This window comes from Dasypus novemcinctus, chromosome 13, assembly GCF_030445035.2.
Source record: "Dasypus novemcinctus isolate mDasNov1 chromosome 13, mDasNov1.1.hap2, whole genome shotgun sequence".
Classification (NCBI taxonomy): Eukaryota; Metazoa; Chordata; class Mammalia; order Cingulata; family Dasypodidae; genus Dasypus; species Dasypus novemcinctus.
The window spans coordinates 80,263,915-80,408,093 of NC_080685.1; the positions used below are offsets into that span (position 1 = coordinate 80,263,915).

Here is a 144,179-nt window from a genome sequence, read left to right on the forward strand (position 1 = left end):
ACTGAAAGAATATTGAATTCCTATCCTGGGGAGCTCTGCTACACTCTCTACAAGGACAGCAAGAATCCCCTGAGTGCAAGAGCAGTGCCTAATGAAGGAAGACAGACAATTTCCTCGATACTGATGATTGTACTTATGAACCTTTTCTTATGAAATTGAAACTTAGCCTAATATTATATACTTCCTAAGAGTTACCTCCTGAGGACCTCCTTGTTGCTCAAATGTTGCCTATCTCTAATCCTAATTCAGTTTATAAACACACTACCTTTCCCTTGGCATGGGACTTGGCTCCCAGGGATGAGCCCTCCTGACACTGAAGGATTATTACCAAGTGCCAACTAGCAGCGCATCTGGAAAAAGACCTTGACCAAAAGGGGGAAATGGTAAATTCAAAATAGTTTTTATGGCTAAGATATTTCAAAGTGAGTTGGGAGATCATTCCAGAGGTTATCCTTACGCAAGTCTCAGCAGGCTCTTACTGACTGCTGCAGTAAACAGTGCCTTAAATAACAGGACTCCTGAAGGCTCTAGAGGCATCCAGCAGCTACAAGCAGGGCAAAAGCTCAGGAATTGAGCACCCTGTCAGTGGGCCTTACTCTGGAATTTATGTTCCCCAGTATAATAGTTAGACTCATTTATAGGTTCTCTAAACATGGCCCTTCTACCCTTTCTGTTTGAACCCATAATTAGCCTATACTTGATAAATATATGTCCCAGAGACTTAAATCTTTGGTTCACCCATGTACCAGTTGAGTCCTGAATTTCAGCAGAGTTGTAACACATACTCTCCAGTTCATTGGACTCACCCAGGACAACTAACAAAGAGATGATAATAGACAACATTCATCCCAAGGAACAGAAAGTGTCTGCAACTGCAAGCAACATAGTTCCATCCATCTTCCCCATTGGATCTAATCTCTCTTTGAAGCAGAGTGGGCATCACCATCCCCAAATCATCAAGATTGGGGAATGAACAATGGACTAAAGTGGACTTTTTAAAAATTATTGTATAGACATTATTATTTTAGTAATGGAAGAACTCTTATCATTGATATAAAGGCAAAGGCCACCAAAGTTTCTGAGGGATGAAAGAGGGAAGAATAGGTGTAATATGGGGCCATTTTTGGGACATTGGAGTTGTCCTGCATGATATTGCAGTGATGGATACAGATCATTGCATATTTTGTCATAACCTATAAAATTGTGCAGGACAGAGTATAAACTACAATTTAAACTGTAATCCATGGATAATAGCAATGCTTCAATATGTGTTCATCAATTTTAACAAATGTGCCAACCTAATGAGGAATGTTGTTGATGTGGGAAAGTGTGGGAGGGGGAAGGGATGGGACATATGGGAATCTTTTGTATTTTTATGTAACATTTATGTTTTAACAATAAAAATTATTTAAAATAATTATAATTCAGTGCAGTTAATTATGTGCACAATACTGTGCTACTATCACCACCATTTTTTACCAAAACTTTTTCATCATTCCAAACTGAAACTCTTTTATCTTTAATTTCTAAAATTTTAGCCGAATATTATTTTTTTGAAAAGCTTTATCCCCCCCACACCATTGTTTGTGCTTGCTCTCTACTCTCTGTGTCCATTTGCTGTGTGTTCTTCTGTGTCTCCTTATCTTCTCTTTAGGCAGCACTGGGAACCAATCCTGGGACCTTCTGGAGTGGGAGAGAGGTGCTCAGTCTCTTGCACCACCTCATCTCACTGGTCTGCTGCATCTCTTATTGTCTCTCTTCTATGGCTCTTTTTGTTGTGTAATCTTACTGTGCCAGCTCTCCATGTGGACCACACTTTGTGTGGGCCAGAACTCTTGCTTGGGTCAGCACTCAACATGGGCCAGCACTTGGTGCCTGCCAGCACTCTGCTTGGGCCAGCTTGCCACATGAACCAGCTTGCCTTCACCAGGAGGCCCTGGGCCTCAATCCCTGGATCTCCTATATGGTAGACAGGAGCCCCATCACTTGAGCCACATCAGCTTCCCACCAAATTTTCTTTTGATTAACCTTTTCATATGGTAAACAATTTTGTAGTGTTTTCAATATAGAAAAATAAAAAGATAATTTGGTCTTTACTGTAGCATGCTCATTTAAAATTTGTTACTTATTTAAATATTAGAAAAAATACATTCAGGCTCATAACTTATGATTGGTAAGGTCCTATAACTTTTAGGATTGTAGTCAAAATGTGGAAAATTCCTGTCAAGTTTCTTTGACATAATGAACTGTAAGATTTCAGGGTATTTAAAGAATTCTTTTACTGTAATTAATATTAAACCTTCTTGAATTGAGACTTGTGTAATCTAGTTTGTCCTCAGTGTCCTCCTTATAGAGACATATTATAAGTTAAAACTTACCTATGTATGAAAGAAAAAAAAAACTTGCATTCTTGTATTCTTACTAGCTAGCAATGGAAATTGAATCATCCACTTAAAATTTTACATGTCTGATTGTCTCCAAAATTTAAAAACTTGTTTCTCCTTAATTATCTGATGTTTCTAGTGCTGGGCATCAAAAAACACATTCATATGTGCTAACTTCAGACCCTGCATCTTTGAGTCATAACACCAATTGATTCAGGACAGGGTAGTAAGTGTATTCCTAGAAGCCTTTCAAATACTTGAATGGCTGTCAGTTACCACACTATACACTACAGTGATTGAAAAATAGATAAATATATTCCACTAATCTCAAAGTAAATGTGTCCTATGTTAGTTGCATCCTCCCAATGCCTGTGACTCTCTAAAGTCAACAGACTCAGTAGAAGGATATGATGAAGGGGGAAATCAGAGTGGAAAAAGACAATAGATTATCCTCTTATAATTAAGAGATTGTACTTTTCAAATTTTACAAAAAACATATGACCGTGCAAGAACATTACTTGAGTCCTCTCAGGTCCCTCAAGGTGTTTACTCAAGTGGGGAGCCCCGAAGCTTAAACTTCATTAGCTTCACAGGAAATCAACCTCTTTCTAATCATCATGTTTGCCCCTCTTTCTTCAAATCAAGCTGCCATAGAATTCATTGAGTAATCTGGTCAATTTTTATCCATTCTTCCAATCCTTGTTCCTCCATCCATTTTACATACAACTGCCAGTAATTGAAATACTACATTACTACATCTTTCAAAGATTCTACCATTCCTGAGAATAATTTACAATTTCTTTGACCTGGAATTCAAGCCTTACCACCTTCAAAGCCCTTCTTACTTCTTCTGCAACTTCTTTGTGCCCAATCATTGCTCCCAGTGTTGGTATTTTCCTTAATTCGGGAGTACTCTTTACACTTACCCATATCTCAGTGGCTTCTCTCAAGTTTATTCTCTTCTTCAAAAACAATTTATTATCTGTCTTCTTGAAACACTTTCAGATCGAGGTCAGTGGCACAGTACTTTCTCCTTCCTCCAAATTCCTGAAATGTATTGCTGATAGCAGTCATCTGTTGCTTAGCATAGATATTATGTCTAATTTTAAAACATGCTTTTTTCCCTGTAATACAAATTTATACGTTTCTGATGTCATATGGATTTTGCCTGGCTCCATGCCATATGCATATATATTAAACATTTGTTGAAAAAATGTCAACATTGAATATTGAAAATAAATAACATACTCTTGTCTTAATTTTAACATTAAGAGGTACCTATTTGCTTTCTGTTTATGCTAATTGTGATCCAATGTTTTAGAACAATTTTAATTTATTAAGTAATAATATACTGGTAATTTTTTTCTGTTGTTCTAAGTCTCTGAAATAAATGTTTTGTTTTTTAAAAGGATTGATGAAGACTGCAAAGAAAACATAAACATTCAAATGCTGCCTTACCCATCAGTTTTTCAAATCAAATAGAAGGAAAAAAAAACAGTAAAAATAATGCATCTGAAAGATACCTGTTGAAATCAATTCACTAGGCATTATTTTCACTTGAATAGTAGAGTTGCATCTTATACTCAAAAACTGCAAATAAGGTGAAAATATGTATAGTAAAATCACCCCTGAAAATACTTTAAATTCTCCATAAACCAATATTATAGTTTTACATATATATGTTTTTGTATATACAGTAATTTGTATATAAAATTATAAAACAAATAGAAAAATGCATAGTATATTCAAAAATGTGAACATTTTACTATATTTTAATTGCATGAGAGTTGTCAACAATTGAATTTATATGAATTAAGCAGCAATAAAGCAAACAATTTGAGAGGTAGAATTGTGTAGATAAAAGTACTGGTTCAGGGAGTCAGACCACTTGAGTTTGTTTCCTAGCTCTAACAATGTTTCACTATATGATCTTATCTTAGGAGAGTTGTTTATGTGTTCTGTAGTTCAGTTTACTCATCTGTATATTGGAGACAATAGCAGCTTCCTATTCCATAGGGTGGTTATAATGATTAACTGAGTAAATATATTTAGATCTGTGCCTGGTATATAAGGAGCATTCAGTGACATTAATAGTAATAAAATTATCTTTGAAAATTTTAGTATTGTAGGAATTTGTTACCTAGAAACCTGGTAAACTATTAGAAACCAAAAGAAGATATTTAGATATATTCTCAGAGGGATAAAACTAAAGAAAGAACAAAAAGAAAGTTTAAATTCTCTATTATATTTTTATATGCCCAAACAGTTAACTGAAATTTGAACTCAAATTCAAAATGATAGCTAAGAATTTACATTTGCTTACTTTTTCACATATGGTAATTTGACTTCTTTTCCTTCTCAGAATAAAACACTAAGTCTGGTTTTTCAACTCTGATTAATTTCTTTAAATACACAAGCAAAGAACTAAAACACGTAAAAAAATCACACTGGAAGTAAGACCTGAGAGAAAAAGAGACATTTGAAACCACAAATCATAATCCAATTGGAAGACATCACAATTCTAAATATGATTGCAAGCATATCATTGCTCTAAAATATATGAACATGGACAGAATTAAACAGAGAAATAGACAAATTCAAACCATCATGGAAGATACAACATAACTTTTGAAAAGTTAATGGAGTAAGTTGATAAATATACAACAAAAATATAGATTTGATCAAAAGAATTACAAACTTGAGCTATTAACATAGATATAATATTGAGCATAAAGTAGGCCATAAAAAGTCTCATCAAATTTTAAAAGACTGAAATTATTCAGACCACATGTCAAGACCATAATAGAAATTAAACAAGAACTAAATTTAAAAGACTGTTAGAAAATTCCTAAACTTCCAGAAATTGTCAATTCTGTATAACCCATAGGTCAAAGAAGAAATTAAAATAAAAATTAAAGAGGGACTTGTAACTATTATAGTTTGAAGAACCTATTGAATACTTTCCACAAAATATGTAGGAATGAAAAAAGTTGTGAAAAACAATTATTTCAGGGCTCTGGAAATCTTCCAGTGGCACACAACAAATTGAGATAGGATCAGGAAAAGCATTTGTCAAAATTAGCATTCATTCATAATAATGTTGTATTGTTACTAGGTAAGACAAACTGAAAATAAAACAAAGTAGAGAGCCCTGAATTAGACTCACACATATCCAATGAACTGATTTATTACAAAGGTAACAGTATAGAAATGAAATAGGAAAGAGATGGCATTTTCAGTAAATGGTGCCAGATCAATTGAATATGTATTTAAAAAAATATACCTGGACCCTTTAATCATACCATATTCCAAAGTCAGCTGCAATTATATTGAAGATCATAAATGTGAAAGAGAATAATGGTTTTAAAGGACAAGCTTTGTGTCCTAGGAATACGCAGGGATTCTTTAAATAGAATGCAAAATGCACCTACCATAGAAGAAAAATGCACTTTATTTTAAAATTAAGAAATTTCATTTATAAAAATATATGTAAAACAGAGTGAGGGAAATGGATGTGGCTCAACCAAATGGACTCCCATCTACCATGTAGGAGGTCCAGGGTTCGATGCCCAGGGCCTCCTGGTGAGGGCAAGCTGGCACACATGGCAAGCTGGCCCACATGGAGAGCTGGTCCACATGGGAATGCAGTCCCATGCAGGAGTGCCACCCTGTGTGGGAATGCTGTCTCACATGGGAAAGCCGCCCCATGCAGAAGTGTTGGCCAATGTGGAGAACTGGCACTGCAAGGTGATGCAACAAGAGACCCAGAGGAAAGAAAATAAGAAGACGTAGCACAACAGGGACCTGAGGTGGCACAAGAGAGTAATCACCTCTCTCCCACTCCAGAAGCTCCCAGGATTGGTTCCTGGAGCCACCTAATGAGACTACAAACAGACAAAAAAGAACACACAGTGAATGGACACAGAGAGCAGACAATACAGGAAGGGGGGGGGGGGAGAGAAATAAATAAAATAAATCTTAAAAAAACAAACAAACAGAAAAAGCAGAGTGAAAGAATGATCCATACAATGCCTATGCCCAAAAAGGCATATGATAGAAGCATATCATAATGCATATTTTAAACAGACTTACTGCTTCCATGCACCTCAGAAAGGCTAAAATTAAAAAGATTGAAAATACCAAGTGTTGCTGAGAATGTAACATAATCAGAACTATAATATACTGCCAAGAAGAGTGTTAATAGTCATAATCACTTTTGGAACACTCTCTGATGGTATCACACCTAAACATAACCAAACTTAATGAATATGTTTATTCCATTCCTAAATATAGTCTCACCAGAAATACACTCATGTGTTTACCAAAAAAACACATGTACTGAGGACAACCAGGAAGATGATGGCAGAGTAAGGGGCTCCTAGAGTCAGCTCTTGCTACAAGGCAGTTAGTAAACACCTTGAGCTATCTGGAGCTAGCTGAAGCACCTATTTGGGAGTTCCAGGAGACCAGAAGAGCATCCTGCAACATCATTGAAGGAATGGAAGGAGGAGACTGCCCATCTTCAGAGAAGATTCATGAGTAGAGTGCTCCATGCCACAGAGGCCAGTACCCATCCTCTGCTAGAGACACAACTGCCTTGGGAGCATTCTGTGGTTAGAAGTGAAAGCTCCACTTCCCATAAAAGGGGGAGGAGGAGACAGTTGGGCACCAACTTCAGCTATTGACTGATGAGTAAATTCAGCAGGCTAAAGCATAATCCTAAGAACAGCTAAAGTTTGAACCTGCCCAAGTCAGAAAGAAGCTGGTAGTCACCATCTTAACTCCATGCCTGGCATGAGGGGAAGTAGAGTGGATTGAAAATCACAGTGCTGGTAGAGACCAGCTTCTTTCCATCCAGATAAGATTGCAGCTCTAGTCTAAGCCCCAACCCAACCTCTGGCAGGGAGGAAGCTGGGGTTACCTGCACCAGCCTCTTTGGAAAATTACTGGCTAAGCTATGGAGGCCAGTGATTATCCTACTTTGGCAACACAAGCCATCCTAGGAGCTATTCAGTGGGTGGAATTGGAAACTTCATTTCCCAAAACAGGGGATGAGGAGGTGATTGGTCAGTGATTTTGGTGACTGATTAGTAGACTAGGCTGGCTAAGGTATAACCATAGGATGAGCTGGGGTGTGAATCTGTCCAAGTCAGAAAGAGGCTGGTGGCCACCATTTTGATTCTGCCCTCAGCATGAGGGAAAGCCTGGCTGACCGAAAATCACAGTTATGGTAAGAACCAGTTTCTTTCACCCAATTGGCCAGTAACCCTAGACCAGGATTCAGCCCCACCTCTGGCAGGGAGGAGCCTATCCAGGTAACTGCAGGTACAATTGGCTGGCACAGACTGACTAATTGGAAGTCTACCGGGGCAACTGCGGTCGTCTTGGATCCTCTCTGTATAGATTGCTGCCCACACTTGCAGCTTAAGTCCTGCCCCAGGCAGGGGAGAAAGGAGCATGAAATTTCACCACTCTCTCTGGGTAACTACAGTCTAGGCCTGCACAACTTGGATTATTCCACACAGCTATGACTTTGTCCCTACCCCTGGCAAAGAAGAAAGTTGGGAGAAGATTCATTGGTCCCTGGGGCAATGAGGAAAGCTTGAGCCTCCACAGCTTATAGCACTAACTACATCCTTGACTTCTACTCACAACCAGCAAAGGGAGAAAGGATTGGGAGCCCTAAAGTAAAGAGAAAACTTCAACCAAAATAAATACTCTTGTAAGACAGATGTGAAGACACCAACAAAAAATTACAATCCACAACAAGAAACAGAAAGATAAGGCCCAGTTAGGAACAAGATGACATAAAGGAATTGAAACAACTAATCATAGATGTTCAAAGAAATCTCCTTAATAAATTCAATGAGATGGCTAAAGAGATTAAGAATATTAAGAAGACACTGGATGAGCACAAAGAAGAATTTGAAAGCATACATAGAAACATAGCAAATCTTATGGGAATGAAAAGTGCAATCAACAAAATTTAAAAAAACATTGGAATCATATAATAGCAGATTTGAGGAGGCAGAAGAAAGGCTTGGTGAGCTTTAAGAAATAGCCTCTGAAAGAGAATATACAAAACAATAGATGAAGAAAAGAATGGAAAAAATTGAACAAGGTCTCAGGGAACTAAATGACAGCAAAAGACATGCAAATATATGTGTCATGGGTGTCCCAGGAGAAGAGAAGGGAAAAGGGGCAGAAGGAATATTTGAAGAAATAATGGTAGAAAATTTCCCAACCCTATGGAAGGACATAAATATCCATGTCTGAGAAGCACAATGTACTCCCATCTGAAAAAATCCAAATAGACCAACTCTGAGACACATACTCATCAGAATGTCAAAGGCCAAAGACAAAGAGAGAATTCTGAGAGCAGGAAGAGAAAGCAATGCATAACATATAAGGGATATCCAGTAAGATGAAGTGCTAATTTCTCACCAGAAACCAGGGAGGCAAGAAGATAGTGGTCTGATATATTTAAGATACTACAAGACAAAACCTACCAGCCAAGAATCTTATATCCAGTAAGACTGTCTTTCAAAAATGAGGGTCAGGTTAGAATATTCACAGATAAACAGAAACTAAGAAAATTTCTAAGCAAGAGACCAGAATTTCAGGAATTACTGAAGGGTATGCTAGAGCCTGAAAAGGAAAGATGGGAGAGAGAGGCCTGGAAGAGAGGCTAGATGAAGATTATATCAGTAAAAGTAAATAAAAGTGTCAAAAGAGTGGTGAAAATAAAACTCATATAGTCAGGAATAAACTTAACCAATCAGTAAGGCACTTGTATTCAGAAAACTACAACTCTGTGTTAAAAGAAATAAAAAATGGCCTAAATAATTGGAAAAAAAATTCCATGTTTATGAATTGGAAGACTAAATATCATTAAGATGTCAGTTCTACTCAAATTGATATACAGATTCAATGAAATCCTGATAAAAATTCCACCAACTTTTCTTTTCTAATTGAAAACATGATTATCCAATTTATTTGGAAGGGTAAGTTGTCCTGAATAGCCAGAAACATCTTAATAAGTAAAAGCAAACCCTCATCTCCAGATTTTAAATCATATTACCTAGCTATAGTGGTAAAAACAGCATGGTACTGGCATAACGACAGACACATAGACTACTGAAATCGAATTGATGGTTCAGAAACAGACCCTCATATGTATCATCAAGTAATTTTTGACTAACCTGTCAAATCCACCCAGCTGAGGCAGAACAGTCCATTCAACAAATTGTGCTGAGAGAACTGGATATCCATAGCCAAAAGCAGGAACGAGGACTCCTATCTCACACCTTATCCAAAAATTATCTCAAAATGGATCAAAAACCTAAAAACAAAAGCAAGAATCATAAATCTTCTCGAAGGAATTGTAGGAAAATATCCTTAATACCTGATGGTAGGTGGTGGGTTCTGAAAGGAGTTAAGAGAAGGACTGAGATGAAATACTGATATTTAACGTATGTAGAAGTTTTAATTAGCTTTACTGTAAAAGTTTGGAAATATATAGAGTGGGTGGTAACAAATAGTGAGTAAAGCCAATTTATAAATGGGGATGTGGCTTAAATGGTAGTCTAGGTATGTAAATGCCAATTGGCACAATGCTTGAGAATAGTCTAGGAACTGAATAGCACAGTAAACCAAGCGATGAATGAAAATTGTTGATGATACAGACGCAAGAGTGTCCTTTGTGAACTAGAGCAAATGTACATCACTACTACAAGGTGGTGAGAATATGGAGAAGCATGGGAAAAATACAACTGAATTCACCTATGAACTGTGATGAGCAGTAATAATATAATATTCTTGCATTTATGCCAAAATATACTCTGTTGATAATGGGCAGTATAGAGAATGTGTGTCAAATGTACACTATGGACGTGGTAACAATCAGATGATGTTATCTTATCTGTAACAAATGTTCCACCACAGTGTGGTGTGTTTGTAGAGGGGTGTTGTTTGGGAATTCTGCACGTGTGCATGATTGTTTTATAAATTTACAACTTATGTCGTAAAAAATATATTAAAAACAATGTTAGGGTGGGTTGGGATAAAAATACACCAAATGTAAGATAAGGATTATAATAAGTAGCAAGATTTTTACAATATTCTTTCATAATTTTTTAACAAACGTTTCATGACAATGCAAAGTATTGTTGAAGGATTGATGTTTGGGACCCCTGTATTATGTTATGCATGTTTGCTTTGTAAGCTCACAACATTTACTACACACTTATTGTTTATTTATGCTCATATATAAAATGATATAAAGATAATAACAGGGTGGGTTGGGGGAAAATATTTTGGTTAGCGTTAATATTTTGATAATGCTCTTTAATCAGTAGTTAAAAAGGTTTAACAATAACAGAAAGTATTGGTGGTAGGGTGATTTATGAGAGTCCTGTAAGATGTTATATGTTTGTTTTGTAAGTTCACAACTATTACTATACACGTATTGTTTGTGTATATTTATGCATGAGTGATATACTTCAATAAATTAAAAAACAACAATACATGTACTATATTATTCACAGTAGCACTATTTATATTGACTCCAAAGTAGAATCTACTGAAATGCCCATTAACAGACATATTTGGTATATACCAATAATGTAATACTACAGTGTATAGCAATCAGAATTGACAGTCTACAACTACATGTAACAATGTGGCTGATTCCCCCAAACATACTTTTGAGAGAATGATTCTAAACACAAAAAAGTAAATAGCTTATTATTTCATTTATAGAAAGTACAAAAGCCAGCAAATTTATTTCATGATCTTAGAGATCAAGATAATGGTCCTGGTCACCCTTGTGTGGGAGTGGAGTGGGGGTGGAGTGGGGGTGGGATAGGACTTGGTGTTAGGGCATAGATTGACTGAAAGAAAGCTCCCTAAGTTTTCTGGAAAGTCATGATGTTCAGTCTCCTGACTTGGATGCTGGTTGCATAGGGGGCTTCACCTTCTCTGTATTCAACAAACTGTATCTTGTAACATGTCCATTTCTCTTTATGTATATAATACTCCAATAAAAATTTAAATATGACAAACAAAAAAGGACAGTTAAGTGGATTGGATACTGTGCGCTACCCATGTGCCCCAGAACCCATTCTTCCTTCCTGTCCTTGTGCTCCCTTCTCTGGTTTCTGTGTGCAATTTATCTAATGACCAACACCTGCAGCTCTCTCTCTTAAAAAAAAATTAAGCATTTCTAGCTTTTGGTTTTTAAATTACAAAACTTATATATGCTAAATGAGAGTGAGCCTGTTGCTTCACACACACACAGATTCAAAATATTTCGGAGACTACGTTCATGAATTACGGGAAAAGCAGGCCCCAAAGATAAGCCAGCACTGCATTCTTGGCAAAGTATACTCCCGTTGTCTGGGTCTTGATTGTGAAAGCATTGCCTAATCGGAAGTTCTGTAAATAGTTTTTAAAAGAACCTCTGTTGTTTTCTGTTCTGAGCTATACTTACAATAGAAGTTTGAATAATTGGAGGATTTACGAAATACACAGGATATCACCAGTTATTGCTTTGCACATTCCAAGAACCTGAATGTGTTCCAGTGGAGAACATGCCTGGGTTTACAATAAATCAAAGAGCAGATCACAGTGTTAACCATTCAGTAGGAAAGTGGTGAGATGAATCCATTTGAACTCTGGCACTGCTGGGGCTGGTGGTTGATTTTTTCTTTTGCTTTGCAAAAGTTTCTGATGGGTGGAGAGTTTAGTGAGCCCTTTAATTTCTAAACTGTTTCAACTTCCTTTTGGTGCAGCTACTTTCCAGTGCTAAATCACTGTTTTTAGCAGAGGAGATCCTGACATAGCAAGAGCAGTGTCAGCTATTAAATATACCTTTAAAAGATCCAAAAATGAGGTTTTCAGTGAAGATTGTTTGTCTTATATTATGGACTGTTTGTGCAGCAGAAGGTAAGATGAAAAGAGAAAGACTATTTTTTCTATAAGTATATTATGAAGCATTCGTTACTGTGCTTTTCACAGAGGTAATAAAATTTAGCCTAAAAAATATGAGTTAATTATTTTTCAGTAGTTCATTGTTTGAAGGCCTTGATATTAAGTTTTAAATGTATAATTAGCTTATTTAATGGGATATCAGATTAATTATAATATTAAGTTAAAATTTAAGGAAATGTTTTAATATTTTTGAAAAATGTAATGTGTCATAAACATTTCCTTACTGATTATCATAAAATGAAATTTACTTTTATGCTTAGAATTTTCACCAAAATGCTTTATGCTATGATATTAAAAAATATGTGACCACTATTATATAAAACCAGAATTGGAATTAGTCAATAAAAGCCTTTAAATCATATAACATCTGGATGGCTGTTAACTCTGCCTATAGAGCAATTCATTTATCATTTACAATTTATATTGCTGTGACTTAGAAAGCCTTGTAAACAAGCATTACTTGAACCACTAGAATGTAAAAATTATTATAATCTGAAAAACAATTGAATACATAATCTTTGTACATTATTGTAGTTGTGTATGAGATATATTTTGGAAAAGCATGCACTAGAGCAGTGAATATGAGTACAGGAGTTTTTTTTCTGACAGTAGTAAGATAATTTCTAGATTTGCATTCAATTTAATTTTTTTACTGTTTCACAACTTTTCCTTTTGGAGACAGTTAATTAATATGTATTTGATCAACATTTTTAGACCAAAAAATTATATGTCATTCACAATTTCCAAAAGTTTTTCACTCACTCAACAAATAATGATAGAAGGGCAGTTATAGACCAGGCTCTAAACATTGAGGGGCATTAGTAAGTAAGACAAATCTCTGTTCTCAAGGGTTCCAATCTAGAAATATAAATATATTTAAAGTTATAAACTTCAGTAAAATTTACTTCCTTCAGTAGCTACTACCTCTTATTTGTTAAGTTTATTCAAATGTGTTTAATCATTTTTGAAGGACAGAGTCCTTTTTCAGTTATATTTTCTTAAGTGCTATTGTTTGATTTTTAACCTGCAAACCTTGTATCCAGTCACCTTCTAAACTAGGTATACAATCATGTTCCTGACCAAAATATTTTTAAATCTTTATTACTGAAACTAATATTTAAAAATAAAATATCACAAGTAGTTCTTGACAGTGTTAATGGCAGCAATCTAGCAAATGTCTTTTTCTTTTTCCTTGCTTAAGTGCTTTTGTCTTTTTCTCACTTAAACCAGAAAGTTTTTGGTGTTTTAACTATTTATATATTTTTTCCTGATTTTTTATCTAGATATCCTTTGACATGTAAGAAAGTTTCATATTATTTCTAGCTAATTTTTAAAATGCAATAATCAATTTTTAATTTAATTAAACTGCTTAAATGATTACAAAGTGGAATTTTTAATATTGCTAAAGTTTGGCATTACAAAGTATATGTAATGAAAATTAAATAATAGAGTTGAACTCATGGTTTACGTAACTGATTCTAGCTGACTTGTTTCACTTGCATTTTATTTTCCATCAATGTGTGCTCAAATACGACATTGGTTTCTTTGGTGAATTGAGGACTAACAATAACCATTATATACATCTGGATATATAACAGATAAAGTACAGCTTAAATATTTAAAACAATGCTAAGTCAACCACATAATTTTCACAGAACACATGCACCACACAAATTAGTGGGGAAAAATTACATGAATTTTCAGTTTCTACAGAACTGCTGTTTTATTCCTTTTTTCCAACTACTCACTAAAACTAAATTAGTTTGAAATATTAACTACTGGCAATTTGATTCAACAGGATAGCCTTGATCATTAAAAATATTCCTACCTACTTCTATATTTGCCTCTGTTTTTATTTCCCACTTGACCACTGAATTCCAAATTGAGAAACTAAAGAGAAAAAGTTTGAATACTATCACAATCTGCTCTACTCAACTGGACATAAAATTTTAATATTTCATAAACTATTTCTGCTGTGTTGAATTAAACATTCTCAAAATATATTACTAGTTCCTAAAGAGGAATAGTAGCTAATAGAAAGAATTTTAAACTCAGTTTTATTTTTCCTTTTTTCAATATTGGGGGACCAAATAGTACCTTTTAATTGCAATGTTTTAATTGCATTCACATTTCTAATTGTGTAGGAACATTGGTTTCTTCACTGTTGTCAAGAGTCGCTGCTCAGGGAGTCAACACAGACTGCCGAGAATCTGCTCAGATTTACAGGACTGTTTAAAGTAACAGTTTCTCAATCATACCACATTCTGCTTTCCAGAATATATTATTGCCTAGCTTTTTAAGGATCTGAAAAGTTATACTGTTTGAAATAAGGCAATAGTCCAGAAATTCCAGGATGATTAAAGAGAATAAGTTGAAACATCACTGAAACATGTCCACATACACATGGCTGTGTTGATTTGGTATTGTTATGTTTTCCAATCCTGGAGATTTAAAGGGCAAAAAAGTTATTTCAGGTTCCCAAATACAATATAGGTCAAAGATAGATGCTCTTCCAACTAGAATAGGAAAATTCATTCCTTTGTAATTATGTTGCTTCAAGTACAAGATAGTTTCAAATTTGAATTAACCATAATTTGAAAAATATAAATATTATAAATATAATCATTAACTAGAAATTAACATAACTTATTCTTAACAAGGATATATGTAAATGATATGTACCAGTCTATTCCAGTAAACATGTATTAGTGGCTTACAAGTTTATAATCACAGTTATATGTGTGAATTCTAGTGTGATGACTAAGAATGGCGCCCCCCCCGCCCCCCAAAAAGTTTCCACATATTTTCAAAGTTAATAGTGGGGGTATATACACGGATGGCGTGATTTAAAGTTTCCAATGTCATCAATATCTTTTCTTATCCTAAAGTGCTTTACATATTGATATTACCATAAATTTAATCATTCTGAAATTCATGTGGAATAACAAATACTCTGAAAAAATGTTCTGGGGTAGCTAAAGTTATTCACTGAAACTTTCTTTGAATTATCATAATCTGATGACTTTTCTGCAGCAATTTTAGTGTGTGTGTGTGTGTGGGTGTAGAAATGGATGATGGTGAGAATGAGAATAGGCTGAAGTGATTCTGGAAGATGAGGTATTTCCAGCTGAGACAGATCTGGGCAGTGAGCTCCAAGAGAAATAGAGAAAATGCCCACAGGAATAGCGGAATAGGGAGAAGTGGCCAGGGGAAATCTAGCTTAAGTTTAGGTATATCGTGGGATCGTATATGCTACTCTTTGGCCTGTGTATACTTTTAAACTAAAACTTATTCAAGTATTTCGAACTAAAAATGAAACTTACCTATAAGTTTTCCAAACTTTCAAAGCCAGGTTAGTAATATTTGTTCTTTTAGAGCCATTGGTTAATAGGACCTGCTCCAAAGTCTAAGTTGATCCGTTTTTATTTGTTCAGTGCCTGCTGTTTTGCAGCATGAGTCGCTTTCTACTTGTGCCTTTTTCTCACTCTACCTGCCCCCTGCACTGTCCCATCCCATTCCAAACCTGCCTAGGTGGTTGAGATCCTGACATCAATTAGTGTGTTCTCAGCTAACTAAAGTGTACTTTACCCATTTCTTAACAACTTTAACAAGTCTCAAGAAGTAGTGCATGAAAAGGGCAAGATACAATTGGAGGAGAAAAGTTAAAATTTAGTGTAAAATGATAAGAAAACATTAAAAATGGTTCAGAGAAAATAAAATAACCAAACAGGGGGGAAAAAAACCACTGAAAATAATAAAACAAATGATAAATGATTTGACAGAAAGCTTTTATTTGCTTTTAACATTTTAACTGAGAGATTCAAGTTTCTCCTAAGTTTCTCTTGTTAATCAGAAACGTAATAGAAAAGTTATTATAGAAATGTTTCGTCAAAATTTCTCAAAAGTTTTTTGGGCTAAATGAAAGTGATTACTAATATCAAAAACTATAACATAAATTGAAACTTAAACACGTAGACTAAATGCACAATGGAATAATAGACATTAGAGGATTTTGGTTTCAAGCAACAGGGCTTTAAGCACCCTACACTTTTCTTTCCATGTCTTATGTAATCTTTTACATTTTCTACTGTGCACTCTGCCCTTTCCACAGGTTCTCAATAATTTATAGGCATAATTGAAAGTTTGCCAGATAGTTTCATTTCTTTCATTTATTCACTCTTCATTTATTCTTTCAGTGGGTATTTTTGAGAGACTACTAAGTACCAGACAATACAATAAGCACTTTCAAAAAGGATTCACATACTGGAGGAAACAAAAGGAATGAGTATTGTATTTTATTATATTAATCTACTATATTTTTTCATATAAAGCATGGCTGAGATAAATAAATTATATATAGGATCATTTAGGAAAGACAAGAAACCTAATTTGGGGAAAGATAATGGAGAGAGGGGTGAGATTGGGAGTTGGTTTGTTGGTTTGTAAGTGATTGGATGGAAAGAGAGAACTATGTCAGGAATGTTCCTTTGAGGTTGTGGCATCTTGAATAGGTTGTGAAGGTTGAACAGGAGTTAGACAGGTGAAGGATGTAAGGAAACATCACTACTAAAAGCAGTTCTGTAAAACTGGATGACTGAAATCATCTCCCATATCTCTAATTCCTCATCAGCTGAACTTCCATAGGGACTGGCTAAGTGCAGTATTGGGTAGAGTAATTGCTGTTCATTTTTCTTCCCTTGTACTTTTAATAATCCTGCCTCAGAGTCCACTGATAATTTTTCAGATGGCAGATCTTTCCGTGTACAGTCTTCTCAGGGCCCATATTTTTAATATCACGCTATGATTAAGCTCCTTTTCATAGCAACCAGGCAAGCCTTATTAAAAAATATTAAAATATCATACTCCATATTAATTACTTACTACTATTAATTTCAGGAAGGAAACACTGTGTATTGAATATTATTGACCTTAGGAGTTAATTCTTCAAATATTATATCTTTAAAGAAACTTAATTTCAGTGGAATTTTTGAACTGTGCCCTGATAGTAATTTGTTTCAACCCTAATTATGACATAATTGTTATTCTGCCCAATTTCTTATGGTTATCTCTTGTTCTCTCATTTGCTCTCCATGATACCGGAATTTCTTTATGCTCTTTTTCATAAAAAATGTATAAAAGATATTGTATAGGCATATCTTTTCGGTGGGTCAATCTCCCAACGGAAGAGAGTATAACTATTTTTGGTAGCATCCCAGATATTTTTGATATGCACACTAAGATAAAGGATGATCCTTGAAGACATTATTAATTGGGATGAGAGCAAAAGCACTAGTGACATCTTTCTTAAATATTCAAAGAATTTGGTAAAAACCTACCAAATGTAAACTCTTTGAAATGAGCAAGGAAACAATTATTAAATGTGAAAAACAGAAACCAAGATTTCATGCTTTTATGAAGATAAAGCTAAATGTGTATGTCAAACCTAGCTGAATTTCTCATCTGACCAGTATAGAGGTTACCCAGTGTTGCACTACTTTTAAATGATCTTGAGAAGCATACAGATGAAAATTCTGACAAAACCACTCTAGAAAAAACTATTGGATCACCAAAGGAAGTAATGATGCATATTAATGAGGATGAGAGAAAAACAGATGCTCAAAAGAAATTTTTGATGTTGTTTATGAAGTAGGTGGATGTCTGGCAATCTTTATCTTCTCATCGAAGCTTATACAATGAGTTGAGACAATTCCTCTAGGTGAGTATCCCGTGACAGAGGAGAACAAGTAAACTCTCTTCCTCTTTAGTGACTGCCTGGAGATAGCAAGGAAACGATGCAAGGTTGTTGGCACTTTCAGGAGTCCTCATAGTCAGACTCGACCTCCAGCTGCAGTTAAGCATATTCATCTAATGCCTCTTTCTTAAATTAGGAAGGTGCTGAACGTAAAAGAGACATAGTGCTTTTGCCTTGCTTGTGGGCAAGGCAGAGCAAGCAAATGTGCTGCTCAGTTTCCAGATGATATCAAAGGAACTCCCAGAAGAAAATTGGCTGAAGATGCTGTGTGACATGTAGCCAACGACATTTGTAAAGCATTTGCTGAGAATCTTACACTGCTGACCCAGAATCCTTTGAAGTAAATACAAACGATACTGACAGTACATTGAATAGAGCATTGAGAGCAATAAAAAAAGACTTCCAAAAAGATTTCAAGAACATTCTTTCTTCCCAAAACTCCAAAAAAGAGTCCTATGAAGGGCTCTTATGACATCCCATAGCTCAGTGGAGGGAAAAAGTCCTCCCAGCAATGGCAAACATGAGTCCTCATTAAGCAGGCATACCACCTCCCTCCCTTGTCAATCTTCCATCCTTCTCTGAAAGAAGTCAAAACTTTAAGGAGATCTACACCTCAATTGATACGAAGCTTTAAAAAATCAAATTATAGAAACCTTTACAAACAGCTCATACAAGATACTAACTTAATTGGTGAAAACTGAAATGAAGATAGGTATCACTAAATGATGCCATTTGATTTTCATTTTGAAACTGTAAGGTTTATCTCATACATTTTTCAAGTTAACTCATTTAAAAAATATCAGTTTTGATGTAATTTATTTCTTTGCTCAAATCCCTCATATAAAGACCAATAATATAAGCTATTCATAATTTAAGTAGTTTTATACACCTGACACAGTAAATAATTTTTACTTGTAGGTGCCAAATACTGCTGTGAATCTATTTGTCTAGTGTCCGTGTATGGATTTATGGAAGTACATATTTGTGTATCTCAATTTGTATAGAAATTAAGTTATATCACAACACTTACTGGATAAAAATTTACATAAATTCCTGATTAGATAGTGGGGCCTCGTTTCACATTTGATGTTTAGAGCAGTTATTTAACTGCTGCTTTCGCATAATTTATTTTCTTCTCAAATGTTCCCAAGATCTGGCAGGTGGATTTAAAAAGGTTTGCCCCTATTAATAAGAATAATAGTTAAAGGATGTTCTTTCAAAATACTTACACAAATTGAGATAAGGACAGAAAGATAAAAATGTTTCTGTGCTTTTGAAAACATTTTTATGCTGCCCATTTAATTAGTCCACTGACATATTTTCTTCAAGAACTGCCAATTTATTTCAAATAAATGTGGTTGTTGTACCTGTATGTTGACAGTTTGACCACTTGCACCAAAATAATTTTTTATTGTCTTATTAGAAAACTTTGAGAATGTGGTTTAACTGAGCTTGACCATCTAGGCAATTAAAAGTCCCTATCTTAAGATATGCCTAATAACTGTTGTAACCCAATGCAGTGATTCAATACCTAATTTTATCTTACAAACAGAGCCAAAAGATGCCATCTAAAGTTGATGAAAAAACTACCAGAGTTTTAAGTGTTATTTGAAGTAAAAGAGGAAACCAATATAAGAACTCTTTATATGTCTTAAGCATGTATACAGAAAATAAATACCAGGGAAGATTGTGTGAACAAGAGATAGCCTTATCTTTCATATCAGATTATAAAAAACTACGTTGAAAAACAAGAATTAGTTATACATGTATTTTCTGGAACTATAATAATAACCAGAAGAAAAAAATGCCTCTGGGGAACAAGTGGGATGAAACTTTTGTGGGTAGATTACTTGAATAAAAATAATATCAAACAAATAAATGAATAAGAAAATTTTTGTTACTCTTCCCTCTCATTAGCATAACAAAATGGAAGGAATAACTGTTTGTGAAAGTGTTAATATATTTCTGGAAAAGTTTCTCTATTCACAGTTTTGGCGTCTGCATTTGAAAGTTTATTTATTTTTGCAGTAACTTGAGCATTATGAAAGTTGAAAGTAAAATACAGGCATATTAAAATACAATTAAACATAAATTTTGATGTGAAAACATGGACATGAAATTAAAAACACAAAAAGCCACCTTTTTTGGTGGGAGAATATTTTAAGATAGAATATTAGCACCATCTAGTGGAGCAAAAATATGTCTACTTAAGTAACAACAATAAAAACTGTGCAATATGAAGTCACTTATTAAACAAGTTCTTTAACATAAATGTGATAAAAATTTGAAAAAACTTCAAAGGAAATTTAGTCCGCCCAAATAAGTATTATTTTTTTGCATAAAATATAGTTTCAGAGGATATTTCTGTCCTATGAAATTTCATAAAATATTTTCATAATGAATATATTCCATAACAAAATTCTGCTCAGTTGATAATTTTTCCCCTTTGCCCTATTAAAAGAAATTCTAGAATATAATATTAAATGATTATTATAAAGCCAAGTAGAGAAAGGAGTTTATAAATGAAAATCAAAAAAGAAAAGAATATAGTAATGAAATTCATAATTTTATAAATATGAATTGTGAAAAGTATATGAGAATTTGCCAGTTAAAAAATATGTTGGGGATTTATTAATGTAATCATTCTAATACCAAGGGCAGTTATACCAGCAGCAGGAAGTATTGAATTATTGATAAAATCAGTAGGCATAAACTTATTAATCCCCTGCATGTTCTTCTTTTTATGTCATTAATTTTTTTTGCAAAATAAGAACCATGCTGTATTTGCAGACATGATTGCTTTAATATTTTATTGCAAAAAATAATAAAGAAAAATGGATAAAATATGAATGTACTCTTTTACAAATAATTATATTCACTCATGTTAATAGAACATTCCTAGCATCCCAGAAATCCACCATTGGTCTCCTCTGGATCAGTTTCTCTCCCTTTCTTCTAAGCAAAATAAAATTATCCAGATATTTACGTTCATTACATTTTTTATTTTCTTTTATAGTTTTATAGCCTATGTACACATTCTTACATATATTTATATTAGCAACAATTTGTAGTATTTGATGAACTTTGTGTCTTATTACTTAATGTGATTATTACTTTTTCCACCCATGTAATTGTGTGGCACCAATGTATTAATATTATTCCATTGTAAACATGGAAAAATGGATGAATTATTTATCCTTCATTCAACTGTTCATGACCATTGGAGTTGTTTCCATTTTTTACTATTAAGAAACAATACTGCTAGAAACATTACCATACATGAAATCTGGTTCACATTTGCATGAATTTCTCTAGGATATATCCCTAGGAATAAAATTGGTGAGCAATAGACAATGTTTTTCTTTATCTTCATTAATGTCACTGGGAGTTGCTAAACTCTTTTCTGAAGTGGTGGTTCTAAATTTCCCTCCCACCACTAAGAGTTTCTAATGCTCCACATCATTTCCAAATGTTGGGATTTTTAGACTTAAATTTTTGCCAATGTCATATTTTATATTTTTATTTGTGATTTATTGTGGTCGTCATTTTCAGTTACAGCAATTTTCATAAGTTTATTGTTCATATGGATTTTTCTTTTGATGAAGTACCTGTTATATTCCTTTGCCCATTGCCCATTGTTTTTTCCCCTTTATTAGAGAAATTGTGGGTTTATAGAAAATTCAGTCATAAAATACAGGATTACCATATACCGTTCCATCAACAACTTCCATTGGTATGTAACATATGTTACAGTTGTTGATAGCATATTTTTATAATAGTACTATTAATTAAAGTCCATGGTTTAACTTAGGGTTCACTACCTGTGTAGCACAATTTCATGGATTTTTTAAAAAATTTAATCTGTTACCATATATGCAATCTAACATTTCCCCCTTTTAATCATATTCAGGTATATATTTCAGCTCGATTTATTGTATTCACAATGTTGTGCTACCATTACCATCACCCATTACCAAAACTTTCCCACCATTCCAAATAGGAACCCTGTATATTTTAAGCCTTACCTTCCCATGCCCTATCCCCAATCCCCTTCCCTTGCAACCTATATTCTAGATTCTGACCCTATGAGTTTGCTTATTCAAATTGTTTCAAATAGGTGAGACCATACAAGATCTGTCCTTTTGTGCCTGCCTTATTTCATTCAACATGATGTCTTCAAAGTTCATCCATGTTGCTGCATATATCAAGACTTTTTATGGCTGAATAATATTCCATTGTATGTATAAACCAAATTTTATATCCATTCATCAGTTGATGGACACTTGAATTGCTTCCATCTTTTAGTAATTGTGAAAAATATTGCTGTGAATATCAGTGTGCAAATATCTGTTCAAACCCCTGCTTCCAATTCAGTTCTTTTGGGTATACACCTAGTAGTGAGATTGTCAGACCATATGGTAGTTCCATACTTAGCTTTCTGAAAAACTGCCAAATTGTCTTCCCTACAAGCTGTAGCATTTTACTTTGCCGCCAGCAATGAATGAGTGTTCCTATTTCTCTGCATTCTCTCCAACACTTATTATTTTCTTTTTTTTTTATTTTTTTATAGCAACCACTTAATGGGTGTGAAATAGTATCTTGTAGTTTTGGTTTGCATTTCCCTGATGGATAAAGATGTTGAGAGTCTTTCCATGTGCTTTCTGCCCACTTGTATAGCTTCTTTGGAGAGATATCTGTTCAAGTCTTTAGTTGATTTTTTATTTGGGTTCTTTGTCTTTTTGTTGTTAAGTGGAAGGATTTCTTTATGTATACTGGAAATTAAACCTTTATCAGATACGTGGTTTCCAAATATTTTCTCCCATTATGTAGGCTGTCTTTTTACTTTCATAAAAAAGTCCTTTGAGGAACAAAAGTTTTTTTTTTTTTAAATTTTGATGACATTCATTTATCAATTTTTCTTTTGTTGCTTATGCTTTGCATGTAGTCTATGAAACCCCTTGTCTATCATTTCAAAATACTTCCTAATTTCCATTATAATTTATTCATTGACTCTTAGAATGTTTCCTAATTTCTAAACCCATGTTTATTTTTTGTTGTTATTTTCTAGTTTTCTCTTTACTCCATTGGCAGTCAGAGAAAATATTTGGTTTGATTTTACTATTTTGAAATTTATTGAAATATGTATTATAACTCAATGTATTCATTTACATGATCTTTCATATATTCCTGAAATATTGTTGGTTGTAGTATTCTCTGTATGTATATTAGGTCATCTTTTATATATGTTTTCAAATCTTTTGTATCCTTATGGATTTTTTCTTACTTTTCCCATCAATTACCAAGTGAAATCTATTAAAGTCTCCCATTTTACTTTTGGACTCTTGCCTTATATGTATACATAGCCTTGATACTAGGTGCTACACCCTTAAAATTATTTTGTCTTTCTAATTAGTTGAACTATTTGTCATTATGAAGTGACTTCTTTTACCTCCAATAATATTTTTGCCTAGTAATAATTTAACGTCAACTTCTTCTGATAGTATTTGCAGAGATAATAGTTTCTACACCCTTATTTTCAAACTTTTTGCATTTGTATTGAAATATTACGTGTAGAAGGGTGGCCATGGTGGCTGCTGGGTGTGGAGAATGGGAGAAAGAGATGAGATGTGGAGGCATTTTCGGGACTTGGAGTTGTCCTGGGTGGTGCTTCATGGACAATTACGGGACATTGTAGATCCCCCCAGGGCCCACTGGATGGAACGTGGGAAAGTGTGGACTATGATATGGACCATTAACTATGAGGTGCAGCGATGCCCAGAGATGTACTTAACAAATGCAATGGATGTGTCATGATGATGGGAGAGAGTGTTGCTGTGGGGGGAGTGGGGAGTGGGGGCGGTGGGGTTGAATGGGACTTCATATTTTTTGAATGTAATATTTTTTAAAAAATGAATAAAAAAATATTACCGGTAAATAGCTCATATTCTGTTTTTATATTTAGCTTAAAAAGCATTGATTTTTAACGTGGCATTTTATCCATTTTAAATAATAAAATTACTAGTATGTTTGTGCTAAAATCTGACACTCAATTTGACTCCTTTTTGTATTTCTTCTCTTCAATCTTGCCATCTTTGAGCTGGCTAATTTTTATTGTTTAATCTTTTTTTTTACAAGTAGGCTGACAGTTTTAATCTCAACTTTCTTATAATTTTAGTAGTTAATCTAGCAATTAAAACATAAATTTTTAACTTATTGAAGTCTAATATTTATTTATCAGTCAGGTAACAACCAAAGCAGCATAATCAGTAGAAGATCTAGGTATCTATATACCTATCACATCTCTCTCTTTTTCTCTATTCCTCTCGCTCTCTCCTCTCTCTTTCTCCCCCCTCCCCTCCCTTCCCCTCCTTTCCCCTCTCCTCTCCTTCCCTCCGCTTCCCTTTCCTCCCTTCCATTTGCCAAGTGGCTGCTGTGACCAATACCACACAATGTGTTGGTTTAAACAAGTAACTAGAAGTCCAAAATCAAGGCATCGGCAAGGCAATGCTTTTTCTCCAGCGTCTGTAGTGCTCTGGTGCTGGCTTGCTGCAGTCTTCAGGATTCCTTGGTTTTCTGTCTCTGACTCCCATCAAATGGCCAGCTCCTCTCTTTGGGTCTGCTCTTCCAGTTTTAAAAAGCATCAGATGCAGCAGATAACTAAAGAATTGTAAGAGAATGAAGGAGATATATAAGTTTTTTCTGTAAAATTTTAATTTAACCTGACCTTGTAATCTACCTGAAATTTGTATGCTTTTGTGTACATGTACATGACTATATTTTTCAGTGAGTTGAGGATTCAGTCCCCAGAGATTACTAATTGCAAGACCACCAGAGTGGGTTTCAATTTGTGACTGTCAGTCAAACTCACACATTACAGTAAACTTACCCAACACGATGTTTACTTTGCCTCAAGAAAAGATACAGAACTGAAAGTATAGCAAAATGCAAAACAATTGTTTCATGGATATTTCAGACATGTAGAAACAGTTACTCTCAATTACCCCATGAAATATTTTCATTTCTTAGGGATGAGAGTTGATGCAAATGTAGTTCACCTCCATGCAAAGCAACTACAGGCCTAAGGATGCTAAGCTGTAATATCTAAGTAATTATCTAGAACTTAAAGGGTGATTTCTTTTCTCATCATTATTCTTTTCCCTATGCTTTCTTTGATTTAATTTAATATTTTTTCTATCTCCTTGAGTTAGAAGCCTAGATAAATAATTGTCAACTGTTCTTCATTTTTACTGTGTGAAAGCTATAATTTTCCCTCCCATCACTGCTTTAGTAGCATCCCCCTATTTTTGATATTAATCATTTTTCCATTACTGTTTAGTTAAATTTTATTTTTCATTGTGATTTTTTTGTTTAACCCCTGAATTATTTAATGGTGTTGCTTAACTTCAAAATTTTTGAGAGTTTTTCAGTTATTTTCTGCTAGTAATTTCTAGTGGTTAGGGAGTATACTTAGAATGATTTTGATCCTTTGAAATTTGTTGAGAATTGTTGTATGGTCAATTTTGGTGAGTGTAACTTGTACTTAGAAAAAATGTGTTTCATGAAGTTCTCGAAGGTTGTATTCTATTAATATATAAAAAGCTCAATTCGTTTGTTCATATCTTCTATATCTCCATTTTCCTATTTCCTTTTTCTATCAGATACCAAGATAGGTATGTTTAAATCTTAAACTCTCTGGATTTGTCTACTTATTTAAATATTTTGCATTTTGGAGATATGTTATTAGGTTCATACACAGTAGAATACTGGTAAATATATAATTCTTGTTAACAGGAAAGAATTTTGATTTGTAACTTTTGCTGCTTTTATTGTGTAAATACTCCTACCATGACCAATTTCATGCTACAACATGACAACTGAGCACTTTGCTGGGAAGAAATGCAAATGAGCAGCCTCTGTGAGTTAGTTTGAACCAGCTCCAGCATACTCTTTTCATACATATTCATAATAACTAAATCTTTGAGTTAAATTAACGTTTGTATTATTGTGAAATGTCTCTCTTTTTTATCTAGCAATAATTTCTGATTAAATTCTACTTTGCTCGATAGTAATATATTAACACCGTCTTTTTTTGGTTAATATTTATATAGTATATCAGTTTTTATCATTTATTTTCAACTTACCTATCCCATTTTATTCTAAGTAATCAGCTTATACTTGGGATTTTTGTATGTATATCCAATTAAACTATCTTAGATTTCAATTGGCGTGCTAAGTCAATTAAATTTAATGAAATTACTGATATAGTTATGTTTAGGTCTAACATCTTGCTATTTATTTTTTATTTCTCTCATCTCTTCTTTGTTCCTTCACTTTTTCTTCCTGCCTTCTTATGTATTAATCAAATATTTTTTACTATTTCACTATAAATTTTCTATTAGTAATTTCATATCTTTTAATATCATTGTTTTAATGCTTAGCCTAGCAATTAAAACAAACATTTAAATTATTGCAATCTATTCTAAATTAATACTTTTACCACATAGTAAACTATTCAAAAATTTTGAAGCAGGTTAATTTCATTTGTCTTTTCCTGACTTTCTTTGCTTTTGCTTTTACATATTTTACTTTTGAATTTGTATAAACCCTTCATGATATAGTTACTATTACTGATTTCAACAATCAGTAATTTTTTAAATTTATTCATATTGACTTCTCCAGTCCTGCTCATTCTTTCTTGCCCTTTTTTGTTTTCATCTGGGGTCAGTTTCAGTAAGCCTGAAGAACTTCTATTAGTATTTCTTGTACAGTGAGTCTACTATTGTTGAATTCATTCTCCTTTGGTTTGTTTGAGAATGTGTTTTTATTCTCCTTCATTTAGGAAGTATGTTTTTGCTGAAAATAGTGTCCTCTCTTTGTTTTAGTTTTTTTCTTCAGCACTTCAGAGACGCCAAGACATTGTCTTCAGGCTAGTTACTATTAAAATTTTAGCTGTTTTTTCAAATTGTTCCACTTTTCAGTTTTAGCCTCTTTTTCTGATTGCTTAAGATTTTACATTTATCTTTTGTTTTCAGTGATCCTTCAGTATGTTTTCTCTTTGTATTTAGATTATATCTGTAGGTTGATGTCTTTCATCAATTTTGGAAGACATAGTGTTATTATTTCTTTAAATATTCCTTTTGTCCATTCTCTCCTCAACTTTTGGAACTCCAGCAATATATATGCTATGCCACTTGACTCTGTCCCACCCATTTCTTATACTATATTATTTTCAATGTGTGTTTGTTTCTGTTATTTTTCTTTCTGTGCTTCAGTTTGAATATTGCTGAATCAACTGTTCTTCATGTTTTCTATGCCTATATTTTCTCTGTCCTATGGCCTTAAGAGCACCCAATGACTTTTTCTTTTTTAAGATTTATTTTTATTTATTTCTTTCCCCTTCCTTTCTCCCCCTCCCCCCAGTTGTCTGCTCTCTGTGTCCATTTGCTGTGTGTTCTTCTGTGACCGCTTCTATCCTTATCAGCAGTACTGGGAATCTGTGTTTCTTTTAGTTGCATCATCTTGCTGGGTCAGCTCTGTGTGTGTGTGGCACCATACTTGGGCAGGCTGTTCTTTCTTTTCTGCTGGGTGGCTCTCCTTACGGGGCACATTCCTTGTGCGTGGGGCTCCCCTATGCAGGGGACACCCCTGCGTGGCAGGGCACTCCTTGCGTGCATCAGCATGGCACATGGGCCAGCTCCACATGAGTCAAGGAGGCCTGGAGTTTGAACCATGGACCTCCCATGTGGTAGGCGGATGCCCTATCCATTGGGCCAAGTCCACTTCCCCCAATGACTTCTTATTTTAGATGTTTATATTGCAATTCTGGATGACCATGTAATTATTTTTATACAATAAGTTCTCTTTTGAACCTCCCCATCTTTCTATTCATCTTGTCCATCCTTTTCCTATATTACCCTTAACATACATAAAATATCTATTTTAAAGTCCTTGGATGTTAATTTTAACCACCAGGACCTGATTTGCTGCTTCTGCCTCACATTTATTTCTCTTCATTTTCTGTTAATTTGTTTCTGCTTCTTTGTATGCCTTTTATTTTTTTACTCAAATACAGACATTTTGTATGTAATAAGTGATTTGACTGAGGTTATGTTATTTCCCTCCACTACAAGAGCATTTGTTCTTCCCTGATCCAATCAAGGGTTGATCTGGATGGACTTAGGCTGCCCATTTAGTTTGACACAATTAAATCTGACATCAAAAATCTCAAGGCAGAGAACTTCTTGAGTGAAAAAAGCCAACACAAAAGGACAAATATTCTGTGATCTCACTGATATGAACTAATTATATAAGCAAGCTGATAGAGTTAGGGTCTAGAATATTGGTTACCAGGAGATGGATTAGGGTTACTGGGGACTGAATGCTTAATCTGTACAGAATTTGTATTTAGATTGATGCTAAATGTTTGAAAATGGATGATGGTGATTGTATTATAAAAATGAATGTGGTTAAAAGGGGAAACATTAAGATGTATATATTACTGTAATAAAAATTAAGATTTAACATAGGACAGTATAACACAGTGAACCCTATTGTAGATGATGGACTATAGTTAATATAAGAATATTCTTTCATGAATTATAACAAATGTATTATATAAACACAAGGTGTTAATAATAGGGTGGTATATGGAAAAATCCACATGATTTAAATTATGGATGATAGTATGATTTTAACAATCTTTCATCAATTGTTGTAACAAAGGTAATTACTGTTAAAAAAATAGTTCAGTTATAAACAAATGCTATCATCAGTTATTGTAAATGTTCCATACTAATGCAAGGTCTTGGAGGTGGAGTGGTGCATGGGAATCCTATATTTCATGCATACTTGTTTTGTAAGTCTACAGCTTCACTAAAAATGAAAAAAACCAACCAACCAACCAACAAACAAAACAAATGGCAATAGGTGTGATGGTCTGCTTCTGAGCTTTCAACTTGATTCTATTGGTCTATATAGCTATCCTTCTGACATACAATGCTGTTTTGAACACTGTAGCTTTGCGGTAAGTTTTAAAACCGGTAAATGTGAATCCTCCAACTTTGTTCTTTTTCACTATGGTTTTGGCAGTTAGGGACGCCTTACCCTTCTCAACACATTTGATGATTGGATTTTCTATTTCTGCAAAGAAGGTTGTTGGAATTGTGATTGTATCGAACCTGTAAATTTCTTTAAGTATAATTAACATCTTAGCAATATTTAGTTTTCTTACCCATGAGTACTTAATGTCCTTCCATTTATTTAGGTCTTCTTTGATTACTTTTAGCAATGTTTTGCAGATTTCTGTGAAAGTTTTGTACATCCTTAGATAAATTTATTTGTAGATATTTGATTCTTTTAGTTGCTGTTGTAAATAGAATTATTTCTTGATTTCCTCCCAGAAAGGATCATTATTAGTGTTTAGAAGCACTACTGATTTTTGCATGTTGACCTTGTATCCCATCACTTTTGATGAATTCACTTATGAGCTCCAATAACTTTGTTGTATATTTTTCAAGACTCTCTTTATGTAGGATCATGTCATCTGCAAATAGTTTTACTTCTTCCTTTCCAGTTTGGATGCCTCCTTTCTTTTTCTTGCCTAATTGCTCTGGCCAGAACCTCCAGTAAAATATTGAAAAATAGTGGTGAGAGTAGATATCCTTGTCTTATTCCAGAAGTTAGAGGGAAAGCTTTCAGTCTTTCACTATTATTATGCTATCTATGGTTTTTTTTCATATATGCCTTTTATCATGGTGAGGAAGTTTCCTGGTTTTCTATGTGTTTCTATCAAGAAAGGATGTTATGTGTTTCTATCAAGAAAGGATGCTAGATTTTGTCGAGTGCCTTTTCTGCATTTGACATGTATTTTTTCATGTAAAAAAATACATACTCATGTATTTTTTCTTCATTCTGCTAATGTAGTGTGCTATCTTAATTGATTTTCTTATATTAAATCACCGTTGCATAGGTGGGATAAATCCTTGGCATATAATTCTTTTAATGTACTGTTGGATTCAAATTGTTACTATTTTGTTGAGGACTTTTGCATTTATATTAATAAGAGAAAATTTCCTGTAATTTTTTTGTAGTATCTCTATCTGGCTTTGGTATTTTGGCCTCTTAGACTGAATGCCTCCTCTTTAAATTTTTGAAAAATTTGAGCAGGAAAGATATTAATTCTTCGTAATGTTTTGGCATGATTCACCTGTAAGCCATCTGGTCCTGTTTTTTTTTTTTTTTCATTGTGAGGTTTTTTGTTACTGTTTTGAGAGCTTTACTAATATTTGCCATATTGAGATCTTCTATTTCTTCTAGGTAATGTAGGTTGTGTGTTACTAGAAATTTGTTTATTTCATCTAGGTTGTCCAATTTGTTGGCATACAGTTGTTCATAGTTTCCTCTTATGATTGTTTTTATTTCTGTGGGGTTAGTAGTAATGCACCCCCTCTCATTTCTGATTTTATATATTTGTTTCCTCTTTTTTTCTTTCTCAGTCTATTTAAAGGTTTCTATTGATCTTTTCAAAGAACCAAATTCTCCCTGTTGCTTTTTATTCTCCATTTCATTTATTTTTGCTCTAATCTTTTCTAGTTTCTCCTTCTGCTTGTTTTGGGTTTTAGCCTTCTGTTCCTTTTCTAGTTCTTCCAGGTATGCATTAGGTCTTATAATTTGGTTCTTTCTTCTTTTAAATGTAACTCTTTAGGGCTATAAATTTCCCTCTGATCACTGCCTTCACTATAACCATAAGTTTTGATATATTGTATTCTCATTTTCAATTGTCTTAAAATATTTTACTGATTTCCCTATGATTTCTTCATTGATACATTGATTATTTAAAAGTGTGTTTTTATTTTTTATTTTTTATTTTTTTAAAATTATTTATTTATTATTATTTTTTAATTACATTAAAAAAATGAGGTCCCATTCAACCCCACCACCCCCACCCCCCACTCCCCCCACAGCAACACTCTCTCCCATCATCATGACACATCCATTGCACCTGGTAAGTTCATCTCTGAGCATCACTGCACCCCATAGTCAATGGTCCACATCATAGCCCAGACTCTCTCACGTTCCATCCAGTGGGCCCTGGGGGGATCTACAGTGTCCCATAATTGTCCATGAAGCACTATCCAGGACAACTCCATGTCCCGAAAACACCTCCACATCTCATCTCTTCCTCCCATTCCCCAAACCCAGCGGCCCCCATGGCCACCGTTCCCACACCCATTCCACATTTTCTCTGTGGACATTGGATTGGTTGTGTCCATTGCACACCTATGTCAAGTGAGGGCTTAGATTCCCCATGGTACTGGATGCACTCCTCCTGCTTCCAGTTGTAGACACTCTAGGCTCCATGTTGTGGTGGTTGACCTTCTTCAACTCCATGTTAGCTGAGTGGAGTAAGTCCAATAAATCGAAGTGTAGGAGCAGAAGTCTGTTGAGGCTCTGGGCCTGGGTGTCATATTATCAGTCCAGAGATTCAAATCCCCTACATATATCTTAAACCCAGCACCAACTACAATTCCAATAAAGTAGCATGCAAGTCTTGTGAAAAGAGATCCCCTCTGAGTCCAATTCCATCACGCAGAAACACCAGCTCCAAAGAAGGGCCATCTGTCATGGCAGTGAACCCCTTCTGCCATGACCATAGAACCCGTGGTTCTCTTTATCCCTCAAAAGAACCAATATCTGGGGTTGTATCTACCTTATCTGTCTCTTAGACTCTGTTCAGTTGTACATAAGGGTATTCCTTCTGACAACCTCCAGACTCTTTTTTAGAGACTCACAGCCTTATAATCTCATTTCTCCTTTCCATTTCCCCCTCACATTAGGTCAAACCACTTCCCGAAGTCATGTTATTATATGTAGACAGGTATATTCTGCTGTTCCGCATTGAATCTTTAATTCAAGGTCATTTTCTAGTTGCTTCTTCAGCTGGTATGTGGTAGTGATCCCTCGGTGCCAGGGAGGCTCATCCCCGGGTGTCGTGTCCCACGCTGGGGGGAATGCATTGCATCTACACGCTGAGTTTGGCTGTGAGAGTGGCCACATTTGAGTAACATGAAGGCTGTCAGGAGGAAACCCCCAGGCACAATGCTACTCTGGGCCTTGTTCTTATTGCAGGTGCATAGGCTCAAAAGTGTAGCCATTAGTATCAAGAGCCCACTGTTGGGCCCTCCTTCCTTCCTGGTTCTTGCCGTTGCACCTGGAGGATTGCCGCTGCTCTCCCAGGGCCCACAACAGTGACCCCCCGGCCAGGAGCCCAGTACCCCCCAGCTGTTGTTTTTAATTGTTTCCACTATGAGTATATATAGACATTACCATATACCCTGGGCATATGCCCTGTATAACTCCCTGTCAACCATATATATCCTGTCAATAACATCCCATATCAGTATTCCTCCGCTGCCATTGTTGAACCACTCTGTGATCCAAAACTTCCCGTAAAGTGAGTCCCAACATAATGTCAGCTTCAGAAGAGTCTTAGATCACCGAAATTCATATATATAATATAAAGTATTTCCCCAGATCCACCATAAAACCTTTTCCATTCCACAGAAATAATCTTTTAACTTATTCATATCATATTTCCTGAAACTGATGTACAGATTCCGAAACTATAGTTTTCAAACAAGGTGACATTTGTGCTTACCATGTGGTCCATACTTTAGGTTGTACAGTTTTCTAAATTTTTTAGTTATCTTAAGCCTTGTCTCATGGTTTTCATTATTAGTTTGTCGTCCCCTATATGTTTTTGGTGTAATATTAGCTGTTTTATATTCATCCTCGTGTACTCTCATATAACTCCTCTTTTGCCCCCTTATTTACCTTTGTTCCATCCATTGCACATCCATTTTCCCCTCCCCTTAGGGCCCACAACGCCTGCCAATCTAATGCCCTGGGAGCCGTCCTTTCTCATGAGAGATACAGTTCTCTCTATTCGACGGCACCAGTCTTCCCCAGGATATGGGTACACCCCACCCAATGGTAGAACCCACCTTGGCAAAATGAGCCTTCAGCTATTCCCTCCAGAGTCCATCCCACATCAGACCATACCCCCTGAGCGTCCTAACCAGGTAACCCTCCTACTTATACTTTGATATGTTTTACTCAACATTTAGTTCTCAACGAACTTCTGACACTCTCCCATGTTCGTATGTTGCCCCTTCCTCCCACCTATTTCTTGGACCATATTACCCCTCTTCCCATCCCCAGGCCCCCTCAAACCCAGAAAACCCCACCCGAAGGTAACCCCTTGCCCCCATTTTGTCCCTTCTTTGTGCTCATACTTACCACCAGCTCATCACTGATTCCACCCCTGCAGACATTAACTCACATCCTTCCTCCACCCCCCGATTTCCTGTAAGCCACTGTTCCAGACTCTAGCTCTCTGAGGCAGTTAACTTATTTCAAATCATTGAGGTCATATAGTATTTGTCCTTCAATGCCTGGGTTGCTTCACTCAACATAAGATTCTCAAGGTTCATCCATGTTATCACATGCGATTGTAGTGTATTGGTTCTTACAGCTGAGTAGTATTCCATTGTGTGTATATACCACATTTTATTGATCCACTCATCTGTTGATGGACATTTGGATTGATTCCAACTTTTGGCGATAGTGAACAATGCTGCTATGAACATTGGTGTACATATATTGGTTTGTGTCCTTGTTTTCAGATCTGATGGGTATATACCCAGCAGTGGTATTGCTGGGTCATATGGCAAATCTATGGATAATTTTTTGAGAAACCGCCAAACTGTCCTCCAGAATGGTTGGATCCTTCTGCATTCCCACCAGCAATGGATGAGTGTTCCCCTTTCTTCACATCCTCTCCAGCATTTGTATTCTACTGTTTTTTTCATGGCTGCCAATCTTATGGGAGTAAGATGGTATCTCATTGTAGTTTTGATTTGCATTTCCCTGATAGCTAGAGATTTGGAGCATTTTTTCATGTGCTTTTTAGCCATTTGTATTTCTTCTTTGGAGAAGTGTCTGTTTAAATCTTTTTCCCATTTTTTAAATGGGTTGTTTATCTTTTTGTTTTCTAGTTCCTTAAAGAAGGCTGTGTTGATTTTTATTGGGATTGCATTGAATGTGTAGATCAGTTTTGGTAGGATAGACATCTTAATAATATTCAGTCTTCCTATCCATGAACAGGGAATATTCTTCCATTTATTTAGGTCTTCTTTGATTTCCTTGAACAATCTTTTATAGTTCTTGATGTATAAGTTTTTTACCTCTTTAGTTAAATTTATTCCTAAGTATTTGATTTTTTTATTTACTATTTTGAATGGTATTTGTTTCTTGATTTCCTCCTGATCTTGCTCATTATTGGTGTACAGAAATGCTACTGACTTTTGCGCATTGATCTTATAACGTGCGACTTTGCTAAACTCATTTATGAGTTCTAGGAGCTTTGTTGTAGATCTCTCAGGGTTTTCTATATATAGGATCATGTCATCTGCAAATAATGAAATTTTGACTTCTTCCCTTCCAATTTGAATGCCTTTTATATCTGGTTCTTGTCTCAGTGCTCGAGCCAGTACTTCCAAGACAATGTTAAATAGGAGCGGAGACAATGGGCATCCTTGTCTTGTTCCTGATTTTTGAGGGAAGGATTTCAGGATTTCGCCATTGTAAACAATGTTGGCTTTAGGTTTTTCATATATACTCTTTATCATGTTCAAAAAGTTTCCTTGTATTCCGATCTTTTGGAGTGTTTTTATCAGGAAGGGATGCTGTATTTTGTCAAATGCCTTTTTTGCATCTATAGATATAATCATGTGGTTTTTTTCTCTCAATCTGTTTATATGGTGTATTACATTGATTGATTTTCTTATGTTGAACCATCCTTGCATACCTGGAATAAATCCCACTTGGTCATGGTGTATAATTCATTTAATGTGTTGTTGAATACGATTAGCAAGTATTTTGTTAAGTATTTTTGTGTATAGGTTCATTAGAGAGATTGATCTGTAATTTTCCTTTCTTGTGGTGTCTTTGTTTGGCTTTGGTACTAGGGTAATGTTGGCATCATAGAAGGAATTAGGCAGTGTTCCTTCTGTTTCGATTTTTTGGAATAGTTTCAACAGGATTGGTGTTAGTTCTTTCCGGACTGTTTTGTAGAATTCACCTGTGAAGCCATCTGGCCCTGGGCTCTTCTTAGTTGGGAGATTTTTAATGACTGATTCTATCTCTTTGCTTGTGATTGGTTTGTTAAGATCATCAATTTCTTCTTTCGTCAGTATGGGCTGCTTATGTGTTTCTAGGAATTTGTCCATTTCCTCTAAATTGTCATTTTTGTTGGAATATAGTTTTTCAAAGTATCCTCTTATGATAGTCTTTATTTCTGTGGGGTCAGTGGTGATATCACCTTTCTCATCTCTTATTTTGTGTATTTGCATCTTTTCTCTTTTTTTCTTTGTTAGTCTCGCTAAAGGTTTGTCAATTTTGTTGATCTTCTCAAAAAACCAGCTCTTGGTCTTGTTTATTTTTTCAAGTGCTTTCTTATTTTCTATTTCATTTAGTTCTGCTCTTATCTTTGTTATTTCCTTCCTTCTTCTTCCTGTTGGGTTACTTTGTTGTTGTTTTTCTAATTCCGTCAAAAGTGCAGTTAGTTCTCCAATTTTTGCTCTTTCTTCTTTTTTGATATATGAATTTATGGCTATAAATTTCCCTCTCAGTACCGCTTTTGCTGCATCCCATAAATTTTGGTATGTTGTGTTATCATTATCATTTGTTTCAAGGTAGTCATTGATTTCTTTTGAGATTTCCTCTTTGACCCACCCACTGTTTTTCTAAGAGTGTGCTGTTTCATTTCCAAATTGTCGTGTGAAGTCTGGGTCTCTGTCCCTTGCAAATTTCCAGCTTCACTCCACTGTGGTCAGAGATATTGTTTTGTATGATTTCGATCTTTCTGAATTCATTAAGCCTTTCTTTGTGGCCTAGCATATGGTCAATCTTGGAGAATGTTCCATGTGCGCTTTAGAAAAATGTATATCCTGCTGTGTTTGGGTGTAATGATCTATATATGTCTATTAGATCCAGCTCCTCTAATATACTGTTCAAATGTTTTGTTTCTTTAGTGATTCTCTTTTGAGATGTTCTGTCCAGAGTTGATAGTGGTGTATTAAAATCCCCCACTATAATTGTAGATGCATCTATTCTTTCACTTAGTTTTTCCAGCGTTTGCCTCACATATTTAGAGGTGCCCTTGTTAGGAGCATAAATATTTATGATTGTTCGATCTTCTTGACAGATTGTCCCTTTCACTAAAATATAGTATCCTTCTTTGTCTCTCACAATTGTTTCGCATTTAAAGTCTATTTTGTCTGATATTAATATAGCTACTCCTGCCTTTTTTTGGTTGTTGTTTGCTTGTATGATTGTTTTCCAGCCATTCACTTTCAACCTCCATGAGTCTCTGGGTCTAAGATGTGTCTCTTGTAGACAGCATATAGATGGGTCGTATTTCCTTATCCAGTGTCCCAGTCTGAATCTTTTGATAGGTGAGTTCAGTCCGTTGACATTCAGTGTTATTACGTTTAGAGAGTTATTTATGGTAGCCATATTTTGGTTGGATTTGTGTTTGTTATATTTTGTTTGTATTATTTTATTTTCCCCTTCTATTTTTGTCTTTCTTGTTGCTTTTACACTCTCCTCCATCTCTGACTGTCCTGTTTTTTCCTTTCTTCCTGCAGAACTCCCTTAAGAATTTCTTGAAGGGGAGGTTTCTTGTTGATATACTCTTTCAGTTTCTGTTTATCTGTGAATATTTTGAACTCTCCATCATTTTTGAATGCTAGTTTAGCTGGATAGAGTATTCTTGGTTGGAAATTTTTTTCCTTTAGTACCTTGACTATATCATACCACTGCCTTCTTGCCTCCATCGTTTCAGATGAGAAATCAGCACTTAATCTTATGGAGTTTCCCTTGTATGTGATGGTTTTCTTTTCTCTTGCTGCTTTTAGAATTTTCTCTTTGTCTTGAGCATTGGTTAATTTGACAAGTATATGTCTTGGGGTGGGCCTGTTGGGGTTTATGACCAGTGGAGTGCGCTGTGCTTCTTGGATATGTACATCTGTCTCTTTCAGTAGATTTGGGAAGTTTTCATTCATTATTTCCTGCAACACTCCTTCTGACCCCTTTCCCTTCTCTTCTCCTTCTGGAATGCCTATAATGCGTATGTTTGAGCGTTTTGCATTATCATTCAGGTCCCTAAGTCCTATCTGGATTTTTTCTACCTTTTTATTGACCACTTCTACTATCTGTTTGATTTCCAATGCACTGTCTTCCACATCACTAATTCTCTGCTCTGCCTCTTCTAGTCTGCTGATATTTGCTGCAAGTGTATTTTTGATTTCTTGAATTGTGGTGTTCATTTCCATCATATCTGTTATTTTTTTGCGCATGTCTGCAATTTCCCCTCCAAGTGTTGTCTTCATGCTGTTAACCTCTTTCATTACTTCATCAAATTTGTTGGTGATAAATGTTCTGAGATCTTTCATTGCTTGTGCGAAGTCCTGCCCCCCTTCCTGATTTTCCGTTTGTTGATTGGATTCAGCCATGTTTTCCTGATTACTGGTTTGGTTTGTAGATTTTTGTTGCTGTCTTGTCAACATTTTTTCTTGACGGGTTTAATCAGTTCCTTAGCTTCTTTGTCTAGTCTTGGAGATTAATTAGCTGTTGTTTTTGCGTAAGTGTTATATCTTCTCTTTGTCACTTTGTTCTTCTTATTCCAATTTCTTATTGCTAGTTAAGCTCACTTTAAAGGAAAGTATTAGTGCTGGGGAAAGGCAATTGTGTAAGGAAGGAAAAAGTGTGAAGTAGTTTTGGTGATATATGTTAACAAAGCAACAATATGAGTTCTGGGAGGATGGAGGTTAGATCATGTAAATTGTGTAGAGTTATAGTAGTAGGAAAGTACCTATAATGAGGTAGACAACTGAATATGGGAGAAATGTGGTACGTACTAAGAGGCTATTGTTTTCGTGAGAGAGGGAAAGAGAAAAGAAAGGTAATAGTTTCAGGGACAAATACCAGATGGAAAACTAAACAAAGGTATTAGAAATTAAGAGTTAGACACTTTGTGGATCAAAGAAAGGGAGATGGAATATAGGAGAGATAGCAGATGGTGGAGGATATCAAGTTGTAGGGGAAAGGGGATAGTGTAGATAGGCTAAATCTATTCACAGAGAAATGAGGCAGTGGAGGGTGAGGAAACCCAGTAAATGTGAGGTATTTCCTGTAGGACCTATTGTATTGTTAAGGTAAAATAGTATAAGAAGAATATTGGGGACAAGAAAGAGAGGATTAAAACAACAACAACAGAAACAACCACAACAACAACAAGAAATAAAAAATAAAAAGAAAACAAAAAACAAAGAACAGAAACCACGCCGCCAGGCTGGGCTGGGCTCGGCTGGGCTCGGCTGGGCTCCGGTCCCCCGCCCGCCGCCTGCCGCGGCTCGGCTGGGCTTGGCTGGGCTCGGTTGGGCTCGGGTCCCCCGCCCGCCGTCCGCCACGGCTCAGCTGGGCTCGGCTGGGCTCGGCTTTCCCGTCCGCCACCCGCCGCGGCGCAGCGCGACTTGGCTCTCCCGCTCGCTGCCCGCCGCGGCGCGGCTGGGCTCAACCGAGCTCGGCTGGGCTCGGCCCCCCCGCCCGCCGGGGCTCAGCTGGGCTCTGCTGGGCTCGGCTTTCCCGCCCGCCGCCCGCCGCCCGCCGCAGTGCAGCTAGGCTCGGCTGTGCTCGGCCCCCCCCACCCGCCGCGGCGCGGCTAGGCTCGGCTGGGCTCAGCTCCCTCGCCCGCTGCCCACCGCGGCACAGCGCTGCTCGGCTCTCCCGCCCGCCGCCCACCACCACGCGGCTGGGCTTGGCTGGGCTCGGCTTCCCCACCCACCGTCCGTGGGGCGGCGCGCGGCTCCGCTCTCCCGCCCACCGCTGCCCGCTGCCTACCGCGGCCCAGCTAGGCTACCCTGGCCGCCGCCCGCCGGGGCTCGGCATGGTGCTAGCTGCCTCGGCTCTGCCTACCCAAGGAGGGAATCCTCCACATGTAACTGGGATCTCCGTGTATATTTCACAGACGGATCCTCTTTGTTACCTTCCCTCCAAATTGATGTCCAGACACCTCCGGACCAGGAAAAATCCCGAAACAGCCCGGTCCCAAAGAGTCTTCGACGCCTCCCAGCCGATTCCCCCCTGGAGCTAGTAACCGGGAAGTTCACTCAGCCGCCATCTTGCCTCCCCCCTTTAAAAGTGTGTTTTTAAAATACCATATTATTTGAAAATTTTCCAGTTCTCTGCATGTATTGATTTCTAGCTTCATCCCATTTTGGTCAGACATGATACTTTTTATAATTTCAAATTTTAAAAATTTACTAGACTTATTTTGTGATCCAATTTGTGGTCTATCCTGGAGAACAATTCATGTGAACTTGAAAAGAATGTGTATTGTGCTGTTTTGTGCTGCAATGTTCTGCATATGCTTGTTAGGTCTAGTTGATTTATCATACTCAAGTTCTCTGTTCCCTTATTGACCTTCTGTCTATATGGGCTAGCTATTGATGAAGGTGGTATGTTGAAGTTTCCAACTATTATTGTAGAGGTGTCTATTTCTCTTTTCAGGTTTGCCAGTATTGGCCTCATGCATTTTGAAGCATGGTGGTTAGGTGTATAAATATCTATAATTTTTATTGCTTCTTAGTGGAAATAAATATATAATGTACTTTTTTGTCTCGTGTAACAACTTCTGACTTTAAAGTCTATTTTGTCTGATATTGGTGTGGCTACCACAAATCTCTTTTGTTTTCTATTTAGAAAGTATCTTCTTTCATCCTTTCAGTTTCAGTATAGTTGTGTCTTTGAATCTAAGGTGAGTTTCTCATAAACAGCATGTAGTTGGATTGTCTTTTTTTATCCATTATGAAAATATGTATCTTTTGTTTGGAGACAACATTAACATTGAATGCTATTACTGCAAAGGCAGTACTTACTTCAGTCATATTGTCCTGCTGTTTCTATATGTCATATCATTTTTGTCTCTCTTTTCCCTTATTTCAACTTCCTTTTCTTTATAGTTGAAACTTTGAGATGTATTTGACTGATGCCTGTCTCATTTCTGTTTCTGTATGCTTTCAAAATATTTTCTTTGTGCCTAGCTGGGTTTATATTATATAATCTATATCTATAACCCACTAATTAAAAAATGTATCAATTTACCTTTAATAGCATATGCATTCTCTACTCCCATATCCCTCTGTTTCCCCTCTTTATGTTGTTTTTAGCCCAGATTACCTCTTTATATTTTATATTTATATTTCAGGAATTATGACTATTTCTTATTCAAATTGTGTCCTGACTCTTATAGGAATTAAAGTTAGTGTTATATATTGAGCCTAGAATGCTACTGGGTTTTGCTTTTATCCATTTAGTTACCTTTACTGAAGATTTTCACTTCTTCACACTGCTCCAAGCAACTCTCTTATCTTTTCCTTTCAAATTGAAGGACTACCTTTAGAAATTCTTGTAGAGCAGGTCTTTTGGTGACGAACTCTGTCAGTCTCTGTTTATTTGTTAATGTTTTAAGCTCTCCCTTATTTTGGAAGGAGTTTTACTAGATAAAGAATTTTTGGCTAGCGATTTTTCTCTTTCAGTACCTTAAACATATCATACAACTGCTGTCTCAACTGCAGGTTTCTGGTGAAAAATCAGAACTTAATCTTTTGAGAATTCTGAATATGTAACAAATCATTTTTTCCCTTGCTGCTATCAAAATTCCCTCTTTAACATTTGACATTCTGATTAATGTGTGCCTTGGGATAGGTCTAATAGGGGTTATTCTGTTGAGTATATTACACTTCTTGGACAAGAGTATTTATTTATTTATTATTAAAATTCTTAAGTTTATTTATGTCTTTCATAAGAATTGGGCAATGTGGCCATTATTTCCTCAAATATTCTTTCTACCCCTTTCTCTTCTCTTTTCCTTCAGGGACTCCCCTGTGTATGTTTCTATGCTTTGTGCTCTTTGTACTCAATTTTTTCTGTTCTTTTCACTGTGTATTCTTGTGACTGTAGGATTTCAATTTTCCCATCCTCTAGTTTGCTGATTCTTTCTTCTGCCTGTGCAAATCTGTTTTGTATTCCTCAAGTGTATTTTTGTTTTAAGGTAAGCAAGGGAGTAAAGAGTTTATTAGGAAACAAAAAAAAATGAGAAAAGTACACAGTCCAAGGCATAAATCACAGGCATGCTGCAGCGTGAGACATGTGTGTGGGGCTCCAGGTCAGGTCTTTTTAAAGTCTATCCTTCTCCCCATTCAAAATGTTGGAATGGGGCCTCAGCTGTTTGCTGTTCTGATTGGTTGCCCCACCTGTTATCTCTCAGGGGACCAATGGTGAGGCCTTTTGTTTGAAGGTATCTAGGACTTCCCTTTAACCCCAAACAGGATTTTTCAATGTTAATTTTAATTTTTTAAAAGATACTTAGATTATACAAATGTCACATAAAAAATATATGGGATTCCCATATGCCCTGCTTTCCACATCTCCCACATTTTTCCACATTAATAACATCCTTCATTAGTGAGGTATATTTGTTGTGATTGGTGAATACATTCAGAGCATTGCCACTAAGTGTGGATTAAAGTTTACATTGTAGTTTACGCTCTCTCCCACACAATTCTGTAGGTTATGGCAAGATTTATAATGGCCTGTTTCTGTCATTGCTGTGCCCAAAACTGGCGGGGGCGAGTCCAGGGGCCTGTGGGAAGAAGCAGGGGTAGGGGCAGGAGTCGAGAGAAGAATGGAGGCAAGACAGGGTTCTGATCAAGCCCTCACAGCGGGTGGCTCCTCACACTGCTGTGCCATTCTGGACAATTCCCATGTCCCAAAAGTGCCCCCATATTACTCCTGTTTTTCCCTCTCCCTGCCCTCAGAACCTCCCATGGCCATCACCTCTACATCAATGGTATGATTTCTTCCATTGCTAGAATCACAATGTCTATAGTAGAATAGTAGTAAGTCTATTTTAGCCCATTATTCATTCCCCAATCCTAAGGATTCTGGAATGGTGATGTCCACTCTACCTGTAATTGAGAGAGTGCTTATGATCTCATAGGGCTGATGGATGGGACTCTGTTTCTTGCAGTTGTAGACTCTCTCAGTTTTGTGGCATGGTAGTTTTCTGTCATCATTTCTATGTTAGTTTTCCTGGGTGAGACCAATGAACTGGAGAGTAGGTCTGATAAGAATATGGGATTCTTATTCCAAATGGGATTCTCATGGCTGGAGTTTCATGGGATCTACTGAAGTCTTCCCTTCAGTAGGTTTCTGGTGGGATTCCACAGCCATGTGGTCTGATGGCCATGTTGTCTGCAGGGCATCACTGCCTTCCCCCCTTCACTATACTAACCTACCTCAATATAGTGCTGTGGATAGTATTTGTTAATGAAAATAATCTCAGGAAAAAACCTTGAACTGTGGCTTCAAATCTTATTTTTAAAATCACTACTTCCAGATGCTCTCAAAGACCAAAGTGAAGGAAGGAGAATTGTATGTGTGTGTACTTGTGTAATTTGCTCTAAACAGGTACATTTGTTCAGAAATACCTGAAGATCACAATTCTATCCTGGCCTTTATTTATATTGTCAAATGCCTTGCCAAATTGCTGACATTAAAAAAAGAAATAAAAATGTCAGTATTGGTATATATATATTTGCAGACTCTATCATGAAAATAGGATACTTTAGTATATTTCTTTTCAGGAATTCCATACGAAGGGTAATGCAAATCACCAGGTCTTTTATCCTATGTTTATATAATATATATTATATAATATATATAATATATATTTATAAAATACATTTATATTATTCATAAGATACATTTGACTATTCATATTTACTTACTTTACAAATGTTTTTAGAGTCAACCTAAATGTATGAGTCAGTTAAATTTTGTTAAAGTTAAATATCATTCATCTTCTAGTGTATTTTTAATCTCCATTATTGTGCTGTTATATTTCTGCTTAAACTTTCTAGTTCTTCTTTTTGTTAACTCATTGTCCTCTTAATACCCTTTAGCTCTACACCCACCATTAGTTTGTTTCTATCCATATTTTCCTTCATCTCCTTAAATAGATTTAGGAGATTTGTCTGGACTTCTTTGATCATTTGTTCCAAAGTCTGTGACTCCTATTAAGATTTTTTCTTCCTGGAAATCTATTAGTCTTTATTGCTTGCCCAAATTATGACACATATACAGATCAGTTTGAATCTGTGAGTAGGAAGACACATAAATTAAGGTTAGTTTGCCATTACTGATTTAACATTATCTGAGTATATTTCAAAAAATACTTCCTCAGGTATGAGGTAACAGTTCTTTAAGATTTTCTTTATAGTAATAGAGTTTTCAGCCATTGTTAGCTTTTCCCCCAATTCAGATTCCTGAAATTGTTGTTTTAAAATAATAAACTTTTAAAAAAGAGTTTATAAATTACAGAAAAGTTACATAAAAAATATAAGGGATTCCCATATACCCCACTCCCTCTCCCTCCCACATCTTCCCATATTAATAACATCTTACATTTATGTGGTACATTTGTTACAATTAATAAATATTGAAGCATTATTGCTAAACAAAGTCTAGAGTTTACATGGAATTCCAATGCGTTAAAGATGCTCTGTGTTCCAGCCATTATTCCTTCCTCTTCCCCTTAGAACCTTTAAACACCATTATCTTTATAACAATGTCACATGTTCTTCCATTAGTAAATATTAATAAGTTTATTTTGTCTGTGGTTGCATTGCCCCCTTATGTTTGTTCATTCCTCAGCCTTAAGGATTTGGGCATGGTGATGCCACTTTGCTTCATATTGAGAGTGTGCTTAGATCTTATGGGGCAGTTGGAAGGAATTGTCTTGCTTGTCTTCTGAAATTCAGGACTCAACCGGCAAATGAACAAATCAAAGATTTAAGTATCTGAGATTATATTAAATGAATATACTGCTAATTATAGGCTCAAAAAAGGGGTAGAAGAATCATGTGTAGAGAAATTATAAATGAATCTTACTCTGTTACATTGGGGAAATAGGTTGCATATACTTCAAGGTAAGGCCCATGAACAGGGTGCTGAATTCAAGGGATATTTGCCTTGCCTCTAGTGTCTGAATGGCTCTAGAGCCCTCAGAGCATCCCTATTTGAGACTTTGTTCACAGTAGCAGTTAATGAGATCTTCCTGAGACATGCATATGTGTAACCTCTGCAATGACCTCCCAAATAATTTTGAAATCTCTTAGCTATAAAAATGCTTTTGTATTTTATGTTTCCCCCTTTTGATCAGTCTTTTTCCAAATGTATTACAAGTTGGTGTTTGGTATTAATCACTCAGTGCCAGGGAGGCTTATCCCTGGGAGTCATGTACCATGTTGGGGTTGAGGGGAAGGTAGCATGTCATTTTTTGCTGAGTTTGGCTTAAAAGGGGCCACATTTGAATAAAAGGAGGTTTTTAGAAGGTAACTCTTAGGCAATAGGCATTATTAGGCTAAGTTTCCATTAACAAGAATAAGATTCATAGTTACATGCATTAATATTGAGGGCTTGGCATATTGGTCTGTTTTCTTTTATTAGACACTGCCTATGTACTTGAGATTCTTGCCCTTCTATTTGAGAAAGTAGCAGGACTTCCCAAGATGGGAGTTTGATATTGTGTTGTTTACTGTGTGGGTCTCCAGCCACTGATGTAAAACCCTATGGCAAGAAGAACACATTCATATTCCATAGAAGCATGCCACAGGGGCACCCTTTCCCACACATCCCTCCCCACTAACACCCTGCATCAGTGATCCTTCCCTGCCATATTTTCCAAAAGAACATTTCATAATTGTATTTTCAACCACAGACCTCCACCTCCCCAGAGTTTACCTATTCCTTCCTTCAGCCCTCCCCCAATTCCATGAAAAGTCCAAATAAATCCTCCAATCCTGCTCACCCTCACACTACAGCACCATCGACCTCACTCATATCCCTGCACCGCCATCACTCCCATACTGCCAAACCAACCCCTTCCACCTTATCATAGGTTCTGCCCAGATTGAGCATTTGCTCACCACTTTCTACTCTTTTCTTTCTCCTTGTAGCCTGTCTTTGAGACGATCTCTGAGTCTGCTCAATATGCTTAGTTTATATCAATGAGGTCATGCAATATTTGTCCTTTAGTTATTGGCTTACTTCATTCAACATAAGGTCTTTGAATGCATCCATGCTGTCACCTGTGTCAATACTTCATTCCTTCTTACAGCTGAGTAATATTCCATTGTATGTATACACCACATTTTGCTTATTCATTCACCTGTTGATGGACATTTGGGTTGCTTCCAATATTTGGCAATAGTGATTAATGCTGCTGTGAACATTGGTGTAGATATATCTGTTCATGTTCCTACTTTCAATTTTTCTGGGTATATACCTAGTAATGGAATTGCAAGGTCATATGGCAATTCTATAGTTAGCTTCCTGAGGAACTACCAAAGCATCCTCCACAATGTCTGCACCATTGTACATTCCCACCAGCAGTTGATGAGTGTTCCCATGCCTCCACATCCTCTCCAACACTTGTAGTTTTCTGTTTTTGCTTTTTATTAATAGCTGCCAGTCTAATAGGGGTAAGATCGTATCTCATTGCACTTTTGATTGCTTTTCTCTAATATCAGTGATGATGATCATATTTTCATTTACTTTTTTGCCATTTGTATTTCCTCTTTGCTAAAGAGTCTATTCAATTATCTTACCCATTTTTAAAATAGATTGTCTTTTTATTTTTTAGATGTAGGCTTTCTTTATATATACGAAATATTAGACCCTTATTGGATAAGTGATTCCCAGATATTTTCTCCCATCAATAGGCTGCCTTTTTACTCTCTTGACAAACTCCTTTGAAGCATGAAAGTTTTTTAATTTTGAGGAAGTCTCATTTATTTATTTATTTATTCTTTCATTACTCATGCTTTGGGTGTAAATTTTATGAAACCATTTCCTACTACCAGATCTTGTAGAATCTTCCCTACATTATCTTCTAGGAGCTTTATGTTCTTGGCTTTTCTATTTTGGTCTTTGATCCAACTTGAGTTAATTTTTTATAGAGTGTGAGATGGGGATCTTCTCATTCTTTTGGATATGGATATCCAGTTCTTCCAGAACCATTTATTGATGAGGCCATTCTGTCCCAGTTCAGTGGGCTTGGTGACATTGTTGAATATCAGTGGCTTTATATGCATGGGTCTATATAGAACTCTCAAATTCAGTTCCATCGGTCAGTATGCCTGTTCTTATGCCAATATCATGCAGTGTTGACCACTTTATAGTATGCCTTAAGTTCAGGTAACATGATTCTTTTAATTTTGATTTCTTTTTCAATATATTTTTAGCTATTTGGGGCCCCTTGCCCTTCCAAATAAATTTCATAATTGGATTTTCCAGTTCAATAAAAAATGCTGTAAGTTTTATGGGGATTGCATTAAATCTGTAAATCAGTTTGGGTAGGATATACAGCTTAATGATATTTAGTTTTTCAATAACATGAACATGTACTATTCCATTTATTTAGGTCTCCTTTGATTTCCTTTAACAACTTTGTGTAGTTTTCTGTGTACATGTCCTTTATCCTTAGCTTAGTTTAGTCCAAATATTTAATTATTTTAGTTGCTATTTTAAATGGAATATTTTCTTATTTTCATCCTAGATTGGTAACCAATAGCATACAAATATTGATCTTATACCCTACTAATTTACTGAACTCATTTATCTGCTCTAGAAGCTTAGTCGTCATTTTGGGGGCTTTCTGTATATACAGCTATGTCATCTGCAAATAGTGAAAATTTTACTTCTTCCTTTCCAATTTGTATTCCTTTTATTACTTTTTCTTTCCTAAGTGCTTGTGTAAGTATTTCTAATACAGTGGTAAATAAGAATGGTGACAATGGGCATCCTTTTCCCCCCCCAGACTTAGAGGGAATCTTAGCAACTCATCATTGAGTATGATGTTAGTTATGGGTTTTTCCTATTCAACCTTTATCATGTTGAGGAAGTTTATTTCTGTTCCTGTATTTTGAAGTGTTTCTACCAAGAAAGAATGCTGTATCTTGTCAAGTGCTTTTTTCTGCATCAATAGAGATGATCATGTAATATCTTTCTTTTGCTTTGTTAATGTGGTGCATTACAATGATTTATTTTCATGTGCTTAACATCCTTTCACACTTGGGATAAAACCCACTTGATCATGGTATGTATTCATTTGATGTGCTGTTGAATATGATTAGCAAGTATTTTGCATCTAGATTCATTAGAGAGATTGATTTTTTTTTTTCTTGTGGCGTCTTTATGTGGCTTTGGTATGAGGGTGATGTTGGCATCATAGAATGAGTTAGGTAATGTTCCCTCCAATTCTATTTTTTGGAAGAGTTTGAGCAGGAATGGGATTAGTTAACTCAGGAGTGATTGGTAGAATTCACTAGTGAAGCCACCTAGTCCTGGGCTTTTCTTGGTTGGAAGTTTTTTTTTGTTTTTCACTACATAAAATTTATCTTTTCTTATGTAAAACACGTATAACACTGACACCTACTTTTTAAAAAAGATTTATTTATTTATTTATTTCTCTCCCCTCCCCCCACCCCTGTTGTCTGTTCTCTGTGTCTATTTGCTATGTCTTCTTTGTCTGCTTATGTTGTGGTCAGAGGCATGGGAATCTGTGTTTCTTTTTGTTGTGTCATCTTGTTGTGTCAGCTCTCCATGTGCGTGGTGCCATTATTGGGCAGGCTGCACTTTCTTTCACACTGGGCGGCTCTCCTTACGAGACGCACTCCTTATGTGTGGAGTTCTCCTATGTGGAGGACACCCCTGCGTGGCACGGCACTCCTTGTGCGCATCAGCACTGAACATGGGCCAGCTCCACACAGGTCAAGGAAGCCCGGGGTTTGAACTGCGGACTTCCCATGTGGTAGATGGACGCCCTAACCACTGGGCCAAGTCCACCACCAACACCTACTTTTAAATCAATTAATTTATTAAATTATTCTCTTCTCTAGAATGCAAATTGGTATTGAAACAGTTTAAAGGCATGTAATCACTATCCACAAAAAAATAGTTTTGATTTCTGTATTTCCCCTTTAATGTATCTGCACGCACTGAAGGAAATGAAAAATTTCAAATATTTTATATTCAGCAAAAAGTACACAGTTTTCCACTGCTGTAGTCTTTATATAAGATTTGACTTAAAGTTTCAAATTAAAAAGAAAAAAGACAAACTAAGGTACAAGGATAACTTTATATAAAACAATGAGTTGGCATGAAAGCAATTTCTCATATTGTTGCTGTAGCAGTTTGATATAATTGATGAATTCCAAAAAGAAATATTGGATTATGCTTGTAATTTGATCTGTACCTGGGCATGATTGAGTTATGATTAGGGCACAGATAAAAGATGTGGTGAAGAACAGAGTTGAGGGCTTTTAATGTTAGAGTTTTGATTTTGGAGTTTGATGCTGAAGACTTAAACTGGAGCCCTGAGAAGTCAGCACACAGGGAAAGAGAAGCCAGCCCCAGGGAGGAAGGAAACTTGAAGCCAGAGTAAAGCAAGCCCCAGGGACATAGGAATCCAGGAAGCCTGAACCCTCACAGACGTTGTCAGCCATCTTGCTCCAAATAGACTTTGGTGAGAGAAGTAACTTATTCTTTATTTTTCTTCTTCTTCTTAATTTCTTTTAAATGTTACATTAAAAAAATATGAGGTCTCCATATACCCCCCACCCCCCCGACCCCACTCCTCCCACATCAGCAACCTCTTCTGTCATCGTGGCACATTCACTGCACTTGGTGAATACATTTTGGAGCACTGCTGCACCACATGGACAGTGGTCTACATTGTAGTCTATACTCTCACCCATTCCACCCAGTGTGCCATGGCTGGACACACAATGTCCAGCATTTGTCCCTGCAGCACCACCCAGGACAACTCCAAATCCCAAAAATGCACCCACATCACATCTCTTCTTCCCTCTCCCTACCATCAGCAACCACTGTGACCACTTTCCTCACATCAAATTTACTATTTCTTCCCTTACTAATCACAATAGTTCCCCAGAAGAACACCAGTAATTCCATTCCAATCCATACTCCATTTCTCCATCCTGTGGATCCTGGAAAGGTTAAGTCCAGTCCTCCTCTACATCAAGAGGGGGCTTAGATTCCACATGATGATGGATACAACCCCCCTGCTTGCAGTTGTAGGAACTCTTGTCTCCCCAGTGTGGTGGCTCATCTTCTTCACCTCTCTGTTAGCTGGCCAGGGCAAATCCAATAATCCAAAGGGCAGGAGTTGCAAGTCTGCTGAGGCTCAGGGCCTGGCAGTTACATGGACAGTCCAGAGATTCAGGTGTCCTGAGCACACACCAACCCAAACACCAAACACAGTTCTGGTAAAAGTAACAGAGGAGGCATGTGTAGAAAGGTCATATCTGAGTCCAACTCCATCACACCCAGGAACACAAATTCCAAAGTAGGGTCAACTGACATGGCCCTGAACTCCAGAGCCATCCTCCATGACCATAGAACCTGTGGGTCTCTGTAGCCCTCAGGAGAACCAGTACCTGGGTTTCTATCTACTTTGGCTGTGTCTGGTACCCTGCTGAGGCATGCATAAGCATTACCACTCTGATGACCACTCAACTCTTTTTTGGAGACTCATAGCCATATAAACTCATTCATCTTGTCCATTTTCCCCTTTAATCCAAAGTCAAAAAGCAGTTTTTAACACCTGATATTACATGTAGGCTGAGATATTCTGCTGGTCTGAGTTGATCCTTTTATTCAAGGTCTTTTTCTAGTTACATCATCAGCTGGTGCTTGGTAGTAATCCTTCAGTGCCAGGGAGGCTCATCCCTGGGAGTTATGTCCCATGCTGGGGGGAAGGTAATGCATTTACATGCTGAGTTTAGTTTAGAGAGTGGCCACATTTGAGCAACATGGAGGCTCTCAGGAGGTAACTCTTAGGCACCCTGCAGCTCTAGGCCTAGTTCATATTTCAGGCAAACAGGCTCATAATTGGAGGCATCAGTATCAAGGGCTCATTGTTGGACCATCCATCTTCATTGGTCTTTGCCATTGTACTTGGGGGATTATTGTTGTTCCCTTGGGGAATGTGATAGAAGTAACTTATTTTTTATGGTCTGATATCTGTAAGCTCCTACTCCAAATAAATACCCTTTATAAAAACCAACCAATTTCTGGTATTTTGCACCCCTTTGGCTGACTAATACAATCACATACCTGTACACAGGGAAAATTACAGTCATTTTACAGAAAAATCTCCATACATATACTAAAATAAACTCGTTACGTGAAAAATAAAAGACCAGTGTGAATGACACAGAGAAATCACATTTTTACAAATTAACTGAAATTTCTGATCATGAAGTAGGCACAAGGAAATCCTTAGGGCTTTGCTCTCTGGAAGAACATCTTTAAGTAATTCTTAAAAGCTTTAGTATACAGCTGCTGAAGTGCTTGACAAAATTCCTGAATTATTTCTGGAGCTGTTTGCAAGGAGGGCAGGGATTCTTGTTGAAGATACTGAACACCTTTGGGGCCCCATTTGAGATGAATTGTTTTCAGTGTCACTGTGCACTCAGATAAAGCTAACATTGTGCATCTGCCAGGTCATAGGTGTTTTATAGTTGCTAGGAAACATGTGGGGGCAATGTGCTTATAAACAAAATCAGCAAATCCCACTGGTCCACCTTAACCTCCCCAGAGTTCTACCAACTTTAAGAGGATGATAAACCAAGATTTTTGTGCAAGTGGATCTGGATATTCAACAACTCCTTGGATGACAGTAAACAATACCCATCCTACATTCTCTGCACCTTAATTTATTATGACTTCACTCATTCCACAACCTGTGACTTTGCAGGAAAGCAAAGTAACTCCTTCACAACATTTGCTTTTCTAAAGTAGCAGACTGGTCTTTTTTTTTTTTTTCTGTTAAAAAAAGTGGAGAACTTCAAAAACTGCATGAAGCAGAGGTATGAACATTAGTTGCAAAAATGAGGACACCTGTGTCTTAAATTTGGCTGATAAGGAATGAACTCTTAGAGGTCTTTTGCTTCACAATTTTTGAGCATATGCACTGAGGCAGATGGGATGTATGTAAGAACCTCTTCCTCTAGAAATATAATCATGCAATGAAGGAAAGTTTAAGCTCCATTTCTGAGAATATCTTTTTGTAAGGGACAACTGAGGGCTGGCAAGAATGTCTGTAAACAGTCCAGATAAACTTCAGAACAGCCACTTTGGCACTATTGGCAAATCCAATAGTAAGGTTGAGGCAGCCTGCTAGAGATGCCTGCTTTTCTTTATTTGTGCCAGCATCAATTTTTCCAACTGAGTTTTAAACTTCTCCGTTAGTGGAGTCAACAGACTCTTCATTTAGTTCTTGCTTCCTTTCTGCTGGGTATTCACTATTAACAATCAGTACTCATGAATTTTCATGAATAAATAACTGATCACCACTGCTCAACAAGGACCAGTAACCACTCTCAAGTGAAGAAAGCTCTATTCAGAATATCCTCAATGAAAGGAATCATTTGTTTATTGAGAGATTTGACAAATCTTGAAAATAGGGAGTGGAGGTAGCTCAAGTGATTATGTGCCTACTCCTACGTGGAGGACCTGGGTTCAGTTCCTGGTGCCTCCTAAAAAGAAGACAAGCAGACAAAGAGAGCACAAAACAGACACAGAGAGCAGATAGTTAGCTCACAAAATGAGGTGTGTGTGTGTGTGTGAGAAATAAGTAAATAAAAATAAATAAGTCTTAGAAAATAAGTAATCAGTTCTGCTCTGTACTTTTGCACTCTTATGCCGCAGACCTCTGTGATCTAAGAAAAACATAATGTTTTCAACTGTGAAAATCTTTTCACATATAACAACAATTTTAAAGAACTCCAAAGTCATGTATGTATGTCGATAAGCACTAACTCCTGATGTTACCAAAGTTCGCATCATAGCCTGCAAAGCACTTTTGAAACATCATCTGGTAAGTGAGCAACATGACATACTGGAAGAGCTTTTGCCAACATATACAGCAATCTTATTGTTATTCAGCTTCCATAGATCATGTTGTCTCCCAATTCTGCAGTGCCGAACTGAAAACTCTGCAAACAGAAGTCAGCAGTAACTCTGGTGAGACCTGAGCAAGTCTATCCAACAATATAACTTTAGTTGTTTTCTATGTTCTACAAACATGGTTTCATTTTCTCCCTCATTTTCAAAATTATATTCTTCACCATAAGTCAAATTTTTCATAATGGCCAACATGATTGCCTCTACATTAGCTTTTTGCTGATCCAAGAGCACTGTAAGCTCTTTTGAAATATGAAGAAAATAGGAAGATAATCATAAAAAAAAAACTCTTTTGAAATATGAAGATACTCATAACAAAACCCAATAATGTTAAAAGATTCATCTCATCATCCCCATGAATTAGTAGCTGCACCAAGAGTGCTACTTTTGTTTCAGTAGCCTGTGGTGCCTCTTGAGCATTCATGGTATCTTCAATCTCAATTAATTTAGTCCAGCTAACTTTCAATGGCTGTCTCCTACCACTAACCAGGTTAGAAAATCTGGCCAGGAAGTCAACATCTTCCTGATCAATGCTGAAAAACCCAGCAGACTGTAGTACTTGACATAGAGATTGTACTAGTTCCTTTTAATCAACAGGGTCCATTCCTTGATTCACAATTTCAGAAAATAACCAGTCACATGCATCTTCCTGTAGAACTTCTATTGGCATATAACCTAACAGCACATTTATAAATCTATCACTGGCTATAATGGTTAAGTCTTTCCAAGAGACATAAACCCCAATTACTTTAAGGCAATGACATGTCACCTCTGAATTCATACATTGATAATTTTGTAAGATTTGCTACAATGTTTCCACCAGATTTGGAATGCACTGCTTCTTCATGGTATCTTTTATTAGGGTATTCCTACGAGCCTCCTGTGATGTATGTACCACATCATGATCCACCAACTCTGAATCAATAGCCATGAGGATACGGACGTACAAATCGACTCCCCTTGGATTTAGGGTCACTACAGAGATCATGTAAAAAACAAACAAAACAACAACAACAACAAAAATATATATACCTTGGGTCATTTAGTGAGATAGTCTGTAACAAAGAGCAAGGCAAAAACATGGACAGCTTTATTTTGTATAAAGGTCTTTTCTGGATGGGGAGTCAGCATCTGAGCTTGAAGCCACCATACAACTGTCTCCCTAATTACCTGTTGTTGAATAGTAGTTAATTCTGAGTATTTGTACTTAACTTGATGTTCTAGTACTTGAAAGCAGAAAAACTTTATGTGAGCATCACTATATGTCTTCTGGGCCAAAACATCTGCACACACCTGCCAGGCATCTGGAGAAATCTTTAACTGCTCAAAATAGGCCTGGGCCTTTGTCTAAAGTCTGGATTAGCTTGTGGGTTCAGTCCTAAAAGAGCCTGTTCATCCATTTCTGCTGCTATACTTGGAGTTTTCTGATTAAGATAGGTGAGTCCTCTGATCCCACAGAAGAATCCACAAGCATCTTCCCCATCACTCCGTCCGGTTTCCCGGCCTGCTATCCTGAGGGTGATCAGCAGAGCAGAGAGATGACGCACTCAAGGAGAGGGCAGGTGGCCGCCGTCCTTGTCGCTGTCATCCTCTACTAGAGCCGCAGCGCTAGCTCCCACAACCAATCTGGCCAGGGCCGCGCGCCCTGCGTCCCCTGGCAGATTGTCTTACGTGGCGCAGGGCAAGCAGATGAGCCGGTGGACGGTGGGGTTGGCGCCCCAGGAAGGGAAAGAGCGCCTGGGCGGCTAAGGCAGCCTCCGCGGCAGCACAAAACTTATTCTCTCTTTGGGCACAATGCTGGCCAAGACCAGTAGCCTCTTGGAGAGCGCTGACAGTTGAGGCTAGACCTGGAAAGTTTTTGATGATTAATTCAATTTCACTACTTGTGATTGGTCTGTTGAGTTCTTCCATTTCTTCTTTTATCAATGTAGGTTGCTTGTGTGTTTCCACAAATTTTTCCTTTCATCTAAGTTATCCATCTTGTTGGCATACAAATTTTCAAAGTATCCTCTTCTAATACTTTTTATTTTTGTGGGATAAGTGGTGATATTCCCTCTCTTGTTTTTGTATTTTATTTATTTTCATCTTCTCTTTTCTTTTTGTTAGTCTAGCTAAGGATTTGTCAGTTTTATTAATCTTCTTGAAGAACCAGCTTTTGGTTTTTGTTATTTTTTGTAGTGATTTTTTGTCTTTATCTTTAATTTTGTTTAGTTTTGCTCTAAGTTTTTTGCTATTTCCTTATTTCTGTTTGCTTTGGGATTAGTTTATTGTTCTTTTTATAATTCTTCCACATGTGCAGTTAGGTCTTTGATTTTAGCTCTTTCTTCTTTTTTTAATATTGGCATTTATGGCTATAAATTTCCCTCTCAGCACTGGTTTAGCTGTATCCCATAAGTTTTGCTATGTTGCATTTTCATTTTCATTCATTTCAAGATGGTTACTGATTTCTTTTGCGATTTCCTTCTTGACTCGCTGATTGTTTAAGAATGTGTTGTTTAACTTACTGTGTCTGTGCCTATTCTGGTTCTCTACCACTTATTCATTTCAAGCTTCATTCCATTGTGATCAGAGAAATGACTTTGTATAATTTCAATCTTTCTAAATTCATTGAATTTTCTAGCATGTGGTCTATCCTGGAGAATGATGCATGTGTACTCAAGAAGAATGTACATCCTACTGGGATTTGGGTGTAATGTTCTGCATATATCTATCAGCTCTAGTTGCTCTAATGTATTATTCTAGGTCTCTGTTTCTTTACTGACCCTCTGCTGAGATGTTCTGTCTAATGGAGATAATGGAGATAATGATTGTAGAGACATCTGTTTCTCCACTTAGCATTGCCATTGTTTGCCTCATGTGTTTTGGGGCACGCTGGTTAGGTACATAAATATTTATGATTGTTTTTTCTTCCTGATAGATTATCCCTTTTATTAATGTATAGTGTCTTTCTTTGTCTCTTACAATAGTTTTGCATTTAAAATCTATTTTGTCTAATATTAGTAGTTACTCCCACCTTTTACTGGTTATTGTGTGCATGTAAAATAGTTTTCCAACCTTTCACTTGCAACCTCCTTGAATCCCTAGGTGTAAAATGAGTTTCTTTTAGACAACATATAGATGGGTCAGATTTCCTTATTCATTCTGCCAGTCTACGTCTTTTGATTAGAGAGTTTATTAATCCATTAATATTCAGTGTTATTTCTGTCAAGGTAGTACTTACATTAGCCATTTTTTCTTTAGGTTTATATATGTTATTTTGTTTTTATTTCTCTTTTTATCCTTATAGTTACTCTAACTAATAATCTACCTTCTTACACTCTCCTCTAATCCTCTCTCTCCTGTTTTTTCCTTTTGGTCTTCAGCACTCACTTTATTATTTGTTGAAAGGTAGAACTTTTGTTGACAAATACCCTAAATTTCTATTTATTTGTGAATATTTTGAACTCTCCCTCATTTTTGAATGCCAGCCTTGCTGTATAGAGAGTTCTTGGCTGGAAGTTTTTGTTGTTGTTTCTTTTAGCACCTTAACTATGCCATACCTCTGTCTTCTTGCCTCCGTGGTTTCATATGAGAAATCAGAACTTAATCTAATCGAGCTTCCATTATATGTGATGGATCTCTTTTCTCTTGCTACTTTCAGAATTTTCTGTCCTGAGCATTTGACAGTCTGGTAAGTATGTATCTGAGGATAGGCCTGTTAGGATTTATACTGTTTGGAGTGTACTGCACTTCCTGTACATGTACATCCATGTATCTCATAAGAGATGGGAAGTTATTTACTCCAACACTCCTTCTGCCCCCTTTCCCTTCTCTTCTCCCTCTGGGATACATATGTTTATGTGTTTCATATTGTCATTCAATTCTCTGAGTCCCTGCTGATTTTTTTCTAATTTTTAAAATCTATCTGTTCTACTCTCTGTGTGATTTCAGATGTTATATCTTCAACATCATTAATTAATTCCTACCTGTTCAAATCTGCTGTTATGTGTTTCCAACATATTATTAATTTCTTGCATTGTGCCTTTCATCACCATCAGACCTGTTATCTTTTATATATGTTTATGATTTCTTTTGTATGATCCCCCAGTGTAATTCTTACTATATTTTACTTCTTCCTTTACTTCATTAAATTGATTCATGATATTTGTTTGTTTGTACTTCCTTGGTTAGTTTTTCCATGTTTTGTGTGTCTTCCTGGTTTTCGATTTGTTCATTAGACTGGACCATGTATTCCTTTTTCTAAGTATGGCTTGCAATTTTTCGCTGCTCCTTAGGCATCTATTTAACTTGATGGGCTTATTCAGTTGATTAGCTTCTCTAGGGTTTTAAATCATTTTGTTTTGTTCCACTTGTCCTTGCTGATACTTGGTTCCATTTATTCTTTATCCTTGTAAGTGCCCATGTTCCCCTGAAAAAATATTAAGACCATAAAAAAAGGAAAGAAAGAAGAAGAAGAAGAAATAATAAAGAATGGAAAAGGAACCATTAAAGAGTCAGGAAAAAATAAGTAATTATTTAATGTAACATTTTTGTTGTCTTTGTATCTTTAAACAAAAAAGACGATTAAATTTTTTAAAAATTTAAAAATAAGTTATAAAAGTGAAAAATCATAAAAAATAAAAAGGAATAAGGAAAAAAAAAAGGGAAAATTATGAAATAAAAGACTGGGAAGATGAGAAGGGAAGAAAGGAAATGAAGACCAAACAACAGAGAGGTTGGATTGAAAGAAAAGAAAAGGAAAAGAGAAAAATGAGAGAAAGAAAAGAACTAAAGAAAATAAGGAGAAAAAAAGAATAAAAGGAAAAAAAAACCCAAATAGAGAAAACAGGCCTCCTTCTCAGACTACTAGCAACCATCCCAGGCTGCCACTGCTCACCAGTCAATCATCCTACAGCCTACCCTCCACAGGTAAGGTATCTGGATGTAGAGAAAAAAATAAAGAATCAAAAATTAAAATAAAATTTAAAAAACCTAAAAAAAATCTCAGTCTAATTTCCCTGTCTTGAGGCTGCTTGTCCCACAGTTCTCTCTTCCCCAAGGAGCTAGCTGGGTGCCTGACAACCCACTGGATTGCTCTCTGGCTCTCTCCTCTTCCAGCCAGTTGGACACCTGACAGTTCACTGTCCCCTTTTCCCTCAGGCTGGTTAGCATCTGAGAGCTTGCTGTCTGCCTCTTCTGGCTCTCCTCTCACCCAGGCTATTGGGCGCCTGACAGCCCACCTTCTCACAGACCCAGTTTCTCTCTCTCCCAGGACATGTGGGTGTGACAAATCTCCCTCCCCCTCCCTGGAGCCACTTCAGCACCAGCTGGTGTTTTTCCTTTTCCCCAAAATGGTTGAGATCCAGTCCACCCACTCTATCTCTCCTCCTCCTCTACTCCTTTCTTCCACTGAGCTGGCTGGGTGCTGGTTCCCCTGTGTGGCCAGCAACTCCTTCACCTGGAGAGCCTGCTAGGCACCAGGACACACCTCTGGTCTCCTGGTGGCTTTCCTTGCTCTCAGAGCCAACTAAGCCTGGTCTTCCAGTCAAATCCCTACCCCTGTTTCACACTCCCTCTAAGCTGGCTGGGTGCTGCTTAGTATGGCTTTAATTTTTTGCCAATGTCTAAGCATCTGATTATTTTGTTGTGTTAACCATGAAGGTCAGTTTTTCCCTTTTGCCTAGGGTTTTATTATAGATTAGTTATGTGTTAAGTTTCCTCTTGGATGCTTAGTTCATCAATGTTTAGATTTTCTCAGGTCTTCTATACCTGATTCTTGCCCTGGATTTGCATTACAATCTGCCCCCTTTTTTCTCTGAGGTACCAGGGGTCAGGTCTTAAACTTACGACCTTGTATGTGGGAAGCCAGTGCTCAACCACTAACCCATGTCAACTATTTTTAGCTGCTTTTTTTTTCTTCCTCTATTGCTTGTTGTTTGTTTTTGGTTTTTTTTTTTAGGAGGCACTGGGAACTGAACCCAGGACCTCCCATGGTAACCAAGCACTCAACTGCTTGACCCACATCTGCTCCCTATTACAACTTTTTATTTTTTAAGATTTATTTATTTATTTATTTCTCTCCCCCTGCCCCACCCCAGTTGTCTGTTCTCTGTGTCTATTTGCTGCATCTTCTTTGTCCGCTTCTGTTGTTGTCAGTGGCACAGGAATCTGTTTCTTTTTTTGTTGTGTCATCTTGTTGTGTCAGCTCTCTGTGTGTGTGGCATCGTTCCTAGGTAGGCTGCACTTTCTTTGGCGCTGGGCTGCTTTCTTTACAGGGTGCACTCCTTGTGCATGGGGCTCCCCTACGTGGGGACACCCCTGCATTGCACAGCACTCCTTGCCGCGCATCGGCCCTGTGCATGGGCCAGCTCCACATGGGTCAAGGAGGCCCGGGGTTTGAGCCGCGGACCTCCCATGTGGTAGATGGATGCCTTATCCACTGGGCCAAGTCCGCTTCCTGTTTTATATCTCTTTGATTACTTATATAGCAGATCCTTCATTTGATTCCTTGTTTTTTTCCTCAAAACTTAGAATAGGCCTAATAAATATATGCTGAATTATTTAATGAATATTAGAATGCAGTGCAGCAAATAATAATAATGTAGTAAAGTTGATTTATTGATCTGGAAAGTAAATTAGCTTATTTTTGCATAGTGGGCATTCTTACAAAATGATGTAGATTCAACTTTTGTAAAGTAAAAACTCTATCTATCTATCTATCTATCCATCTATCTATTTATCTATCATCTATCTATCAAGACATACATTTTGATGGACCTATAACTCAATAGGTATTTTAAAAGCAAAAATATCATAAATACACTGTATCTTTAAATAACTACTTTAAGCGTTTTTTTTTTTTTTAATTGTTGTAGATTGTAAAGAACCTCCTCCAAGAAAAGATACAGAAATTCTGACGGGTTCCTGGACTGAACAAACATATCCGGAGGGTAGGCAGGCAACATATAAGTGCCGCCCTGGATATAGAACTTTGGGAAGCATTACAATGATATGCAGTAAAGGAAAATGGGTTTCTCCTTCAAAAAGAACATGTCGTAGTAAGTACAGCGTATATTTGTGACATTTATGAAAACTTTTAGTTGTTAAACTTAGGAAAACTGAGTTTGAAATTGCAGCAATATTGGCTGAAATATAGCTGTATTGCCAGTCATTTAAACACAAAACAATATATTATCATTATAATTAAATAAGGGTTGTAATCTCCCATAATTAAAAAAAAAGGATACAGTTAAATTAATTATAAAATAATAATTTTGCCATTTTCACTTTTCCATATCTTCAGTTCTGTCTTCTAATATAAAGTATCCTCATCTCAAAACTCCTACATAAAATGATTTCCCTCTATTGCATACTAATTTAGCACCTTTTTTTTTTCATTTTAGAGAGACCCTGTGGACATCCTGGAGATACTCCCTTTGGTTCTTTTCAGCTAACAGTAGGACAAGAGTTTGAATATGGTGCAAAGGTTGTTTATAAATGTGATGAGGGGTATGTAGTCAATTAAGAAGGAGGTTTATAATTGAGGCAGTAAAATGAACTGTACTAATTTATAATTTTAAGGATCCTACATTTTTCTATGAGCATTTTATAAGGAAGACACAAGTAACCTGAAAAATTCAACTAAAATGGAAATGATTATATTTGGATATATCATTAACACTGAAAAATTAAAATGAATTATAATTACTCTGGTATATTGTACTTGTAGGAGGATGGGAAAACAGTATTTACATAAATAAATGTTCAGCCCCAACACATCTTCACTATATTTTATCATGTGCAGAAAATTATGGAGTTCTATGTGTTAGAAACAATGGAAATTGTAACAACAGTATATTACATTGTAACTAGTGTGTGAAAATACAAAATTTAGGAGAAACATGAATTTCACACAGAAATAATAATGATTGCTGTTACCTCACATTCCATAGCTTGCAAATTATTCTTACAGTCTGGACCAAAATGCCCTCTCTTCAGAATCATTAACGCTATGCTCCCTAACCAGGTTTTCATGACTAATCTTAACACTGTTGCCTTCTCAGTTTTCTTTCTCCCTTATTTCACGCCAGGCCAACAATTATTTTGAAGAAATTTTCACACTTGGAGAGACTAGGATCACTAAGATTTTATGCTACATAAATATTAATAAAATCAGGGGATTAAAGTGGAATCTTATTATTCTTCCCTTATTTATTAAGGCAATAAAATGTTATGGTTTACCATCCCACGGTCCACAGGATGGAGGAATTAAATATGGATTAGCGTGGACTTACTGGTATTCTACTATAGAACTATCATGACTAGTAATGGAAGAAACTGTAGCACTGATGTGGAGAAAGTGGCCACGGTAGTTGCTGAGGGCAGGGAGAGGGAAGAAGAGCTGTGATGTGGGGGCATTTTTCGGACTTGGAATGATATTGCAGGAACAGATGCTGGACATTATATATCCTGCCATAACCCACTGAGTGGACTGGGGGAGAGTGTAAACTACAGTGTAAACTATAATCCATGCAGTACAGCAGTGCTCCAAAATGTATTCACCAAATGCAATGAATGTGCCACAATGATGAAAGAGGTTGTTGATGTGGGAGGAATGGAATGGGGTAGGGTGTGGGGTATGTGGGAACCTCATGTTTTTTAATGTGAAATTTTTTGTGATCTATGTATCTTCAAAAAATAAAATAAAAAATAAATGCTAAAAAACAGTTATGCTTTAAAGGTCAGGCTTTGGAGTAAGCTTACGTTTCAAAATCCCTCTACCCTGTAACTGCATTTAAAACATGTTAATTCATTCCCATTTCCTCACTTATAAAAGCAGAACCATATAGTGTGCATCATAGGATTATTCATAGAAATATAAAAGGCATACTTGAAGCCCTTATAAGAGTCCCTGAGGATCTGATAGAAGCTCAGTAATTAACAGTTTTTATAATTTTAGTCTTTTCTGGATCACTAAGGGAAGTAGCTCTTTCAGACACATTTCCAGACCAACCCTCAATCTTACCACTTGCCTTATTATACATAACCAAATAGATTAAGTCTCTCTTGTCCTGAACGTTCCAAGTTGTTATGCTCTTCACCTCTAAAATATCCTTCTCAATCCTAGTCTGGTCCCTTTAGGTTCTGCTTTTGACTTAGCAAAGAGGATCAAAATGCTTAGACTTCTACTCAACTTCCTAAAGATGAATAATTCATAATATTTATAATTTGGTAAAGAAATTTATCCATACTTGCCTCTTACTCTGGATCTGTTTAACTCATCCTTGCCTCCTTCATCTTGTGTATGTTATGAGTAAGCCTGCTATCGCCCTTTTATGAGTCAGTCCATCCCTCAACTTGGGCCTCCAACAGGAGCAAATATTTGTCAGTGAAATAAAAGTCTTGGACCACGTAAGACCAACAAACAGAAGTATTTTCCACTGTTACAAAGTTTTTTATTTCCCTATCTGGGAGGATATAAATTTTGTGATTCAGTTATGGAATCTGATGACCTTAAACCCTATGCCAGTGGTTTCTGCCAGTCAACCTATTCTTTTTGTTCTTTTGTCCCCGTATGTCTTTTCTCTTCTGAATACCTATTTAGCTGAATACAAACTACTTATCAGGATATTTGATTTGAATATCCAATTTCATTACATTTTGGACAGATTTTTAAAATACTTTTTAATTAAAAAAAAGGATATTTAGATTACATAAAAGTTATATAAAAAATATAGGGGAGTCCCATATGCCCCATTCACTACCCCTCTCATAATTTCCTACATTAACAACGTCCTTCATTAGTATGGTACATTTGTTACAGTTGATGAACACATTTTGGAGCATTGCCACTAAGTGTGGATTATAGTTTACATTGTAATTTACACTGTCTTCTACACAATTTTAAAAGTTGAGACAAGATATATAATGGCCTGTATCTGTCACTGCAGTGTCATTCAGGACAATTCTTAAGTCCCAAAAATGCCCCCATATTACACCTATTTTCCTCTTCTGTCCCTCAGAAACTCTGGTGGTCACTGCCTCTACAACGATGATAATATTCTTCCATTGCTAGAATCGCAGTAAGTCACTAGTAGAATAACAGTAAATCTACACATCCATTGTTCATTCCTGAATCCTGAGGATTCTGAGACTGTGGCACCAACATAGCCTCTAATTGAGAGGTGGCTTAGATCCCACCGGGTAGATGGATGGGACCATCTTGCTTGCAGTTGCAGACACTATCTTTATTCTTTGGGATGGTAGTTGTCCATTATCTCCTTGTTAGTTCTCCTGGATGTGTCCAATGAACTGGAGAGTAGGTGGTGCAACTCTGTTGAGATTCAGGGCCCAGCTAGTACATGGACAGCCCAAAGATTTAAGTCTCTCTCTCAGACATTTACCTGTCAACTCTAGTGTTAACTATAGGTTCAAATAGAAGGGGCAAAAGGTCTATGTGTATGTTATCCACAACTGAGTTCAATTCTGTCACACTAGGGATCATGAATTCCAAAGTAGGGCCCACTTGCAGGGTGCCAAACTCCTGAGCTGTCTGCCTTGCCTATAGTGTCTAGATGTCTCTAGAGCCTCCAGGAGCCCTACTATTTGACACAATATTTACGTTGGCAGTAAATGAGAACCTGCTGAGACCTGCATAAATGTTACCTCTGAAATGACCTCCTGACTCACTTTGAAGTCTCTTAGCCATATAAAACCCATTTGTCTTTACTTTTTCCTCCTTTTTGGTCAAGGTCATTTTATAGTTGCATTGCTAGTTCATACTTGGTAGTAATCCCTTGGTGCCAGGGAGGCTCATCTCCAGGAGTTATTTTCCATGCTGAGAGAAAGGTAATGCATTTATATGCTGTGCTCAACTTAGAGAGAGGCCACATTTAAGCAACAAGGAGACTCTCGGGAGATAAATCTTAGGCACCCCATAATACCAGGCTAAGTTTCAATTTCAAAAGGAAAGATTTATAAGCACAATCATCAATATCAAGGGCCCATCAATGGTCCATCCTCCTTCACTAAACACTGCCCCTGTACTCAGGGCATTCTTGCTATCCCATTAGAGAATGTGGCAGAACTCCTCAGGATGGGAATTCAATATTCTTTTGGTTATTGTGTGAATCTCCACTCACTGTGACAATTGGGCAGGCAGTTTTTAGGAGACACTCCATAAAAAGATTTCCTGGTACTTTGCCTGACTGGGGATGCAGAGACATGAGCCATTACTTTTTCCTCCAACCACCAACATGTGGACAAATGTTTCTCTAACTCTGTCTCCTTTCCCCTCATGTCAATGGGTCTTGGAAAACTCCACTTAGAATTTTACAGAATTGTTGAAGGAACTTTGGGCAATGGATGGGTGTCTGGTGTGGAAGGAGAATTTTATTTGGGGAATTTGCTATCTCTATTAGTAAAGAGTACATCTTGCCCAATAGAGGAGCCAGAGAATAGCTTAATGATCAATGATTTTGCTTCTTCTGTTTTATAGGTGTTTAGGATATATCCTTGATACATCCTTGTGTTCTATGAATACAATTTAGTTTGTTGAAATGCTTTCTTCCTTTAGAGAGCTAGAAAAAAATCAACAAAAATAAAAGAAAGAAAGAAACATATTTTGAGGGATATTATTTGCTTTACTTGTGAAATGGACAGAACAAAACTTACTCTTGAAGAGAAAGTACACCTTTATCTATGTACTATTATTTATAAATTGATTAAAAACCCCTTTTCAAATATCATCTCTCTAATGATGACTGGTCTGATTGTCTTCTCATTATTTTTTAGTCCACATTGGAAAATTAATAAAATTTTGTTTTTATTACAGGTATCCGTAGTAACTAAATCTTGATCTCTAATAAACAGAAATATGTTTTTCCTTGATCTAAAATGTCTAGCCCTGATTGTACCTTTTGAAACTGCTCAAGTAGAGCATTTTAGTTTTGAAGGCCAGGACTAATGGCTTATTATAATTGGATAAGGTTTTCATTGAATGGATTTTATAAACTTAATGGATTCATTGACCACATTCAGGGAAGAATGTCTAGAATGGGGAAAAGGAGATGGAAACATGCTGAAAATAACCAGAACTTTGTCTGATATTATCTTTGATTGTGTAGAAGGTCTAAAGTATAAGGTCCAGAAAATATTACAATGATGGATTGTAGGAAGCAGAGGTATGGAATAGAACTGGAGGAGACTGGACAAGTGTTAGTTATTGATTACTACCTTGTTTTTAGTCTTTGTTTTTGGTGATGGTTCATAGAACTTTTTATTTAAGTGTAACTGATTAACTAGCTCAATGAAAAACTAAGAGTACCCTGCATGACATTGTGTATTGAATGAAGGATTATGATAACTCCAAGTTGATGCAGCTAAATGCTGAGGCCCTAACTGATGATGAAAGAGAAAGAGAGAAGAGAGGGAGGGAGGAAGGGAAGAGGGGGAAGAGAAAGGGAAAAATAGAAATTTAGCAAAAGAAGGCAGGAAGGAAGGGAAGGAAAGAAAAACAGCAAAACTGTACACACTTAGTTTTTCTTGAAATCGAGTTTCTGGACATTCAGTATGGTATTAAAATGAAAACTGCATATAAACACACATAATTTCACCACTCTATTATTTTTGGGTTTTCAGGTATCAACTTATAGGTGGGGATGATTTCCGTGAATGTGATGTAGATGGATGGACCAATGATGTTCCTTTATGTGAAGGTAAATGTGAAATTGTTTTACAAGTACATTAAAATACCTAGAATATCTAAGAACTTTTTTCAAGACATCTTACAGTAAAATATCCTTAAAGTCCATAATTAAATTATTTCTTATTCAACTTATTTTATGGTTTCTAGTATAACTCAGAGTTTTGTGTTTTAATATCCAAACACAAATCCAGCTTGGTCTGGTCTAACATTCAAAGTATTAGAGATTAAAGAATCCAAAATATATTTTTCTTTCCTTCTGGATCTTACACACAGGGATCACTAAATGGAGAAAAGGATTTCAGCTTGAGTACAGAACAGACATTCACCCAATAATTACCCCAATGCAGGGATCTCTCATACCAGCTGAAATAGAGAACACGATTTTGACATCTTCCTCACTTTTCTTGCCAAGGGTGATTTTACTGTATTGTTGGTCTTTTTTAATGATATGAAAAGCAACAGTGAAAAGAAGAAAATGTAGATCCTGCTTTGGAGTTTTGAGCTCATAATCTGAGTTTCTATTTATCATGGAAGTAAGAGACAAATCAAATCAGACATTTCTAGTCCCAAGGTGAGGAGAAAGAGGAGAGAGGGGAGAGAGAGAAAAAAAAAAGTGACCATTTAATGTGATCACTTAAACAATGCTGTCACCAAAAGAAAACAATGAAAGACCTTTCATGGATGAAATGAGAGGAAGGGGATAAATACTTCACTTAGAGATGTTCTAGGGAACATCTACATTGGAATCATCTGTGGTGATTGGTTAAAACCTGAAATTTTTGGTTATCAAAGCACACCTGACCCAGAATCTAGAAGGAGTTTGGAGAGTACAGGGTGCAGAGTTGGATATAGTCCTAGAATTTCCATTTTAACAAACATCATGAATTATTCTATGGTAAAATAAAATTTAAATGTCATAGTCTTATAGAAATTGAAAATATAAACTAAAATCAAAGTTATGACAAAGACTACTTCAAAAAGTCATGTGAGGGACGTGGACATGGCCCAATGGATAGGGTGTCCACCTACCACATGGGAGGTCCATGGTTCAAACCCCGGCCCTCCTTGACCTGTGTGGAGCTGGCCCATGCGCAGTGCTGATGCACGCAAGGAGTGCTGTGCCACGCAGGGGTGTCCCCCGCGTAGGGGAGCCCCACGCGCAAGGAGTGCGCCCATAAGGAGAGCCACCCAGCGTGAAAGAAAGTGTAGCCTGCCCAGGAATGGTGCCGCACGCATGGAGAACTGACACAACAAGATGACACAACAAAAAGAAACACAGATTCCCGGTGCCCCTGATAAGGATAGAAGCGGTCACAGAAGAACACACAGTGACTGGACACAGAGAGCAGACAACTGAGGGGGAAGGGAGAATAAATAAAAAATTTTAAAAAAAACTTTAAAAAAAAGGTCATGGGATGGCACCACACAAACGGAGAGCTGACACAAGAAGATAACGCAACAATAGCAAAAGATACACAGATTTCTGGTGCCCCTGATAAGGATAGAAGAGGTCACAGAAGAACACACAGCAAGTGGACTCAGAGAGCAGACAACTGGGGGGGGGGTGGCAGGGAGAGAAATGAATAAAAAATAAACCGTAAAAAAAAAAGTCATGTGAGGAAAATGACAGAGGCTCAATCAGTTGGTCTCCCATCTACCGTATGGGAGGCCCTGGGTTCACGTCCCTGGGCCTCCTTGTGAAGGCAAGGGGCCCGGGCGCTGAAGAGCAGGTGCAGCAAGACAGCGCAAGAATGGGAGACAAGTAAGTACAGAAAAGACGTGTAGCGAATGGGCACAGAGAAGAGACAGCAAAGAAAGGAACAAATCGCAAGGTGGGGAATAAAAAAAAGTCACGTGAGAGAAAAGAAAAATTAGGGACTCTTTCTCTATTTGAATTAACTATAATTGTAAAAAATAATGTCATTCATTTTAGGAATATAGTGTTATAATACTCCAGAACACGAACTGTAATTTTGTGTTTAATTATGCCAAGCCTTATATTTCTCATTTACTACATTTAAGAGATACTTGTTCGTTGTTACAAAATTACAAACTTGTTCAAAGTAGAAATTTTCTTTGTCTGCTACCATACAGAGAGTGAGATATGCTATTCTTCTGTTACTTAGCAACATATTTCTCTCTTGCAAAAAGGTTTATTAAATGCTTCTAAAACAAACATTTAAATAATTTCCCCTAATCTTATCTTCTTGATAGTTTTATATATGTTTATATACACATACATATGCACATCTTTCATGGTAAAGTTTTCAAATTCTATTAGAAAAAGTTATATTTATTTTTTCAGTGGTTAAATGTTTACCAGTAACAGAACCAGAGAACGGAAAACTTATCAGTTCATTGGAACCCGACAAGGAATATTCTTTTGGACACGTGGTACAGTTTCAATGCAATTCAGGCTTCATGTTAAAAGGGCCTAAAGAAATACATTGCACAGCAGGTGGTATTTGGAGTGCAGAAGAACCAAAATGTGTGGGTAAGTTATATTTATTTTTCATTAGATTTTTAAAAATTATTTCAGTTTTTCTTAGAAACACATGCATTTCAGTACATTGTCCATTCCAAAGAATAAAAATAATACTAAAAGTAGTTAAAATTATTAAAGTACTTACTATTTCCCTGTAATCTATCTAGCTCTTTACATGCATCATCTCATTTTACTTTCAAAGCAATTCTATGATTTATGTGATGTCATCATCTCTATTTTATATTTGGAGAAACTGAGGTCCAAAAAATTTAAATTACTTGCCCTAGGTTACCAAAGCTTAAATGGTAGAGATAAAATTCAAACCTGGCTTATCTGACAACAAAGTCCTAACTCTTAATTATAATTACACTGTAGTTGGCTTTTATATGCTTAGTAAAATGCTAAGCATTTAGACTTCAACATGTACTATTGTAATATTAACTTCCAAAAGAGATTTAAAAGATTTTTTTAAAAGCTTGATATTTATTATTTCCACTAACATATCATGATGACATTCTGTTTTTAATATCTCTTCTAAGAAATGGCCTTATTTTATATTTTCACTGTGAATTTGTTATAATAAATACTGGGCAAACTGAATTGATTCCACTAAATAAATATTTGTTTTAAAAAGATAAATCTGTAGCAAACTGTAAGCCAAGATTTTTTTAGTTATATTATTGTTGAATTTTGCATCATGACCAATCTGATGATTTAGACTTTTGTAATGAACCATTTAGTCAGATCGTTTAATTTAAAATCATACTTCATTTTACGGATACTTTGGAAGAAATTTCTGCCATATTTATTTGTTAGCATCATCCAAAACCTTCAAATTCTTTATACCTTCTTGATTAATCTATCCACAGTGAGAGGCAAGCATCCTCTTAAAAGCCCTTTTGAACAAAACTCGTTATTAGAGTTTATATTCAGCAGAACAAATACAGTATTCTCTAGATGCACATGGAAAGGGTTTGCATTCTTACAAGTAGATGTATCTGGTTAGTGAATGCTTTCTGCAATGGTTGATGATGTATTTTAAAGGCTAAGCGTTGCCTTGATAAGTCTTAAATGATGATATGTCTTAAATGGCTAAGCTAAGACTTAAAAGAAAACTGGGAATTTTTCAGAAAGAAGATGTGGAGGGGAAGCACATACTGTAAGTAAGTGCAGAGAGGCTTCCATGAGCCCGAAACTCTTCTGATGCTTGTTCATTGTTCCCAGGGGCCCTAGTAGAGGCGGCACATAGGGGAATGTCATGATAGAATGGAGATGGGCAGGTATTCTGAGTTGCTAATACACCAAGCAGAAAAATTTGGCTTTTGCTCACACTGGTATGGGAATCAATAGGAGCTTTTTATTGGAGCAATGAAGTAACATGATGAAAGGTCATTAAGTTGTATGAAGGAAATGTATTAGAAAGGTGGGAAATTGGGAGCAGGGAAATTAATTAATGTTGCCATAATCCCAGAGAAGAATGTTTGAAAGAAGGTGGTATCAAAGATAATGGCCAATTTTTGTTTTTGTTTTGTGGAGGTTTTTTTGACAGAAAAACTGAAAGGATGGTAAAGTCATAAAAGAAGGTCATTTACTTTTCAGAGGTGTAATGACAATGAGTTAAATTAATTTTTGACAAAATGTTCAGTCTATAATTACTTTGTTATAGATAAGTAGAAAATATGTTATTTTTACAGTTCACTTAGTGAAAATACTTATCACAGCAAACCTATATCTATATTCAGAACAGAATGTTTCTGGTCATGATTTATTTTAAGAGGACAAACTGACCCCAAAATCAAATAAAACTTAGCAACATAATTTTAACCAAAATTTAACATCCTTCAAAAATGAATGTTAAATATTACAGATAAACCATTTAAAGGGCATTCAAGCCAAAGCAGAACTTTTATTTTATTTGACTGACTCAGTTACCTACTGGAAACAAATTTGTATTTTTATAAGAGTATGTCTTGGTCATGGATCTTCAATTCATTATTAACATTTTGTAATTTACTCTCTTTTATTTAGGCATTTCCTGTGAGTTACCACAAATTGACAATGGAATGGCTATAGCTCGTAAGAGCGTTTATAATGAGAATGAACGAGTTCAATATCAATGTAACAAGGGTTTTGAATACAGTGAAAGAGGAGATGCTGTATGCACTAAATTTGGATGGAGTCCAAATCCTTCATGCAAAGGTGATGTTATCTAGCTTTTCTATCTTACTCATTATATATTTTATCATTCATTTTCATTCTTATGCCCTTTCTTTTAAAAAAATGTTTATTTTTTCTCTGAAATGGAGTATTAATTTTTATAGGAGTGAACAGTTCATGGATAAAGATAATATCTAAGAAGTATAAAGTGTAGAATTTTATGTTTTCAATATCCATTTTGGGATCAATTTGTATGAGCCTCTCAGTCTGAACATAGAAAGAAACATGACCAGAGAGTTTCCAATAGTTAACTAAGTAGTTGGTTGATTGTCTAAAAAACTTCTAGAGCAGAGACAGGACTATATAACAGGCCTCCTAGTTCCCAGACATATACAAATCTCGAATAATTATATTGCCTCCTCTAAAGCCTTTTTTTAACTTTCAAAAGAAAAGTCTGTTAATAACAGATGAAGAAACCCTTACTTGACAATGAAATTAAGTGAAAGTGGAGATTTTAATTAGCTGTGGTCTAACAAGAATCAGCCATGATGCTTGTGCTGGAAAAATCTCTCTTTAGTTTTCATAATGGAAATGCTATTCCCAGCCAAAGAGTTCATCTTAACCGTGTTCTCTGCCCACCAAAAATTATATCCACAATATTGTGTTCTACTTAGCACAGAACATTTTAAAAGAGATGGTTGCAAATTATCATGGCCTACAAGTGAGAATATAGTCAGTTTAAGGGATTAAGAATTATTATAAGAAAAATACCAAGAAAATACTATTGTACCATGATAATGACTGAGATGTTCACAAACATCTACGAAAAGGACTGAGTTAGTATTTGTTGTGGGCTGCTGCTGTGAGTGAGGCAGGTTATAGTGGTAGCTTACACAGAATCAGAAGTTGAGTTACCTTCTAAAAGGGTCAGTTTTACAGATATCACCAGATTGTGGGGGGAAGAGGAGTTGACCCCTTAAGAGCCCTTCTAAACTTTAAATCATATGATTCATAATTACCTGCATAAACCTTACTTATCCTCACTTTACAAAAACTGGTGTTAACTTTTGAGTTGGATTTATAATTTAAAAAAATTTTGGCTTGAGCCCACAAGCAACTCCTTGAAAATCATGTCCCCAAACCAGTCAGTGATCTCCACTTTCAGACACTGGTAAGAAAATATTTTAAGAAAGAGGTTAATGAACACCTAACAATGATAACCCACATCAGTTGTGCATTAGGCTGATGGTGTGTGGAGATCCACTACGTTCCTTCATGATATTTCATAAACAAAGGAAGGGAGTGAATCATGCCTTTAACATTAGCCTCTACCATATATTTACTTCCAGAGTTCCTCTTAAATAATTAGATGGTTAATATATCATCCAGTCACTAAAATATAACTTACTAATCACTTACTTGAAACTAAGCTCCCTTTCTCTGTGTCAAGGATAAACTTGAGAATAAGTCTTCTTTGTAGCTTTAAAGGAATTCAAAGTAAGACTTCAGGCACTCAGAGTTTTACTTGGACATATGTCTCAATGTGGCATGACTTCTTCATTCTGATTATTAATTCGTCTCAGGAACAGCTATCCCCATAAAACTATCACTTAGTGCATATATGTTTTCACAGTGGGAAATCTCTCTGTTCTGGAAATTTTATAATACAATTCCTAGGCTTGCTTCTCCTGAACACTTGACTCATTTACATACCATACCCGCACACACACACAAACCATATACACAACACTACACATTTACAAAAAATTTTTTTTCCTTCAACTTTTCTCATTTCTCAGTCGCAAGTACAAGTCACACCTTAAAAACTCAAGACTGTATCTTTTGGGGTCTTGCTTTCCTCACAGTGGGAGATACCAGGAAGAGGACTGGGATTCAACACTCTCTTTTAAAGATAGTTTATTAAAGATCAATATAAAAAAAGATTCACCCAAAATTAGGTAAATATACACTCTTTTAAAATAAGCTTCATTTTTAAAAATAAATTTTGTATTAACTAGTGGAGAAATTGCCTACTGGTAAGGTATTCCAGTCTTTGAACTTCCACTAATTTATCATGAATGCTTCTATTTATTTTCCTGGTACAATGCAAGCATTCCTGCTGGCATATGATGAATTCCAAATTAATGCAACCAACTTTCTCTAAACTCATGAAACTCAAAACTCCTGTTGTTGCCTCCAACACTAAAGAATTGTTGGAATTAAGTTGTAAAGCAAAATTTAAATAAAACAACCAAATGTGAAATACTTAAACATTGTTTCATTTGATCTATGAGTGTACCTGACAGGGAACTATTGTTCCTTTCAGTTAAGGGTGAATCTTTATGAATTGTACCTGTTAGTTGAGAGTGAACTACCAAAACTTTGGTTTCTGTGTCCAATAGGGAAAGGTCTCAGACAACTTAGCATTTATAGGAATAGTTAAACATACAAAACCTGGTACGTAAAAACTACTTTTGATCCAAATCTATCTTTTTCCTATGCAAACTTGTTTCCCAATTAATTCAAATCACATAGTGATTCCCTTGAATTACTATTCTTATTTCAAATTCTAATGATTGTTTATAATAGAAGAAAATATATGGCTCCACACATTTGGATAGTTTCAAATACCATTGTTTGAATAGAGTTACACACCTTTGGTAATGCTATAATAGCATCATTTGTTTTAAGGGAGTTTGTAAGGATAGGGAATTATGTTTTTTCAAGGAGTCAGGAATTGAATCATATCTCCCACAAGATATGCTCAAATCCTAATCCCAGTCTTCTGGGTGTGGGCTCATATGTACATAGGATTTTTAAAGATCCTGTTAAAATGAGGCCAGATTGAATTAGGGGTGAGACTTAATCCAATGTAACTGAAATCCTTATAAGAAGAGAAAATTCATTCAATTATTAGAAGCCAGAAAAGAAGATAGAGAGTGCCAGGTGTCGGAGACTGAGATGCATCTTAAAGCCAGAATGCCAAGGATTGCCAGCTAGCCACCACCAGAACACTACTGATTTTGGAGAGATCATGACCTGTTGATATGTTGATTTTGAACTTCTAGCATTCTAAATTGTGAAACAATTAATTTCTGTTTTTTAAGTCAGCTAGTTTGTGGTAATTGAAATAGTAGCACTGGAAGACTAAGACAAAAGGGATTTACATCCAGTGATTGGGAGTCATCAGCAGAAGTCATTCTACTCTTTATTAATTTAGCAAAGTTTTCCTAACATAATTTTATTGGTCTAGATGTTAAGCTCTTGTTACTTATATCTCATAACTTTAAACTTCAAAGGCTTGTTTTAAATTTGGCTATTCCATGAAGTAGAATCTAAGTAAACTATACTACTGGAATGAAATGGGTATATATAAAACAATAGAGATAGAAGAAAGAAATGAGAAAAAAATACAGATGAGCACATTTAAATGTATTTTAGGTTATTGGCAATTCTTAGCATCAAACACTGATGATATCATTTATTTAAAACTGTGTTCAGGCATCCACACATTATTTTTGTGTAATTATTTTGAATATCAAGATAATATCCTGTTAGCAAGAGACTTCTTAATCACATATTATTCTGGCAGAATGGAATATGAATTTAAGGGCTCCTGCCTACCAAATGGGAGGTCCATGTTTCGGTTCCTGGTACCTCCTAAAGAAGACAGAGAGCTGGTATGACAGGCAGGCATGGCAAGCTGACACAAGATGATGATGCAACAAGAGATACAAGAAGAAAAAAAGAATGAGAGACACAACAAAGCAGGAAACAGGGGTTCCTGGTACCTCCTAAAGAGGATGAGCAGGACGGCGAGCTGGTGTGACCAGTAGGCTTGGCAAGCTGAAGCTACAAAATGATGCAACAAGAGATACAGGAGGAAAAACATAACGAGAGACACAAGAAAGCAGGAAATGGAAGTGGCTTAAGCAATTAGGTACCTTCCTCCCACATTGGAGGTCCTAGGTTTAGTTTCCACTGCCTCCTAAAGAAACAAAGTAGATGAACAAACACAGCACATGCAAACTACAAGGAGGTGGGGAGAAATAAATTTTAAAAATCTTAAAAAAAAAAAAAAAAAAGACTGTCTCTAAGGCCTGAACATACACAGTAGCAGTCTTTTATGGAGAGGAGGAGATATATAAGTGATAATTAAAACTAAAGAATATTGTTTCTGACTGAATGCTAGATTGATGATGAGGAAAGCATGTGAGGAAAATTTCTATGCTTCTGTCATGGAATTCTTGTGCCACAAACTAAAATGTTAAATACAGAAGCCAGGGCATATATTGAGAGAATCGGTGATGATTTTAGACTGACAGAAAGTTGAATTTATCTGAATTATACACATCACACTTGTCCAGTGTGAAGCTACGGTTGGACATCTCTTTATTCCACAGAGGAAATATCAGCTTAATATATTTATCAGCTCTTTATCACTTATAAGAATATGAAGAGAGAAAGAACAAAATCAAGGACAAATATCAAGTAAAACCAGCCTCTAAAAGTTAAGTATTCATTTGTACAATATATAGAGTCTTCAGGAAGGATGGCCACTGATGCTGATAAGCATTGATGTGAAACTCTGGGAGACAATCATTTGAAACAAAGAACAGAAAGTTCAAATGATAGAAATAAGTTTGACGTGTCTGAAGACAGACAGAAAGAAGCTCAGTGTGATGTTAGCATAGTAAGAGGAAAAGTGATAGGAAATGAGGTCTGTGAAGTAGGCAGGACCTAAATATTGATTAGAACATGAGGAACCAAGAAAGAATATTAAATTAAATTAAATTAAAATTAAATTAAATTAAATAAAAAAATAATGTTTAGACCAGGAGGAGAAACCAAAGATCATGAGGACATAAAGCTTCAGAGAACTTCAAGAAGTCAATGGTCATCAGTGTCATATATTAGAGTGACTTTCTGTTCAGTTCAACAAGTAATTGAGGAGCCCATAATACATACCAGCCATTGTAATATGTGAAATATAAAGAGTTTTGGGATTTGGGAATAGGAGGGCATTGGTGACTTTCGTAAGATCAGTGCCAGCTCAATGGAGTTGTTAGAAGCCAGATACCAGTGTTAAGAATAAATGGGGGTGGGGGTGGGAAAATGGAGATAGCCATTGTAAAATGGTATTTTGAGGCTTTTGATTATGAAGGGAAGGAATAATGTAGCACATTAGCTGAACTGTGTCAAAGGGTTGAGGGAAGGATATTAAAATTGGAAAAACTTGCATATCCATTTAAGAGAGAGTGGTTGATAACATGAGAAAAGAGGAAAGATGTAAACAATGGAAAAATGGAAGGTCTAAAAATGAGAAGCTAGTCTGAATTTGAAACACCTTATCATCTAAGACTGAAGGAAAGGCATAACTCTAGAATATATGCAGATATTCTTTAGAAGGATTGTTGGAAAGAAATGATGCGAAATAACAATTGGTAGTCTCTATTATTTTCTGTGAAAGCAAGAATTTAATCTGTTGATGAAGGAGCATTTGGTGCGGGTGGCTTGAGGAAAGTGGTGAGATAATGGGGCTAATTTGGGAAATGGATAAGGAAGAAAATTAGGGGCATAAAAATGGATTTCAGGCAATGTTGAATGTACACCAAAAATTTTAAAAATTCCAAAATAAAATATGGCACCAATATAAATGGCTATGTGACTTTTCTATAAAAATATGTAATAAAACATTGTATTTTAAAAACTTTATTGTCGTAAGACACATACAACTCAAAAACTTCCTATTTTAGGCACTGTCAAGCATACAATTCAGTGGTTTAATTACATTTATGATATTGTGCTATCCCACTTTAAACTCACTAAGATGCCTATTTCAAAAAAACAAAAAAGTAAATAACAAGTGTTAGTGAAGATATGGAGAAACATTATTGGTGGGATTATAAAATCGTGTAATCTGTTCAGTGATTTCTTATAAAGTTGAATATATAATTACCAGATGACCTGGCAATCCCCTTCTTAGAATATATCTAAAATAATTGAACAAAGGGGCTCAAACAGATATTTGCACACCAGTGTTTAAAGCAGTTTTATTCACAATAGCCAAAAAATAGAGGCATGGCATATTTTTAATAAACTTTATTAATTATAATGTATTAGGTAAGGGATGTCAAACTGTAGCTCTCAAGTTAAATCAAGGTTATACCCTTTTATTGATTTTTAAAGTTTAAATGAAGCACATCCATGTCTATTTGTTTTCATGTTGTCTATTGTTGTAGTCATACTACAAAATCTGAACTGAGTAGTTGCATCACAAATCTTCTATCTTGCCCTGTACAGAAAAGCTTTTCCAAATGCTAAACAAGGTTATGGAAATACCGTAAGAAAAATGTTTCCCCAAATTTAAGTAGCCTAATAAACCCAAGTTTATTTCTTGTTCACTCTTCATTTCCAATGTATGTCAAAAGGGAACTCTTATCATGATGTTAATTCTAAGATTCTGATTCTAAGACATCAACTATCCATGCATTTCCTTATTATCCCTGCTGCTGTGAAGAAGAGCACAAAGAAGTTCACACGATGGCTTTAAAATATCTTCGCTAAAGTGACACATATTATTTCCACATTCCTTTCTTTGGCCTATGAAAGTAATATGGCCATGCCCCCTTCAAAGAGGCAGGAATATGCAATTTTACCATGTGTCTGGAAGGAAGAGAACCAGAATATGTGTTCCATAGTTTGCATATGTGTTCTGTAGTTTGACAACTACAGAAGTTAAGGAAGTTGAAGATAGTAGAAGAAATACTTGAAGTCATATATCATGAGGTGATTGCCTGATATAGAATATTATGATGTGTGGATGGCATTGGAGGAAGAGTGATTAAGCGTCCAGATATGGTATAATTGTACCAGATAACAAATATGGTGGAGAGCATTATAAGTGGTATACCAGGAAGGATATGAGTATGCCTGATTTGTGTGTGTGTGTAAAAAATAACCTATAATTGCACTATCTTACAATATAACTACTGTTAACATATTGACATATTTCTTTCCAATTTTATTTTTGATGCAGTAGGGCTATATATATTTTCACCTAATAAATATATTTTTTTATTGACTTTGTAATAATATTACATTAAAAATATATATGTGAGGTCCCATTCAACCCCACCCCCCCACCCCGCCTCTCCCCCCCGCCCCCAGCAACACTCATTCCCATCATCATGACACATCCATTGGATTTGGTAAGTACATCTTTGGGCACCTCTGCACCTCATAGTCAATGGTCCACATCATGGCCCATACTCTCCTCCATTCCATCCAGTAGGCCCTGTGAGGATTTACAATGTCCGGTGATTGCCTCTGAAGCACCATCCAGGGCAGCTCCATGTCCCAAAGACACCTCCACCTCTCATCTCTTCCTGCCTTTCCCCATACCCATCAGCCACCATGTCCACTTTTCCCAATCCAATGCCACCTCTTCTATGTGGACATTGGATTGGTTGTGTCCATTGCACCTCTATGTCAAGAGGAGGCTCAGATTCCACATGGATGCTGGATGCAATCCTCCCACTTTCAGTTGTAATCACTCTAGGCTCCATGGTGTGGTGGTTGTCCTTCTTCAACTCCATCTTAGCTGAGTGTGGTAAGTCCAATAAATCAGATTGTAGGTGCTGGAGTCTGTTGAGGCTCAGGACCTGGCTATCACATTGTCAGTCCAGAGATTCAAATCCCCTAAATATATCTTAAACCCCAACATTAACTGCACCTCCAGCACATTAGCGTGAAAGTCTTATGAAGGAAGATCCCATCTGAGTCCAGATTCATCACACATAAACACCATTTCCAAAGAGGGGCCATCTGACCTGGTAGTTAACCCCATCGGCCATGACCATAACTCCCATGGGTCTCTTTAGCCCTCAAAGGAATCAATATCTGGGGGTTGCATCTGCTTTATCTGTCTCTCTGACTCTGCTCAGTTGTGCATGAGGGCAATCCTTCTGCCAGCCTCCAGACTCTTTTTTAGAAACTCGTAGCCATATAAACTCATTTCTCCTTTCCATTTCCCCCTTACTTTAGGTCAAACAGCATTTTAAAGTCATGTTATTTTATGTAGACAGGGATATTCTGCTGATCCGCATTGAACCTTCCATTTAAGGTCATTTTCCAGTTGCATCATCAGTTGGTAGTTGATAGTGGTCCCTCGGTGCCAGGGAGGCTCATCCCCGGGTGTCATGTCCCACGCTGGGGGGAAGGCATTGCATTTACATGGTGAGTTTGGCTTCGAGATTGGCCACATTTGAGTAACATGAAGGCTGACAGGAGGAAATTCCCAGGCACAATGTTGCTCTAGGCCTTGTTCTTATTTTAGGCTTATCAGCTCACAAGCATAGTCATTAGCATCAGGGGCTCACTGTTGAACCCTCACTCCCTCCTGGTCCCCGCCGCTGTACCTGGGAGACTGTCGCTGCTCCCCTAGGGACCACGACAGGGCACCACTGGCCAGGAACCCAGTACCCCCCCTGCTGTGGTTTTTAATTGTTGCCACTATGAGTATATCCAAACATTACCATGCACCCTGGACATATGTTCTGTACAGCTCCTTGTCAGCCATATATCACCTGTCATTGGCATCCCATACCAGTATCCCTCCATTGCCATTGTTGAAGAAACACTCTGTGATCCAGAACTCCCCGAAATTTGAAGCCCAATATAATGTCATGGTCCCTTACTAGGGAATGGCATATAGCGATGGGTTTAAAGGATAGATAAAGAACTTGGATAAAGTTAGATAAAGAACTTAGATAAAGAATGTTGACTTGAAAAAATTCTACATCCTATCTTTTTCTTTTTTTTTTTCCCCTAATTATTCAGCTTCTCTTCACAGGAGTCCTAGACCACAGCAATGCATATATATAATATACAGCACTCCCATACATCCACCACAAAACCTTTTTCCTTCCACAGCGATAATCTTACACCCTATTCACATCATATTTACTTAACGTGATGTACAGAGTCTGAGACATTAGCTTTCTAACAAGGTGACATCTGTGCTTACATTATGGTGCATACTTTAGGATACACAGGTCTTTACATTCTTAGTTATCCCATGTTTTACATTATGGTTTACATTATCAGTCTGTCATCTCCTATATGTTATGGTGTAATATTACATGTTTTATATCCATCCTTGTGTACTCTCAAGAAACTCCTCTCTTACCCCCCATTTACCTTGGTTCCACACATTTAACGTCCATTTTCCCTTCCACCTTGGTGCCCACAGTGACAGCCAACCTCTGTTTCCTGAGGAGCCACTTCCAGAGATAGATGGAATAGTGTTCAGGGCCTAACTTGCTCAACTGCCCCAATGCCCTGGGAGCCACCCTTTCTCTCGAGGGATACAGTTCCCTCTATTTGATGGCATTAGTCCTCCCCAGGATGTGGGTCCACCCCCACTCTCACTACTTGGGTTTCTACCCCATGGTGTCACCCACTCTGGCAGAATGAGCATTTAGACATTCCCCAGGAGCCCTTCCTGCATCAGACCCTCCCCTAATAAATATTTTAATAGACGGGATGATTTAAAAAAAAAAAGAGTTTGACATTTTATCTAGTAAACATTACTAGACAGATTTACTGAGCACTGACATTAAAAATAAAATAAGAGTCCTCACTTCGGCAGCAAATATACTAAAATTGGAACAATACAGAGAATAATAGGATGGTCGCTGAGGAGGCACTGATATTTATGTCAGTAGTTGCTGTGCTAGGGACAAATAAATAACATGCACTTCTTTATTTTCATGTACTTGATTATTTTAAATGGGTAGTGATTTCTTCATTATCCGTACATCCTATTTCTTTTCAGAAGTAACATGTGAGCCTCCTTATATTGCCAATGGCTTCTACACACCTAAAAGGATTAAACACAGAAGTGAAGATAAAATCACCTACTCTTGTAAAGAAGGATATTATACTCCATTCCAGGGAAATACAGCAAAATGTACTGGTAGTGGCTGGATACCAGTTCCAAGATGTAGTTGTAAGTTCCATTCATGTATTTACCTACTTTTTTATTCTGTAACTTTCCCTTAAATGCCAAATATGTTTATTGTTGTATATGTAAAATAGAACCTTTGTAGTCATTCTCTTCTTTTCCAAGTAGGCAATTCTAAGTAGGCTCAAAATCAACGTTTATAAACTGAACACTCTTAATTGTTTTGATACCAAATAAATATATGTGTGTGCATGAATATATACTACTTTAAATGATACAATTCTCCAAATATCTGAATTAAGCCATTGGGTAAGAATAGTACCATCTAACACATAGCATATTAATTATTTATTGCTATGTAACAAGGTTTTCCAGAACAAAGTGACTTAAAACAACAAACCATTATGATCTCACAGTTTCTATGGATCAGGCACCTCAGAGTGTTTTGCTGCATGTCCAGAGTCAAGCTCTCCTCATGTGGTTACAGTCAGAATATTGGCCAAACCTGCAGTCATCCCCTGGTTTGATTGGTCTTCACTCTGTTTTCTGCCCTGGTCTATTACTCATTGCTATCATCAAATAGTTTAATGGTTTAGAGGGAAAGCAGAACAAATTCACAACTGGAATGCTACAGGGGATGAGAGTGAATTTGCAATGGACAGATTCATGCATCAAAAGGAATACTATGTAGTAGGCTTTTCCAATTAGATGAAGGTTAACAGTGATACTGATAAGATCCTAGCCTTGGATCAAAGGAATCAACTGCACTAATACAGACTAGTTAGCGACAGCTATGAATTAGTCAATATTTAATCAATTTGTAGACCGGTTTGAGTCAACAATGTGATGGAATCACCATAACTTCTAAAAAAAAAAAACACACAACCTTCATTGAGAGAAGTGTGGGAAATGAAAGAAGGCTGTTCTTAGTCGTGCAGATCTCAATGCTGATAGATAACTGTTGTAACATTATATTTACTTCATCATATCACCTTAAAAAGAGATAAGATAAAGGTAGACTTATATGCTCATATGAGAGAGAATAGTGAAGAAGCACAGGGCTGTGAAAAAAATGATATTTCATTATGTCTCTGGTGGAAAAAAACTAGCAGATCACATATAAGAAATGAGATGAAGATGAGCATTTTAGTCTGTAGCATATTGTAAGCTATAAAAAAAGAGCAAAAAATTTATTCACTATGAAAGAAATGGACTGTAGGCCAAGATTCTATCACTGGAGAAGGTGACATTTACAAATCGTGGATAGAGACAGACATTTAGAATAAACAAGAATTCAAAAAGTATCATCCTATAACACATTGGAAGAAATTAAGTGAAAAAGTTTGTAATGAAACAAAAAAGAAAGTAGATCAGTGAGCACACGATAGGAAGTTGAAGATGATAAGGAATTGATGCTGGACATTGGATATGTGTGTGCTAGATTTTGTTTTATCTTGTTACATGAGATTTTTTGGAATAGGAGAATCATAATTCAGATAAAAAACTAATACTAGTCACAATTTAAAATAATGAACTATTTCTAAACATTCCAAGAAAAGTGCAAAAGAGTTGAACTAATAAGCTATAAACCTGTCATTATACAATAAAACTCCTAAATATACCAGTCAAAACTGTTCCAAGTAATTTAATAAAATACAATTACATGGTACCTCATTTAAATAATAAATATGGTTTAGGAAGCACTAAAAAGCATTTCATTCTCCAACTAAAATTAGAAGTAAATAAGTTTACCATAATCATAATTTTTTGGATATTAAGAAATATTCTTAGTCCACTTTTCCTGCTTAAAAAATTAGTAAAGGGAAACTCACCTGGATGAACATGTGTGAGAGATAAACGAGAGTTTTTTCTATGTGATGTAACTGAAGGAAAATTTTTTCTGTTTCTCTATACCTAAATTGGCTCCAAAAAAAAGAAAAATTAACTAATGAAACTTATTAAAATACAACATACACTATATCCCCTAAATATGAGTTAATCTTGAAGGAAAATGAAGCTCTTTGAATTCTTCTGAGGATAAAAAAGAAAGAAGAGAAAAATCAGGTTACTAAGGGTGAAATCCGCACCTGCATCCTTCAGCCAGGATGCCGAATTATCACACAGGGCAAGGGATACCTGTACTGAAGGATACATTAATTAGGTCTGTGCAGGTTTCTTCTTAGAGAGTCTTCATGCAAGTTTATACCTCATGTGACCCAGATGATATAATTTCATTTTCATTAGCAATGATTTCCTCAATACATCAGGGATCTGAATACTCTGTGTTGCCTTGTCCTACAGTCAGTAATGCAAGGAAAGCAATTATGGTAAAAATAGACTATATTTCATTGAAGAAAACTCAATATCCAATTGAATGTTTTTTAAGATAAAATATTTATACTGTTTTGTATTTTTTTATTCCAAGTGAAGCCTTGTGATTTTCCAAATATAAAACATGGATATCTATATGCAGAATTTTATTATAGATCACACTTCCCAGCACCTATAGGAAAATCTTTCTATTACTACTGTAATGATAATTTTGTGACTCCTACGGAACATAGCGGTGGTTACATGAAATGCACACAAGGAGGATGGTCACCAGCAGTACCATGCCTAAGTAAGTCAATGTCTTTAAAATTATACATGTATACATCTTTCAGTGATAGCAAGAAAAAAGCACAGCATGATTCCAACCAAGAATTGTCCTGGGAAGCAGATGTGGCTCAAGTGATAGGACCTCGGCCTCCCAAGTTGGAGGACCCAGGTGCAATCCCTGGGGCCTCCTGGTGAAAAAGAAGAAGTGAACCCATTCCTGCATGGCAAACCAGTTTATGCCCAGTGAGGCAGTGCCCATGCAAGTGAGTCGCTTAGCAAGATGATGATACAACAAAAGGGAGAGGAAGGGGAGAGTCAAGGTGAAGCACAGCAGAGACCAGGGACTGAGGTGGTGCAATTGACAGAGATCCTCTCTCCATATCAGAGGTCCCCAGGATCAAATTCCAGTGATTCCTAGAGGAGAAAGATGAGAAGACAAAAGGAGAATTAGATACAGAAGATCACACAGTGAATGGACACAGAGAGCAAAAACAGCAGGGTGGGGGAAGAGGAGAGGGAGGAAAAAAAAAAAAGAATTATCCAAAAAACAGGGCCATGGAAAGAGTGATGCTGGCCAAAAGGACCAAAGTGGATCTGTTCTTTTTAAGGTGCTGTTCAAGACTTGCAAATGAGAGTAAAGATGGGATTATTATAAGGGTAAAGCTTAAGCTACATTTTAACATATTTTAATTTAAAAAGCCAAAGATAATAATAATGAGTATTGACTGTTCTTTTTTTTAAACAAGCCTTAGGTCAAAGCTGGAATTTTCCCTTAATGTGTATATCATTTGTAGATGCCTATGCATTTTCATTTAATCGTTATAAATGGAATTGTTTGATAATTTTTATGGGAGAATTTGTATATAAGTTTACAAAATAATCATGCAGAAAATACAGAGTTCCCATAAATATCCTTAACCCACAGTTTTCATATTATTAACACTTTGTCTAGTGTGGTAGCTTTGTTACAACTGATGAACGAATCTTATTATTATAGTACCATTCTCCACAGTCCATAGCTTACATCAGGTTTCACTCTTAGTATTGTATAGTCCTGCAGTTTTGTTTAAAAAATTAAAAAATAGAACACATATTCAACCTAAAATTTCCACTTTATGTTTATTATTATTATGCATTTTTATAATTTATTTTTTTCAGCATAACCATGTTTGCTATTGTTCCATTTATTTTTCTTACGGTTCATAGGACAGTGCTATTTCTATTCTGTGGAAAATGGACATTCTTCAAATAGACGAAACACATATGTAGACGGTCAATCTGTAAACATTGTGTGCAAACCTGGCTACAGTCTTCCAAATGATGAGAGCAAAATTACATGTACGGAGCAGGGCTGGTCCCCTCCTCCCAGGTGCATCCGTGTCAGTAAGTAAACTGGTCTGAGATCTCAAGATGTTTATGCTTTTATAAGACTCATATATATTTACTGTAGCAACATGCATAGATTAACTTCTACCTGTCTTGCCAGTTGAACATATTTAGTTTTTCCAAGTGCATGAATGTATATACAATCTCTTGACAAATACAGGTAAAGAACTCCTTGTATCTGTAGGTTTTTGTCAAGAAAACCATAAAAGAAATTTGAAAACAATATTTGTTGGCTAAGTCATATGAAATATCTACACTAAGATCACTTAATCAGTATATCATAATGGATATACTAACCTACATTCATAATAACAGTCAATTGTTGCTCTTCATCCTTATTAACGATTAGTGATATTACATTTTAGTATTTATACTTTCAGTGGTTGTAAATTATCATAGCATTATACTTTCAATTTGAATTCATTTTTATTAATCGGGCTAAGCATATACTCATGTTTTTTGATTATTATATTTTCTAATCTATGAAATGCATATTGATGGTTTTCTTAATTATATTATTGCACACTTCTGCACTGAGTGTTTGGAGTGTTTCAAACAAGATTCAGTGATTTACAAAACATGTATTATTGACTGGTTATTACATGAATATAATTTGAGTATATATTCCCGAACCAAAAATGTGTACTTCCCCATGATGATATCTCAAGGGTTGTAGTTACTCTGAAATATACTTAGGGTAGAGTATGCCAAAGATCTTCCCAGAGGTGCCCTGGTTTAGCACAGAGGCTGTCAATCCTAGATGTCTAAGCCCACCATGATGCTCCAATATTGACAATGTTTATAGTTTGACAAGGATTCTTTACCTTGAATATTGCCCTTCATCACAAATATGTGGTCTATGACAGGGCCAGGCAGTAAATAAATTGTTATGGAAAAGGCCAGATATTAAATATACATGGCTTTTTGTTTCATATAATATAGAACAGGGGACAGTTTATAAGACTCACTCATCCATGGTGTAAGAAAGAGGTAGAAAGTGTTAATTCAAACTTAAGCACCTGAGAAGAAATATCTATCTATGACACCCACAGGAATTGGTTATGAGTATTATTTATGGTGTCAACTTTGGTATTGTTCCTTCCTCTATATTTGAAAATGCATTCCAGTGTCTGGGTTTACAGAATCCATAAGAATTAGAAAAATTTTCAGAAGTAGCAAAGAATTTTATTTAATTTTCTATATTAAATCCCATGCCTTTTCCCTGTCTTCCACACAAAATCTCAACAATTTATCCAAAAGTGATCCATTTGTAAATTCATGAATAATAAACTTTAGCCCTCATTCATACGGTCATGTAAGACATTCTCTCGGTCTTTTCTCTCCACACTCTAATCAGTTTACTAAGTAGGCATTTCATTTGCTCAATCAAGTTTCAATCAATCCACTACTTTTATGGGTGATAAGGTAGAAATTTTGTATATTGTATATAATGCTTCTTCTTACCCCATTGTTGCACTGTACCTGTAGTAAAATAGACTCTCCTTGATCAAATGGTACATAGTTGGGAGAAACAAACTGCAGTATTTCTTCTCTATGCCTCAAATACTCTTAGAGATATTTGCTTCAGTTGCTCAATAAGAAAATTAAGATTCAATACATGTAGTATATATCCTAGTCAAGATCTTTGGGGGTCTCCATGGCAATTGGGAAGGAAGTTAAGAAAATCCACTTGTGAGCAGTGGGCTGCCCCTGTCCTATTGGTATGTGGCCCATAGTTTCTTTTAGGGTCTTTTTGAAGAGAGGCTATTAACATCCCCTGATGTGTTAAGCAGTTGCTCCAAAAACAAAACAAGCAATCAAATGTTGTGCCTCCTGCTTTGATTTTGGTGCTCACTGTGCCTGGGAATCAGCACAGGACTTTTCTGAGTAAGCATAATGACTTGAACATGCAGATGGCTTTCTAAATTCCCTTGTGTATTAGTCTGCCAAAAGGGGTGCCAATGTAAAATACCAGAAATCTGTTGGTTTTTATAAAGGGTATTTATTTGGGGTAAAAACTCACAGTAACAAGGCCATAAAAAGTCCAACTCAAGGCACCGTAAGAGGTGCTTTCTCACCAAAGTCAGTTGTCACCTGTTGAAGCAAGATGGCCGCCTATCTCCGGTTGATTTCTGCCTTCCCCTCCTGCTCTTCTTTTCTTCTTGAGCTGAATGGGCCCAGCCTCTTGAGGCTTCATGCGTAAGTAAGTGATATGGTACTCCTCTCTCTTCTGGAATAAAGGCCTGTTTCTTCCCAGGCCTCCTACATCAGTCTAGTTTGTCTGCTCTCTTCCCAATCTCAGCTGTAAAATATCAGGCAGATTGGCTTATCTTTCCCAGAGGCCTAGGCTATTTGAGCTGTCTTCTTTCTGTCACACAGCAGGATAAAAAATGACAGAGCTCTCCCTTCCTGTGTCCTGTGATTGTTCTTTTATATCAGAGCTAGCAAGGAGGCAGGGACCACTCTGATTTAAGCCCTCTGACAGTCAAATCAGAAGCCCTAATGTTAACAGGTAATCTAGTCAAGGACACCACAGCTGCATTTAATGCAATCTATTCTCAAGAGGAAGGGATTAGTTTACAAACATATTCTTTTTTTTTTTTTTATTATTCATAAAATAATCTCAAAGTGGAACACATGGTATATGAGGCACTTTTGAATGCATTAATTCCCAAAAGTACTCTCTTCCTAAGTTTTCTTTCCAGAATTTCAGCATTCTACTCTAAGACTTAACTGTAATCTTTGAACCTAGATAGCTGGAAATTGTCCAGTTCCCTTCTAAGAATGGGTTGTTCGATATACCCTTTCCAGTACCATCATCCATTTATTCCTTGTTGATTGAGTTTTGTGTCTTTAAATGCATCAGTTCAGCTAGCTGGTGACTGTATCTACATACACAGTCACAGCAGTCATTTATTATCTTTTTAATAGCTGTAAAAACATAGTAATATCTTCTCTTTCATTGTTGATATTGGCTATTCATGTTCTCTTCATTTTACTGATCAGTCTCTATAAAGGCTTACAATTTTATTAACTGTCTAAAAGAACCAGCTTTAGGTTTCATGGATTTTCTCTAATTTTTTCTCTTTCTACCTTTTTATATTCTACTCTCTTATTCCTCCCTTCTGTTTTCTTACTTTTAGTCTAATATCCTCTATATTTTCTAATGCTTAAAGTCGAATCTGAAATTATTAATTTGAAGCATTTATTCTTTTATAATATAGGTGCTAAGTGTGAGAAATTTCTTCTACAGCAGTTAGTGGCATCCCAGAAATTTTAATATGATGTCTATTTCTATTCTTTCTGATAAATATACTTTATGATCTATTTTAACTCTTTTCCCTTAGCCTTATTTTAGAAATGTTTTTTTTTTCAGTTTCCAAATATTTGTGGCTTTTAAAGAGATATATATTATTATTGATTTCTAATTAACTCTACTCTGGTCAAAGATTATATGGTGTATGTCATGAATCTTTTTAATTGTATTTATTGAGCCTTGTTTTAAATTACAGAATATAGTCTATATTGTTAAATGTTTCAAATGCATTTTAAATCTACATTCTTCAGTTGTTTTTAGATGGAATGCTTTATAATATGAACTCCAACAATTTGGCAGATTATATTATTCAATACAGTATATTTCATTGCTATTTTGCTTATTTTTCTATCAATAATTGAGAGAGATTCATTTGAAATATTTTGCTATAAGTGTAGCTTTGTCTAATTCTCTGTTCAGTTAATCAGTGTTTGCTTTGAATACTTTAGAGTTCTGTTGCCATATGCATAAATATGTAGAATACGTAAGTCCCCTGGCTAAAGTGACTTCTTTATTATTATAAAAGGCCCTCACTTATCTTGTTTATACTATCTTCACTGAAATCTACTTTGTGTGATATTCATAGAGCCACACAATGTTTATTTTGTTATATCACCCATTCTTTCACTTTTTTTTTTTTAAGATTTATTTTTTATTTATTTCTCTCCCCTTCCCCCCATTGTCTGCTCTCTGTGCCCATTAGCTGTGTGTTCTGCGTCTGCTTGCATTATCTGGTGGCACTGGGAAACCGCATTTCTTTTCTGTTGCGTCAACTCTCTGTGTGTCTGGCGCCAGTGCTGGGTATGCTGAGCTTTTTTCACATGGGGTGGCTCTCCTTGCAGGGCACGCTTCTTGCGTGTGGGGCACCACTACTCGGGGACTCCCTGCGTGGCACGGCACTCCTTGTGTGCTGCAGCACAGCGAGTTTGCCAGCTCTATACGGGTCAGGAGGCCCTTAGGATCAAATCCTGGACCCTCCATATGGTAGACAGATGCTGAATCAATTGAACCATGCCCGCTTTCCCTTTCACTTTTGATCCATTGTTTTTTTTTATATTTAAAGTGCATTTATCTTTCTCAGTCTGAATATTTCTGCCTTTTAGCATTCTTGACTAGAATATTTATGTTTAATGTGATTATTTTATAGTAATGTTTAAGGCAGTAACTTTGCTATTTATATTATACTTTTTCTCATCTCTTTTTTTGTCTTCTTTTCCGCACTTATTTTCTTTAGTTTATTTTTAAACATCTGAAAATTGACAGAACTTTATATTCTACAAGCAATAATTCCCATTTCTTTCTTCCCCTTCTTTCGTGGTAAATTCTAATCTACTTTCTGTTTTTATGGATTTGCTAACTCTGCATTTTCATTTAAGTTAAACTCACAGTATATTTCAGAATTTCTTTCTTTCTTATGTCCAGAAATATGGCACTGTATATATTTAATGTATTTTGGTTATTTATTCATTTCCTAGTGGACACCTAGACAGGTTCCACATTTGGGCTACTGTCAATAAAGCAGCTATGAACATGGTTGTATAAATATCTGTTTGAGTCCCTGTTTTCAGTTGCTTTGGGTATAAAACTATGAGTGGAATTAACAGGTCATATGCTAACTCTGCCTTTAAACTTTTGAGGAACCACTATTGATTTTCACTATGGTTTCAGCAATTTGCATTCCCACCCACAAGGCATGAGGGTTGATTTCTGTGTATTTCTTTCAATACTTGGTATTGCTTTGTGTGTTTTTTTCTGTTTTCTTTTCTTTTTTTTTTAATAATAGTCATCTTTGTGAGTAGAAAGTGATATCTATTTGGGGCCTAATTGGCATTTCATTAATGGCTAATGACATTGAAAATCTTTGAGTGTTCTCATCGGTCATTTGTATATTCTCCTTGGAAAAAATATTTATTAAGTCCCTTTTTCACTTTTTAAGTTTTTTTGCCTTTTTGTTATTGAGTTATAGGATTTTTTTATGTATTCTGGATAGTAAATCCTTATCAGAAACCTGACTTACAACTATTTTCTCATATTCTATACTTAGCCTTTTCACTTTCTTGTGTCTGTCTTTTGATGCACAGAAGTTTTTAATTTGATGAAGATGAATTAATTTCTTTTTTCTTTAACTCATCCTTTGGCATCATATCTAAATATCCATTGATCCATTTTTTGTATATGGTGTCTGGTCAAGGTCCAAGTTCATTCTTTTGCATATAGGTGTTTTGTTTTGTCCCCAACAATTGACCCTTATATACTACCAGGAGAAAAGCTAAAAGTGGTAACATGGAACTGCACATGGGAGTAAATCACATGTAAAGCACTAATATGGGTGATACTGCATATACAAGACTTTTGAAACTATAAATACAAATATACTAGAGAGAATGAAAAAGAATAGCAGCTGTGTACGGCAGGGGACACATAGAGAGACTGAGAGATGATGAGGTTTCTTTGTTTTTTATTATTATTATTATTATTATTGGAATAATGAAAGTGCTCTAAGATTGTTTGATATGTTGAACAAACAAATATGGGATTACACCAAATACCACTGATTGTACTTTGGAAAGATTTATGCTTTATTAATATATATCAATAAAATTGATGTGCTAAAAAAACAATTGACTTTTGTAGATATGAGGGTTTACAGGCATAGCTCAGTTTTTATACTTCACTTTATTGTGCTTTGTAGATTTTGCATTGTTTGCTAATTAAAAGTTTGCGACACCTGTGTCTGGCAAGTTTTTTAGTGCCATTTTAGAGGACAGAATGTTCAGATTATGTTTAGTATTTTTAAACAATATTAAGTTATTTACCGTGTTTTTTAGACATATTCTATTGTACATTTAATAGGCTAAAATGTAAAGTGTTAAGTTAACTTTTATGTTCATTGGGAAACTAAACATTTTGTATGGCTCACTTTATTGTGTTATTTGTTTTATTGTGGTGGTCTGGAACCGAACCTGAAATATCTCTGAGCCTTTATTTTTGAATTCTTAAGTCCATAATCATATGTCTTTCCTTGTGCCATTAGAAGTCTATTTTGATTACTGTAGCCTTGCATAAGTTGTAAAACTAGAAAGTGTAAGATTTCCAAATCTGTTATTCATTTTCAAGATAGATTTGTCTGTTTGAGCACCTTACCGTTCCATTAGAATTTGATGATTGGCTTTTCAACTTCAGCAGGAAGGATGTTGGAATTTTGGTTGGAATTCCACTGAATATGTAAACTGATTTGAGTAGAATTGGCATCTTAAAAATATTTAGTCTTCCAATTCATGAACATAGAATTTCCTTTCATTTACTTAGTTCTTTAATTTTTTTCACCATTGTTTTGTAGTTTTCCATGTATTAGTACTTTCTCCTTGCTTAAATTTATTCACTGTTTTTAATTTTTTTAGTTGGTATTAAAATGGGTTGTTTCTTTAATATCATTTTTGAATTGTTCATTCCTGGTAAATAGAAACATCACTGACTTGTGCAAGTTGTTCTTGTGTCTTGCCCCTTTGTCAAAATAATTTATACACTTCAGTGGTCTTCTTGTACATTATTTGGGTTTTTTATACATAGGATAGTGTCATCTGTGCTATGGATATTTTCATTTCTTTTTCTTATCTATTTGCTCCATCTTGAACTTTCAATATAATGCTGAAGAGCAGAGGAGAAAGCAGCCATTCTTGTCTTGCTCATTTTCTTAGTGGGAAAGCTTTCATTCTTTACCAATGACTGTGATGTTATTTGTGGGTTTTTCATAAATGTCCTTTGTCATATTGAAGGTTTTAAATATTTCTTGTTTTCTGAGTGTTTTTATAAAGAAATGGTGCTGGATTTAGTTAAATTCCTTTTCTTGTGTCAGTTGAGGTAATCATGTTTCCCCTCCCCCTCTTTGTTCTTTTAATATGATGTCTCATACAAATTGATTTTGTTGAATACATCTTGTATACTTGGGATAAGTGCTATTTGATTATGGTGTGAAATCATTTTAAAGTGCTGTCAGATTCAGTTTGCTAGCATTTTGTTGATGATTTTTGCATCTAAGTTGATAAGGAGTATTGGTCTGTAATTTTCCTTTCTTGTGAAATTAAATCTGACTTCACTGCAGAGTGTTGACCTCACTCAGTGATGGAAGAAATGTTACCGTCTCTCAAATTTCTGGCATGTTTGAGAAGAACTGTGCAAATTTACTTATTATTCAATTATATTGTAATATCATTTGCCTTTTCCCCCCCAGTATTGTGTATTGAACATATGTTTGTGCTTTCTCCCTTTTAGAAACATGTTCAAAAGTAGATATAAGTATCAACAATGGTTTCTTTTCTGAATCTGATTACACATATCCTTTAAATAAAAAAACACATTATCGTTGTAAATCAGGATATATAACACCAGAAGGTAAAACATCGGGATCAATTACATGTTTGCAAAGTGGCTGGTCTACTCAACCCACATGCATTAGTAAGTAATTTAATATGTTATTATTCATGAGAGTTGTACCAAAGTTCTATTAACATAATTCTTCTTGGGGGGAGGGTATGTGTTTCCATTTGAAAAGCTAAATAAACCATTTCAGAAATTGTATGTCTGTGTGTATATAAAAATATACATGTATATTTAAAACTGTTTTTTCTCTCTACACAAGCTAGGTGGTTTTGAAGATTTTCTAAAAACAATTTGCTTAGTTTACTTCACTGACTAACTTTATTATCTGATAATTACTCAGTGATATTTTGATGTATATAGGATATTCACTTCCTATTATTTAATTTTCTTTTTTTTTTCCTTTAAATTTCCTTGATTTCTCTGGGCTCTGCTTAAGAAAAAATGATTAATATTGCCCCAGATGTCAACACATTTTGTACTAATTTGTGATCAATTATCTATTATAAAACTTTCTTATTATAAAAGAGAAAATATTCATTATACATTGTCCTCTTAATCAAATTAATCTATTTTCTCTAGTATGTATAACTGCTAACAGTTACATTACCTCTAAATTCTCTAAATTTTCAATGTCATTCTGATTTCCTGAAAAATGAAATTCACACCATTAAGTCCTATTTTAACACCAGCATCTGACAAACTCACAGAAGTAAATAGAATTGACATAAATGTTATATACTTAATATATTTTTAAGAGAGTTTAATAGATGATGATAAACATGTTATATAGAAGCTAATTTTTTAAATTTTTAGTCGCTATTCATGACAACAATATCATTTCTCTTCTTACATTACATTTAAAAGGTAAATCACTTAAATAGCAATGGGCAAACTTTCTGTTCCTGGGAAGGATTTACTCAATTGTCCATTAAGTGACATTAGAACTAACCTCAATTTTATAATGCTTCAGAATCTTGTGATATGCCATTATTTGAGAATGCCAGAGCCAGAAGTAAAGGTACCTGGTTTAAACTCAATGACAAGTTGGACTATGAATGCAATGATGGATATGAAAGCAGAAATGGAAGCACCACAGGCTCCATAGTGTGCGGTGATGGTGGTTGGTCCGGCACCCCCACATGTCTAGGTATGTACTTTTATTTCAGCCATTCATTTTTCAGAATTAAAAAATTGTGTGCTCTTTATTTCAGACTTGAATTATCTAGAGAGACTCTTAAGGAACACTGATCATATGCAAGGTCTTTTCTTATTTAATGTGCCTGGGAATAGATCATGTTTTGAAGGCCAAAGATAATATTCTACCGTTAATACACTCCATCATAGTAATGTTCTTGTGGGGCACAATTGTTACAGACTTGTGGTTGACATAGAAATCATTTTCAGGTTATTCCAAATGCAAACTTTCAAATTCCTCCTGAATTTCTGCTTTAAACGTTACCCCTTGAATCTTAATTTCTGCAGATAAGGCCAGGAGCTCTTCTTTTTCAGACATTGACAAGGTCTGTGGACAACTTGCTATTTGTTTTCCAGGACTAGAAAGGGGGCTTGCATCTGTGGAAAAATGTGTGGATATAGTGTGTTCCATATGGAGGAAATGGAATATACAAAACTCTGAAAGTGAAGATATATATGGGAAATATCAGGGTGTGTAGAGTCAATTTAACATGTGCAAGGTTTTAATGAGCTTAGGCTGGATAGGAAGTCAAGCAAGTTTATCCAGGTCGTTCAGGTATGTTAGGTTTATGAAGTAAGAGACAACCAATACTTTTACACAAAGAGATGATAAAATGAAAATTGCATTTTTGAAAGATTTTTCTTTGCATGTCCTTTTCTTATTGTGGGCAAGAAAGGAAGCTGTGAATTCATATAAGGTGAGATATGGTTGGCTTTAAGACCATATGATGGCTGTGGAAACGCAGAGCAGAGGAAAGATCTGAATTTTTAAATGGATATTGTCATTGATGTGGAGAGAAGGAAACATCCTCCCATGGACCACTGGGTGGACTGTGGGAGAGTGTGGGCTATGGAGTGGACCATTGACCATGAGGTGCAGCGGTGCTCAGAGATATATTCACCAAATGCAATGAACGTCTCATGATGATGGAGGAGGTGGTTGTTATGGGCGGACAAGTGGGGTGAGGGGGGTGGAGGGTATATGGCGACCTCATATTTTTTAAATGTAACATTAAAAAAATAAAGAAAGAAAAAATTTTTTTAAAAAAAGAGGAAGTATTAATTGTGCAGGCTTTGGAGTCAGTTTGCTTAGAATGTATTTACAGTTCCTATATTTACTAACTGTGTATCTTTGGGCAACACACCTAGATTCTTTGAAGCTTTGTTGAATCTTCCTTACATGTAAAATGTTTTAATATTTACAAATGTTCTGATTTATCAAATGATTGTAATTGTTATTAGGGCAAATAATCCACGTAACAGTCTTGGCACAGTGCCTATCAAATGCAAGTCTCGAGGGAAGAGGAACTTAATTTCGACAGTAGAATAATTGTAGTGATCCTTATGTCTAATTCCTTTTATACATTTAGTTACTAGATGGTGAAAGTTTCGTGTATTTAGCAACATAGAGGCCAGCGATAACTGGCTTGTGGACATAACTATTTTAAAACTTTTGCTGTGACAGAAAATAGAAAGGTCAGAATACAGCTGGAGGCAATTATGCCCTCAAAAGAAGTTTTCTTTTATAAAGATGGGAGACATAAGAGCATCCTGAATGCTAAGAGAAGCCCACGGTGGAGAGGTGAGCAGGGAAAGATGGAATACCTGAGGTAGCTATGTCCTCATGAGCGAGACAGAAGGGGAACCAGAGCCCCTGGGAAAGGACTGGGCTTTTGCCTACATGGTACTTCCTACTTTGTAGCAGGAGAAATGAAGGAAGGAAAATGGGTACATAAATATCATGCAGGAAGGAAGCAAGAGCTGATGGTTTCTATTTCTCCATAAAATATGAAACAAGGTTATCTGAGGGTGAGTATCGCATTGGAATGGGGCGATATAGGTAGAAGAAACACTTGGTGAATTATTAAAAATAGAGTCTGCAGAGGAAAGAACAATATGTTTATTAAAGAAATGAGGTAGACCTGCTTAGAAGTATCAAAGGCTGAGTGAAATATGATTTATTCACACCATCAACAAATAACTATTATGTTCCAGAAATGAAGAAAAATAAAAGATGAGCTTGGTTTCCAGATTATTCAAAAATAGGAGAGTAAAAAAATCTAAAAAACAGTAAATTAAAGCAATAATGAATCAAAGGGTAAATATAATTTTTATCTGTTTTGTACATCATTGGGTATAAAGAAAAGAAAGAAGCCAAGGATTTAGATAGAAAGTTGGAGTGGGCTGAGGGCTCTGTTTTGACTAGGATGCCATCCATGTCATTAAGATTAGAAAAACATTTCAGGGCAGAGGGAGGGATTTATGTAACAACCCATGCAGCACTGAACTTGACCTATTTTTTTTTTAATTGAAAGGTAAAACATCTGGATCTGGATTGAGAAGGGGAGAGATGCTTAAAAATATATTGCAAGCATAGACAAGCCTGGATCATAAAGAGCCAGGATTTTATTCTAAGTGAGAAGCTTTTAAGATGATCATGCAATTTTTTCCCATGTGATTACAGTGAGATCAGGGTTTACGAAGTGAGAAGCTTATGCCTTCTTTTAAAAAGAATGCAAATACCTGAGTACATAATTTCTACGGCCGTTCCAATGCTGTCTAACATCAAACAAAAATATGAAGGAAAGGAAATTTGAGTAACAGAGTCAGCAGTAGAAATTGAAGTTTAATGTTTAATGTTTAAATTTGCAAATTTTATCAAAATTGATGACAAGGTGAATACATTGTTAGAAACAGGGAATAGATTTTAATTCTCTGATGCTTGAATGTACAAATGATAACATAATATTCTTTTAAAATTTTCTTTCCTCAGTAATTTGAAGAAAACTGCATGCATATTGGTTAATATTTGAGTTTAATTCAAATGTGCGGTGACTTCTATCCTTTGTTGAGATGTTTCAAAAAAATTATCATAAACCATATAAAATAAAGTGTTCTTAACCTTAAAGTTTACAATGAGAAGTAGAAAATTCATGAGAACTTTTCAGAGTCAATACTAGGATTTATGAGTTTGACATTTGAACAAAGACAAATTTATCTAATGAATATGTTCATTCAAACTCATCTTTAAATCACATTTCATATAAACATAGTAGCTGGAAAATACCCAACAGCTATGATGAGTTATAAATTAGTTTTTATCACAACATGGTGAGAAAAGGAATTTGTATAAAAAGAGCAGGAAATATGTAAACAAGCACAAATACAAATAAAATAATTGCTATGTGGTCTGTTAGAAATGAATTACAGGTGAGAATTTCCAGTGATTCTCACTCAAATGTGATTTTCTCAGCTAAGCTCCTAAACTCAATATAAAAACAAAAATGGAAGCACATTTGCTTGGTTACTTTTTTCCTGACATTATTTAAAAATAATTTATATTTAATATTATGATTATAAGTTAATAATTGACATTTGGATATTTTTTACTTCATATGATTCTAATGTTTAAACCCCAACTGTTAATTTAAAAAATTAGTCAGTGTGAAAGGAGGATTTAACATTAAATTATTTCAGTGTTAATGATAAAATCAGATCCAAAAAGAGCAAGTTGAGTTTACAAACATATTTTCAGGACACATGTATTGTCCTAAGTTTTTTTTTAATGTAAGTTTTTTTGCAATAGAAGTTTTATTTGATGCCCTTCTGTGTTTGTAGCACATTGCACCTCTTTTTTATGTGACACATATAAAATTTATTTTGTCAATTCTAAAATTAAATGATTTTACATTTTGTTTTAGAACGAACATGCAGTGTTCCAAATATAGAAAACACCTTACTTGCTCAGCCACAGAAGGAGAGTTACAAAGTTGGAGATGTGTTGCAATTCTCCTGCAGAGATAAACTTACAATTGCTGGACCAGATTCAATTCAGTGCTACCATTTTGGATGGTCCCCCAAGACACCAACATGTAAAGGTGAATATTTCACTTAAAATTGCTGAAAAAAGAATTAGAATTTGGTATAAATGTCTTTTTCCTCCCTTCATTCTCTGTGGGTTTTTAGTGTTTCTTGTATCTAACATATTGATCCAGAAATGTTATAAGTAGCAAAGATGTAGGTTGGGTGGTACATACCTCAGTTTTCCTTACTGAGAATTACTTGTACTTACTTAACAAGTTAATTGCCAGTTGTTTCTTAAAATATATATTGGAAGTATTCAGAGATACATATATGGTAGTCATGATTGAGGGACTTTTCTTTCCTTGCCTTTTTCCTGTAATTCCACTTTCTGTGTCAGTGTGCTCCAACAGAACCAACCAACAAAAACACATACTTGCTCTCTCTGTCTCTGTCTCTCTGTCTCTCTGTCTCTGTCTCTCTCCCCCCTATATATATATATATATATGTTGGTTACTGCTGAAATGTCTGAATTCTATATGGCAGGCTAGAGTCTGGAAATTCTGATAAAATGGAGATTGAAGTATTTAAAAATTTTAAACAACAACATCGCTGTGCAGATGGGATTCAATGTTGCCTGAAGATGCAAACTGAGTCCTTCAAAACAAGAGCATTGCAGGCAAACAACCCATTTTTCTTACTCTTTTTCTCTCTTCAGTGTTCTCCTGCTTTAATTGATGACCTCTCTCATGAAGAATTGATTCTTAATTACTTAGGCTGGAAACTTAGATGAAGGTGAGGGTGCATTTTTGAGGCAGAATCCCTTCTTTCTCCTGGAACCTTCACTTTTTATGTTTAAGGCCTCCAACTGATTAGAAGAAGTCCATCCACATTATTAACTGGAAATCTTCTTTACATAAAGTCACCATATTGTATATGCTAATCCCATTCAAAAATCTATCCACAGCAACATCTAGGCCAATGTTTGACTGAACAACTGGACACCATAGCTGGCAAAGGTGACACAGAAAGTAACTCTCACAGCCACCATTATATTCAACTATTGTATAGCATGGGCCTTACCTCCAGTTTCATGAGTGTGTCTAAACCACATTCGAGCAGCTTATATTCAATTCAATTTCATGTACAACTTATTTTAAATAATGATCATCTGCTTGCTCTAGTGTTGATTCTTTTTTCAAAAAGTTTTGTTAGGGAAGTGGATGTAGCTCAAATGGTAGGGCTTTTGCCTACCACATAGGAGTACCCATGTGCGATCCCTGAGGCCTCCTGGTAAAAGAAAAAGAGAAAGCATGCCTGTGTGGGGAGCCAGTGCCTGCATGGTGAGCTGAGTGCCCGCGTGGTGAGTCAGTGCCCATGCAAGTGAGTCACGCAGCAAGATGATGATGCAGCAAAAGAGAGATGAGGGGGAGAGTCAAGGCAAAGAACAGCAGAAACCAGAACTGAGGTGGTGAAAGTGACAGGGAACCTCTCTCCACATTAGAGATCCCCAGGATCGAATCCTGGTGAATCCTAGAGCATAGCAATGAGAAGAGAAGAAAAAAAAGAGAAATAGTTACAGAAGATTGTAAAACGAATGGACACAGCAAAAACAGCAGGGTGTGGGGGGTGGGGGCGGTGGAGGGGGAGAGAGTAGGGGGAAAAAAAAGAAATAAAAAAAAAGTTTTCTTAAAAAATTGGCATGGACTATGCAGATTAATTTAAGTTAGACACCCATATTCGCTAATCTATAAACATCATAAAGTTATCCATATTATTGAACATTTATAATCTTAAATATACATCAGTATGCTAGAGCAATCTAATTTATGAAAATGGAAAACTGGAATCAGTGTAATGCCATTCTTTTTCATTGTTTCAGAATGCTGTAACAAATTTTTAAAAAGTAATAAAGAGAAAATGTTTTGCCAGATTTTTATTGTAAAATGGACAATTTCATCATAATTTACACAGTATTTTTAAATTTTTTTTTGTAGAACAAGTAAAATCTTGTGGGCCACCTCCTGAACTTACCAATGGGGAAGTTAAGGAGACAAGAAAAGATGAATATGGACACAGAGAAGTTGTAGAATATGATTGCAGGCCCGGATTTCTAGTGAAAGGGCCTAAAAAAATTCAATGTGTTGATGGAGAATGGACAACATTGCCTATATGTATTGGTAATGTATTTAAAATATTAATATACAATTGGACTCTTTGTATTGTATAAGGGTATACATTATGTATTAGAAATAAACATATCTTTGTGAAATTTGCATAGAGGAAGTGAGAACATGTGGAGAAATACCTGAGCTTGAGCATGGTGATGCCCTGTCCTCCGCCCCTCCCTATCGTCATGGAGACTCAGTGGAGTTCAGTTGCAGAGAAGCATTTACACTGATTGGGCGCAGAACAATTACATGTGTAAGTGGAATGTGGACCGAACTTCCTCAGTGCATTGGTGAGAACACGCTTGTCAAACTGACATTTAATAAAGTATAATATTTTTGTTGTAAAATGCATTTGCTACCAGATTTTTGAAATTTAGAGATGTTACTGAAAATGTTTGATCTTATAATGAATCAAAAATTTGTTGTTTATGTTTCAATATGTGTCTAAAGGGGAATAATATAAATGAGCAATTGACCTTTATGGATCATTCTGACACTGATATTAGTATGGTTTATCTTTACAAATGTGAACCTATATTTTACCTATAGATCATTTTACTGCACAAAAGGACCCCAGCTTCTATCAAAGCTTCTAAATTTGATCATTTTTCTGTTTCTTTCAAGTGCAGCAGAAAGAAATTAATGTGCAGAATGATGAGTAGGCCACAGCTTCTCTAAGTTACTTGTGTAACTTAGGCAGTGGGAGTTGGGCAAGAAAATTTATGATTGATGGACTTCACTTGCTAGGTGAATGTTTCTACCCCTTTGATGACCAAATCTTTGATGGCTATCTGAAAGTGTCTTGTGGGCCCTAAATCATGTTTCCCTTGGAAAGGGACTTCTGCTCAAAGAGAGTCCTGGATATCCAGTCTTATCCATTCCTAGACATTAATTTCCCTAGGAAAGTTAGAGCTTAGACTCAAGCATGGCGAAATGGATTGATACTCATTTTGTTCACTGATATATTCCCAAGACACAGAAGAGGGGCTGACACACAGGAGGCGTTCAATAAGAATTTCTTAAATGAATCAATACATGTTGTTGCTCATTAATCCTTATATTTTGGCTAAACATATTCTTTTCAATAGTGCTGAACGATTCCTATCAATGGTACTGCCACTTTTTCAAGACCCAAATTTATTTTTGTCCCCTTCTTTTTCCACAAATGATTTCACCTCACTCCACATGAGGGAAAAAAACTCAAATTAATATCAGGTCTAAATCCTGTCAAATTTTTACTTTCACCTACACCACAAACTTTGATGCAATTAATACTGTCTTCTGATCTCAGAATTTTCCTCCATAAAGTTCATCCTCTCCCTATATTCAGCACGCTGCCATCCAGGATGTTTTAAGGTATACTACATCTCTGGTAAACCTTATACATCAATTTTCTCCTCTCAAAATTGCTTTTTACCTCCTTCTCTTTGGGTTTCTTTGCTTTCCTCAATGTTTATTTTTCTCCTAAAAACAAAGAAGACCATGCAGATATCAGTCAATCCCATGACAAGGACAGTGAGGACAGCAGTGTGTCCTTCCCTTGGCTGCAGACCCTCCTCCAGTCACCATCACTCAGCACTGAACAATGTCATTGGTCGTTCCCGCAGCACTGAACAATGTCACTGGTCGTTCCTTCTAAGCACAGAACTAATTCTCAAGTGTCAAGTTTATTGTTTTTCAAGGTTGCATTACAAAACCTTTACTTCTCTTTAACCAATTACTTCACTTTCCTTTAATCTGTTTGATCTCATTCAACTTTGCTTTTCCAGTTAGTATCAAAAACTATTAGAACCTACATTGAGATGTTATCAAATTCAGAAAGACCCACATCTTTCTTGAATATTTGAAATATATATTTATATAACAAGCTTCTATGGTCTGTATATTAACCAATAAAATTGCCAGCAAAGATTATTAGTACTGCATTATAATAGTATTACATTATAGAATGATCTGCTGTATAATGTCTTGTCAAAGACTCTTAGGTTTTATGTAGAAAACAGGTCAGGATCTTTTGCACCTAGCTCCTTATTCCATGTATCTGTCTCCATTTTCTCCTGATCATACGAAAGATTTGCTTATATATTCACTTTCTGTGCAATACATCTTGCGGTGTATTTTCTCATTATCTTTCAATATCTTATTTGAAAAAAAGTATTTAAACTAACAACTTCTCATATTCTGTTCCTACAAATCATGCCTTTATTGTATTGTATTACAGTTGTAGTTTAAAGATAATGTAGTTGTACAGAGATGAGTCAAAAAATGAATGTCACAGATGCAAATATGCATGAAATTTAGTTGTGTGATGAAAGTTCTCTCTACATATCCTAAAAAATGAATCTCTTATACTCTTCAAATTACCTAAGGACAAAATGTCCTTATAAAAATTGTTTTTGGCATTTCAAAGTCTGGAGACAGGAGTTATCTTCATATGTAATAGTCCATTTCAAACAAAATGATCAGAAATAATTTGATCAATGGAACTTATAAGAATTAATTGTGTTTTCAGGATACTATTGAATCTATAGCTATTTTTTATTCTAGGTGCTTAGATTCTTTATAATTAATCTTTTCATGGAAATATTTTCTCTTCATAGAAACAGACCAACTTAAGAAATGTAAACCAACAAAATTAATTGCACATCAGGTAACTCCAGGATATAAGACAGGATTTGACCATAACAGCAGTGTAAGTTTCGAATGTAAAAAAAAATCTCCAAACAGACAGTCAATCTGCATAAATGGAATATGGGATCCTGAAATAACCTGCAAAGGTAAGGTTTTAATTTCAATGCTTTAAAATTCATTTTATTTCTTCTTAACTCGTAAGGCAGATATCTTTGTATCCTTTTAAAAAATAACTATTTATCATTACAAATACTTTTCAAGCTGGAGAATAGGTGGTGGACTTAGCCTAGTGGTTAGGGCATCCGTCTATCATATGGGAGGTCTGCAGTTCAAACCCCGGGCCTCCTTGACCCGTGTGGAGCTGGCCCATGCACAGTACTGGATGCTCGCACGGAGTTCTCTGCCACGCAGGGGTGTCCTCCGTGTAGGGGAGCCCCATGCGCAAGGAGTGCGCCCCATAAGGAGAGTCACCCAGTGCGAAAGAAAGTGCAGCCTGCCCAGGAATGGTGCTGCACACACGAAGAGCTGAGACAACAAGATGACGCAACAAAAAGAAACAGATTCCCGTGCCGCTGGCAACAGCAAAAGCAGACAAAGAAGTCTCAGCAAATAGACACAGAGAACAGACAACCGGGGTGGGGGTGGGGGTGGGGGGGGGGAAGGGGAGAGAAATAAATAAATAAATAAATCTGGAGGAAAAAAAAAGCTGGAGAATAATTTAGAAATGATTCAAAACATTATTCTAAACACTAATTGTATGCTATACGTTAGTTAGCTCTATAACAAACCACCCAGAAACTTGGTGGATTTGAATTAAAATCTGGGGACTAGGTATGGTCATTAGTATTGGAGTCTCATAGCTTCTCACTCCTTTGTTTAGATATATATGTGTCCTCACCTATAACTCTACATACACCTACACCTGTACCTAAATGTATGCACGCATGCACACCTATACTTATACCTGTGCCTCTATTACCTATCTATAACTATCTCCCATCTGTCTATCCATCATCATTTAACAGTTAGCTATCAATCTACCATCTAGTCTATCTTTTATGTATCATCTATTTATAATCTATCATCTATCTATTTCTCTGACTTTTCATATTTATCTTCAAAACCCTGAGTCATATTTACACCTCCAATTCCAACTAAATAACACAGGGTTCAATGTAATCTCCCCACTATTAATATTTGTAATACTTTTCCCCAACTGTGGGAAACCTTGCTCCATATCCTTGATATTTTTTAACAATTTATGCAAGCATAGCATACACAAATTAGTTTTCTGACCAATAGAAAGGTAAACATACTACATGCAGTTCAACATATGGATATGGTTATTTCTTATGGAGGAAAGTAGTAACATATATATGTTCTATGTTTCCATCAAGAAACTTTGTAGTTTCAACATTTACTTTTAGCCATAGTATTCAGTTAACATTAATTTTTTAGTATTATGTAGAGGGGTTGATTTTTTTTTGTTGGTAGACAGTTCTAGAACACGTATGGAAAAGACTGAAATGAAATTAATCTAACCATTGGACTGTTGGTTGTTTATTTTGGACTCTCAGTCTGTTTGACTGTTTGTCTATCTTTATGTCTAAACCACATTGCTTTAATAACTAAGTCTTTATAGTTAGTCTTGAAATCTGGTATATGTTCTTTGTGTTGTTCAATATTAAGATTATTGTAGATATTCTGGTGTTTGATTTTCCTTGACTGTGTTAGATACAGAAGAAAAAATTTCATGAGAACACATTGTAAAATATGCCCCCAAATTTAAAACCAAAATTGAGAAGGAAAATATTTTTAAAATATAAAATACTCATATTGCTTTAGGTATAGATAGAAAAACCTGATGATATAATAAAGCATAGCATCAGGTTCATTGTCAGCTAAATCTAATTCTTTCTATCAGGAGAACATCTTCTGAGACTTTTCATCCAATTCCAATATATTTAATCATGGATATCTGTAAAAAATGACCTTACACCATTTTTATTTAGTGTCTGATATTGAGAATTTGTAATTCAGTTTAAGTCTACTAAAAGCTAGAAATAATCTAAATAGATTTTAAATAATTTGTACAGAATTCATCACAGAAAGAATAAAAGGGAGAAGATGTAAGGGAGACATGAGAATATAAACCCTAACTGAAATATTAAAGTGTTATGCAACTGTACGATATTACATATATAAATATAGAGCGTATAAGTATTTGAACGTTTATAATGTATTATTGAATTTGTAGTTATTGAAAATTCTCTTTTTATATTTTTAACTTCTGATTTGTAATCAAGCAATTTAACTTTAATATTTTTAGAAAAAAAAATCCAATTGTGCCCACCTCCGCCTCAAATTCCTAATACTCGAAATATGACAAGCACAATAAATTATCAGGATGGAGAAAAAGTGTCTATCCTTTGTCACGAAAATTATCTAATTCGGGATGGAGAAGAAATTGTGTGCAAAGATGGAAGATGGCAGTCAATACCACGTTGTGTTGGTCAGTAGTTCATAACTTGCTTGATAACATTCTTTCAAAATGAGTTTTATATGCTTCTGGGTTTTGCTTAAATGAAGATGAAGTCATTTCTTTAAATCTATTACACCTTATCTTGAAACAATACATTGCAAAATAGGTGCCTAAATCAGTCACATTTCTTTCACTTCCATTCCTAAATGTATTCAGGTGACAAAATTGCAATACTATTTAAGGACCAGATAAAAATTTTGTTTATGTATAAATCACTCCTTATGATAAACAGGATAGGAATGAAGAGGCTATTAAACAAGAGGATCGTAGCTTAGATATTATGGAAATATGTGTCTTTGCAATTTCCAAATATTTGTTCAGTTTTCAATAATATTTGCTTGTATTACCTCTGTTTTAAAACAGCCAATAATATTTGATTTTCTTTTTCAGTTTAAACATGACTTTGTGCTTGACACTTTGATCTCTGTATTTTATCTAGAAAAACTTCCATGTTCTCAACCACCTCTTATAGAAAATGGACACATTGAATCATCCAGATTTTCAGCAGGAAGTGAAGAAACAGCCAACCCTAGGCCCTACAACCATGGCACTAAATTAAGATATAAGTGTGAAGATGGTTTCTCAATATCAGAAGAAGATGAGATAACATGCCACATGGGAAAATGGAGTTCTATACCTCAGTGCATAGGTGAGGGCAGTATGCAAATCTGATACTCTGTTTTCAGTGTAATTCATTATAAATAATGAATTGTCATCAAACCCAAGAAACAGCATCATTTAAATTAATGCATATGTATCTATATGTATCTATAAATCATTATATAGCTACTATTAAAGCAATTTTTATCATGTCTTTTTTGATTCCCTGCAATATGATAGAAGTTTTCTTGGTTCCTTAATCTTCAATCTGTTTCCTTTTAATAGTCATGGTGAGTTAGAGAAGCACTAGTCAATTCTTTCATAAAAGTGTTAATATTTCAGTGTAAGTTTCTGCTCAGATTGTGAAAGAGTGATAGACAACAGAATGGTGGTTTTTAGGAGGCAATTTGTCCCTCCTCTGTGATGTGACAGAAGTCACTGTGCTATCATTTCTTGTCAAATAAACCCACTAAACAGGATGTCCACTAAAAACCGCATTTTAGAATTCATGATATGGATTTATAGTTTCTTTTTTTTTTTTTTTTAGGAAATCCATGTGAAGAGCCACCTATGATTTCTTACGGTGCTCCTTCTCCAAGGTTAGACAGTTACCAACATGGAGAAGAAGTTACATATAACTGTGAAGATGGCTTTGGGATTGATGGACCAGCTTCCATAAAATGTTTAGGAGGAAAATGGCCAAATCCACCAGAATGCAAAAGTATAATGTGTTTAATTTTATTGTATAGATGATAGATATGAAAGCATTAATGGTTCAGTTATGAAACTAAGTTCTAATTTTAGAATTTTACAAGGTATCTCTGAAAGTTCTGGGTTCTGACAGAGAATCATAGACTTAGTGAAAAGAAAAATTTGTCAACATGAACCAAATTATTACCTTTGCATATCCTCTTATGTACACTTTCTGCATCCTCTGCAATACATTCTCAAATTGTTCATGTCTTTTCCGGCAGCACAGCTGACCCCCTTCATTAACTGCATTATTATTTACTCTGCAATTATTTTATTAATCATGTCCTTATAAATATATAACTTTCAAAATTATTCAAAACAATTATGTAGGTCTTAGATTTTGACAGAAGCAAGAAAAGAAGGAAATAGAAACATAATGTTGATGGCTGTATGAGGAAGGAAAGAATTTATATGCAAGAAATAGAAAAAACTGTGCGCTTTACATCTACACATATCTTCTCAGGCTTCTAATATTACTATTTTCACTTTATTATTTTCATAAATGTAGAATAATTAAATGCAATAAATTCAAGTCTGCTTATAATCATATTTTGTGAAGTTATTAAAATATTGATCAGAATTCGTCATTTTGATATGTAGCTAATTATTATTTTGGAATTTAATTATTGGATATTGTATATTTTTAAAGATTTACTGAATAAATACACTTTTTTATTTTTACAGATACAGATTGTTTGGAATTACCCAGCATTGATAATGCCATACCCCTAATCCAAGTGACGAGATCATATAGGTCTGGAGAACAATTAACGTATAAATGTGAACAGAATTTCCAGTTGGATGGATCAAATATTGTAACGTGTGTTAATGGCAAATGGATAGGAGGTCCAACATGCAAAGGTACTTTCATGTGATTTTAAAATTTACTTATTAAAGTGTTTTAGACTATAAAATATAGAAGTTTCTGCCTCTAACATCATTTAAAAATGGACGTAGAATAATATTTCAATACTGATTAAATAAATGTATGCCTAAACATAATGAGAATAGACTGCATGTCCAAGTTAATCTAGATGCTCAAAGGTTCTCAAAGACTCTTCCCTGGACTAGCACCATTGTCATCTTCAAAACTGTTAGAAATGGAAGTTCGTGGGTCCAGCCCAGATCTACTGAAGCAGAAACTCTGGGGGAGGTATACTGAATCTATTTTAACAAGTCTTCCAGGGCGTTCTGTGTATGCTTCAATTTGGGTCCCAGAGCCATAGCTTTTTTTTTGCAATATTCTGGTTTTTTTTTTCTTTTTTACTTTATTTTCTTTTAAATGTTACATTAAAAAAATATGAGGTCCCCATATACCCCCCACCCCACCCACGCCACCCCTCCCACATCAACAAACTCTTCCATCATTATGGCACATCCACTGCACCTGGCGAATACATTCTGGAGACCTGCTGCATCACATGGACAGTGGTCCACATTGTAGTCCACGCTCTTCCCCAGTACACCCAGTGGGCCACACCAGGACACACAACATCCAGCATCTGTCCCTGCAGCACCACGTAGGACAATTCCAAATCCTGAAAATGTCCCCACACCATATCTCTTCTTCCCTCTCCCAAACATCAACCACCCTCTCCACATCACTACTACAATTTCTTCCCTCAGTAATCACAATAGTTCCTCAGCAGAACACCAGTAAGTCCACTCTAATCCATACTCTATTCCTCCATCTTGTGGAACTGGGATGGCTATGTCCAGTCCCCCTCTACATCAAGAGGGGGTTTAGCTTTTTATTACTTCACACTATCCTGAAATTTCTCATGAATGATGCCATTGTTAATTAATGTATCCTTAAGCAGTTGCCAAAAGTTTCATTAGAGTTGTTTTTATTTACTATAGATTTACATTTTGTTACTATCTCACATTTTCTGTTTGATCTTTTTAATTGATATATTCCTGTTCCTTTAATTATAGTATTCTTTAAAGTGTGGCCTTAATTCTTACTTATTTTCTAAGGAAGTGCATATGTGTGCTTACATTTCTAAGGGGCTAAATTTCTGCTTAATAAGCAGGATGATTGCTAACCCATTCTGTTATCTCATAACCTCTTTATTATGCCTATTTTAGATTCTAAATTTGTACTGAATTATGTTGTTTGTAATATTTACTTTACATCCTCAAAGATTAATTTCAGGAAAGCCCTCATTTTCACTGACTTCATTAAGATAAAAGAACAAAACAAAACAAAACCCCAAGCAACAACAACAACAAAAAAACCTCCCAATCCTTTAGTGAAGGTAGAGGGAGAAAGATTTAAGGTTGTACAATTTTAAATACTACACGGAATATTGCTGTATGTACTTTTCCTCTATTTTACATAAAAATTTTGTGAAATTAGTAAAGATTTACATAAGAGATTACCTATTGATTCTGTATCTTCTTGAAATATATATCTTTTTAAACAAATCAATTTTATTGATACATCCGAAGTGTACTAACAATGGTACTTGGTATAATTACACAGTTGTGCATTCATCACTTCAGTCATTGAAATATATTTTGAAAGTCCTTCATTGAGTTTCTATTCAAAATGATTACTAACTGCAGACAGATACTTTTTGTCTTTCTATTCAGATGTTTCCTGTGTGAATCCACCTGTAGTGGAAAATGCTAATATTATATCAAGACTTATGGATAGATATCCACCTGATGAGAGAGTACGTTATGAATGTATGAAATCTTTTGTTTTATTTGGGGAAGTAGAAGTGATATGTCTAAAAGGAACCTGGACAGAACCACCTAAATGTGGAGGTAGAGTATCTAATTCCAGTATTTTATGTGAATACAATAGGGTTCAAATATGTTGATATAAATGTATAGTAAAATAGAACACAAAGAATGTATTAGTTCAAATGAAAATAAAAAGATGTTGCTAAACATCCCCTGTTTTGGGGATTGTATCAGTCTGCTAAAGGGTTGCTAATGCAAAGTACTGGGAATCGTTTGGCTTTTTGTGGTAAAAGTTTGTGGTCCCAAAGCCACAGAAAGTCCAACTCTAGGTACCGTAAGAGGTCCTTTCTCACCAAAGTCAGCAGCCATGTGTTGAAGCAAGATGGTGGGTGATCTCTGTCGGGTTTCAGCCTTCCCCTCTGGGCTTCTTCTTTCTCTTGAGGCTCTGTGGACCCAGCTTTTCCTGATCTCCCCTTCAGGCTGGCATGCAGCTTGTCTCTTAGGACTTCCTCTATCAGTCTCTGCTCTCTTAGCATCAGCTGTAAGCTATCAGGAAATATCCATTGTCTCTGGGACTTTCGGCGTTTGAACCTTCTCCCTTCTGTCACATGGTAGTATCTAAAATGACCAAGTTCTCCCTGTGTGTCTATCTCAGCCCATCTATCTTTGTGTTTCCATTAATATCAGACCCACCAAGGAGTCGGGGACTCAACCTGAGTCATGCCATCCTGAAGTTGTCTAATCGAGGCCCTAATTTTAACAGGTAGTCTAATTAAGTCATCTCAGCTGAATTTAAAGCAATCAAAGTGTATCACCCCCAGTGTAATAGATTAGTTTACAAACAATCTTTTTCTTATTGGGATTCATAAATAATCTCAAACTGCCATAGGAACTAAACCAGTAATTTTATTTTTAATTAATTAATTAATTACTTTTTCTCTTTATTTTTTTTAAATGTTACATTCAAAAAATATAAGCAGTCCCCATATATTCCCAACCCCCCTCACCCCACTGCTCCCACATCAACCACTTCTTTCATCATCATGGGACATTCATTGCATTTGGTGAATACATTTTGGGGCACTGCTGCCCCACATGGAAGATAGTTTACAATGTAGTTTACACTCTTCCCCAGTCACCCAGTGGGCCATGGCAGGACATGCAATGTCCAGCATCTGTCCCTGCAGTACCACCCAGGACAACTCCAAGTCCGGAAAATGTCCCCACATCATATTTCTTCTTCCTTCTCCCTACCCTCAGCAGCTACCATGGCCACTTTCCCCACATCAATGCTATAATTTCTTCCACTACTTGTCACAATAGTTCCATAGTAGAATATCAGTAAATCCACTCTAGTCCATACTCCTCCATCCTGTGGACCCCGGGATGTAAACCAGTAATTTGATATGCTTGTTTTAGGAATGATTGGATTATGTTAAAGAAGCAGTTCGAATCTTAGATAAGTCTTTACCCTCAGCATTAAGACACTGAGTTATTTCCTTAGGAATAAATGTGTAAAATATACCTTAGTAACATTTCTCAGACCTAAGAGATAGGGGATTTGATATTTAGAATAGACACTTGGAAGTGATCATAGGATGTGATATTAATTTTGGCATTTTCAGCATATGAATTACATCTAACTGCATGTGATTAATTAAGCACATTCAGAGAATTAGCATGTCTAGCAAAAAGGTCTTTTTACTATATTTTTTAATTTTTTAAATTTTTAAAAATTTTTAATTTTTTTGGTAAGATTCACTTTCATTTAATGTTGTGTGACTGACACTCAAAAATATTGATTTCCTGCCTGGACAAGATAGAACAAGTGAGACCTCCAGTTTATCATAGACTTCACCCATGTAGGCGTCAGCTCGCAACCTTCCTCTCCCCCCTCAAAGTTTCTTTAAGCCTATCTTCCAGTCTCTAGTTCTCTGAGACAACTTGATTTGCTTGTTTCATATCAGAGAGGTCATGTAGTATTTGTCCTTCAATGCCTGGCTTGCTTCACTCAACATAAGGTCCTCAAGATTCATCCATGTTATCACGTGTGTTTGTATTGTATTCTTTCTTATAGCTGAGTAGTATTCCATTGTATTTATATGCCACATTTCATTTATCCATTCATCTGTTAATGGGCATTTGGGTTGATTCCAACTTTTGGCAATAGTGAATAATGCTGCTATGAACATTGGTGTGCATATATTGGTTTGTGTCCTTATTTTTCTGTTCCTCTGGGTATATACCCAGCAGTGGAATAGCTGGGTCATATGGCAAATCTATAGCTATCATTTTGAGAAACGCCAAACTGTCCTCCAGAATGACTGGATCCCTCTGTATTCCCACCAGCAGTGGATGAGTGTTCCCATTCCACCACATCCTCTCCAGCACTTGTAGTCTTCTGTTTTTTTGATCACTGCCAGTCTTATGGGGGTAAGATGGTATCTCATTGTAGTTTTGATTTTCTGTTCCCTAATAGCTAGTGATTTTGAACATTTTTTCATGTGCTTTTTCACAATTTGTATTTCTTTGGAGAAGTGCTCTTTAGGTCTTTTGCCCATTTATCAAATGGGTTGTTTGTCTTTTTATTTTTGAGATATAGGAGTTCTTTATATATGCAGGCGACTTTGTATATGTAAGTCGCCTATCAGATATACGGTTGCCAAATATTTACTCCCATTGGGTAAGCTTGCTTTTCATTGTCTTGACAAATTCCTTTGAGGTGCAAAAGGCTTTAAATTTGAGGAAGTCCCATTTATCTATTTGCTCTTTTGCTGCTCGTGCTTTGGGTGTGAAGTTCATGAAGCCATTTCCTATTACAAGGTCTTGTAGGTGCTTCCCTACATTATTTTCTAAGGTCGTTATGGTCTTGGCTCTTATATTTAGGTCTTTCAGCCATCTTGAGTTGATTTTTGTATAAGGTGTGAGATGGTAATCCTCTTTCCTTCTTTAGCATATGGATTTCCAATTCTCTAGGCACCATTTGTTGAAGGGCCATTCTGTCCCAGTTGAGTGGGTTTGATGGCCTTGTAGAATATCAGTTGACTGTATATATGAAGATCTGTATCAGACTTCTCCATTTATATTCCATTGGTCAGTGTGTCTACTTTTGAGCCAATACCATGCTGTTTTCACTACTGTAGCTTTGAAATATGTTTTGAAGTCAGGTAGTGTCATTCCTCCAATTTCATTTTTCTTTTGCAATATGTTTTTAGCTATTCGGGGTCTCTTTCCTTTCCAAATAAATTTCATAGTTATTCTAGTTTGTTAAAAAATGTTGTGTTGATTTTTTATTGGAATTGCATTGAATCTGTAGATCAGTTTTGGTAGGATAGACACCTTAATAATATTTAGTTTTCCTATCCATGAACAGGGAATATTCTTCCATTTATTTAGTTCTTCTTTTGATTTCCTTGCACAGTGTTGTGTAGTTTTCTGTGTATAAGTCTTTTACATCTTTAGTTAAAGATGTATTTGATTTTTTTGGTATTTGATTTTTCTATTTACTATTGTAAATGGTATTTGTTTCTTCATTTCCTCAGATTGCTTATCATCAGTGTACAGAAATGCTACTGATTTTTGTAGATTGATTTTATAACCTGTGACTTTACTGAACTCCTTTATAAGTTCTGGAAGCTTTGTTGTATACTTCTCAGGGTTTTCTAGGTATAGGATCATGTTATCTGCAAATAGTGAAATTTTGACTTCTTCCTTTCCTATTTAGATCCCTTTTATATCTGTTTTTTGCCTCAGTGCTCAAGCAAGGACTTGTAACAATGTTAAATAGAAGGTGCGATTGTGGGCATCCTTGCCTTGTTCCTGATCTTAAAAGGAAAGATTTTAGGAATTCGCCATGGTAAATGATATTAGCTGTATTTTTTCATATATACCCTTTATCATGTTGAGAAAGTTTCCTTCTATTCCTATCTTTTGCAGTGTTTTTATCAAGAAAGGGTGCTGTATTTTATTGAATACTTTTTCTGCACCTATAGATATGATCATGTGTTTTTTTCCCTTTAATCTGTTTATGTGCTGTATTACATTAATTTGATTTTCTTATGTTGAACCATCCTTGCATACCAGGAATGAATCCCACTTGGTCATGGTGTTTAATTTGTTGAATGTGCAAAATAGGTCTTGATGCTTAGTATCTTGGTAGTTCGAATTAGAGCTTCTGAGATAAGAGGGACCAGCAAAGGAGATAGTATTATTATATTATTCACTTCTATTTTGTTAAGTTAAAGGTTTACCTGGTTAATTATTTCTAATCTTTTACTTTGAGTGTGCTTATGTTTTTATGTTTGACTGGAGTATTTTATAGACAGCATATAGTTGGGTATTGCTTTATTTTCACATATTCCTTCTTGGTCTTATAAATAATTCTTGAAATGTTAATAAATAATCTGCTATTTTCTTATTTGTTTTGTGCTTGTTTCATCCATTTCTTTTTCCCAATTCCAGTTTCTTTTCTTCCTTATGAGTTTCTTGATCATTTATATAATTTCACTTTGATTTTTCTATATGGTTTTTGAGATATCTTTTTGTATAGTTCTATTTTTTAGCAGTTGTTCTATTTATTTAATATGTACATAGAAAAGTTATCACTCTAAATTGCCATTAGCATTTAAAAAACATATATATGTTCTATTTTTAAAGAACTTTTAGATTACAGAAATGTTATTTCAAAAATCTAGGGGATTCCCATATGCCCCACCTCCTCCACCACCCCCACTTTCCCACATTAACAACATCTTTTGTTACTGTGGTATATTAGTTACAATTGAAGATCCCTATTGAAGCATTGCTACTGTTCATGGAATATAGTTTACGTTATAGATTTTATATTGCACCTCACAAATTATAGGTTTGACAAAATGTATAATGGCCTATATCGGTCATTGCAGTATTTCTTCAAGTAAAGTATGGAAACCTTACTTCCATTAAAGGCCATTTATCTTCCCCACATTTTTAATATAGAAATAACAAATAGTTCCTCTACATACACTGAGAACCTCAAAAGATGGTATGATTTTGCTTCTGTCATCAAAGATCACTTACAAAATTCATGATTAGAAAAATAGTCTATTATGTCTATTCTTAATTTTATCAGTAAGATCATGGATTCTTCTTGAAATCTCAATCCTCCTTCGCTTATCTTTTTTTTAGTATTTGAAGAAATTACTTTTGCTCCTCTTTAAAGGTAGATGTGCTGGAGATAAACCCTCTTAGTTTTTCTATGTCTGAGGATATCTTTATTTCCCCTATGTTCCTGAAGAATACTCCTCCTAGGGAAGCAGAATTGGCCCAATGGATAGGGCGTCTGCCTACGACATGGGAGGTTCACGGTTCAAACCCTGGGCCTCCTTGACCCGTGTGTAGCTGGCCCATGCCCAGTCCTTGCGCGCAAGGAGTGCCCTGCCACGCAGGGGCGTCCCCTGCATAGGGGAGCCCCACGCGCAAGGAGTGCACCCCGTAAGGAGAGCCGCCCAGCGCGAAAGAAAGTGCAGCCTGCCCAGGAATGGTGCCACACACACAGAGAGCTGCCACAACTAGATGACACAACTAAAAGAGACACAGATTCCTGTGCTGCTGACAACAACAGAAGCGACCAAAATGAACACGAAGCAAATGGACACAGGGAACAGACAACTCGGGGGGGTGGGGGGGAGAAGGGGCGGAGAGAAATAAAAAAAAACAAGTCTTTAAAAAAAAAAAGGTTGGACCTTGAATATTACTTAAGACTTCTAACTCATTCACCTCCACGACTGTCATCCAGGATGCAAGCTCAGGCTTCCCCTGGCCTCCACTGACCCCACAGGAAAAGGAATAGGTGCCGTGTTATCTCATGGTATTCTTGAGTCCCTCATTCCTATCTATTCTTCTCTACCCCTTTCTGAGCCTTCTTAATTTCATTTTACATAGTATATTCAGAATTATTAGTTTTAATATGCAGAAGAAATAGGCAGAAGTATTTTTACCACATCTAGTCCATTAGAGGGTAACAAAATATAGCACAACTTTTCACTTTACACAAATTGCATTCATTGAAAATTTTCAATAACTTGATGCCTCTTAAGTAATAAAAATGAAAGTCAAGAAAAATATCTACAGACCCAAAGGAAACTAAAATATGTTATCTAAAACAAGAACTTTTGCCTGCTTATCTTAGTTATCCTATATTAAATATTGAATCATAGAAAAAGAACAACATTTAATATTGGAATATTACAAAGCAAATATATAAATACTTAGCATGTGATTTAGTGTGGGGTGAAAGGACAGGCTTAGAAGTGGTAAAATTCTCACTATATTTGATAAGAATTTCTTTAGTGAAACATTTTATCGTTAAGAAATCATCAATGCCTTGATATCATATATTGTGCTCTAGTTTTATTGGCCTTAATTTAACCTGTAAGTTGATGTGGTCTCTCAATAAATAACATTTTGTAGATCCCAAGGCAAAATGTGGGATTCCTCCAGGTATAGACAATGGAGATTTGGTCACATTTCCACGAGCAGAATATGCTCCAGGAACGTCTCTGGAGTATCAATGCAAGTCCTATTATGAACTTCAGGGCAACCCACATGTAACATGTAGGAATGGGCAGTGGTCAGAACCACCAAAGTGCTTGGGTAAGTACTTCAATATTCCATGGTTCCTGGAAAATTATAGTGAAAAGATAATTTTTTGTGTTTCTGACAATTTATTGGATTAACAAATAACTAATCTGTTTAGTGCTTGACTGCCAAACACAAATATGTGTGAAGACCAAGATTAGGAAATTATTATTCAAACATTACAGTCATGGAAGGTATATAAATTCAAGATGCTTGAGTTGATAATTCACATTATGAATCTTTGATAGTAAAATTATCACCCCTTAAATGTAACACTTATTTATTATCACCCCTTAAATGTAACACTTATATTTTCACATTTAAAAATCTACATTACACTTTTTTTCATAGAGATGGTTTAAAGTATGTTTTGAGAAAGCGTTCCTGAGTCAGTATTAAATATACTATTGAAAACCTAGAGGTATATGGAAAGAGGTTTTGTGTCAAAAAAAACAAAAAGAGGTTTTGTGTTAATATTTATGTTCATTTTTTCTCCTTACAGAGGCGTGTGTGATCTCACAGGAGAGCATGAATGAACATAACATAGAGTTAAAATGGAAATATGACCACAAATTATATTCCAAAACAGAGGATTATATTGAATTCAAGTGTAAACGTGGATATCGTCCAAGGACATCACACGAGTCTTTTCGAACAAAGTGTCAGGAAGGGATAGTGGTATATCCCACTTGTGTATAAAATTTGGTATCTGTATTCAAGTAATTAAAATAAATGCATTTATTCTGAATTTTGCATTATTAATCCTATTCATCTCCATTTTATTTCCCACATGTTAATTCATTTTTATTCGTGTCAGAATTTGTGTTAAATATTAATTGGATGATGTAATTGTATTTGGAAACACCTCTGCCTCCCTGATTAAATATACCACATTAAAATTTTGTGAACAATAATGCTGTCTGTTCTAATTGTAAAATATCTGTTGTAAGAAATTAGGTGCAGTCACTTCAAAGCTTGCTTCTGTTCAGCACTCTGCTGAAACTCTCAAAGCTTTCTCCAAAACTTATGAGGCTTTCTGAGACTCTGTATTTCAGAAAGAATGGAAAATATAGCTTGGCCTTCACCTCAAAATCACATTACTTCTTATGTATGTAAAGTCAACTAAGTTATACCTTATGAAAGAACTGGTATCTATAGTTATTTATCAGTTCCTAGTATAAGCGTTCTTATATTTCAAAAGATAAATATAACAAATATGATGAAATGTATGATCCTTTCCGTGATGTCTAGCATACTCCAGGATCCAAACAAATCATAGAGAGGAATAGTACCAGTTGGGTATATGACCATTGTAACCCAGTCTTAAAAAGTGATACATATTCAATACCAGGTATAATCAAAGACACAGATGTGATTCCTTGATTATAGAATTAGTGTTTGTAGAAATAATATTAACATAAAATTCAATAAAATATTCAATTGACTGTATCTACGTTAGAAATAATAGGGGTGAGTGTTGGTGCTTATTACATATGTATGTGTACACTCAAATTTTTCTACCTTTAACCATTGATTACCAAGAATGTGCTATTTAAATATAAAGATGGCTGGAAAGCTAAGTAATACATGTGGATAAGAAAGAGCAGCTTGTTTGTAATGATCTTGAGATGTATAACATATTCATGATATTTTCAGTAAAGAAGGTTCTTGAAGATTATTCAACAACAAAATTCTAAATTTAAATTTTTGTATCCAACATTTCAAACAGGAGTAATGAATTAAATCATTCAGAAATATTTTAGAAACATGTTCATATATTTTGTAGAAATATTTTAATTTCTACAAAACATAAACCTTTAAAGATGAACCTGATCTGATTGCTTGAATTTCAAAGCTATCTCTGGGAACTACAGCACTAATGGAGTTGGACCGAGGAACTCACCCCATAAAACAGCTCACCTGACTAGGAAGAAGCAAGTAGGGAGTTCATCTCCATTTCTTACTCTTGCCCACTCCCAGAGACTCAGAAACTCCAAGCAGAACAATATTTTAGTGCAAGAACACTTTGTTGGTGATTTTGTACATTTAATTTTGTGTCACTGCTAAGATACACAGATGATTCAAATGAGCCAGATGCCATCCCTGAACAGTTACATCTCCTTTGCCACAAAAAACACATAATTTTTGAGGTGGTCCTTTGGCATAAAGTGAGTGGAGCGTTTCCCACCAACCATTTACTATTATTATTGTTAGACACGGTAGTCTCTCACAGTCATGAGGTTTACACAGCAGCAGAGGGAAAATTCTATTTTGATGATAAACCCGGAAGATAGGTTTTTTCCTAACCTGTAAACGTACAGATCTCTTAGAATAACAATATAATAAACACTGGTAGAGAAAAATCTAGATTCAACCATTATTAAAATTTATCAAAGACATTTTCTGTAGTAATCTGACCCTCTATAAATGTCTCTATTTGTGTGTGTGTGTGTTGGGGGGGAGGAGTTAAACATGAGAAAATAATTAGCTTACTTTATAAAATTCTCCTCTGGATTCTTAAAAATGAGTCTCTAACAAACAAGTATATCTGCATGTATAAAAAAGATATCATTTTCACCTATGAAATTTGTTGGCAATTCTTTGATATCACCTCCTAATCATCCCTTATTGTTGTTATTTAAATAAAAACGAATCAATGTTCATTAATTCCAAATGACTGCCTAGCGTTTTCACTTTCTTTTAAAAGACTATGACACCCTTATGTTATTAGCTTTTGATTTTCAAAATTAGCAAGATATATGTACAATTAAATGTAACCCTTTGTGTACATACAATTGCTCCCAAACCTTGCACCTAACGGATATAGAATGATGTATGCTGGCTGCTGATAATTATTTGGTGATGGCTGCATATATAACTTTTAAATAAATTCTATTATTTTTCTGCATTTATTAGTCACTATTCTTGGTCAAGACGAGGGTTTCCTACCAATTGTGTTTAAATTTAACTTTTACTGGAAACCTTTTTGTAAATCTTTATTTCAATGATAACTTTCTTTTGTGTTGGGCATATCACCAAGAATTTTTGAATTTTATTTATTTACTATCTCATAAGTAATTTTAATCACAATCTTTCTGGAATTGAAACTTTCTTATATTTGGTACAGATGTACCCCTCGCAGCTGGCTTCTGATGACTTTTCATGTATCTCCATGGACTTTGAGCTTTTCTTCTCTAGGTACCATAATTCAATGGTCCAGTCCATAATGTCCTGCCCAATACCTATCCTTAGGCATCTTAGCAAGTTTCCCTGATTCTGTGCATTTGAGAATGTTATTTAGAACCAAAAATGCGTGTGCTATAATTGCTTGTTGGGAGTGTTAAACACTATTGAAAAGTCATTAATTCCAGGGTCTCCAGAAGGTCAAACATTTCAAATATAAGTGAAATTTAAAATTCATTAATTCCTTTTGAAATTCACAATTAAAATTTAATAATACAGTTTTTAAAAATAAGCTTTTAATATATTTTATCTTTTCATTTTAGTTGTTCATTTTTTCTTTTATAATAGTCTTGAGAGTGGTAGCACAAGTAAAATGAAAGCATTATCATCTATGACAAAAATAGATAAAATTACAGCATTTGTTACCATGTAACCTAAAGGTGGGTCCAATTGATAATAATTACTATTTTCTAATGGATTTATACTGAGTTCCAATGATTAGTTTATGATAAAATCTGTTAAAATTGTGCTTAGGTTCAAGAATCAGATTCTCTGTATTTAAAAATGTCATTCTAAACAACTCCGAAAAACTGTTACCACAAAAGCACCTCTTATTTTTTCATTTAACTGAAAAATAAAAACTTTAAAGCCACTTGCTCCCCCCAAAAACCAGGTAAATTTATTTTTAGGAGTGACTTTATTATTTCATTGATAAGTTTTCCCTTTATATGCTTTAGTTTGTGTTCAGAGTAAGTTTTGTTTTCTTTCCCCTTTTTAATTTTTAATTTTTTTTATTTTTGAAAAAATTTGTTGAAGTATATCACTCATACATAAACATACATAAACAATAATTGTATAATAACTATTGTGAACTTTCAAAACAGACATATATAACATCATACAGGACTCTCATAACACCCTACCACCAATAACTTGCATGGTTGTTAAAGCTTTTTAACTAATGATTAGAGAGCATTGTCAAAATATTACTACTAAACCAAATATTTTCCCCCCAATCAAATCCTATTATTATTATCTTTATACCATTTATATATGGACATACATAAACAATTAAATGTATAGTAAAAATTGTGAACTTACAAAGCAAACATGCATAACTTCATACAGGGGGCCCATACATCAATCCTCCACCAACACCTTGCATTGTCATGAGATGTTTGTTACAAATTATGAAAGAATATTTTCAAAATCTTACTACCAATCGTAGTCCTTATCTTCATTTGGTGTGTGTTTTTCCCCCAATCCACCCTATCAATATTTTTAAAATATATTTTCTATGACAGAAGTTGTAAATTTACAAAACAAACATGCACCTGTGCAGAATTCCCAAACAACACCCCTCCATCAACACACCACCATGTGAGGTATCATTTGCTACAGATGAAATATCATCTGATTGTTACCATGTCCGTAGTGTACTTTTGGCTCACATTTTCCATACTGCTTCAGTATCAACACAGTACATCTTTTGCATAGAGGCAAGAATACTGCATTATTACTACTAACCACAGTCCATAGATCCCTCCAGCTAATTTTTCCCATGTTTCTCCACATTCCCAACACCCTGCAGTAGTGATAGACATTTGCTCTAGCTAACAAAGGACACTCTTTCATCTGTACCAACAACCACAATTCTCGTCCACCTCTTGGTTCACTGTGCTACCCAGTTCCTAGATTATTCTCTAGCATTCTGTCAATTGGCATTTATATAACTAGACTACCATTTTCAGTCACATCCCTATTTATAAACTAGCTGTTACTCACTGTGTGTTACAATCCACTCTATCCATTTCACACTTTTACAGTAAAGCTAATTAAAACTTCTACTAGGGTGGCGAACTTGGCCCAGTGGTTAGGGCATCTGTCTACCACATGGGAAGTCCACGGTTCAAACCCCGGACCTCCTTGACCCATGTGGAGCTGGCCCATGTGCAGTGTTGATGCATGCAAGGAGTGCCATGTCAGGGGTGTCCCGGCGTAGGAGAGCCCCATGCGCAAAGAGTGTGCCCCATAAGGAAAGCTGCCCAGTGCAAAAGAAAGTGCAGCCTGCCCAGGAATGGTGCTGCATACACGGAGAGCTGACACAACAAGATGACACAATAAAAAGAAACACTGATTCCCGTGCTGCTGACAACAGAAGCAGACAAAGAAGATGCAGCAAATAGACATGGAGAACAGACAACGGGGACGGGGCGGGGGGGGGGGGAGGGATGAAATAAATAAATCTTTAAAAAAAAAACTTCTATATACATTAACCATCAATAGTCCACTCAGCCCTCCTCCTATCTCCTTTAAGAATCTGCCACCTACCACCAGGTTTGAAGATATTTTCACAAAATTTCTTCTAGAAGTTTTATGGTTCTTGCTTTTATTTTTAGGTTTTTGATTCATTTTGAGTTAATTTTTGGATAAGGTGTGAGATAGGGGTTCTCTTTCCTTCTTTCAGCTATGGATAGCTAATTCACTCAGTACCATTTGTGTAATGGATTGTTCTGCCCAAGCTGTGTGAGTTTGACAGGCTAATTAAAAATCACTTGACCATATCTGTGAGGGTCTGTTTCTGATCCATAAATTTGGTTCCATTGTTCTACTGTGTCTCTCTTTATGCCAGTACCATGCTGTTTTTACCACTATAGGTAGGCATTATGATTTAAAGACTGGAGATGAGGGTTCAGTTTTCCTTTTTTATGATGTTTCTAGGTATTCAGGTCTCCTTAACCTTCCAAATAAATGTAATGATTGTGTTTTCAATTTTTTCTTTAATACTGGAGGAATTTTTATCAGGATTGCATTAAATATGTATATCAATTTGAGTAGAACTGACATCTTAATGATATTTAGTCTTCCAATCCATGACTGTGGAGTGTTCTTACAGTTATTCAGGTTTTTTGATTTCTTTTAACATTGAGTTGCAGTTTTATGAATACAAGTGCTTTACATCATTGGTTAAGTTTATTCCTGATTATTTGAGTTTTATCTGTCATATTTTTTCCCCACTCTTTTTACAAATTTAGTTACTTTTATTGATATAATCTTGATTTCTAGACTCTCTTCAAGGTCCTTTTCTCCTGTCTTTTCTTTTCAGGCTCTAGCACACCCTTTAGTATTTCCTGAAACTCTCATCTCTTGCTTAGAAATTCTCCCAGTTTCAGTGTATATGTGAATATTCTAATTTCACCCTCATTTTTGAAAGTCAATCTTTCTGGATATAAGATTCTTGGCTGGAACTTTTTCTCTTGTAGTATCTTAAATATATCCGACCACTGTCTTGCCTCCATGGTTTTTGGTGAGAAATCAGCACTTAATATTATTGGATATTCCTTATATATTATGCATTGCTTTTCACTTGCTGCTCTCAGAATTCTTTGTCTTTGGCATTTGACTTTTGATAAGTATGTGTCTTAGAGTTCATCTATTTGAATTTTTTAGATGGGAGTACATGGTCCCTCAATAGGTTTGGGTAATTTTTACCATTATTTCTTCAAATATTCCTGCTGCCCCTTTTCCCTTCTCTTCTCCTTTTGGGACATCCATGATACATATGTTTGCATGCCTTTTACTGTCATTTATTTCCCTGAGACCTTGTTCAATTTTTTTCATTCTTTTCTTCATCTGTTCTTTTCTATGTTCTTTTTCAGACACCATTTCCTCAAGCTCACCAATCCTTTCTTCTGCCTCCTCAAATCTGCTATTATATGATTCCAATGTTTTTTAATTTCATTGATTGCACCTTTCATTGCCATAAGATCTGCGATTTTTCTATGTATGCATTAAAATTCCTCTTTGTGCTCATACTGTGCCTTCTTAATATCCTTAATCTTGTTATCTATCTCATTTGATTTATTAAGGAGATTTGTTTGAACATCTATGATTTTTTGTCTCAACTTCTTTTTGTCATCTGGAGGCTTATCTTGTTCCTTTCACAGGACTATAGCTTCCTGTTTCTTGGTGTGAATTGTAATTTTTTGTTGGTGTCTTTGCATCTGGCTTACTAGAGTATTCTGGGTGTAGTTTTTCTCTTCAGTTTTGGGCTTCCTATCATTTCTCCCTTGCTGATTTTGCAGTAGGATCCCAAGCATGTATTTGGTGCTATAAATTATGGAGGCTCAAGCTGCCCTCATTGTGCCTGCGAACAATGAAGCTTATTCCAACTTTTTCCTTTGCCAAGACTGGGGACAGAGTCACAACTGTGTGGAATAATCGAAGTGCAGGCCTAGACTGTAGTTCCCCGGAGAAACTGATGAAGCTTCACATCCCTTTCTCCCCTGCCTGGGGTGGGAATGGAGCTGAAGGTGTGGGCAGCAATCTATGTAGTGTGGGTCCAAGATGACCGCATTTACCCTGGTAGACTTCTGATTTTCAGTCTATGCCAGCCAAAATTACCTGCAGTTACCTGGATAGAGCTGGCACTGGGCTCCTCAGCCTCCTCCTTGCCAGAGGTGGGCCTGAAGCCTAGGCTAGGGCTGCAGGCTGATCTGCATAAAAGAAACTGGTTCCTGTCAACACTGAGAGTTTCAGTCAGCCCGGTTTTCCCTCAGGCTGGGAGTAGAGTCAAAATGGCGGCTACTGGCCTCTTTCTGACTCAGACTGGTTCACACCCCCGTGTTCCCCAGGTAATATCTTAGCCAGCCAAGTCTCCCAATCAGTAGCCAAAATCAGCAGCACCATCTCCTCCTTCCCTGTTTTGGGGAAATGGAGCTTCCAATTCCAGCCACAGAACAGCTCTGGGGGCGACTTGTGCTGCCAGATTAGGATAATCACTGGCCTCTGTGGCTTGGCTTATAACTTTCTTGAGAGGCTGGTGCAGGTCCCTGCAGTTTCCTCCCTGCTGGAGGTGGCATTAGGGCCTAGGCCAAAGCTGCAATTTGACCTGGATGGAAAGAAGCTGGTTACCCCAGCAATGGGATTCTCAGTCTACCCCACTTACTCTTTTGCCAGGTGCAGAGTTAGGATGGCAGCTCCCGGCCTCTTTCTGACTTGGATAGTCTCAAATTTTAGCTGTTCTCAGGATTATACTGTAGCCCACTGAATTTCCTCATCATAGCTGAAATTGGTGCCCAACCATCTCTTCCTTCCCCATTTTGGGAAGTGGAGCTTTCAGTTCCAGCCATGGAACAGCTCCTGAGGTATCTCGTGCCTCTGGTGGAGGATGGGCACTGGCCTCTGGGTCATGGAGCACTCTAGTTATGAGTCTTCTCGACAGATGGGCAGTCTCCTCCTTTCACTCCTTCAAGAATGTTGCAGGATGCTCTTCTGGTTTCCTGGAGCCCCCAACAGGTGTTTCAGCTAGCTCCAGAGAGCTCTGGGTGTTTGCTAACTTCCCTGTAGCAGGAGCTCTTTCTAGGAGCTCCTTCCTCCACTACCATCTTACTGGTTCTCCAATGTTCCCTTTTTAAATCTAATGTTGTCTTTTGGCTATGAAAATCTACTTTATATTTCTTTAGTCAAAATTGTACCCAAGGATCCTGTTAATGTTGGACAAGGAGAAAGGTCTCCTGTGTTTCCCCACATTCTCTGATAGTGTTTCATTAGATGTTCATTTCTACACAGTCTCACTTTAGCCATTCATTGGGTTACTTAAAGGCCATATAAATTTTTCTACCAGGTTCAGGTTAACTTTATTTTCTCTTATGCCACCCCACCCCTCACCTTTGTTCTGTTCCTTTTCTTTAAAATTTTCCAGTTTTCTGACATGAGGAAATTCCTTTAATAGCAATTAGTATAATAAATCAAATAGAATTTCTCTCACCATATCTCACAATTACCTGGCCGAGTGGTTACATTTGCCTAACTATCACAGCCCACACCTTGTTAACTTGGTAAAATTACAAATCCCCTCAAACCATACTTAATCGCTAAATAAAAACAATGAGTAATTTAAAAATTTTAACAATAGTCAACTGTCCTGTGTACAACCAGAAATGCACTAAATCCCTCCAGAATAGGGAGTAAGTACTTGATAATATTCATTCTTAAACATGATATCATCAAATACTATGTCATGAAATGCATACAACTCAGGTCATAGGATAAGAGGAAAGGATAGTGAAGAAAATGAAGATACTCATTTTGTGTACATTTACAAACATACTCATAAGAAAACAAGAAATATTTGTGAACATTTACAGGACTTATTTCTGTAACTGGTCACAAAGTCATAGCTCCTATTTTTCACTACCTTCTTCCACTACCCATTCTACGTTCCTTTGATACTTAGCAAACAACTCAGCTGGTTGTGGTTCTTTGCCTGGTGGGCTGACCCGAAACCTTCAGTGCCAAAGAACTTGGGCCATTCTTAGTCCTTCCTGGATTGGCTATTGCAGTTTTCCATTGAGTTTAGTCACAGAGCATGATAGTGCTTAGAAATGTCCCAAGGGACATCCTAGATTACAAGGTAACTCTTCTTTCCCTCAATCGTATAGTTTCGGTCCTATTTACTCTAGATAGTCAGGACTAACCATGCAAGTCACTGAAATCATTTCCATCTTTCCCATTAATTCATGGGCCTGAGGTAAAGTCATAGTCTTAAATTCCAGTTCAATGGATTCCTTGCTGTGTCTCTTGAGGGAAGCATTCTTCTTTTTGGTACCAAGATCTGTACAACAGCAGAGCTTACAGTTGCAGGGAAAGGAAGCAAAAATGTTCCAATTGATCAGTGGGGGTTATAGTCATTGGTACTACTCCCATTTCACCCTTTGGTTCTTGGACCCATGAATCCTGGCTAAGGAAGGAAGAGTCCCAGAGAGTGGAAGTTGATGTAGAGCATACAGAGCCCCATGGAGAACAATGACCCTATTCTGAGGATATTGCCACTTATTTGGCACCACAATTAAGTCCTCAAAAGGCCATTCCACTAATCTACTAATGCAGCTGCTTCAGGATGACTGGGGACATGGTAAGTCTAGTGAATACCATGAGCGCGTGCCTATTCACGCACATCATTTCCTGTGAAGTACTTTCCTTGCTCAGAATCAATGCTTTGCTGAATGCCATGATCATATATATGACATTTGGTAAGTCCACAGATAGTGGTTTTGGCAAAGTCTTTTATACAGAGAAGGCAAATCCATATCCAGAGATTGTGATGATTTCAATGAGAAGAAATTACTGCCACTTTAATGATGGAAATGGTCCATGTGATCAATCTGCCACCAGGTTGCACCTTATCAGGGGCTGAGCAATGGTCACTGCTGCTGGTAGATTGTGCACTCAACAGTGGCTTTAGCCAGGTCATCTTTGATGAGTTTTGATGCTGGGCATGAAGAAACCAGAAAATAATGATTAGGGAAATTCCAACTTTCCAGAAATAAAGCCCTTAGATGATAGTGTCACATGTGGGAACCCAGTTAAACTTGGAACTTATAAGTCAGGATAAGAAATACAATATTCCAGGTAGGAATTGTGAGAAGTCTTACTGTCTGATGGGTTGGACCCCTGTTTCCTGCATGATAAAACAACAGGCTTTTTCTGAAGTCTGTATGCACAAAACCACTGACATCCTGGAATTAAAAGGACAGGGAGGGGAGAGATTAAAGGATTCAAGAGGAAAACTGTGGATGCTGAGGTCTGGAATTACAGCATCTACTTGGGACGAGAGAAACCCCAACCATATGTATGGAATGGGTGAGATTGCTCAGCATTCCAAGACTGTGGATGCTCCAGCCCATTGTTTAGGAAGTGTTTGGCCACCCCAGGCTACAGAGAGAGTGAAACACATTCCCCATGGGTTCAGGAGAGTTAGTTCACTACCCGACTGCTCTGATTTTGTTGTGCCTGTTCCTTACAGATTAGCAAATGTTTGGGCACCTTTGGTTTGGGCCTGTATGCCTAAGATTTAGGACACAGTTGTCACCACCTCACTGCATTAAGGGAGTTGAGACTGTCCCCCAGAGAGTGGGGAAAATGTGGCCATCACCCCAATGTTCTTGGAGGGTGAAGTCTGGATTTCATTTGTCACCTAAGTGCTTGATGAAGGTGGAACCAAGAAAATGTTCACTGTGCAGTGGTATGGAAGGGCTGGGCCCCGTGGTGCCCCAAGGGAAGAAGCCATCTTTCTAAGTATGACTCTCAGACTTTGAAGTCTAATGGAGAATACTCTGTAAACTTTCAGAACTGTTGATGATCCATCATTTTCCCTCCCAATTTCTGCTTATGGTAATGCATATGTTTATCCTACGACTGCCCATCCTCTGTATATTGGAAACAGATAACATATTTTATAATTTTCACATGTTTATAGCCAGAGGGATCTTTTGTACCAAGACAAACTGCTTGGTTATTAATAATTTTGATGTGATTTTATACTTAACAGTGCTACTGAATTGATTTGAGGTATTTGGAATCTTGTGATGTAATGAACATTTTGCATATGAAAAGACATATGTTTTAGGGATTCAGAACTGGAGTTTGGCAGTTTTGGATTATACTATGAATCCTAAAAAGAGAAACATTATGTTTTTTAATTAATCAATCGCTGTGGTTAGATATCATTTGATGGAATTAAATTCGGTTGAGGCTGTTTTAATTAGATTACTTGATAAGATAACCTTAGGGCTTTGATTGGACTACGCCAGGACATGACTAAGATTAATTCTTCCACCTCTTGTGGATCTGATAAAATGGAAACTCAGAGAGGGACACACAGACTCAGGAAAAGGAACCAGGAAATTGGGTCCTGCCATCTGAGATTGGCCTAGAGGGTTGCTGAAGCACAAAATCCCCAAGAGGTTGGTTCATAGAGCAGCTCAAGAAGAATAGGTGATCCAGGAGGGGAATGCTGAGATCTCTGCAGATATTGGTCACCATCAAGTTTTGCCACATTCCTGGACAACAGAATCAACAGTAGCTGACTTTGGAGAAAAATCATCTCCTATAGTACCTCACTTTGGATTTTTCATGGCCTTGAACTGTAAACTTTTACCCTGAATAAATCCCCTCTATAAAAGCGAGCCCATTTCTGGTACTTTGCATTGGCAACCCTTGGAAAACTAAAACAGCTGTCTCCAAAATCCGAAAATGCCAACTAAGAATAGTGCCTCCTATATGGGAGTAGCATGGGCTGGATGCAATAGCTTCTCCTTTACCTAAGAAGGGGTATCCACACCACTGGATACATAGAAATTTCACTGAGGTGGAACACCCATATATTTTTATTGGATTTGTCTCCTATACTCAGACACACAAATGCCTTATCAGTATGTCTAAATTAGTTGCTAATTCTTGCTCACTAGGTCCAGTTAGTTCCAGTCAACAAGATGTCATCAATAGAATGGATAATTGTCATGGCCTTGTGGAAGGAAGATATGATCAAGTTTCTTGTGGACAATGTTATGATATAGGGCTGGAGAGGAGATATACCTCTGAGGAAATACACTGAAGGTATATTGCTGGCCTTGCCAGGTGAAAGCAATTTGTTTCTGGTGGTACTTGCTAACAGCAACTGGAAAAAAAAAATAATTTGCCATATCAATAGCTGCATACCACATGCTAGAAGATGTTTTCCTTTGCTGAAGAAATGATACCACATCTGGAACAACAGTTGCTGTTCAACACTTTGCTCACTACTTTCATCCTCCAAGATCCATCTGATTTCTGCACATGCAAAATTGGAAAGTTGAAGCATCAACCATGCATCCTTCAAGTTCTTGATGGTGGAAGTGATTTCTGCAATCTATCCAGGAATCTGGTATTACTTTTGATTCACTATTTTACTACATAGGGGCAATTCTAGTGGCTTCCATTTGGCCTTTCCTATCAAATGGATCTTATGTCATCAGTCAGGGATCCAATTTGGGGAATCTGCCCATTACTGACTATGTCTGTTCTGATTATGCATTCTGGAACTGGGGGACTAAACAGAAATTGAGCCCAGGGACCCACTGGATCTACTGTGAGATAGATCTCTGCTAAAACTCCATCAACGACATAACCTCCATAAGCCTCTAATCTGACTGGTGGATCACAGTGATGTTTTGGGTCTCTTGGAATTGAAGTAAACTTCTGGAGTGTCTAATAATCCCTGAAATGTCTGATCATTTCTTTTTCCCCAGTGTGTAGTTTCTCTAATAAAAGGCCATGGGTGTCTCTGTCTAAGGTTGGGAAGGAGTTTGATAGTAAACACTTTTGGCAGTGTAATAGAGTGATTCCCCGAGGGGACCTGGCCATCCCTTCATTCAAGGAGCTTTGGGTTTATCAACTGGCTTAATTCTTGGAATTGATTAATGGGCTGTGACTCTCTCTTTATGTAACTCAAGTTACACTTTTGTTCACTTAACCTAGAACACTTCTGCTTACACAGATCAATGAGGAATTTGGCAGACTACAAATGTAATTTACTTCTAGATACCCCATGATCTACCAGCCAACCTCATAGGCTTATGTGACTTAGACTCATTTGAATGCCGCCTTTAATCTTCTTTTCTCTGTAGTAGCCATGCCCACCTTTTCTTTGGTGCATAAGTGCCTGTCACTTGGATTCTGCCAACCCAGGACCAATCCTTCCAAATTCACTGACAGCATTTCCCAGTGTAATATCTGACCTATGGAGAAAAGCAACCATAGAGTTCTTCAGGGAAAATGGAGTTAGTCTCTCAAATTTAATGCTTACAGTCCTGGTGAAACATGGACCTCTGGACATTCCTGGGGGTGGGTGAGCAAGTCTTTCATGGGAAAACCCTTCTAACATTCCAATTTCTCTAAGCCTATGGATCCCTTCATCTACATTAAACAGGGCAATTCTGATATCTTGACTTCAGGTAATGTCAGCCATCTTGTTATCTATGTTTCAGTCACCTGAACAAATTGTTAGAGCCCTTTCTAATCAACTCAAGCTACAGCATTCAATCCAGACTCTATACTTAGTGGGCCATAGCAATAAATTCAACCTGATTCAACTTCATATTCCGTCCACAATTATCCCACGCCCTTAAAATCCATTCCCACATATAATCCTCTGATTTCTGTCTACATAAATTGGAAGAAGTCATGCAGTTATTTTGGAGTACAGTGTACTTCCTCATGGGTTACACTTTGTACTTCCCCTTTAGGGGTGTGTTGTGACTTTAGTTTAGTTATATATAGGTCTGGAAGAAAAGATGAGTGGTGGCAGTAAGTAATGGGAAGCATTAGGAAGTGTCTTGTAAGCCAAGTACTCTGGGCACTCAGTTACAGTTTCATCTGGTGAGGCAGGATTAATTTCTTCAGGTTGAGGGTGGATGGCAGCCTCCTTGGGGCCAACTGGAAGTCAGGTGACAGTCTCGTTGGGGCAGGTTGGAAGTCAGGTGTCTGTCTCCTCAGGACATATGATGACAGGTTTATCTGGCAAAGTCTTAGCAGAACATAGGTTTTCAATGTCTCCACTGCCATCATCATCAAAATGCACGTCTCCAGCCAATACTCTATCTTCCACTCTTTTCCAATCATTGCCCTCACATTAAGAACAGACTCCCTCAAGGTTGAGGTTTTGGTTTCCATTGCTCTGCTCCTAGCACAATGAGACTCTGGGTCTGGTTCTCAACAACCTCAAGTCTGCTGCTATATGAAACAAGATTTTCTTTCAGGGCACACACAGAAACTTTCTCATCTTTACTGTGGTACTTGATTTGTAAACTTGAAGCTTTCTGCTCATCCCTTTCTTTATTAACTGTATCCGGTACAATTAGAAACAACCAGCCAATGTCACTGTACCCTTTAACTCCACAAACTCTATTGTGGTGTCAAAAATACTCTCACCCAGAGCCTTGCCTCTGATAAGCATGGAAGTAATCATACTCAGTGGTGGTATTTTTGCCTTTCTCTATTGTCATCTCATGCCATGGATTGTGTCAGTGGCTTCTTGATTATTCAAAAGATAGTCATTAGTGCCTTTGAATCTTATCAATGTAGAGAGCCAATTGCAAAAATCCCAGAACCAATTCTGAAATTCCACTTTTAAGATTGTTTCTCAAACCGCTCCTAGCACCAAGCTGTAGTAGTCTGGGTTCTCTAGGGAAGCATAACTGGCAAAAGATATCTGCATATGGCATGAGATTTTATAAAATTATCTTATGTGATTGAGGAAACACATGAGCCCAAAATTCCTTAGGCAGACTGCAAGCCAAGAATTCCCATGAAAGTCCTTGATGAGCTACCCAGGAGACACTCTCTTTCTGAATGAGAGATGGGAATTCTCTCCCTGAATGCTGAAATCACTATTCTTTTAAGGTCTTCAACTGTTTGAATGAGACCCATCACTGAAAGCAATCTCCTCAGTTGATTGTAAATATAAACAGCCATATATTCAATCAATACACTGATGATTAAACTGTAGGAAAAGTCATTGCATTACAATTATCCCAGTGCTTTCATTTTTTAAAAAAAAATTATTTTTATTCATTTCTCCCCTTTCATTCCTCTTGTTGTCTGGTCTCTGTGCCCATTTGCTGTGTTCTTCTGTTTCTGTTTGTATTCTCATTAGGCAGCTCCAGGAACCTATCCTGGCACCTTCTGGAGTGGGAGAGAGGCGATTACTCTCTTGTGCCACCTCTTCTCCCTGTTCTGCTGTGTCTTCTTATTTTCTTTCTTCTGTGCCTCTTGTTGCATCATCTTCCTGCATCAGCTCTCCATGTCGGCCGGCACTCCTGTGCGGGGCATCTTTCTTGTGTAGGGTAGCATTCCCACACAGGGCAGCACTCCTGCACAGAGCCACATTCTCACATGGGCCAGTGCTCTGCATGGGCCAGTTTGCCCTCACCAGGAGGCACTGAGCATCAAAAGCCAGACCTCCTATTTGGTAGACAAGAGCCCAATTGGTTGAATCACATCTGTTTTCCCCAGTGCTTCCTTGACCAAAAACTGTACACTTTCTCAAGTTGACACATTAGCCTAAACCTAATAGTTTATCTCTGTCTAGTCATCTGTCTATCATTAGTTATTTATAAATGGTTTTAATTCTGCTAATGTGATTTACTTTCCACTCATGCATTTTATTTAGAAGAGTTTCATTTTCAATTATTTAATCTTTACCCTGGCTTCTGTAGTTTGTAAGCTCTGTGTATTTATTTATTTATTTATTTATTTATTTATTTTTGTATCCAGTTCCCTCTCCAAATTTCATGGCAACTGTTTGCCATGGACAATAATTCTCAATAGATATTAGAAGAATAACTGACTTTCAGTTAGTTCAACTTTTTTCTTATTATGAGAACCTGAATGATAACTTACAAACTCACTATATTGTGAAGCTGAAATTTAGCTGCCATAATTTTATTACAAAATTTGACTTTTTATTATAATAAAATGTATTTGAATATTGAATGTTCTTAAAAACAAATTATACTTTGAAAATGCCATAAAAGTCACTATTATTCTCTGCATTTCTGCATTTCTCTTTTTTCTACATCATCATAGCATTTTAGTTTTTGAAACCAGTGTTTTTAGATATTCTTTTATACAGCTTAATGAATATATTGAGGATTGTTTTCTTTTATTAGCCAGGTGAAAGCTATTTAAATTTATAGTCTTGACTAATATAATTGGTTTTAACTCTGTCAAATGTTATTTCATAATTACTGTGTTTCTCTTTCTATTTATACATTAGAAAGTTTCTCCTTCTGTCCTCGTTTTCTATATATCTGTATCAGTATGTATACCTATATGTACATATACTGTAGCAGTTTAATATTATTGATGAATCCCAGAAAGAAATATTGGATTATACTTGCAATCTGATCTGTGCCTGGTCATGACTGTGTTATGATTAGGGTTTTGATAAAAAGCATGGCAATAAACCAGAGTTGAGCATTTCTGATGATGGATTTTTCTGATGTTGGAGTTTGATGCTGACGACTTAAGCTGGAGCCTCAGGAAGTCAGCACTCAGAGGGAAGAAAAACCAGTCCCAGGAATAAAGGAAACTTGAACCCAGAGAAAAGTAAACCCCAGGATAGTAGGAACCCAGGAGGCCTGAACTCTCATTGACATAGCCATCTTGTTCCAAATAGACTTTGGTGAGGGAAGTAAATTATGCTTTATGACATATCTATAAGCTCCTACCACAAATTAATACCCTTTTAAAAAACCAACCAATTTCTGGTATTTTGCATCAGTACCCCTTTGGCTGACTAACCCACAAATGGATATCTACATCTATATAATTTTGTATTAACTTCAATCTCCTTTTTACTTAATCAAATTGCCATATCTTCTCTTTCAGTTTTAAAAGGTGTAGACAGCTCTCATGTATTTCCTAGTCTATAAACATATTACCCTTGTCTTCTTTGTGCATTTAAATGTATTTTTCTATAGTCTTAGCACATGAAGTACTTGCTGGCTGGATTAAAAAATCCTCAGTTAACATTTTCTTTGCATAAATTTCATGAAAATGCTTTTTCATTGTTCAATTTCTTTTTTTTGGAAAGGTTTTGAGAAGTTTGCTGTAGGTCTAATTCTTTTTATCTTGTAAATACCATGAAAAATCTGATTTTTTTAACTTAAAATCTACAGGAATTTTTAATTTAGTTAATTTGCTGTACACAATATTATATATTTGTAATGTGTACCTTCGTGTAATCATGTGCAATCATAGACTATTTTAATCACCTCAAAACAAAACGTTTCTTCATACTTCTTTGAAATTATTATCTACCCATGAAGACTCAGTAAAAAATAATATGGTCAAAATGCTTAAAAGATTAGATTCATTGATAATGAGTATTTTGAAACAAAATGATATGGCCCAAATAAAGGAATAAGATAAGCCTCCAGATGACATAAAGGAGTTGAGATAACTAATCATAGATAGATGTTCAAACAAATTTCCTTAACAAATGCAATGAGATGACTAAAGAGATTACAGCTTGAAAGAAGACATTGAATTAACACAAAAAAGAATTTGAAATCAAACATCAAAAAATAGCAGATGTAAGAGAATGAAAGGCACAATAAATGAAATAAAAAATACACTGGAATCATATAATAGCAAGTTTGAGGAGGCACAAGAAAGGATTGGTGAACTTAAAGAAATGGCCTCTTTAAGTGAACATGAAAAAGAATAGATGAAGAAAAGAATGGAAAAAATTGAGCAAGGTCTCAGGGAACTAAATGACAGCAAGAGACATGCAAAAATACATGTCATCCATTTCCAAGAAAGAGAAAAGAAGGGAAAAGGGGCAGAATGAATATTAGAAGAAATAATGGTAGAAAATTTCCCAGCCCTACTGAAGGACATGTATATTCATGTCAAAGAGGCACAATGCACTCTCATCCAAAGAAATGCAAATAGACTAACTCAAAACACATACTAATCGGAATGGCAAATGCCAAAGACAAAGGGAGAATTCTGAGAGCAGCACGAGAAAAGCAATGCATAACATGTAAGATGTACCCAATAAGATTAAGTGACAATTTCTTATCAGAAACCATAGAGACAAGAAGACAGTGGTGTGATATATTTAAGATACTGCAAGAGAAAAACTTCCAGCCAAGAATCTTATATCTTATAGATTGTCTTTCAAAAATGGGGGCAAGTTTAGAATATTCACAGATAAACAGAACATGAAAGAATTTATAAACAAGAGATCAGCTTTTCAAGAAATATTAAAGGGTGTGCTACAGTCTAAAAAGAAAAGACAGGAGTGAGAGGCTTCTAAGATAGTCTAGAATTGAAGAGTATATCAGTAAAAGTATGTAAAATGTTAAAAGAGTGATGAAAATAAAATATGACAGATAAAACCCAAATATTTAGGAATAAACTTCAACAATTATGTCAAGAATTTGTATTCAGAAAACTACAACTCATTGTTAAAAGACATTTTTTAAAAAGACTTAAATAATTGGAAGAACATTCCATGCATTTTTTAAAGAAATAGGAAACACAATTGTCAAATTTATTTAGAAGGGTAAGTTGTCCTGAATAGCCAGAGACATCTTAAAAAGGAAAAGAAAAGTTGGAGGACTCGCATTTGGACTTTAATGCATAATATGTACCTACAGTGGTAAAAACAGCATGGTACCATCATAAAGAGAGACACATAGAGCAATGGTACTGAATTGATGATTGAGAAAACAAACCTTCACAGCTAGGGTCAAGTGATTTGTCAAGCCAGTCAAATCCACCCAGCTCAGGCAGAACAGTCCATTCAAAAAATGTTCCTGATTGATTCCATAACCAAAAGAAGGGAAAAGGACCCCTATCTCACAGCTTATAGGAAAATTAACTAAAAATGGAACAAAAACCTAAATAAAAAAGAAAGAACCATAAAGCTCCTAGAAGAAAATGTAGACAAGTTCCTTCAAGACCTGGTGGTAGGTGGTGAATTCTTAAAGGAGGACTGAGATGGACTTCTGATGTTTAATGTAAGTAGAAGATTTAATCAACTTTACTGTAAAATATGGAAGTGTATGGAGTTGATGGTACAACATTATAGTGAAAAACAGCTGGTTTATAAATTGGAATGTGGCTCCCTATTGGCAGAAAGCTAAAAAATAATCTAGGGGCTGAATAACACAGTAAATCCAGAGCTACCTGAGAATTGTGAGAGATTGTACAGGTAAACGAATGTCCTTTGTGAGCTAGAACAGATGTATGCCACTATTGCAGGTTGTGGGAATGTGGAGAAGCATGGAAAAAATACAACTTGAGAGACCTATGGATTGTGGTTATCAGTAATAATGTAATATTCATGCATCTATGCTGAGGATTATGGTGTTTTAATTGGGGAGTACAGAAAAGTGTGCCAAATGTACATCAAGGACCTGGTAATAATTTAATGATATTATCTCATAAACTGTAACAAATCTTCCACCATCCTTTGCTATATTGATAGATTTTGTATGTGAATTCTGCACATGTGCATGACTGTTTTGTTAGTTTACAGCTTCTGTCATAAAAATATATTTTAAAAATATAATTCATCAAATGTAAGATAAGGACTATAGTTACTAGTGGGATTTTGAGGATATTCTTTCATGATTTGTAACAAGTGTCTCACAACAATGAAAGGTATTGGTGGTGGGCTGATGGATGGGACCCCTGTATGATGTGCATGTTTGCTTTGTAGATTCACAACTTTTATTATATTATTGTTTATGTTTGTTTATGTATAAATGATATATTAAAATAATTATACTAAAGGGGGTGGATTGGGGGAAAAATACACCATAGGTAACATACTTTGGTTAGTAGTAATATTTTGAGGATCCTTTTTAATTCTTAGTTAAAAATGTTTCAGAAAAGTTCAAAGTATTGGTGGTAGGGTGAGGAAGGAGAGCCCTGTATGATGTTATGTATGTTTGTTTTACAATTTCACAACTACTACTATACACTTATTGTTTATGTATGTTTATGAGTCATATACCTCAATAAAAAATAAAATTAAAGGCCAAAAAAAGAAAGATGTGTATTGAATAGAAAAGCAGGACTGAGGAATTCACACACAAAAACATCAGAGATAAAGGCAGACGAATGAGAAGAAACATTATGTGCACATTTGAGTTCACAGGGTACTTCTAGTATCATTTACAAATAAAGAGAATAGAATGTTGCAAAAGCATTATGAGATGCAATAATGGCTGAAGATTTTTGAAAGTTGAAAACAGACATGAGTCCTCAAATGTGATTACATATCAAGTACTGAGCAAGGTATTTAAAATATATCCAAAGTCAGATACCACATAATGAAAATGCAGAATTAATGGATAAATAGAAAAATATAGCAAGATTCCCAAGAGAAAAGGGCTTACAAAATAATAATGAGATTCACAAACAGATCTTTCTTCAACAAAATAAGATGCCAGTAGACAAAGTCTTCAAATCTTCAAAGGATTGAGGGAAAACAGCTGTCAGACCTTTGCCAGGGAATCTACCACTCAACAATGAGAATGAAATATTTTCTAATAAGGAAAGAGAGGCTACTTGATTCAGAGGCTTAAGGAAAAAACTATAATGAATGTTGTTCAAATTCAAATGTGAATCAGAAATACATTGTGGGATGAGGAGGAAAATACTGAGAATAGAAATTATTGCAAAATAAGAATTCTCAACAATGGGAATGATTACAAACTGGTCAAAGATGAACACAGATTGGTGTTCACTACAGTTATAGTGAACACCGTGTTTTTAGCAGCAGAAAATATTTATTATATCAGAAATAATTTGTAAATAACAAAGGCAACAGAGCAGAAAGAATTAAGTAGTTTATGTTGTGTCTGTAAAATGGAATATTTTAAATTATGCAATTAATGAAAACAAAAAAAATTGTTATTTTTAGAAAAACCTCCATAATTTAAGAGGGCACACTTCTGTCAATATAGAGAAGTGGGTCTCCTTTAATAAGTGGCTTGTATTTTTTGTGGTAGGAAGAGTGGCTGGCAAGTCCTCTATTTTGTTTGTATAGGTAATTAATCTCTTCCTCTTCTTCCCTTTTATCTTCATCACCAAGTCTCAAATTGTGTCACCTGATTCTAATCTCTATCAGATAGGGTATAGTCAGGAGCCTGAAACCACCCAATAATATGAATAGGGAAATTTTAACAAAATTTATTATCAACAGGGGATTAGAGTTACAGGCTTTTGGCAATTAAAAATTAAAGACCATTCTAAAGAATAGAAGATCAACTGATATAAGGATCACCTACCACTGCTAGAGCTGAGACAGGGAATTGAAGGAAGAGCTTCTGTGTCATGAATTAAAATAATAGAGGGTTTTTACATACCATCATGAAGCCTTAGCATCTCTAAGATCAGTACCAACATAAATTTGGCATTGTCATAATGCCTCTGAATCTTAGAAACTCTGGTTAGTTCCCTCAGAGACACCCCTGACAAGGACAAGTATAATATATTTAAATAATTTGTGTATATTACAGTCATATGTTTGCAAGACTTGCATCCTTTGATCACCACAGAGAGGGAAAATAGAAATTAGAGGTGTGCATGTTTGTTTTTTTAATGTAAGTTGATTTGATATTTATGCCCAAATTTTATCAATATATGTTCATCTACATTCAGATTGCACTCATTTACTTTCACATTAAGAAAAACCTTATCAGAATGAATTTTGCAACTTCTCTGAAAATGTAGAATCATGCCAAAATAAAACCTTTATTTATAACAAAAACATAAAATTGCAATGGAACTTTCATTTCTGATTTAAATCTGCACTTATTGCATAAAAATCTATAATCATATTAAATGATGCTTTCTATCTCCTTCAAGAATTTTCTTTGAAGAGCCATCTTACATTCATGTGTAGGATCAAACATTCCATGTTTTTTCTTTGTCATCACATTTTATAAATTAATCAATTAATCCCACAATATTGCACAACTTCACAAACTTAGTATTGTTCCCTGAAAATGATAAACTGAGGTGCAAGACCATAAAAGTGTTATTTGTCATCTTAGAATTGGAATTTGGGGAGCACAAATTTAGGTAGCAACCCAAACTCTTTGCTATTTGGGGCTTTCAAGCAAGGTTTTTTAAAGAAAAATAAGATTGCATAAATTGTAAACAATTAGTAGTGGATATTCAGGGTATTCTATATGTTCTTTAAGTTAGACATTTCCTGAATTTCTTTTCCTTGTGGTTGGTTCATAGATCTAGATGTCCTTAGAGTTCTGAGAATCATTATTGCTTAGACTTTCACATACTTTGGCAGTTTAAATAGTTTTCTGGATTTGTAAACCTTGTGTACTCCTCTTGTTTAGAACTTCATATTAGTGGGGCTATATTCTATTTATATTTCTAGGTCTCACATTTTTTCCTCAACAATTTATCATTTTTTCTTTAATGGTTATTGATCTTTGAATTCTTTATCATTGAAGCATCATACTTATGCTTACAGCTCAACTTAAATTGCTTTAATTTAATTGGCCAAGACTCAATTTTGTTTACCAAATGTTATTTCACCAATTCTGGGAAACTTCATGTCCCAGAATTGTGTTGGTAGATAAAGCAAGTGATCTATGTGCGTCTGGACTCACTTCTGTTGTATTTATCAGTTTCTCTTCTATTATGCCATATTTTGACAACATAATCTTTATTATATATCTTGATATCATCTACTGAAAATATTTCACATTTGTTCTGCTTCCTGATTGCCTGGGCTTTATACACATGTGATTTTTCATCATCATATTATACATATATGTGTATACATAAAAATACATATATTTGTATATGTATATTTCAATTTGGTCATATTAAAAACATAATGTAAGTGGGTAGTGTCGGAGTCAGAGACCCGAAGGGTATCGGGAATGAAAGATAAAGAGAGATTGGGATCAGGGGATCTGCGAGCATTGATTCCTCAAGCTCATCACACAAGTTTATTAATCTCAGGGTCTTCTTTATATAACCCAAGCAATTGTGAGAACCAGCAACTATTCTAGCTAACTATTCCCATTACCTCATTCTAAATAACACAGTGGATAAGATAGTAACAAAAACTCACAATGTTCTATTATGTTATTGAAACAAATATACTCATAAATCTTGTTGCCCAGGTTACTTGAGGTATCAAGTCTGGGTTCTGCTGGAATGTTATGTTTCCCAGAGAGATTAGCCACCTGCATGTATATCTCTAGGGACAGCATGACCCAGTGGTCAGAAAGTAACTTGCTACCATGGAAACAGTATGCTTTTGTTTCCCACATTTCCTTCTTTTTGTTTTAGTCAGGGTGGCTGTGCCTGTCTTAGGTTGCCCTCCTCTGAGAGTCTTACCCATCATTGGCTACCAGCCAAGTACTCCAACTATGGGTAATTATATCAGGGTTTTAGCAAGTACCAAATTATTAGCTTGTCCCATCATGTCAACATGGTGCAGTCTTCAACAGACTTCTCGTCCCAGGCAAGCAACAATGAGCAACAAGATTAATACACAAAATCCTATTCCTAATGCTGATAAACAATGTTGAGACTTCCACCAATTTACTGGATTAAACTTATTGAAATGAGAAATCAAATCATTAAAGATATCCTTATTTTTAGTGACATAAATCTGATTATGAGACATTTCTAATATCTTTTTCTGTAATTCTTCTATTTCTAATGACATATTACCTTTATGACCTATTAAATGATTTTTAATCTTTTCCCAATCAAACATAGAATTATTATAAGCAAGTGGAGTAATACAAAAGTTACTTTCATTCCAATCACATTTCAATCCCCTAAGTAGATTTGTTATATACTTGATCTTCAAGATGTAAAACTGCTGATTCTAAATCATTAACTCTACTGTTTAATTCTCCATCAATATGTTCTTGACTATGCTATAAGTCACTAGCATTCTTATGCCATTCATGCACGTATTGTTGAGTCTGCACCATCTCATGCAAGGCCATGTTAGCTGTAGTGGCAGCTGCAATGACATCAATCAATCCTAATGTGCCAGCTATTAGCAGTCCCACAAATCACTTCAAGCACTTCAGGATTACTTGAGCCATATGGAACAGCAGTTGACTCTCAGGTGACGATTGCCAGATTCAGTTCAGTCGCACTGTAATCCACACTCCCCGCCACCTTTGAGCCATTGTAATGAAATCTCCATTCTGTAAAATGTTCTCAGACAAACAGGTATGCAAAGCCCCACTTTTATAAAATAGAGCATTCTCGGTTATAGTTAATTTTCCAACCACAAACACATAAGGATCTCTTACACATGCCTGAAGATGATGAATTTGATTTAAATGCAGATATTGACCCTTCATACTATTATTCCCAATCCATTCTATAGTAGGAGCTATTCCTAGAAAAACTTTCCACAAATTCTCTTGTATAGATGTAATGTTACACCATGGAGAAGGGATCCATTTCCCTTTATATTTTCAAACACTATTATTTTTAGTAAAGATTATTTTTTGTTGCACTTTACTATTTAGACCATGCCAAATAAATCTGTCATTATATTCAATGGGACTCCCCATAAGGACACTTTCCCACACTATTCCATAGGAATCATTAAAAACGACAGATCCTCTTCCTATATGGCACACTTGCTATCCTTCTTTATCCCTACTGTCTTTTTGCAGACAATCATAAGCAGGATTTTTGGTCATGATAAAATTGTAAGAGGGAAATAAAGTCATAATAAACTGAGTATTATTATTTTGGAGGATAATTATGGCCCAATTTTTAACATACATATAGGAAGGATGGTTACCAATGCATAAGAGTCGATAATCAAATGGTAATACGAGATTATAGATTCTTTGTCCTTCCTCATAGGGTTTAATTGGCAATCAATCATCAATTTGTCCAGGGAATATATGGGTCTTATTCAGATATATATGAAAAAATGGATCTTTCCAGGTTAGCACTCTAAGTAATGGGGGGTTAGGTATATAGGCCCAATAAGTGTAATTACCGGCAGCTTCCTCATTACTTACGATCACCATGATCAGAAGTTGCAGGGCACCCCATCTCTTCATTCTGAGGTTTAATCCTCTTTGCAGGTAACCAAATTTGTTCTTCATTTTCTGAAATGACAAGAGCATAGCCTCGCCCCCATACTTTAATCCTGCCTTTTTTCCATTCATTGTTTAAAATATCTTTCCAGAATATTGGTTGATCTTCATTTCCTGCGTCCACTGTAGGTGTTTGACATTTTCCAAAGTGACATTCGGCAGGTGTCAATGAATTATAAACATTAAGAAAATTTAAAGTAAATAAAGCTTTTGCCAATTGATCTTTTGGTGTTATAATACCACCATCTCCCCCTTTTTGTTTTAAAAGCATAGTTTTTAGGGTATGATGGCTGCATTCAACTATGGCTTGACCTGTAAGATTATAAGGAATGCTCGTAACATGCACAATATAATACATAGAACAAAAAGAAGTAAAAGACTTACTAGTGTAAGAAGGGCCATTATCAGTTTTAATTTTCAAGGGGCATTCCATCACTGCAAAAGTAGACCATAAATGGGAGCGAACATGATGAAACATTCACCACTTTTTGCAGTAGCCCACAAAAAATGAGAGTAAGTATCAATGCAAACATGGACATATCATAATTTACCAAATGATGGTACGTGAGTAACATCCATCTGCCACAGTTGATTAGGAGCCAGGCCTCTGGGATTAGTCCCAGCCTGAAAATGCAATGTAGTTAAGGGTCCACAGGTGGGACAGGTGTGAATAATTTCTTGAGTTTGATGTTTTGTTAATTGAGGAAATTTATGTCTAAGTCCCTTAGTATTAATATGAGTTAATGCATGCAATTTATTGGCATCCTGCAAACATCCTACTAATATATCAGCTCCTGCATTTTGGGTAGCTAGAGGACCAGGAAGGGAAGAATGAGACCGGATATGAGTAATATATATGGGCTGACTTCTTTGCCTAATGAGGGCTTGAAGGTCAGCAAAAAGTTGAGACAATTCATCAGTAATAAAAATAAGAGCTGTTTCAATATGAGCTACAGTTAAACACACATATTCAGAATCAGAGACAATATTCAAGGGTTTTTGAAATGTTTGTAAAAACTTAATGACGACTGAAAACTCTGTGCATTGAGCAGACGAATAAGGAGTTTGCTAAAACTGTTCTTTTTGAGAAGTAATGTATGCTACTTTTTTATTGCTATTACTATCAGTAAATACTGTACAAGATGGTTGGACTATGCACATAGCCCTGAAAAGCACTGCAAAAGTCTATTGTTGGTTTTTTTACAGATAGAGGAATGCAGCTGGCTTGACTTGTTTAAGAAAACACTAAAGAAAGTTTTAGCAATATTTAAAACAAAGTGATAGCAACACAGCTGGACATTAACTTCTTGCAGCAAACTAGCAGTGTTTGGGATAGCTGCATACTATAGTGTTGTTACTTTAATCTATGTTAAGAGATTGTTTCTGTGACACATACTTTTTAATAATTAAAACCACAATTAACCACATTGTACTTCTCTTTAATATTATGCTGAAATATTCGTAACTTTATACACTCTTAAGCATTTATAGAAACCTTTTACTCAAACAACTTTAACAGAGGATTAAAGGAAAGAAAAACTTGTTGATTTTATAATACTTTTAAACACCTTCTAACTGACTTATAACATATTAAATGAACTTAACTATTTAACTTTTCTTTCAAGGTAAAAGAACAAATCTCATAATTAGTTTGGAATAAAAGGCTACTTTTCAGGATTTGATTTTGAGAAAGCAGTTTTGAACATCATGTTTCTTTAAAAGAGATAAGACTTTTTTTTTTTGAACACTGAGGAAATGATAAGGTTAAAGCACAAGAAGCTATTTTGATAAAACAGACTTTTTTTTGTATACTGATTATTGAGGATAAAAACTTTTATTAAAACAGATTAATGACTTGAGAGACTTTGAGAAAGAACAAAATTTTAACTTTGCATTAGTATAATACTTGATACTAAACCTCTTAAAATTTTATATATAGATCCATCAAATTTTATTTAACTTTAATCATAAAAATTTCTTTTCCATGAAACTTCTACACTTTTTGTATTTATTCAGGTTTTGTTCCACACTCTACTCTTTCCCATTAATTAATCATTTTATCTTAGGACAAAATCATTTCCTGTTTCTTTAATAATAAAAACACATTCTATATATCTTAAATCCTAAGTCACCAGGCAAACTTCTTACAACATATAATTGCCATTAATACTAAACAAGCTGTTAAAATAATATATGTTTTTTTCATTTTAAATACTTAGTGGCATGCAATACTAGAAACAGTCTCTTAGAAGCAAGTTGTCAGGGGAGGCTGGCTACTGCCAAGTTTTCCCACTATAAAGTTACCTTTTATTATTATTATTATCAATTCAGTTTTTATTTAATAATGGCTTTTTGGAATTAGCCATTTAAATACCTTAATTTAGACAATGCTTCATTAAACCTTTTATAATTATTTATAATTATATAGACTATAATTATATTATTTTAAGACAAATTTTATCTTCACAGAATACATTCCCTTACTTAAAGTTACCGCAATACTTTCTATAACTTGCCACATGCATTTAAGTTCCAAGAGTTTCTGAAAATTAGTCATCCTACTTTAGGACAAAACACACTTTTTAGAAAAAACTTATTAAATTTCAGTCAGCATTTCCACAAACTTTTAATCTTCTTTAATATTCATTTAACTTTTACATCCTTCATTTTATCCTGTGAAGAAAAATAAGCTATTCATTTCAATCTAGGCAAGAACAGCCTTTTATAAAAAGACTTATAATAATTTTGTTAATCAAGACTTACAATTTTTATCATTGTAGAGATGTTATTAACATTTAAACTTAAGTATTAATATAAGCACTTATTTAATTTATGGCCATTTGAATAGAGCTCTTTTTAAAATTTTTTATTAATTTATATTACCATCCAGAGGTATCAAAATATACACTGACATTGAATAAACAGACAGACACAAAACAATTACAACACATTAACAGAAAGATACAGTTTACAATTAACCCATAATTCTTACTTTCTTGGTATAGCTGTTTTTAAGTTCTCCATTATATCACATCTTAGATATCACTTTTTAAGAGTGCTTCTGGAATCCATGTTGCCTGTAACATGCAAGCTTGTGCTTGGAAACATTTTTATTAGTTATCAGCAATCAGTTAAGATAACTTGAGCAGCATAAATGTAGTTAAGCTCTAATTTAGCAGTTTAGACAGACCTTTAACAATATTTTTGGATTACTGCTCTGTAAGACTATACTGAGAATTGAAGTTCAGGAGTAAACTATTGATTTAAAACTAAAAATTCCTTTTTAAACATTGATAAAAATTTTGTACGAAATTTATTATCTAGGTTAAATAAGCCCAATCCGAATTAGCATGGAAACAAAACACCAATGTTGTCACATTTTTCTCTTTATCCAGTGGCTTAACTCTATTAACCCCCACTAGCCCACAGCTACATTGTCATGTAGACAGCAGGGGGTTTGCAGAGTTGCTGCCAGAATAGTTTCCTTATCTTAACACTTTAACAGAGAGTTTTCTTTACAAGTCTGATTTCACTAACACAGACTTTATTTAGTGTTTTTACCTGTTTTAAATCTTTCAATAGTTTAAAAGGTATTGGCTCAGGATGAAACTCAACACCCCCCTTGCAAATTATTTGTATCTGGTGGTATTGCATGTAATGTTACGGGGAAAGCAGATAATAATTGTTTAACATAAGGCAAAGCATCGGCAACATCTGAAAACATTTCTAATTTAGGCTTAGTAACAGAAGGCAATTCAGTAGGTGCAGAGGGTTGTACTGGATACACAGAAGATATTTCATTAGGACACTTCACTGAGCTTTTATTGATGAAAGGGTTAATATCAGGATGAGGGGAAAAAAACTGATAGTTCCCCATTCGCCTCAAGCTCCTGTTCTTGTTCCAATTTACTTTCTTTCATTTCAAATTTACTTACGGGCTTAGAAAATATAGTAATTTCATCTTTCTCTCCTTCTTTAGACTGTAAAGGATCTAAGGCTGCTGCAATTTGTTGTCCTAAAGCCCACACCGATAGTGGTATAGTTTTTCTTTTTTGGTATGCTCTAAGTGGTGCCTTCATTACTTGTTTCCACTGTTTAAGATTTAAAAGATTTTTCCCTTGTGGCTGAAACCAATAACAGTGGTTTTGTACTAAAGCAAAAAGTTCAAGTAAATCAGCAGTTTTTACTGAGACTCCAACAGTATTTAAGAGAGTTTTTAGTATCTATGAATATTCTTCCAGTTGTCCTGGTTGATTACC

General features: G+C 35.8%; 1 protein-coding gene and 2 pseudogenes across 4 annotated transcripts; 2 read left to right on the top strand and 1 right to left on the bottom strand.

Annotated features, from left to right (window-relative positions):
* Window positions 1-11,825: 11,825 nt before the first annotated feature.
* Window positions 11,826-115,188, top strand: LOC101420575 (complement factor H-like). 4 transcript variants are annotated; one of them, XM_058274905.1, is made up of 23 exons: window positions 11,829-12,036; window positions 12,176-12,329; window positions 59,154-59,336; window positions 59,682-59,787; window positions 64,918-64,994; window positions 67,290-67,478; window positions 69,498-69,668; window positions 79,465-79,638; window positions 82,019-82,213; window positions 83,398-83,574; window positions 91,166-91,348; window positions 92,244-92,420; window positions 96,169-96,345; window positions 98,266-98,448; window positions 98,550-98,729; window positions 101,040-101,216; window positions 103,400-103,582; window positions 104,052-104,261; window positions 104,760-104,933; window positions 105,650-105,826; window positions 107,561-107,737; window positions 114,107-114,289; window positions 114,777-115,188. In XM_058274905.1, exons 2-23 carry the CDS (start codon window positions 12,272-12,274, stop codon window positions 114,971-114,973), a joined length of 3,708 nt encoding a protein of 1,235 aa, XP_058130888.1. In that variant the 5' UTR covers window positions 11,829-12,036; window positions 12,176-12,271; the 3' UTR covers window positions 114,974-115,188. The 4 variants fall into 4 exon arrangements, with proteins under 4 accessions (XP_071063728.1, XP_058130888.1, XP_058130887.1 ...); XM_058274904.2 differs by having other exon boundaries at window positions 11,869-12,033; XM_071207627.1 differs by having other exon boundaries at window positions 11,826-12,329.
* Window positions 17,401-18,831, top strand: LOC111762323 (protein ECT2 pseudogene; annotated as a pseudogene).
* On the bottom strand, window positions 50,614-53,287 carry LOC101419711 (exportin-T-like; annotated as a pseudogene).
* Window positions 115,189-144,179: the final 28,991 nt, after the last annotated feature.

Bases quoted from the DNA above. Each gene is read 5' to 3' on its own strand.
- LOC101420575 (XM_071207627.1), top strand. From the start codon at position 12,272: ATGAGGTTTTCAGTGAAGATTGTTTGTCTTATATTATGGACTGTTTGT. The intron at 67,479-69,497 runs GTAAGTTATATT...TCTTTTATTTAG, and splicing joins AGAAGAACCAAAATGTGTGG to GCATTTCCTGTGAGTTACCA. The intron at 107,738-114,106 runs GTAGAGTATCTA...AACATTTTGTAG, and splicing joins AGAACCACCTAAATGTGGAG to ATCCCAAGGCAAAATGTGGG.